Source organism: Neoarius graeffei, chromosome 16 (genome assembly GCF_027579695.1).
Source record: "Neoarius graeffei isolate fNeoGra1 chromosome 16, fNeoGra1.pri, whole genome shotgun sequence".
Taxonomy (NCBI): Eukaryota; Metazoa; Chordata; class Actinopteri; order Siluriformes; family Ariidae; genus Neoarius; species Neoarius graeffei.
In genome coordinates this window covers 55,139,397-55,282,242 of record NC_083584.1, presented here as the reverse complement: position 1 = coordinate 55,282,242, position 142,846 = coordinate 55,139,397, and the positions used below count along the sequence as shown (strand labels likewise).

At 42.6% G+C, this 142,846-nt stretch overlaps 2 protein-coding genes and 1 long non-coding RNA gene across 5 annotated transcripts; 1 reads left to right on the top strand and 2 right to left on the bottom strand.

Annotated features, from left to right (window-relative positions):
* Positions 1-8,668: 8,668 nt before the first annotated feature.
* On the bottom strand, positions 8,669-33,579 carry dync1li1 (dynein, cytoplasmic 1, light intermediate chain 1). Of its 3 annotated transcripts, XM_060943206.1 has the most exons (14): positions 33,438-33,579; positions 33,168-33,241; positions 30,852-30,968; positions 26,742-26,972; positions 23,844-24,004; positions 23,659-23,752; positions 23,410-23,545; positions 23,145-23,256; positions 21,291-21,350; positions 17,057-17,101; positions 16,842-16,962; positions 16,202-16,330; positions 12,839-12,857; positions 9,891-9,964 (listed from the first exon to the last, which is right to left on the bottom strand). In XM_060943206.1, exons 1-13 carry the CDS (start codon positions 33,533-33,535, stop codon positions 12,850-12,852), a joined length of 1,386 nt encoding a protein of 461 aa, XP_060799189.1. In that variant the 5' UTR covers positions 33,536-33,579; the 3' UTR covers positions 9,891-9,964; positions 12,839-12,849. The 3 variants fall into 3 exon arrangements, with proteins under 3 accessions (XP_060799188.1, XP_060799187.1, XP_060799189.1); XM_060943205.1 differs by lacking the exon at positions 12,839-12,857 and having other exon boundaries at positions 8,669-9,964; positions 16,872-16,962; XM_060943204.1 differs by lacking the exon at positions 12,839-12,857 and having other exon boundaries at positions 8,669-9,964; positions 33,438-33,577.
* A 12,389-nt stretch (positions 33,580-45,968) lies between these two features.
* Positions 45,969-138,136, top strand: cpne4b (copine IVb). The gene is made up of 15 exons (XM_060943202.1): positions 45,969-46,142; positions 63,743-63,922; positions 68,659-68,730; positions 68,862-68,936; positions 69,218-69,301; positions 69,382-69,471; positions 108,433-108,531; positions 115,196-115,282; positions 115,406-115,465; positions 116,990-117,123; positions 117,496-117,550; positions 120,838-120,889; positions 124,135-124,268; positions 124,858-125,094; positions 138,005-138,136. Exons 1-15 carry the CDS (start codon positions 45,972-45,974, stop codon positions 138,134-138,136), a joined length of 1,662 nt encoding a protein of 553 aa, XP_060799185.1. The 5' UTR covers positions 45,969-45,971.
* Positions 78,436-79,470, bottom strand: LOC132900870 (uncharacterized). Its single transcript, XR_009656813.1, has 3 exons — positions 79,383-79,470; positions 79,056-79,151; positions 78,436-78,514 (listed from the first exon to the last, which is right to left on the bottom strand). It is a non-coding gene; the product is annotated as an uncharacterized LOC132900870 (long non-coding RNA).
* Positions 138,137-142,846: the final 4,710 nt, after the last annotated feature.

Genomic DNA, 142,846 nt, shown 5'->3' with positions numbered 1-142,846 from the left:
ATCGGGGTTGTAGTAAGAAGTGACTTAGCATCTAGTTTAAAGGATATCTAATGTCCTTTACATATTCCTCAACTTTATTAAACTGGTGTCTCTTGTTTGGATCAAGTCAACTGTGTGTCATCAGCATAACAGAGAAAGCTAATACCATGTTTACAAATGATTTTATCCATCAACAAACTGATAGCAATCAGTTAAATAAGACCTGAGCCAGGAGAGAACTATTCCCTTAACTCCCCACAACATTTTCTAGTCTATCTAGGAGAACAGTATGATCAATAGTATCAAAAGAAATGCAAGTAGGGAGACACAGCCCTGATCAGAGGCCAATAGTAAGTAATTTATTAAACCATAATAAAAAAAAATTAAACCATATTTAACCAGTGCTGTCTCTGTGCCATGATGAGGTCTAAATTTCATGGATGTTATTCCTATGTAGATATGAACATAACTGCTGTGCCACAGCTTTTTCTAGGACCTTGGAGATAAAGGGGAGGTTTGATATTGGCCTATAGTTGGATAAGTGACATATAATTCATCTCATTATCTCTAGCCGCTTTATCCTTCTACAGGGTCGCAGGCAAGCTGGAGCCTATCCCAGCTGACTACAGGCGAAAGGCGGGGTACACCCTGGACAAGTCGCCAGGTCATCACAGGGCTGACACATAGACACAGACAACCATTCACACTCACATTCACACCTACGGTCAATTTAGAGTCACCAGTTAACCTAAGCTGCATGTCTTTGGACTGTGGGGGAAACCGGAGCACCCGGAGGAAACCCACGCGGACACGGGGAGAACATGCAAACTCCACACAGAAAGGCCCTCGCCAGCCCCGGGGCTCGAACCCAGGACCTTCTTGCTGTGAGGCGACAGCGCTAACCACTACACCACCGTGCCGCCCTGACATATAACTGCTAGTTTAAAACTTTTTAATCACTGATCTGATATGTTTATATTGTCATCTACTGTCATCAAATAATGTTTATATTGCACTTAATTCTGACATGACAGAAGTACTTCTATTATTACAACATGCATGGCCCTGCGTGGACAGCCTAAAGATCACTATGAGATTACTGTGGATGGGTGGTACCACACAGATACCCTAAAAATGCCTGTGGATGCTCTTCCTTGGACAGCCTTCAGACTGCAATTGTGAAGAAGAGTTTACACTGAAGTCTCCATCACTAAACAGTTGATAACTTCAGTTTGATATAAGAAACTAAAAGTAAAACTCTAATGATCCTGATACACAAGTTCCTTTCAACACATTTAGCACTTTTTGAATAAATAGTATACAGTTATAGAAGAGAAATGATTTATAATCACATTATTTGTTGTGACACAGATGAGGGTGGGTTCCCTTTTGAGTCTGGTTCCTCTCAAAGTTTCTTTGTCATGTCTTTTCAGGGAGTTTTCCCTCATCACTGTTGCCTACTCTGGCTCACTCATTAGGGCTAAATCTTTTGTGACCTTTTCTTAATGTGATTATTTATCTTGTTAGACACTGTATCAGACCCTACTGCAGGGAGGAACACTGAAGCACCGTGACAGGTGGGTGAATTCCAAAAACACTTATTTTATTCAGGTTTTTTGGCTTTTCAGCTTAAACACACACACACACACACACACACACACACACACACAAAACAGCATGCAGGGAAGCTCTCCTCCTCTCTGCTTCCTCCCATCATATAAACCCTCAGCTGTCACAGAAAGACACACACACACACACACACACATCATTAATAAGACACGTGTGATCACTTTGCAACTCATCTTCCCTGGCCTTGCCCTCCATTTACAAACTGGCACTCAACCATGCCCCCGCTGCCACATACCCCCACCTCCTGACTCAGGCTGGGGAGCCGTCAGGCCTCCAGCTGACTCCTCCCCCCTGGTGGGAGAGGTAATCTGCCACCACCATCTGCACCCCCAGCCTGTGGATCACCTCGAACTTGAAGGGCTGCAGAGATAGATACTAATGGATGATCTGCACTTTGGCATCCTTCATGTGGTGGAGCCACTGGAGCAGATCTAAACAGAGGGTAAAAGAGCACCCCAGCAGGTAGTACCTGAGGGTGAGGACCACCCACTTGATGGCCAGACATCTCTCTTCTCTCTTAGTCTCTCGCACCGAGAGTTTGTGACTAATTTACAGCACCGGGCACTCCTCCACTATCTGGGGCAAAACACCCCCCAGCCCTCTGTCTGACACATCAGCCTGCAAAATAAAAGGGAGGGAGAAGTCAGGGGAGTGTAATAGTGGCCCACCACACAGTGCAGTCTTTATCTGGGTGAAAATCTGTTGGCATGGCTCCATCCACTGCATCAGATCTGGTGCCCCCTTTTTAGTGAGAGCAGTCAGCAGGCTGGTGACATCCAAATAGTTAGGCAAAAACCTACGATAATAGCCAGCCAGTCCTGGGAACCGTCTCACCCCCTTTTTGGTCTTGGGCCTCGGACAGGTCACAATGGCTGCAGTCTTGTCAATTTGGAGATGCACCTGCCCATAACCCAATTGGAAGTCCAGATACTGTACTTTCACCTGCCCAGTTGCACATGAGCTCTGTGTGCCTCAACAACTCTAGAAAAGCCCTAAGATGTTTTACATGCCATGGCCAATCTTTACTATCTATGATGATGTCGTAGGCCACAGCATACACAGCGTGCAGGCACAGGACTTCATCCATGAGCTGCTGGAACGTTGCCAGGGCCCCAAATAATCCAAACAGAAGGGTAACAAACTGGTGTAAATCAAATTGGAGTGGAAAAGGCTGTTTATTCACGGGATAGAGGAGTCAAGGGGATTTGCCAATATCCCTTTGTTAAATGCAGTGTTGAATAAAAATAAGCTGCCCCTAACCAATTGAACAATTCATCAATGCAAGGCATCAGGTACACATCAAATTTAGACACCGCATTGACTTTTCTGTAGTCCACAGAGAACCAGAATAAAGTGATGTCCTCATGCTGACTGATCTAATGGCCTGATGAGATCTATCCCAATTCTTTTGAAGAGGGTTTCGATTAGGAGAAGGGGGCACAATGGCGCTTTTGGTGTGGCCACTGGATTCACCAGCTGGCATTCGCGACATGCCGCACACCACCTGTGGACATCCCCGCAAATCCCTGGCCAGTATGATACGGGTTCATGTTTTATCTTGCCCTAGCTGTCCTGCATTAGGGTTATAATAAGTCTCATGGAATACGAGTTCCCTGCGGCTCTTTGGGACCAACAACCATGTCACTTTTTCACCAGTCTGAGTGTCCTGCATCACTCAATATAGTCTATCGAAAAGTACTGACAAATCGAAAAGTATTGATGAATTGAAAAGTATCGAAAAGTATCAAAAAGTATTATTGAAAAGTACAGGCATGCAAGCGCAACATAGGGATGGAGGGTTTGACCATCGACTACTCTCACCTGGTCAAAAGCATGTCGTAAAGTCTCATCCCGCCCCTGCTCGAGAGAGAAATCCTCTCGGAAATCTGCAAGAGAGATGGGGGGGCCAGGGTGCTCCCCACTCTCTGTGTCACTATGACGCAGAGCTGACGTAGATGGCTGTGGGACAGCCTCCCCAGTCAATGCTACACTAGGATCCCCCAGGACCCATTACTGCAGGAACCACCCACCACTACTTGCTCCATTAATTTCTTAAACCCTGGGCAATCTGTTCCCAGAATTAGTGGGTGGGTGAAGCATGAACTAACCGCTGCCTCCACACTATGCTTTTTCCCCAAAAATTGGATTTGGAGAGCTAGTAGTGGTTACTTGTGAACATTCCCATGTACACACACAACCTTCACCAAACATGCTGTATCCAATACCTCACCTTGCACCAAGCTTTGGCAGATGGAAGTTTGATTACAGCCTGATGACACAGCTTGATTACTTGTCGCCTGATGACATAGCTCGTTACCTGAGATGGATTTTTTTTTTTAGCACGATCAGCAATTTGAGGAAAACCCAGACATTATCATCACAGGTAAGCATGGTGGAAAGATCATGGACATGTTTTTACTTATCAAATTCACAGATATTTCATGATCTCCTTGTCAAAACCTACTTTGTTTCTTACTCTTTCATTTGACAGTCGCCATTTTGTATCTAAATGCGCATTTGAGAAGTCACATGAGGTGTCAGTAATAGTGATCACTTTCACTGGTGTCCACCATTATCGACACCCTGCGGAATTAAGTGACATTTCCAACTGTTATGGATCGATCTTTGTGTAACATTGTTGAAGTAGATTAAGTACTTTTAAAAAAAAATAAAAGTGCTGTGATTTATAATAATTTTTTTTCTGATTCATAACAGAATGGAATGCTTATAGAGTATTTGAAATCCTATTGCAATAAATAGAATTAGACCAGAATTAAATTCCTAGTATATAAAAAATTACATGCATGAAATATTCAGATTTTTCTATTCCATTCAGATTTTTTTTGCAGTTTGTTGTAAATATCTACTACATATTACAATATCAGTAGATATTTTATATTTTTAGATGTAAAAAATATATAAAGTTTTAATTCAATATATAAAGTTTTAAAAGTTTGCAATCTTTGACCTGGATTTTCATGTGGTTACAATGTCAATTGCCTGTTAACATTTTTGGTAAACTACAAAACTAGAAATTAATACAAACAACAATGATGATCTATGAAAATACTTAGAAAGTGGGTAGAAAGTGGAACAAAAAGATTTTCTGACACAGGTTAAACATTATCAGTTAATTTGTTTACAAACCTTAGAATTACTTCCTCATTTACGTAAGCACCGACATTGATATATTTATATAAAAGATATTTTGTACTAAATATAAGTCTATGTAAACCAAATTTTAAATAAAACCTATGTTTTGTTAACTTAATACCGCATATCAATTATTATTATTATTATTATTATTTGTAAATAATCATCTGGATGTCGATAACTGTGGACAAAGGCGTCAATAATTGTGGAAGGATATCATGTGATCTGATACGCTAAGTAATCAGGAATCAACTCTTTTTTTTTTTTTTCCAGTGGAAGTTTGAGTAATTATTCATGCACAATTTACATATTGAAAGTCTTTTCTACTTTGGCCAAAAGATCACTAGGGTGTCGATAATTGTAGCCGCCGCTCTACCTACAATTAAAAACAGTTTGTTTTTATTGCATTTAGTTATTTCCTGCGCTCCCATCTGTAACAAGGAATAATGTTGCATCCAATTAATACACTTTACAATAGACTATTAGAGCCTAATAGGATAGATGAGCCAAAATAATTGGGGATCTTTTTTAATGGGCCCTGACTCGTCATAAGTGTGAACAGGTGGGCCTTACAGTAGAAAAGGTTGAGAACCCTTGGAGTAAAGCACATGGCGTAGTTCATCACATTAAGTATGGAGTAACTGATGAGAAGAATAATCTTCAGAATTTTTTTTTTTTTTGCGAATGATTAACCACTATCTCCCCCCTGTGGTCTCCCAAAGCTATTACACCAGGCAACATTAAACAATAGTGTAACAGACAGAAACAGCTAGCAAACAAATTGCCCACTGAAATATCATTTTAAACCATCAAAGACACTTGAGAAAACAAAATGCAATAAATGATATATTGATGTTTTCAGATATTTCTGGTATTTTATATATAAGTTCATGAAATGATGTGCCCTATTTTCAGCTATAATCAATCAGATGCAGTATTTCAGTCACTGGTAAAATCCTAGTAAAAACTGGTAAAATTCTGACTGAGCTGATGAAATTATTAGTCAAGTCAAGTTTATTTGTATAACAACAGACATTGTCGCAAAGCAGCTTTACAGAAAATTAAAGATTTTAAACATATGAGCTAATTTTATCCAGAATAAATGTATTTATCCCCAAATGAGCAAGCCTGTGGCAACAGTGGCAAGGAAAAACTCCCTCAGATGACACAGGGAAGAAACCTTGAGAGGAACCAGACTCAAAAGGGAACCCATCCTCATCTGGGTGATAACAGATAGCGTGATCATAAATAACTTGCTTCTATAACTGTGTCCTATATAATCACAAAGTACAACTGTGTAACCAGGAAAATCATTATAGTTTTAACATGAAGTCTGTTTTGTTGAAGTTATAAACTGTTCATTGATGGAAACTTGAGTGTAAAAACTCATGACAACTGCAGTCCTAAAGTTATCATGGTGACTGTAGCCCTCAGCCATCATAGCAAAACTGTAAGTGTCCAGAGCCATGTTCCAAGTGTGACCTATTACTCCACAGGTAGTGATGTGATGAGACTCCAACCAAACATAGAGCATCAGAATGGATCAGGCAGGTACAAAAAGCAGAAGAGGTCAGGATCACTGGTGTCTCAGGATTGACATGTAACTTAACAGAGAGGGACAGACAGAGGGAAGAGACCGGGGGGAGTTTGACACAGGTTTTTAGGTATGCCCAGTGTCACCAAATGAGTAAGAACAGTATTTGTTTTGCGCTGAGTGCAAGCAGGGACTCCAGCAAGATGGTGACAGCATAACTAAAAGAGAGAGCCAGAAGGTCACACAGACATGAGGGAGCCCTGGGACATAAAGTAGCCAGCCATTACACTGTCAACAAACCCGAGTGAATGAGTAAGGGGGGGGGGGGGGGGGGGGGACAACAACAACACAGCATCCGTACATCCCAGTTTACCAAAACACTCTATGCCTGAGGACTCACAAGATCTAGTCCTTTACCTAATAAAAAAAAACTATTAACAAAAGGCTTGACTAAAAAGATACATTTTCAGCCTAGACTTAAACACTGAGACTGTGTCTGAGTCCCGAACACTACTTGGAAGGCTGTTCCATAACTGTGGGGCTTTGTAAGAAAAGGCTCTGTCCCCTAATGTGGCCTTAACTATATGAGGTACCAACAAGTAGCCTGCACCTTTTGATCTAAGTAGGCATAGCAGGTCATAAAAGACGAGAAGTTTGCTCAGGTACTGTGGTGCGAGACCATTCAGTGCTTCAAAGGTCAATAGTATTTTATAATCAATGTGAAATTTGATTGGGAGCCAATGCAGTGTGGATAAGATATGGGTGATGTGGTCATATCTTCTAGTTCTCGTAAGGACTCTTGCTGCTGCATTTTGAACTAACTGGAACTTGTTTATGCTCCTACTGGAACATCCAGACAGTAAGGCATTACAATAATCCAACCTAGAGGTAACAAAAGCATGAACTAGTTTTTCTGCATTGTGAAGTAACATTATGTTTCTTATCTTAGCAATACTTCTGAGATGAAAGAAAGCTATCTGGATAATGTTATTGATATGAGTTTCAAACGAAAGACTGGAGTCAATGATCACCCTGAGGTCTTTTACTGCTGCATGTTAAGAAACAGAAAGGCCATCCAGAGTTTCCATGTAATCAGAAAACCTACTTCTAGCTGCACATGGTTCTAGTGCAGCTAGAAGTAGATGCAGCTCTCATCTGGCTTTGCAGAAACATACAACTGTGTGCCATCAGCATAACAGAGAAAACTACAGTGTCTTGCACAAATATTCACAACCCCCATCCTGTTTCGCCACATTACAAGATGGAATTAAAATGGATGAACCATTTGATTTACACAACATGCCTACCAGTTAAAAGGTGCAAATCATTTTAGTGTGACACAATAAGATGAAAAAAAAAACAACGAAATCTGGAGTGTGCATAGGTATTCACCCCCTGTATAGGTAAGGGATCCAGTTCACAAGTTGAAGATTTTGATGTGGAAATTAATGAAATTAGTTTGATTTCTCTAAGGGGAGTAAACATTCTAACTGCTGATCTGTTACAGTTATATTAACTACACTTTGTGACTCTATAGGACACAGTTATAGAAATGAGTTATTTATAATCATGCTATCTTTTATCACCCAGATGAGGATAGGTTCCCTTTAGAGTCTGGTTCCTCTCAGGGTTTCTTCCTCATGTTGTCTAAGGAGGTTTTTCTTTGCCACCGTCACCTCAGGGTTGCTCATCAGGGATAAAATTAGTTCAAATTTAGTCTTCATTTTTCTGTAAAGCTGCTTTGTGACAATGTCTGTTGTTAAAAGCGCTATACAAATAAACAGACTTGACAAGTCAAACTGAGACCAATAGAGGAGGACTCTCTCTATCTCTCACACACACACACACCCCTAGGGTTTTCTATCATGGAAGTATATTAAGTGTATGGAATCTGATCATGGGTGGCACAGTGGTGTAGTGGTTAGCGCTGTCGCCTCACAGCAAGAAGGTCCGGGTTTGAGCCCCGTGCCCGGCGAGGGCCTTTCTGTGCGGAGTTTGCATGTTCTCCCCGTGTCCGTGTGGGTTTCCTCCGGGTGCTCCGGTTTCCCCCACAGTCCAAAGACATGCAGGTTAGGTTAACTGGTGACTCTAAATTGACCGTAGGTGTGAATGTGAGTGTGAATGGTTGTCTGTGTCTATGTGTCAGTCCTTTGATGACCTGGCGACTTGTCCAGGGTGTACCCCGCCTTTCGCCCGTAGTCAGCTGGGATAGGCTCCAGCTTGCCTGTGACCCTGTAGAACAGGATAAAGCAGCTAGAGATAATAAATGAATGAATGAATGAATGAATGAATGAATCTGATCATCTGTCAGTCTGTGATAATTCTGAGAATTAGCCTCCATGCTAATGCACAATAAGAGCCACCAGTCAATCGTTCCCAATAAATACAACTTTAATAGAATGCTTACAGACCTGATCCAGAGAAATGTGACTACATCTTGTGAAATTCCAGGACTTTTTTTTTTTTTAAACTCCACCACCCACCCAGAAGTTGGACATGAATGACTGTACAATCAAACAGGACAAAGTGACATCTGACCTTACATACCCTTCCTCCTCTACCTCTCCTTCCTCATTCCTTCAGAGAGACTTCAGTAACTTTCTCGATTCGTTTACTTACTACAGACAATAATGCCACCTATAATCCCACCTACCTTCCTCCTGTCCTACAACTAGACTACAACACCACCTCTCTCAACACACAGTCACACACTCGGTGAACTGGATGTAAACCCCAGGGGGAGTGCACAGAGAACACAACTAATGCTTGCCTGCATGGGGTGTAGTGCATCCATTAATACGCAGAGAAGAAACCAGCCACTGATCAGAGACGGAGCTCATGTCTAAAAGGTGTTTCTGAAAAATTGTAAAGTACAATTTTGCAGAATTAATTCTGCCATGATGACGTGTAGTGCCAAAATCATTGCTGTGCTCAAAATGACTGCTGTTGAGTGACTTGGGGGAAAAAAAAACAAACAAACCTCCATGAGCTTTAATAAGCAACACAGAAGCACAGATTTTAGTGTCTGTACATGTGTGTAGTGTGCACGTGATAAAACAGAACGTTCTGGATCGATGGCTGCTTACCTTTTCTGTATACAGAGAAATCATAGCCTTTTTTTTTGCTGAATTATGAAATGTTTGTTTGTCAGAAATCAAAGGACAATCACCAGGACTGAATGTTCAAGCTAGAAACCTTCCTGTGCAAAGCCAAAAAAGAAAACCTGCCTCGTGTTCATTACCACAGAAAACGCCTCACATCCTGCAACCCCTTCATCTCTCTTCCTCCATTTCTAATTCTTTTCACCCTCTTGATTGTTAACACAGATACCCTGGTTGTGTGGAGGTGGGGGTGTTTAGAAACAGTGTCACAATCGGCTCTACATGCAGCTCTGAGTCAGTGTCCTCGCTGGAAACGTGCCATTCCCTCCGTCAGGGAGTCGAGGAGAGACGGATAGGGCAGAAGTCAGAAGGAGAGACTGAAGAAGAGGGGCGGAAAGTGTGTGTGTGTATGGGGGAGGGGTGTGACAATGAGTAGTCCTGCTTCTTTTTCAGGATTCATCATTTTCAGCAGGGGGTGTGGTTGCATTGGGGGCGGAGTGATCCAGGTCAGACTTGCTGGAAATTCGGTCGAGCTCCGCCTGGACGTCGGTCAAACCCAACTTCGACCCTGAAACACACAGCAGCACACACCGTGTGGGTACGAAATTATAAAACACACACCAAGACCTTTTTTATATTTCTGAAACTTCAGACTAATTTGAGAACAAAAATATTAAAAGATAAGCGGGTGTCAAGGTGAAAATGAACTCCTGAAAAATTAGCAGAAGCATAAAGAGAGAGCTTTACTCATGAAGGTCATAAACAGAATTGGTCTAAATCGAAAGTGCGCAGCACTGCATGTTACTATATCTACGCTAAAGCCGTTTAAACCCTATGTGGCTGTTCTTTAGAGGGAGCGAAAGAAAATAATGGTTAAAAATGATGGAAACTGTTCTCCAATAACAGCTAAAACGTTTAAAATGGAAGGATTATGGACAGAACATATTATTGAGTACTTTAAGAATTTGCAGCTGGTTGGGAAACAAGCAAAGGAAAAACGTGCAAACAACAAAAGGTGATACATCCAGTAAATTTAGCAGCCAAGAAAGAAAAAAAGAGAGCAGACGGGAGAAGGAGGTGTGGGCGGTCAGGTAACTCCATCACTGCTTGTGCTTTAGAGTACAATGATGCTCAGGAGCTTTCATGCACAATGACTGAGTTCACTGATACTGCATCATGTACTATACGATGAGAAAACTTATTTTCAGACTTTCACTGCATTCCTCGTTAATGTCAAGAGCTTTCCTCTGCTTCTGAAGATCTTCACTTCTTGGTTAAGCTGCATTCGTGGACGATTTCGTGCACACAATGCTCTTTCGCTGTTTAGTCGCCATTTACTGTTTTCAGCTCTTGCTGAGACTTTCCTTTTATGGAGTTTTGTGGGTGTTACTAAACATGTAAATCACCATGTTAATTGATTAACAATCAGAGTTACCAAAACCTTCGTGGTTCGGTCTGGGAAATCATTTAGAAACAATATTAAAAAAAGTCTGATAAACGATGCCAACGGGTTCAGGAAGTCACACTGCACCACATCAGCGTTTAAATACAGGAACACTCAACTGGAAAGAGCTTCCTATAGAGAATCTGAAAATATATCATTAAATTATCTTCACTTTAAGGAACATGAGGAGGAAAAGCCATGCAGGTTTCATTCTGCCGAACGTGTGGCATCATACAGAACACACTGTAGAAACGGTTCTCAGCTCCAGTACGGTTTTGTAGAGGAGAGCGGACACTTGTATTTCTATACTTGTTTACAGAAATGTGGAAGTGAACATGTTTTTACTAGGGGTGGGACATTAACGCGTTAAGATTAATTAATTTCAAACAAATTAATTCGTTAAAAATATTAACGCGTTTTATCGCAGTTTGCATGCCAAACAACCCGGAACCGTTGTTAGCGCACCGCGTTATGGTGCGACTGACGCACACGGTTCCAGTTACAGCAATGGAGCTTGAAAGCGCGCCGGGTCTGCTGGACGGTAAATTTATATTCAAAAAAACGACCCGATGGAACTGTTGATAAAACCACAGTTTATTGCAAACTGTACAGAAAGGAGTTTGCTTATCACGGAAGCTCGTCAACTTTACGGTACCATTTAAACGCCGAGCATGTCACCGCGATTACTGAAACAGCTGCAGCTCGAGGTAGCAGTTCTGGTCAGCAGTGCAAACTCGAAGAAATGGCTGGATTCCAGAAGAAAATGAGCAGGGCAACGTCGGAAAATTTAACAAACACGCTGGCCAAGTGGATTGCCCTGGACTGCAGACCGCTATCGGTGGTAGAAGACAAGGGTCTGCGAGATGTATTGCAGATTGCGGCGTGTAACAACTAAAATGGTTAGTAAAATGGCACTGAAACTTTAGTCTCTTCAATTTTGGACAGGGACTTTACCTTTGTTCACTATTGCAAAATGAAATGCAATTTATTGTTTACAGCCATTAAATGAGCTTGAATCTAAAAATCATGTCTGTGTATTATTTGAACTCTTCACATATTACTTAGTTACATAAAATAAATGTTGCTTTTGGGGCAGATACGGTAGTGCGATTAATTGAGATTAATTAATTACAAAGCCTGTAATTAATTAGATTATTTTTTTAAATCTAGTCCCACCCCTAGTTTTTACATACAGTAGTAATGTTTTTTTTTTTTCTTCAAAAACTCTGATAAGCACAATGTGGCTTACAGTTAGGATTAGTGATTAGGGCCAAACTCACAGTTTCTGATCAGTACTTGCGTGTGTGTAAATATTAGTACAGTAACACAAGTGTGTGCACAGGTTCATGCACAGACAAATGAGTGATGAGTGTGTTCTGAGGGAAAGGTCTGTATGCACATGAGATCTGCATGAACACACACCTTAACGTGGCCAACATCCCCTGGCTAACACGCATGATGAGAGACATCATTAAACTGGTTACCAACAGCACGTGTTAATGAGGAAAGACTGAACACATACATGGGCCAATAAACACACACATCATAGGAAAGACAGCGATGGTCACACAGCATTGTGGGATACAGTTACTTTACCTTTAGACCACTCCCTTTAAATTAAGCTGCAGTGAAAGGACTAAAAATGGGATGGCAAAAAAAAAAAAAAGATAAAACATGGAAAACAAAGTGCACCCAAAACAGGCTGATAGTCATGTGACCAGCACTGTGTGAGCGAGTTAAACTGCAGCTGAACCAGATGTTGTATGGCTCGTTATTCAGAATGCAAGTTTGATTAATTCAGACCAAACAATGGACACAGCAGTCAGTCAGTCCATGTTCCTGGACTGGAACAGTGACGCATCTTCGACACACTGGAACAGCTAGAAGCACCAGGACCAGTTACACGTGTTTGGACGAAGGGTTAAACTGGTTAAAGTGTTTTCTTGCAATGAGGAACATGCAATGAAGCTTTAGTGATTGTGTATTCTTTCTTTTTACCGTTGCTGATGTCAGAAATCTGGTATGGAGGAAAGGAGAAGGAACAGATGGGTGTAAGAACAAAAAAAAAAAAAACAAACAAAACAAAACAAAAAAAAAACAGATGAACAACAGAGGACAAAATTCAGTGGTGAAAAACATAAAACCCTGCATATGACTGAGGAGTGGGAACTGTCTGACGGGGACCTGTCTGACATCACTGCGGCTGAATTCCAGCCAAAAATGATGAAAAATCAAGCCTGGATCAGTATTGGGGTTTTCGGACTATAACTACCTCGATACCTACACTGAGTAAAGATGTAACGATTCACCCAATTCACGATTCGATTCATGATGATGGGTCACGATTCCATTTTAACGCAATCATTTTGAAAAAATTTTTTTTTTTTAATTTTATCAAATAAGTGCAACATTTATTTTCCTATTTATCAACTTAAAATATTTCTTTTGTTAAATTCAAATACAATTGTTCATTTTATTAACCAATCCATTGATCTGTCTGTCTACATGTCAGTCTATCCATCCATATATCTCTCAATCTATATTTAAACGTCTCTCAAGCTATACCTCTGTCTATCCATACATGTATAGATAGATAGATGTCTATCAATCTATACATCTATCTGTCTGTCTATCCATCCATCTCTGGATATGTAAACATAATAAACGTGGCAGTGAAAAGTATTTTTGATTGATTACACATTAAAGCTAGACTGCCTTTCAGATTTTTCACATTTAGGTCATTTAAAAAAAAAAAAGAAAAAGAAATTTATTTTATATATATATATATATATATATATATATATATATATATATATATATATATATATAAAAGAAAAAGAAATTTATTTTTTATATATATATATATATATATATATATATATATATATATATATATATATATATATATATATATATATATCCCTGACACCCACTTATTTTTGTTTAGTGGACCGAAAGCTACTGAATTCGAATCACAGACTTCCAATTTTCTTACTTTTTTCCCCTAAAAGAAGAGTTAATGAACTTAGAGCCACATGACCCTAAATTCTCCACCATTTTTTCCTGCTTCACCATGACCCAATTCAAGATACTACGTCATGCGGTGGGCTTTCCCCATTTGTGCAAGGCATTGTGGGATACAAATTTGAAACAGAAGAGAAAAAAAATGGAGGATGGGAGTATGAGAATGAAACGTGAAAGAGCGACTACAGTAACGGAAAGCGAGAAGAAAAGACGTTATGTTATATACAAAGGAAAGGAAACGCAAGACCAAACTAATAAATATCGGCGGTCAGCGAGCACCTCGGTGTGATCAGCTGTTCGCTTAGTGACAGAATGATGGAACTGTCAGTGCAATAACGCAACACTGGATGCCAGCTGCCGTAAAACCCAAAAGATGAAGATGATGATGACGACTCAGGTAAACCTGCGCATGCGCACATGGACTTCCTCTGTCTACTTGACTGTGCGAAGTGAGCAATTTCACGCACATTATTTGCTCGGGAATCCCCTCAAATTAAATAACTTCCCAGCCACAGAATGGTCTGGTTTTTTTTTTAAGATATTACAAAAATAAACATATCTCACAATGACCAAATTTCAGAGGGAACTAAATTTCACCGACTTTATGAAATTGAAAGGCCGTCTAGCTTTAAAGGGAAGTGCAAATTAAATGGATGTATTGCGTGTGCGCACTGGACAGTAGACACACTGGGGCTCTCGGTGGAGTCAGAAGGAAATCCGTCCATGATTTCAATCCTACTTTCAGGAGGAACGAGACATTTAAATTGCGAGAACGTGACTTATGACTAAGACACAGTACGTGGAAAAGAGAAAATATATTTCAGTTCAGGAACGTATAAAGGTTTGAAAACTAGAGATCGTAATAAATCTCAGAGTTTCTCCAGCTGAAGGGTTTCCCCCGTCAGACCTCCAGACGATTACTAAAAACACACTCCATCATTTTTCTCCAGGGGCTCAGAGGAAGCCTTTCAGGCAGTGGGATCTTTCTGTAGGACTCAGAATGGAATATGTTTACACACCAGTTCTGAAAACGAGTGTGAGGCCTGACCTACTGAAATAGAAGAATCTAAATAATGAAATGTGTCTTTAATCTCACACCCATCCCTCAGTGAATCTGACACGGAGATAAACGGAGTCGTATTTCCTCATGCACTCTAATGCTGGACAACACTGGAGTAACGGAGGGACAGAGTCGTTTTTTTTCGACTGAATTCCTCTAACTGTTTAACACATGAATCTGTGTCGGTGAATCCTGTAGCCCGAATTTATAAGCAGGGCTTTGAACCGGTTCAAGGAACGAAAACGAAAACCGAGAACTTTTTCTATTTCACATGGAACAGAAACGAAACCAGAAACTTTATTATTTTTTATGTTCCGGAACAGAAACGCTTATTAAAAATAATGGTAACTGGTTAATACCGGTTTTTATTTCGTTCCTCAAAGTTTCTGTAGCCTACAAATAAAAAAGTCATTCTTCTCCTGCGCAAGTTTCTATGACCCGCTGGGGTTCACTTCCTGTGTGACGTTCGCTGACTGAATGGAGAGAGCGGGAGGGTAGACTACTATCACGTCTCTACATCTTAAATAAGAGGTAAATATTGCAGTCTATCGTTATTCAAAAACGTCAATTTCAAACACGATATCAATATATTTGTCCACGTTAATGAGAGGCTCGCGAACATTAAATGATGTTAACCTCTGTTAGCCTATCAATGCATAGGGCCTGACTAGCCTTTGGTAACACACTAAACGAATTCTCTTTCATTTTTGGTACTTTTTCTGTTTGTGTAGATGGGAAGACATACTGAGAATCCAAATCGCCAACATTTGAAATAATAATTGTTTTGAATTATTTCTTGTCTTATTTAATGAAGGTTGTAATAGAATTAGCCTACATTTGGCTTAAGCTGGATGAGACAGAGACATAATTTTATAGCCATTTGTTAAACAGCTGACAGGGAACGTAATTAACCGTTCCGGGAACGAAATTTTTTTGTTCTAACCGGTTCGGGAACGTCTATTTAATGGTGGAACCCAAAACCGGAAACGTTAAAATTCCGTTTCTGTTCGGAACGAACCAATAGGAAAAAAATTCTGGTTCAAAGCCCTGTTTATAATCCTCTTGCATCAGTAATGATGAGAACGCTCCCCTGTCCCCAGATACAAGCCTTGACACTGATCAATAATAATAAAGTCTTTAATAAAACACACTTGTCTCCGTACTTGATAATTTCATCATTTTTGGAAAGTTCATTTTTAGTATAAATCGAGTCTAACTCCGTGATCATGTAAAAACAGGTGTTTACTGGATTGTGGATTTGAGGTGGTGGTTCCTACCAGACTTGCGCACTGTTCCAGGAGTGTTACTGCCTCCTCCTGCAGGCTGACCAGGTCCAGGAGAACCTGCTTTCTTAGTCAAAAGGCTGTTGAAGAAGTTCGCCAGGACGCCCTCACTGGTCTGACCTCCTGTCACATTAGAGAAGACGAACTTAATCAGCACACACACACAAGCTGATATTCTATTGTATCCTCCAAACTCTGCAGTGTGCATCTGATTGCAAAGTAAAATACAAACGTTTCTCTCCAAGCAGGGAACATATGGGCAGAAGAGACACAAAGAAAATAGGAAATAGTTCCAGGTACATTAATACATTCATCATGAACGGAGGAAAAGAGTAGAGCTTCCTAATCACCCCGGAAATAATTCTTCCAGGAGTCAGTAAAAGATGTGCTGTGGCAAAAACAATCCACATAAGCCACAAGTGTATAACCACGAGATCTCCAAGACCAAGCTGGAGTGTGTTTAAAAGATTTTAAACCAAAACAACTGCTGTGATTCTCCAACGCTGTGAACTGGTTTAAAGTTAAGAGTAAAACCGAAGCAGAGCAGGTGAGTTGTGAGGGAAGGAGCAAGAAAAGGAAACAAAAGGACAGGAGACGAGCACATGCGTCCTGAAGGCACGGCTCTCATACACACCTTTCATGTTGGGATCAATCTTCTTGGTACCTGATTGCATGGGCATGACGTTAGCCACGTTAGCAGCTGCGGAGCGATTGGTCGTCCTCGGGGAGCCGGTGGGAGCCCTGTTTGAGGTGTCCTAACACACACATACACGCGCAAGTCAGGCTAACACACAAATCGTTGATTGATCCATGGAGGAAAAAGCAACCAAAAAAAAAAAAAAAACTCACCACTGGCCTTCCTGCAGTCGCTGCAGGCTGTTTAGCTAACAGAGTCTACAAAACACAAAAGGCAAAGTGGCTCAGCACTAACACAACATAACAGTCTCTTATTAGCAGTAGACAAATAGCTAGCTCAAAGGAAAGCTAAGGGACTCGGCTAAAAAGTGGAAGCTAATGTATTGAAATAACACACGACAAGCTAGTTAGCGTCCCCCCCTTTGGTGTCACATGACCACGTGCTACACAGTGCGTTTACATGCACATAGAGAGAATCGAATTTCTGCCGTTGCTCGACTGAAATCGAAGTTCAAAATGCCATGTATACACCTTAATTCGGCTGAAATTGAACCGAACTTGATTTCTCGGAATCGAGCTACACGACCTAGATTATGCGATTTCTACCGAGCTACTTAGTGCATGTAACCCTATTGAGCTACGTATTCGAGCTACTTACTTCAGCACTGCCCCTTCCGGAAGTGACGAGTGACGAGACCACAAGCGGGAAACACAACAGCCTCGGTCGGCATGACAACGGCATGAATCTTTTCTTTTTGTGGCATTGTTTGCACTGTTAAAATTTAGCTCACTTACTGTATCACCAAATACATCTGTACAGCTGTTGCATAGCTGTGAATTGTGTACATAAACAAGTCACTGTATTTGTGTGTGTATATATATATATATATATATATATATATATATATATATATATAGAGAGAGAGAGAGAGAGAGAGAGAGAGAGAGAGATGTCCAACATCTGAAGAACGTCAATAAAAACAAAACAATTGAACTTTTTGTGTGTTTATTAAGACATAAGTTAAATTGTAAGCAAAAAATGGACTTTAGAAAAATATACAATTGTGCAAAATAAGTTGTCTTACAAAACAGTGGTCTGTGCAGGACAGTTTGTAGCCATACAGTCTGTTAGAGCAAGCCTAACAGCTTGAGCACGGAACTTGTGAACAATAACTTTGTTTATACTCTTGAATAGCTCTTCTTCATGACGACAACCGGAAGTGTACCAACACGATGGGGTGTGTAGCGCCACCTGTGGCTCGGGTGCACAATGTACCTCACACAATAGCTCGATTAACTTGTGTGCATGTAGGATTGGATTTCTCTGGCACCCCTGCTGGGACTCTTAGCTCGATTACCGACAGTAGCTCGATTTGGATGTGCATGTAAACGCACTAACTGTAGAGTTTTTAAATCAAACAAAATGCTTTCGAATAAATTAAAAAGACACATTTTAGTTACTAATGTCTTTTTCAACACGTATAGGTGCTCTTCTCTGTTTTGATGATGGTGGTACAGGAACATGGTGGACATTTTGACAGTCGGCATTTGTCCACAAACAGTTGGGTCATTCCACGTCAATTCAACCGGGGCCCACGCACTTAGGTCTCAAAAAATTCTGAAAAAAAAAAAATAAAAAATCACCAGATGTACCCATGTTACCTAGGAGAAACACTGTGAATTTATTTGAATGTAAGATGTATACTTTCCATGTTACAGCCAGTTTTACTGGGGGGGGGGGGGGTGTCAATTTTGTTCAGACTCTTTTTTTTTTTTGTCAAAGTTCACAAGCCCATAGCTCAACAACTAAACCATGTAGGAGGCTCAATATTGAGAGTAACCACAGGTGCCCCTAAAATCACTGAATCATTGAAATTGAAAAGGATCCCTCCACCCCTGCACAGGCGCTCTCAGGTGATCATGTCAGGGCAAAATTGGCCTTTGGTTATTTACTCTTTACATTAATGTTATAGAAAACATATTGCTCTCAATGGTGCATTTTGCCCATGTTCAGGGTGGAAAATAAAAAAGAAAGATTCGAGTAAGACAAGCCAAACTGGTGTTTTTAAAAAGAAGGGATCATGGAGAATAAAGAAAAAAAAATTAAAAAATCTGCGCACATTCCCACAAGGTGTTACGGTGCTCTGAAAATGACATCCAAAATGATTTGTCAGACTTGTGAGGTCTTCTGTTCAAACACTGATAGAGTTTCCTTTCTGTTTATTGCTTTTTTTAAGAGTGTTTCTACTTGTCTCAATAAGGGGAAAAAATCAAGAGCCTATGTTGGGTAAAAATATGTCTTCTGAAGGCCTAAACAGAGCACAGCCAAAAACTCCAATAAAATTTTGATCATCTTTGAGGGAGTGCTATGACCATGCAGGATCATCCAGACCCAAAATGACAGTTTTGCTACGTACTATTCCTATTTATGTACCGGCATGCAAAATTTGAGCCTCCTACATGGTTTAGTTCTTGAGCTATGGGCTTGTGAACTTTGACAAAAAAAAAAGTCTCAACAAAATTGACACCCCCCCTCCCCCAGTAAAACTGGCTGTAACATGGAAAGTATACATCTTACATTCAAATAAATTCACAGTGTTTCTCCTAGGTAACATGGGTACATCTGGTGATTTTTTCAGAATTTTTTGAGACCTACAGTGGGGCAAAAAAGTATTTTGTCAGCCACCAATTGTGCAAGTTCTCCCACTTTAAAAGATGAGAGAGGCCTGTAATTTTCATCATAGGTATACTTCAACTATGAGAGACAGAATGGGGGGAAAGAATCCAGGAAATTACATTGTAGGATTTTTAATGAATTAATTGGTAAATTCCTCGGTAAAATAAGTATTTGGTCACCTACAAACAAGCAAGATTTCTGGCTCTCACAGACCTGTAACAACTTCTTTAAGAGGCTCCTCTGTCCTCCACTCGTTACCTGTATTAATGGCACCTGTTTGAACTCGTTATCAGTATAAAAGACACCTGTCCACAACCTCAAACAGTCACACTCCAAACTCCACTATGGCCAAGACCAAAGAGCTGTCAAAGGACACCAGAAACAAAATTGTAGACCTGCACCAGGCTGGGAAGACTGAATCTGCAATAGGTAAGCAGCTTGGTGTGAAGAAATCAACTGTGGGAGCAATTATTAGAAAATGGAAGGCATACAAGACCACTGATAATCTCCCTCGATCTGGGGCTCCACGCAAGATCTCACCCCGTGGGGTCAAAATGATCACAAGAACGGTGAGCAAAAATCCCAGAACCACACGGGGGGACCTAGTGAATGACCTGCAGAGAGCTGGGACCAAAGTAACAAAGGCTACCATCAGTAACACACTACACCGCCAGGGACTCAAATCCTGCAGTGCCAGACGTGTCCCCCTGCTTAAGCCAGTACATGTCCAGGCCTGTCTGAAGTTTGCTAGAGAGCATTTGGATGATCCAGAAGAGGATTGGGAGAATGTCATATGGTCAGATGAAACCAAAATAGAACTTTTTGGTAAAAACTCAACTTGTCATGTTTGGAGGAGAAAGAATGCTGAGTTGCATCCAAAGAACACCATACCTACTGTGAAGCATGGGGGTGGAAACATCATGCTTTGGGGCTGTTTTTCTGCAAAGGGACCAGGACGACTGATCCGTGTAAAGGAAAGAATGAATGGGGCCATGTATCGTGAGATTTTGAGTGAAAACCTCCTTCCATCAGCAAGGGCATTGAAGATGAAACGCGGCTGGGTCTTTCAGCATGACAATGATCCCAAACACACCGCCCGGGCAACGAAGGAGTGGCTTCGTAAGAAGTATTTCAAGGTCCTGGAGTGGCCTAGCCAGTCTCCAGATCTCAACCCCATAGAAAATCTTTGGAGGGAGTTGAAAGTCCATGTTGCCCAGCGACAGCCCCAAAACATCACTGCTCTAGAGGAGATCTGCATGGAGGAATGGGCCAAAATACCAGCAACAGTGTGTGAAAACCTTGTGAAGACTTACAGAAAACGTTTGACCTCTGTCACTGCCAACAAAGGGTATATAACAAAGTATAGAGATGAACTTTTGTTACTGACCAAATACTTATTTTCCACCATAATTTGCAAATAAATGCTTTAAAAATCAGACAATGTGATTTTCTGGATTTTTTTTTCTCATTTTGTCTCTCATAGTTGAGGTATACCTATGATGAAAATTACAGGCCTCTCTCATCTTTTTAAGTGGGAGAACTTGCACAATTGGTGACTGACTAAATACTTTTTTGCCCCACTGTAAGTGCGCAGACCCCGATTGAATTGACGTGGAATGACCCAGTTAACTCTCACAGAGCTTGATCAAACTGTGAGAGAATTACCCTCAGACTGACTTTGTTTCATGAGGCAAGGTCTGAAAATAACTGAAATATAAACATTTCTACATCGTAACATTGAGACATCAAAGTATATCCCTGCAATATTACCTGCAACTTCACAAGAAACACTTGGTCATCTTCTGCTTGAATTTCCTTCTCATGTACAAACTGTAAGAGAGAACGACAAACGATTTCATTTTAAAAAAAAATCTTCAAAATACATTTGTAAAAATTAAAACTAGATAGCGTTTTGATTTCATAAAATCGGTGAAATTTAGTTCCCTCTGAAATTTGGTCAGTGTGATATGTTTATTTCTGTAATATCTTATAAACAGACACGCACAAAACCCCAGGCCATTCCGTGGCTGGGAAGTTGTTTAATTTGAGGGGATTGGAGCAAATAATGTGCATGAAATCGCTCGCTTCACGCAGCCAAGCAGACAGAGGAAGTCCGTGTGCGCGCACATGCGCAGGTTTACCTTTGAGCGTGCACTGACAGTTCCATCATTCTGTCGCTAAACGAACAGCTGATCACACTGAGGTGCTCGCTGACCGCCGATATTTTTTAGTTTGGTCCTGTGTTTCCTTTCCGTCGTACATAACGTCTTTTCTTCTCACTTTCTGTTACTGTAGTTGGTCTTTCACATTTCATTCGCACACTCATGTCCTCCATTTTTCTCTCCTGCTTTAAATTTGTATCCCACAATGCCTTGCATGGATGGGGAAAGCCCACTACGTGATGCATGAAATAGTATCTTGTATGAAGCAAGAAAAAAAGAGCGGAGAATTTAGGGCCAATTCATTAACTGTTCCATTTTATTTTAAAAAACTAATAAAATTGGACGTCTGATTTGAATTCAGTAGCTTTCGGTCCACTAAACAAAAATAACTGGGTGTCAGGGAAAATTCTTTTCACGACCTAAACTTGAAAAATCTGAAAGGCAGTCTAGCTTTAAATATTTAACCGGACACAAAGTTGATATTCACCTGTACATCTCATGTAACGTAAATGTTGACGGTATCGTTTGATCTGCTGACGTATTGAGCCGACAGCTTCGTATTGAGCGAAACGTTACCGTTACAGCCCTTGAAAATCTACATTACACACAAGTAGGGCTGAACGATTTTAAGAAAAAATTGAATTGCGATTTTTCTGGCAGATATTGCGACTTCGATTTCAACCACGATTTTTTTTCTTTAAATCAAGTTTCAGTGCAAATTAATTAATACAATGAATTCCATAAAGCTAATGCAAGAATGAAAACTGAGGTCAACAGATTTCAAATGTAGGCCTGTTTATTAACATTGAGTGCCTGAGGAACAAGTTATAATAACTTAAAATAATAAAAAGAGAGCCATCTTTCTTAAGTAAACTTTTGCTTCTTTTACTTTTCCCATCTACAACATATCAGACAAAAAAAAAAAAAAAAAAAAAAAGGTTGATCAATGGCTCAGCAGCATCAAAATATTGCACTTTAGTAAAAGAATGTACATAAGCATTATGAATTATAACTAGAGCCAACAATTCCCCTGTGGGAAATAAGAGTGATGCAGTGGCTGTAGCAGTCGCTATTGCAGTGCCCCTCCCTCCTGTGTGTGAGAGAGTGAGCGAGCAGCCCCTCCCCCACCCGTGCGCTCAGACACAGGGAAAGCGCACTTTTTCCTCACAGTGCTCCCTCCAAACAACAGGGATTTACACTAAAACGGAAGGAGATATTCACAAAATTCTTTCACACTGAGTGCCACAAGGCTTTCCTGAACGTTTTTTTTTTTTTGTCTGTAGTGTAAAAAATGAGGACAATTTATTGACGAAACAAAACATGGGTCAGTTTAGGAGCACTGAGAAAAAACGCGGCTTTGACGATCCCAAAATCGTGTTGTCTGAGATCGCGATTTTTGGTCGAAAACGATAGATCGTTCAGCCCTACACACAAGGTAATATCAGTGACTGTGGAGTCTCACCTTTCTAACCGGAGGCTTCACTATTACATCTTCAAAGTTGTCGTCTACTTTTATGGTCTGGAAGTTTTCATGTAGGATGGCGATCTTCTTCTCATTGTCCCACCCTGAAGGACTGAAAAACGGTGCAAATAGCTAAATGCACTGATCTACACCTGAAGATGTGTACAGTAATTCTTGTGTACAGTTCTTGTGAAATCTTTAACACTTAACATATCAAAGACTCTAAAGTACACTTAAGGGGTGACAGCAGAATGTGGCAACTTACATAAACACCGAATCCTTCTCGACCACCTGGGCGGGGAAATGAAACGGAAAGCCATATAACCTGTGGATGAGGTATTTATATATCAAGTCTATATTTTTATTCTCCTTCATGGATGTGTAGAGCAGTGCTGCCCCATCTGTGTGAGCATGAGTCAAGGGGCAGGACACACCAAGACACTGCTGCAACTTTCAGCACACGACATAATGATCTGACCTACTACCACTGGATTTGTGACTGTGTGAAGGATACACTGCAGACAGAAACGTCGGATGTGCAACTGGATGAAATCTAAGTGCTCATCTCTATAGTCATGCTCCTTCTCCAAAGTGCTGATAGCATCACACTAGAGAGAGAGAGAGGGGGGGGGGGGGCAGTTTTGCGTTACTAATCTCACTAACAAGCTCTTTGCGAGATGTGCGAGAGGTGTGGCCTACCTTCGTACACACCACCACTAAAGGAATGCCCAGGTTATGTGTGAGTGTGTTGTCACCCAGCGGAAGCACGACACTCTCCTCCTCCGATTCTGCATTTCTCCTCTGAGACGCTCCTTCTACACTGCTTCCTGGCTCCACGTACTCCTGGAACTGCTTTACCACTGCAGACCCACACAAAGCCATGCAGTCAATGTTTTATATATAGAACAAGCAGAAAGTGTGCATGAGGTCAGACAGATTTCCTGGATAACCAGCACAGGCTGCTTTTATACAGCTCCCCACTGGAAGTACTGGAACAGTTCAGGGCTCAAAATTCATATATTTTTTCACCAGCCAGCCAGACTAGTTACCTTCCAAAGTAACGAGCCAAACATAAAATCAATTCGCCAAAATTTGTTCATGTATGAATTTTACTTCTGCCAAAAATAACACAAAAGAGAGTAGTTACCATTGTTCATGACTAATGTGCAAGACCCGAGTATTTTGATACTGTTTTTTTTTTTGCACACTTTACAAATTGTCATTTGCTGTTCCACGTCCTCCTCGCGATATCCAAAAAAATGCCAGATGACTGACCCCTTACTAGTTCTTTTAGGACCCAATTCGTCTGCTTCCATTTTTAATTTGTCGCTGAAATTGACAGAGTTTACACGGTAGCCTATGCAGCACCAGCAATTGCACGAACTGAGTCAGCGCTGTAAACCGGAACTAGGAAATCTTCCCACAAGTTCCTTTCAGCACCGAGATGTCGCCCAGGATTGGTTGGCGAGTGCATGTTTTTTTTACCCTTAGGCAGCCTCTCACGTTACTGCCTGAGGGACAAGGAGAAAGCCACCGGAAAAGATTTTAAACAAATGCAGCAAACACGAAACAAACGCAAGTCGGCAGAAGACTATAACATACTCGATAGTTACGATATAATAATTATATGTATCTCACACAGAATTTTCGGAGATATATCGAGTATATTCGATATATCGCACAGCCCTAGTCTGAATCTTAGCTTCATATATATATTTTTTATTTTCAACTAGCCAGCCGGGCTGACTAGTGACAGGAATTACCCGCCAAATGACAAATTAAATCGCCTCGGGCGACCGGACCACCGCAAATTTCGAGCCCTGCAGTTATTTTGTCTTTGCTATGCACTGAAAACATTTGGGTTTGAAAGCCACCCATTTCTAAAGTGATTCAAAAATATAGGAACATACACACTCAGATAGATAGATAGATAGATAGATAGATAGATAGATAGATAGATAGATAGATAGATAGATAGATAGATAGATGTTTCCCCAGGTATGCCCTGTTAGACTGATTGTTTAATTAAGCCCTGGATTTCACCTGTGAAGACTGTATTTGTTCATCTCATCATCTCTAGCTGTTTTATCCTGTTCTACAGGGTCGCAGGCAAGCTGGAGCCTATCCCAGCTGACTACGGGCGAAAGGTGGGGTACACCCTGGACAAGTCGCCAGGTCATCACAGGGCCAACACACAGACAACCATTCACACTCCCATTCACACCTACGGTCAATTTAGAGTCACCAGTTAACCTAACCTGCATGTCTTTGGACTGTGGGGGAAACCGGAGCACCCAGAGGAAACCCACGCGGACACGGGGAGAACATGCAAACTCCACACAGAAAGGCCCTCGCCAGCCACGGGGCTTGAACCCAGACCTTCTTGCTGTGAGGCGACAGCGCTAACCACTACACCACCGTGCCGCCCGTATTTGTTCATAAAAAGGATAAACCAACATGTAGACCAGTGAGCTGTCTATGGGAGAAAAGCAAGCCATTTTGAAGCTGAGAAAAGAAGGAAATCCATCAGAACCATTGCAGAAGCACTGGGTATAGCCAATACAACAAGTTGGAAAGACACCACTGGTGTACTCACAACCAGACATGGAACACATCAGCCAAGGAAAAGAACAGCAGCTGATGACAAACATTGTGAGAGCTGTGAAGAAAAACCCAAAAACAACCTCCACAGGGAAGGGGTAAAGGTATCACCACCATCCACCATTCCAACAAGGCTCTGAGAGCAGAACTATAGAGGCCTAATCACAAAATACACACCACTCATCAGCAGTAAGAATCAGAAGGCCAGACCGGAATTCACAAAGAAATGAAGAGATGAGTATAACAAAAGTTTTGGAACTAAGATTAACCTCTACAGAAGTGGTGGAAAGGCCAAAATGTGGAGAAAGAAAGGACCTGCTCATGATCCAAAACATACAAGCCCATGGGTGAAGCACAGTGGTGGTAGTGTCATGGCTTGGGCTTGCATGGCTGCTTCTGGAACAGACTCACTAATCTTTATTGATGATTGATCTCATGATGATAGCAGCAGAATGAATTCAGAAGTCTACAGAAACATTCTGTCTGATAATTTACTGAGAAATGCGTCCAATCCACTTTGGAGGAACTTCATCATGCAGCAAGACAATGACCCAAAACACACTGCAACACAACACAGGACTTCATCAGGGGGAAACAGTGGAAGGTTTTAGACTGGACGAGTCAATCAGTAGACCTAAACCCAACTGAGCAGCATTTCACCTCCTGAAGAGGAGACTGAAGGAAGAAACTCCCCAAAACACACAACAACTGAAAGAAGCTGCACGACAAGCCTGGAAAAGCATCACAAAAGAACAACAGTCTGGTGATGTCAGTGTGCTGGTAATAACTGCATCAAGTTGGTGGACCTGATACAGTTATTACCAGCATACACTGGCCACTTTATTAGGAATGCTACACGAATATTGGGTAGGACTGCTGTTTACTCTCAGAACATATTCTTCATTGCACGACTCTTCACAGCATGGATTCCACAGGGTGTTAGAAACATGCTGGCATGATTAGATCACAAAACTGCCACTTTAAATTCACTCTTACAACTGTGCTCGAGCTCTCGCATGGTCTCAGGAGGTACTCGCAGTTTGTCCAGGTAATCCCTCAGCACGCTGGTCCACTTGTGCAACGAGTCGAGGGCCAGCCAGGGTCGGGACAGATCCACCACCAACACAGCCAGAGTGTCAGCCAGGTTCTCCACATACATCGCAAATTTCTGTAGGCCCTTATGATACAGATCCCCATCCAACACCCAGGCATTACACCGTGCATGATCTGCAACAAAAAGAAATACAAAATATCAGTAACATGAATCATTTATCATAGAAACGTGCATCATCAGTACTGAGCCCTTCACTGATGAAGTTGATTTTTGATGTCAAAGGTCAAATGTCATAAGTAAAAGGATGATGTACAGCGAGCTGGTCATGACTGTGAAATAAACCCAATGGGGTGATGCAGGATGTAAAGCGGGGGATCTTGAAGGGATTTATTTTGCGATAATGGCCAGCTTGTTGCTGATTACACGTCTACTTACTGGAATAATCAATAATTTGACAAAATATTAATTTAAAAAATTATTGCATTGCTTCCACTAAAGCCTAGGTCACAACCGGACGTACGATTTTTTGGCCGTGCGATTTTTGGCGTTTCCCCGCAAGTTTGTCTTGCAACCTGAAAAAAACGTAAGCGCCCGTAGAGTTTGTTTGACATGACAAAGAACCTCTGCAGCCGGTCTGCGGCCAGTCTACGGCTCGAAAATCAGCACGTCACACGCGCGCCCTCCGTGCGTTTCATGCGCACCCTCCGTGCGTTTCTTGCACGTAGACCAGCCGTAGGAGCGCGTACGGCCGGTTGTGACCGAGGCTTAACAATGTGGTACATACCAGAAATAACAGATTGGAGAATACCCAGTGTTTCCCCTACCATTATATTGGGGGTGGGGGGTGTACTCCTTCCCCTACCATTATATTCAGGGGACTCCCCCCCCCCCCCCACGGAGACACCCCACACACACTTTAAAGTGCATATCCTGGACCAATTTCGTTTTGTTTTTTTATATGAAAGTATGTCCCTTTACACACTCATCCAGAAGGGTAATTTTGCACAAGGCCATCTGTCTACAGCAGAAAAAAATAAAATAAAACGCGTCTGGAAAAATCCCAAGGGAGTCTGGAGCCAGATTCGTGAAGTCACCTGCGGAAGCGCCAGCAGGCTGTGAGAGCTTGCACGGTTTCAGTGCACAGCCTGTGTAGACCAAGTTTAGCAGTTAGCGATTTTACATTGAAATATGGAATTGTCACCTGAGTGCAATGTTACTTCACCTTTGGATGAAGAATAATGAGATGTCAGAATTGGGGCTTCATCTGTTTGGATTTGATGATGATTCAAGTAGTGAAGACGACGGGGACGACACCGGGGATGTAAATAATACTGTCGTTTTGTCATAAACAAACCAGCGCTGACGTAGGATTTCGAAGGAGGTGTCCCGCACGGGACGTCACGAAAATCAATGTTTGCCGGGAAATCCAAATAGCATGTTTTTTCAGAGGCGGACAAATTCGCCTCAAATGGCTTGATTTCAACTGAATTTTTCTGGTATTGTGCAAGGTAAAAAAAAATTGCACAAAATGTGACATATTTGACCAAAGTTTAACATAAAATAGGAGAATTACATTGATCTTGCTTCTGAATTTACCCGTGATATGCACTTTAAGGTCCTTTAAAAATCAATAAATGAATAAATAAATAAAAACAGGGTGCAGGCACTAGGACCACATGGAAAGAGTGCCTGCTCAAAAAGATGAGAGAATGGAGGCACTAGGACCATGCAGAAACAGCCCCGCTCAATCTGCACTCTCCTCTCATGTGCTCAAAAAAAACAATTCAAATGATTCGATTCAAACACCAGTTAGCAATGTCAGAACCCCCCAAGTGGCAAAAGATGGACGACATACAACGTTTATTTTTAAATAAATAAATAAAAATTAAATAAAAAGAGTGCGAGTGATTTCTTTAGACACACTCCATATTAAGTTAGCTTATGTTATGAATATTCATATTGAGATCATATTGGAATATCACTTTGTAAACATCAAGTTAGCTAGCCATAGAAAAAGACTTTTTTTAATGTTATTTCAAACAAGTAGTCAGTCAGTCTACTACTGTACTTCTTCACTCAACACATAAATCAAAGTAGTGATAGACAGTGGAGAGGGGAGTGAAGAAAAATAAAGAAAAAGTAAACTTTCTGACTTTATAATTAGAATTATAAACCAATTACAACTATAAATGGTTCATATGCCATTTTAATCTCTAAATCACTACAGTATAACACTTTCATTCATTAAGGTATTTTTATTTGGAAATAATTTCATACGTCTGTAACTCAGCACATTAGGTAACAAGAGTGCTCTGAGAGCACAATATCCCCTGCTGGCAACTCTGCCATAACTCTGGCAAAATGTGACTGAATTGAACAAAATTACAATATGCGTATTACCAACATATAACAAAGAGTCCTATCAAGTTTTATGAAATTCCTCTAAAAATTGTGAGAGGAGTTGATTTCAGAAGGTGAGTACCCTTCCAGGGACGGACAGACAAACGGACATCGCCACGACATAATCCCCCTTCGGGCCTTTCGGCCAGCGGGGGATAAAAATTGCGAGGGATAAAAATTGCGAGGGAAATTGATTTCAGAAAGCAAGCACACCTTGATGAAATTGCCAAAGTAAAAGTTTGTTAATAATCAAGGGCATAACTCTGATAAAATTTGCCCAAATTAAACGAAATTTCAATATGCATATAACTGTCATAACAAAGCCTCCTGACAAGTTTGGTGAAATTCCTCCACAAATTGAGAGAGGAGTTGATTTCAGAAGAACGTACACCCTCATGAAATTGTCAAAGTACAAGTTATTTAATCAAGGGTCAAAACTCTGGTCAAATTTCCACAAACGAAATTAAATCGCAATATGCGTATTACCGTCATATAACAAGGCCTTTTGCCAAGCTTTGAGAAATTTGTCCAAAAATTGTGAGAGGAGTTGATGTCAGAAGGCGAGCACACCTTCATGAAACTCTGAAAATACAAGGTTGTTAATCAAAGGCCACAACTCTGGTAAAATGTGACCTAATTTAACGAAATTATAATATGGGTAGTCCCAACATATAACAAGGCCTTTTGCCAAGTTTTCTGAAATTCCTCCAAAAACTGTGAGAGAAGTTGATTTCAGCAGGAAAACACACTCATGAAACTGTCAAATTACAATTTTGTTAATCAAGGGCTGGAACTCTGGTAAAATGTGACTGAATTTAACAAAATTACAATATGCGTATTACAGACATAAAGAATCCTACCAAGTTTCGTGAAATTCCTCCAAAAATTGTAATAGAAGTTGATTTCAGAATGCGAGTACCCTTCCCGGGACGGACAGATGGACGTCACCACGACATAATCCCCCTTCGGGCCTCTCGGCCAGCGGCGGCTAAAAACTGTTCTAATTATTGTTCTAAAGTAAATGTGAAGACTTAAATATGACTCCTTCAACTGTTTGTTCAGGCCCAAATGCTCTGTAATAGGAGCCATGGGGAGGGGTCCTACAGGTGATCATCCTCATCATCCCCCCCAAAAAAAAATAAGCCAGTAAACTCAGGGGAAACACTAATACCATAATCGTCCTAATTCACATCTTTACAGTGTTCGTGCTGAGATTATACACATCCTCATTTCACAATCACTGGATTCTGATAAACATCTCAAGGTTGTAAAGACTGTAAAAGCTTGAGACCCATGAACCCATAATGTGAGATGTTTTTGTTTTTTTTCTTCCCCCCCGGAGCTGTATTCACACATTTCTTCCAGCTGACCTTACATCTGACTTCATGTACGTGACTCACAGTCAAGTATCTTTTATTGCTCAGAGTAACTACAGTCAGAGCTTTATTCCTGCACCATGTGGCTCTGCTGTAGACTTTTATAAGAGCTTGGCTCAGTTCACTTATCAGCATCTGATCCAAACTGCGTGTACTGACCCAGAAAAGAAGGGCAGTGTCCGAACACAGCGTGTCACTAAAAATGAGATCCTGAGCCACAGCATTGCTGTCAGCATTAAAACCTGTAAAGTTCCAGTTAGGTGTTGAAGTTCTCACCATCCACATCCTCATCATGAACATTAAAGTAGAGATACTCCAAGCCACGTCCCTTCATGTAATCCTCCACACCTTGCAGTTTGGCCACCAGTGTGGTTTTTCCAGACGCCACTTCCCCTGCACAAACAGATAAACATTACAGGTGACAAGATGACTATCGACTTAAATACCTGCACTGTAACATAATTAAATACTAAAACTGTAAACCCTGGATGAGTTTATAGCAGGGATGATTATGTAAAGAGGCCGAACTGAAACACAAACTCTCAGCCAGGTACAGATGTAGTTCCTCAAGATCTCTGTGCTTCTGTCATCAAGGAGACGGTGATGTATTCAGGGTTAAGGGACAAGGGGATAGTGTGAGGATGAGGATGTAGGTGGGAGGGTGTCGGGACAGGGGGAGTGTAAGGATAAGTAGGGAGGATGTAGAGACAAGGAGGGGGATGGATGTAGAGACAAGGGAGAGGATGGGAAAGGTGTAGGGATAAGAAGAGAGGGCTGTAGGGGTGGGGGTGAAGGTGGGGATGAAGCGGGGGATGACGGGAACAAGGGGGACATAGGGACGGGATGGAAGGGGGGGACGGGGGGACAGGGGTGGGACGTAGGGACGGGGGGACGTAGGGACAGGAGGAAAGGGGTGGGACGTAGGGAGGAAAGGGGTGGGACGTAGGGATGGGGGGGCGTAGGGACGGGAGGAAAGGGGGGGCGTAGGGATGGGAGGAAAGGGGTGGGGCGTAGGGACGGGAGGAAAGGGGTGGGGCGTAGGGATGGGTGGGACGTAGGGACGGGGTGGATGGATGGATGGGGGGACGTAGGGACGGGATGGATGGATGGATGGGGGGACGTAGGGACGGGACGGGATGGATGGATGGGGGGACGTAGGGACGGGACGGGATGGATGGATGGGGGGACGTAGGGACGGGACGGGATGGATGGATGGGGGGACGTAGGGACGGGACGGGATGGATGGGGGGACGTAGGGACGGGATGGATGGATGGGGGGACGTAGGGACGGGATGGATGGATGGGGGGACGTAGGGACGGGATGGATGGATGGGGGGACGTAGGGACGGGATGGATGGATGGGGGGACGTAGGGACGGGATGGATGGATGGGGGGACGTAGGGACGGGATGGATGGATGGGGGGACGTAGGGACGGGATGGATGGATGGGGGGACGTAGGGACAGTATGGAAAGGGAGGAACGTAGGGACGGGGGGAACGTAGGGACGGGGGGAACGTAGGGACGGGGGGAACATAGGGACGGGAGGAAAGGGGGGGAACATAGGGACGGGAGGAAAGGGGTGGGACGTAGGGATGGGAGGAAAGGGGCGGGACGTAGGGAAGGGAGAGACATAGGGACGGGAGGGAAGGGGGGGATGTAGGACGTAGGGACAGGAGGAACGGGGTGTGGGGACGGGATGTAGGGGTAGGGACGAGATAAAGCGGGGGGATGGGGGGACAGGATGAAGCAGGGGAGGGATGGGCGGACGGGATGAAGCCGGGGAGGGATGGGGGGACGGGATGAAGCGGGGGAGGGATGGGGGGACGGGATGAAGCGGGGGAGGGATGGGGGGACGGGATGAAGCGGGGGAGGGATGGGGGGACGGGATGAAGCGGGGGAGGGATGGGGGGACGGGATGAAGCGGGGGAGGGATGGGGGGACGGGATGAAGCGGGGGAGGGATGGGGGGACGGGACGAAGCGGGGGGGGACGGGACGAAGCGGGGGGGGACGGGACGAAGCGGGGGAGGGATGGGGGGACGGGATGAAGCGGGGGGACGGGATGAAGCGGGGGGACGGGATGAAGCGGGGGAGGGATGGGGGGACGGGATGAAGCGGGGGAGGGATGGGGGGACGGGATGAAGCGGGGGAGGGATGGGGGGACGGGACGAAGCGGGGGGGGACGGGACGAAGCGGGGGGGGACGGGACGAAGCGGGGGGGGACGGGACGAAGCGGGGGAGGGATGGGGGGACGGGATGAAGCGGGGGAGGGATGGGGGGACGGGATGAAGCGGGGGGACGGGATGGGGGGACGGGGTGAAGCGGGGGAGGGATGGGGGGACGGGGTGAAGCGGGGGAGGGATGGGGGGACGGGGTGAAACGGGGGAGGGATGGGGGGACGGGGTGAAACGGGGGAGGGATGGGGGGACGGGGTGAAACGGGGGAGGGATGGGGGGACGGGGTGAAACGGGGGAGGGATGGGGGGACGGGATATGGATGTTGGGACAGCAGTCAGTACTCCTCGGCCTCAGCCCGCATCACAGATAGTAAGAGGGCGGAGGAAAAACATACACACACTCACTCACTCACTCACCCAGAACCAGCACATTCTTCCCGGAGGGCAGTTTGGACCGCGATCGCGTTGACACTTCACTCAGTATGGAAGACCTGCGCAGAGAAACGAACCGGGCGTTGGTTCAGTACAGACACTGATCTACTGATCCACCTGCACCTCCCTCTCCCTCTCTCTCCCTCCCTCTCTCTTATTCTGCTACTTCCCCTCCCTCCCTCTCTCTCTCTCTCTCTCTCTCTCTCCATCATGTCCCTCTCAGCCGGTTAGTGATAAACTCTCACACAAGCTCACCATAAATTCTGTCCGTCCTCCTCCTCCTGGTTATCTGCTGTGCTGTTATTTACATGTATGCTAGCAGTTATCAGTGTGTTCCTCCCTACAGCCGCCATCTTCCCGAGCTTGTGACACTGCTACAAAGAGCCCGGATGTACTCGGCAGTCCTAGCGGTGTGGTTTTTCCCACCCACAGTCCGACAAATCCCACCTGATGAGCTACGAATGGTTGAACAGCACAGCAGGAAGTAAAAGCGAGCGATTGCAGCCAATCCCAGATCAGGAGGCGGAACGATTACAGCCAATCCGAGAGCAGGAGGCGAGATTAGTCAATAAAACGGGTGGAAAAGAAATCGCAGTGATGAGAGAGGAGTTTGTGTCTTGGGCGTGGAGCAGAGAGCTGCAATCACACCACAGTTGGAGCTGTCACAACACACACACACCCGACAAGAGGACCATCTCATTCATACAAGGAGAAGATTTATATCTTCTGTAAACAAAAACACACACATGTGGATGACAGTGCAGGATAAAGGAGCTTATTAAGGTGATCAGGCTACAGAGAGGAGTTCAGTGTCTCAGTCTGTTTCCCTGAACTGTCTATTTTAATCAACAGCATGTAAACTGTAGTTTAATAGTCTGAATAATTAAGCAATGCTTCAAAAAAGAGGGTGGTAAGAGGTGTGTGTGTGTGTGTGTGAGAGAGAGAGAGAGCAGCAACTTTTTTGATGTTCAAGAAATAAAACCTTTTATTGTTCTGTCATTAAACAACAACCACCTGGCCTTAACTTACTGTAATTCTACTGTATGGCCGCTAGAGGACAGTGTTTCACCGCGCTCAGAAAATGCACCAGCCACATTTACTAACAGAGGTGAAACTGTGTGTGTGAAAGAGAGAGAGAGCAGCGACTTTTTTTAATGTTCAAGAAATAAAACCTTTTATTGTTCTGTCATTAAACAACAACCACCTGGCCTTAACTTACTGTAATTCTATTGTATGACCGCTAGAGGACAGTGTTTCACCGCGCTCAGAAAATGCACCAGCCACATTTACTAACAGAGGTGAAACTGTGTGTGAGAGAGAGAGAGAGAGAGAGAGAGAGAGAGAGAGAGAGAGCAGCGACTTTTTTAATGTTCAAGAAATAAAACCTTTTATTGTTCTGTCATTAAACAACAACCACCTGGCCTTAACTTACTGTAATTCTATTGTATGACCGCTAGAGGACAGTGTTTCACCGCGCTCAGAAAATGCACCAGCCACATTTGCTAACAGAGGTGAAACTGTGTGTGTGTGAGAGAGAGAGAGAGAGAGAGAGAGAGAGCAGCGACTTTTTTAATGTTCAAGAAATAAAACCTTTTATTGTTCTGTCATTAAACAACAACCACCTGGCCTTAACTTACTGTAATTCTATTGTATGACCGCTAGAGGACAGTGTTTCACCGCGCTCAGAAAATGCACCAGCCACATTTGCTAACAGAGGTGAAACTGTGTGTGTGTGAGAGAGAGAGAGAGAGAGAGAGAGAGAGAGAGCAGCGACTTTTTTAATGTTCAAGAAATAAAACCTTTTATTGTTCTGTCATTAAACAACAACCACCTGGCCTTAACTTACTGTAATTCTATTGTATGACCGCTAGAGGACAGTGTTTCACCGCGCTCAGAAAATGCACCAGCCACTAACAGAGGTGAAACTCTGTGTGTGTGTGTGTGTGTGTGTGTGTGTGTGTGTGTGTGTGTGTGTGTGTGTGTGTGTGAGAGAGAGAGAGAGAGAGAGAGAGAGAGAGGCGTGCGCCTGCGGTCCGAATCAGCTCTTTCTCATGATGCTCTTATTCTCGCCTCTGATCAGATCATGAACACACATCACTCACACCTCCTCAGCTCCAAACTACTGTTCTGCATCGTTTGGGATTATCTGATGCACACTGACACCGGGGTGAGTTTATCTTCATCTCTGTTCTTATAACAATAAAGACAAATGAACTATCCAATCTGTTACAGGATAAGACTTTTAAAGCATGAGATCTGTAAATCTATCAGAAGTGTTGAGGGTTTTTTTTTTTTTTAAGCACACAACAGTGAATACATAATTGTCTCTCATACAATAGTCATAAATAGTTGATAAAAACAAGAGAAACACTGAAAACTAACTTTTGTCCATCATCATTAATTACTCATTAATAACTACTCGTTACTCTGCTGTGTGGGTTATTATTTGGACTGAACAGTTCCTTTGAGCTCCATAAAGGTGGTTCTGCTCTACTTCCATGTGATATATCAACATCTTCTATACCACACACTGGGATGGAAAGTAGCCTGAGCTCTGATCCAGTCAGCTCCAGATTTATTACCAGCCTTTGCACTAATGAGTTCTAATTAATAATGAAATGAATCTCATGTGTAATTAGTGATACTGTAGCTTTTTGATGTTTGATGCATACATTGATGAAACATAAGAAGTTTTTGTAATTAGTGCAAATCACCGGTAGAAATATTATTGGCACCCGATGTATAAGTTGTTTTTTGAAACAAATCCTGGCACTGAGTCTCGTCCTGTAAAGTGGGATTTCCTCCATGTGGAACATTTCAAGCTTCTTTATGATTAGTCTAATTGTAGACTAATGTAACCACGCCCCCGTGGCATTTAGTAACATGAACCCTGGATGCCACATAGGGCCATGCCTCCTGACAGCCATTAGGGACCAAAGGAACTGAGTTAAACTGGATCTGAAACTCAAATTTTGCTTGGTGAAATTCTCCCCGTTTCTGAGTCAGTGTCTGGCACAGGAAATGAAGTGTGGAGGCACGCATCTCTCCTCTGTAAATGAAAAAGGATCACCAGTGATAACGGTAAAGGCACTCAATCTAGATATAATCAAAAACTCCAACCTTCTGGCTCTTTCTTGAAAGACATGAATAATTGACAATTTGGTGTGGTGCAGTATTCAGGTCAGGTTCTGGAACGCTGTGGAGGATCCAGGGGGACTTACTGCACTTATTCTACATACTGCCTCTTCAGCACAAAGGGATGAGACACCGGAAGCTTTCAGTGCACTGCTGATTATAGTGTACACTCTACTATAGATTAGATTTTCTCCATAGGCAATGCCATGATGCACTTCTTTTTTCCATTTAGGTTGGAAGTGTTATAAATTTTGTATTCCTCAGAAGAAGGCAGTGGAGTCTCAGAACAGCTACACCACAGCCTAATGCAATAACCACAGCTTCCTCACTCAATATCAAGCACAAATACATATTTGAAGAATACTCTGGTAAAGGTTGAAGACTAATTTTAAGTATTTGCTTAAAACCTCTGACTGATACGCAAGTATCGCAAGAAAACATTAACTGAAGTTAGCTAAGGCTACACCTATACCCTTTGAAATTCTATCTAGCGTGCCAATAACTCTGATTATACAAACCAGCTTGCATGCTAATTTATACAGATTGTACATCATGACATATTTGTAGCAGAAGACATGAGGTCACTTAGCTATATATGGGTTTGTAGTATCAGTGTCTCAGTCCTTTGTGGTGAAAGAGTTTGGTCTTCATGCACAGTGGGTTTGGAAATTATTCAAATGTGTTAAGTATTTATAGATTTAATTAAAATGAATTTTTAAAAAATATTTTGGCCATTCTAAACACAATAATCCACAATTATAAAGCAAAAACCTGTTCTTAGAAATTTTTGCAAATTTATTTAAAATCAAAAACCGAAATATCTTATTTCGATTCATATTCAGAGCCTTTATTCCATACTTTAGCAGCAGTTCCAGCTTTGAGTCTTCTTGGGTAAGTCTCTAAATACTTTACACTCCTGGATTTGGGCAGTTTCTCCCATTCTTCCTTGCAGATCCTCTCAAGCTCAATCAGACTGGTAGCCTAGTAAACTAGACCCATGAAAAAGTCCAAATTGTCAAGTATAATGGAGTATGTATGTGGTGGAGTTGATTGTCGTTCTGGAAATGGCTGAGAGCTTATCCTCGCATCTCTTTCCGGTACCGGGTCCTCAGCATGGCTTGGACCTGCCTCCTCTGTAGTCTCTGTTGTGATACAAATGTACATAAAGACAGAAAAGCATACTAGATTACTTCCCATGTATTAACATTGTGTGTGTGTGTGTGTGTGTGGGGGGGGGGGGGGGGGGGGGGGGTTTGGTATTATGCCTCACCTGACAACTGAAGCTCTTCCATGCTTCCGAAGACATCACTGAGTAATGTGTCAAGGTTCTCCTCTCCTGGACTGACAGTGCTGTGAAGCTCAGCCAGGAATGCTTCATTCTGCCTCTTTAGCAGCAACAGACCATCTGCATATGTCTTTGCCAACTCTTTCTGCTTTACAATTGAGTTATTGTGAGTTGTTGTGATGCCAAGTTTACTTAATCTGTTATAGACTGCCTTCTTGGCACCCCCATATTGTAGAACACTGTTTAGGTAGTGTGCAAACGCTGACATGCGGGGTTCACTTCCCCTCAATGCTATTGAGGCGGCAGCACAGGTGACAGGACGTGAGTTGTTGGAGATAGTTGAGAAGACAGACAGCAGAAATGGTGATAGACGCTGGAGGTCTGATTCCAGGCTGGAAAATGAGAATACCTTAAGATCTTCTGGCAATGAACGCCACAACATGAAGTCGCCAAATGGGTTGCATAGTGTCTTGCATTCACTCTTTACCATCGCCAGGACTTGGATTTTCACTTCTTCGGAAAGGCCTTTATGTGACATGATCAACTTGGCTGCTGCCCTCCATTTTCTGTTGATCACATATTTCCCTATCAATGCCTCCTTTGAGTCACCCACTGTGCCTTTGATTGGGGTCTGAGAGTAAAAGAAGTGTTAATGTAATATTTGTCTTGTGGAAATATTCTGTACACACACACACACACACACACACGCACGGATAAAAACATACAACAGTGTTGTGAAAAACTGTCCGAATAATGGTCATCACTGCACATATCACATTAAGGTTAGACGACATCGTCATATGTCCACGGGTTGGCTGGCAGGTACAGTACGGAGATGTCAAGCCTACATTAACATCAAGACAAGATTTCAAGGCTAACTTTAGCTACGGTGCATGACTGTATTTGAAATTTAAGCAGATAGTTTTGCCGTCACAGGTCGTAATAATATACTGATAATGTAAACTTACCTCAGCTATATTCCGCCGAACAGCGGGAGTTCTCCCTGGACTTTCCAGGTTGTGGCGGAGCTTTTTCAAAGCCCTCAGTGTTTTCGAGGGAGTAGGCTCCTGGTCTCTCTTTTCAGCACCTGTTGGTACTGCGGAGGCTCCTTCTTCGACCTTCTCGTTTTCAATCCACCTCCAATACGCTGGCAGGTCTCTTTCAAGTCTATTTAACACCATTTTACACTCTTGACAAACACGGTTTGACTTCCCTGGTCTCTTTGAAACATTCACTCCAACTTTCTGCAATCTTTCCACAAGAGTCAACGGTTGTTGGAATCTTTGAAAAAGTTGTGTACAGTGGTGTAGTACACCGGCTACTCTCATGTCTTTTTGGCACAAACGACAAAAACAGTCAAACTCCATGATCGCTGAATCTTCACCAAAACACTCGACGCTCCAATGGTGTCCCTCTCCACATGCTGTTTGTTTACCCTCCCCCACTGCTTTCTGTCGCTCTGACTACGTCACAGTCACTGTTGCGCTGATTGGTCAGAGCATTGGCCTATACGCACAGAGACAGTTTGAAAGACAACGGGTTGTTCCTACCCACACCCTTCAGAAATGTCTACGACCAAGACCAGACTAAATATTCACATTTAGTCTGGCTTGCCAGGCTATCAGACTGGATGTGGGGCGTCTGTGAGCTGCAGCTTCAGCTCTCTCCACAGATTAGAGGTCTGCGTGGGTCGGATTTTTCAGTCCCGCTCCCGCCCGCGCCCGCATTGTGCAGTCACACTCCCGCCCGCGCCCGCAAAGAATTATGATTTTCAGTCCCGCTCCCGCCCGTGCCCACAAAAAAATTATGATTTTCAGTCCCGCTCCCACCCGCAAATCCCGCATGATGCAGACATTCACGTTATTTCTCAGGAAAGTTCTTGTCTTGACACAGCGTGATGGTGCCCTGCCCCCTACTTAGATGGATTTGAGCATAAATATCTACAGCTCACGTTCACGTTTGTTACTTTTTACCTTGTTTCTGAATTCAGCATGTAGTGTCTCTAATAATAATAATTAGTGCTGTCAAGCGATTAAAATATTTAATCGCGAATCACACATTTTTATCACATGAGAAACCATTGCAATTCTCTGATCAGCATAAAAAAGTGAATGGGCTTGCTTTGTACCAAGAGTGCTGTTGTTTTTTTTTTTTTTATTGCAAAGCAGAGCTAACAAGAGGAGTGAACTTCACTCTTTTTCCACTTCAGTCAGTGAAGTGATTTCCTGCTTGAGTTAGTCTACAGCTCTATCAGAGAGACAGGTTACACAGTGACGGTAGGCTTGACATGCTTGATTATAATATAAAGTACACTATTATATTAACTTTAAGTTGTTTGTTGATAAATATTGCATTGAGTCTGATCTTTACTGTTTCATCTCACTTAACACATTTCGTACTTTTACACTTTCTGCCTGTTGATGCGTCGCGCTGTCCAATCAGAGGCGGCCAAATTTGCATATTACAGGAAGGATTTCTGGGATAGCATTGAGTTTACAGACGCTGTCTTCTTAAAACTGAATAAATATTTAAAAAGAGCCAAATGAGCCAGTCTTTTGAACGGCTCTTTTCAAAGAACGGATCACAAAGATGCGGATCCCATCAAAAAGCCATAAATCCCATCTCTACTAGTTTCAAAAGCTTATGAAAAACCTACATCATGTCACAGAGCGTTAATCTCGCGATAAAAAAAATTATCACCGTTAAAATTGAGTCAAGTTAACGCAATAATAACGTGACATTTTTTACAGCACTAATAATAATAATAATAATAATAATAATAATAATAAAAGACAGGCGAGCACGTAATTCCAAGTGGAAATTTGGTATATTTATTGTTCAGCCATACAAAACATTAGGCTAACCCAGTTTACATTTGTTAAGCATTTCTAACTAGAATATCCTATAGAATACCCTATAAGCATAGCATATATAAATGTTATAACAAAACACAGTCCTAGCCTACTTATCACAGCACGCAAAGGGCAGCTGATTTCCATCCGCGTCGTACACGAGTGAGAACGACTTCCAAATGTCCGATTTCAGGACTCTTGACTTTTTAATGGTAAATGTTCTACCTCTTTTTAAAGCAGCACTTACTTTTGAAGCACTGTGAGATTCAGTAAAGGAGCTCTGCTCTTCTGCCATGATCGGAGATCTCAAACACGGAAGAGGAAAAGAATCGAGAAACGAACGAGAGATATTTATCCTCTCCTGGATCAGAATCAGAATCATAATTCTGATGACCAGCTCATCTAAGGTGCCATTGAGGCATCATGTTAATGTGGGTCACTGGAGGCTGGGTGTGAACGGCGAGTCATTAGAGTGATCAAAGGATTTCCCGTTAGGGTGATCAATGGCAAATTTAAGATGCCATTCCTCACTCAATCTGGCAATCTGACTCTCTCTGTAAATTTAGGCATCTTAAAATGTTTTTATTAATGCCAAATAAAATATCCAGCACAAATTATATATGATAGACATAAATTAATAATTTATAAATTTTATTTCAAACACGTTTTTAGTTAGCGGGACTGCAGCTTATCACCGCTCCCGCCTGCGCCACATATGTGCACTCCCGCTCCCGCGCGCATATGTGCACTTCCAGTCCCGCCCGCGCCCGCAATGAGCTTTCAAAATTTGTCCCGCGCCGCACTGCTTTGTGGCGGGTCCCGCGAGTCCCGTGGGAGTGCAGGGCTCTACCACAGATGTTCTCTGGGGTTCAGGTCTGAGATATTCCTGGGCTGCTCAAGCATATTCAGAGACTTGTCTTGAAGCCACTGCAGCGTTGTCTTGGCTGTGCAATTCGGGTCGTTGCTGTGGTGACCAGTGAACTTTCACCCCTGTCTGAGGTTGTGTGCTCCCTGGAGCAGGTTTTAGCCAGTTGATGAGCAGTACCTGATTTTCATCCTCATGTTCTCAGAGTCCTGTGATTGCCTGCATATGCCTTTTACTCAGGAGTGGCTTCATTCTGGCTTATCTACCACTGAAGGTCTGATAGATGGAGTATTTTGGAGATGGTTGGCCTTCTGGCAGGTTCTCCTATCTCTGTGGAGGACCTATCTCTTAGAGGTGACATTGTGTTCCTGGACAACATTGTCTAAATCATTGTCCAGTCAGTTGGATTGGTCACACGTGGACTCCAATCCTGTTCTTGAGACACTTCAAGATAATCAAAGCAAACAGGACACACCTGAGCTCAAGCTGGAGTGCCTTAGCCAAGAGTCAGAATATACAGTGAAATGAAAAATTTCATGTTTTCATTTTTATTAAATTTGTAAAAATTCTAAAAACATTTTTTCACTTTGTAATTATGGATAATATGTGTAAATTAATGGTCAAAATATTAAATTTAATCAATTTAAAATCCAGTATAATGTATTTAAAGTGTATACAAAGTGAAGGGGTCTGAAAACTTTCTGAACCTACTGTATATGTACAAATAGCCAAAAATGTAGAAACTGAAAGTGTAGAAATTTGCAAATAAATCCAGATTTACCGTTCTGTTCATATTGTCATTGGTTCTTAGGTTTTTTTTAGTCATTTTAATCAGCTGCTTAAAGATGTGTGATGCAAAAATGACAATTTATCTGTACTGAAAAAAAGGGAAAAAAACTTTAAAATGTACTTAAGTACGGTATAGGAATGAAGTTATCATTCTTTCATGCTTTCCACCTGTGAGCTCTACACTCTCAGTAGATCTGGAGCATATCCTTAATTGGCTTTTGAATGTTGAGTGGGTAATCATGCAGTTATCAAAATGCTTGGGGTTTTACTGAGACAGTATGATAAATTTTAAATTTTTGATTCGTGTCGTCTTTATTTCACATTGTGTTACTTCCAGTATGAATGTTTTGCGTGTACATTGTCTATCTGTCAGGTCACAGCATGGTCAGTCATTATAGACATTTTATACAGTCATTAGTAGTCATTTCCGATCCACTAATCTGATTGGACGAATGGTATTCTGAGAGTGCTAATATTCATCATACGGTAACAACACTGGGTCGTGTCTGTGTGTCTCACTCCCCTCATCTGTGTTCACTACATACTGGTAACATTCCAATTCCAGCAGTAGTTCATTACATTGAAACCTTTACCACACTTACAAAATGCTGTCAGTCAGTCTGTGTATTACCATGGCAATGATTATCTGTGACTGTCTATGATTACATGAGATTACCCAAGATTACCTGTGATTACCCAAAATTAACCGTGATTGCCTGAGATTTACCTATAATTACCGAGACTAACTATAAATACCTGAGATTACCTGTGATTACCTGAGGTTATCTGTGATTACCCGTGATTGTCTGTGATCACCTGAGATTAACTGTGATTACCTGAGATTATCTGTGATTACCCAAGATTGCCTGAGATTAACTATGACTACCTGAGATTGCCTGAGATTATCTGTGATTACCTGAGATTAATGGTGGCATGGTGGTGTAGTGGTTAGCACTGTTGCCTGACAGCAAGAAGGTTCTGGGTTCGAGCTCAGTGGCTGATGGGGGGGCCTTTCTGTGTGGAGTTTGCATGTTCTCCTTGTGCCTGTGTGGGTTTCCTCTGGATGCTCCGGTTTCCCCCACAGTTCAAAGACATGCAGTTAGGTTAACATTGGACAGCCATGGCCTGAGGTTGGACTGAAGTGCCCTCAAGCAAGGCACCTAACCCCCAACTGTTGTATGTTTTGTGTATGTTATGTGTGTGTGCTCATGTGTATGTGTTTACTGCTTCAGATGGGTTAATTGCAGAGGAGGAATTTCACTGTGTGCTTAAGTCTGTGCTTGAGTATACATGTGACAAATAAGGGCTGCTTCTTCTTCTTCTTACCCATGATTGCCTGAGATTACCTTTGATTACCTGAGTTTACATGAGATTGCATGTGATTAACTGTGATTACCCAAGATTACCTGAGATTACTTGAGATAACCTGAGATTATCTGTGATTACTAGGGATGAGTGAGTACAGCATTATCTGTATCTGTTAACCATATGAATTATCTGTATCCGTACTCGGAGTGGGCGGGGCCTAACCAGGAAGTGGGCGGGATTTGACCCGGAAGTGGGTCTGGTTGTCTTGAAATGGGCGGGGCTTTAACCAGTATGTTATTTTAAGCATGCAATTGATATGGGTTGATCAGAAATTGTTATATTTATTGCTGATTAGAAAACTATTTGCAGGACAGCATCAGCATTGAGCTTCAGATCAATGGTTTTGATCACGATAGCAAACAAACTATTTACAGAACAAGTTTTGCAACAATGAATACAACACATGTGGTTGCAATTATGAAATGAAATGTAATGAACAAGAGTTTTCATACTCAACATAACTTTCTTTTTTTAACTTTTAATTTTTTTATGATCAATGTGATTTTTTTTTTTTTTTTTGGGGGGGGGGGTTTCTTTATTTTTTTTTATTTCCACACCAGGTGTGTGTGTGTGTAGCTTAATTTGTAATAGAGTAGAGTGGGGGAAAAAGCCCCCCTTAAGGAAAATTCTGTTTTTCTCCAAGTTGAAATGAACCATGTGTTTAGTTTTAATCATAGTTTTTGACAACAGTGACATGAACAATAATGCCACCTAAAGTTTGCCTAAAGTTAATACTTAATTTTTTTTTAACAAAAACAAACATTGTGCCAAGGGGGCCTTTTACCCCCCCCAGTGGGGTAAAAGGCCCCCTGAGGTGGGGCAATAGGCCCCCTCACTCAAAAAAAGCTGTTTGGATAACAAAAGTGTTTACTTAAGCCTATAATGTGAAAGAAACAAGAAAATATCCCTGAATTAATGAATAGCTGCATTATTTTATTATATTTCGCATTTTAATTTCAAATTTTTTTTAACTTTCAATTATTTTTAATATTAAGTTCAAATTACTTGCTTTACTCAACCAGGTAAGCGAGATGTTATTAAAAACTATGTATCTGCTATTCAGAAATGTATGAAATACAGTAATTATGATAAAAGGAAACGATGTTCCCTGGGGGCCATTTACCCCGCCATTAAGGGGGCGTTTTACCCCACAGACTACACTTTTACAAAAAAGGGTCTTACTTTCAAAATGTGATTCAACTTTTTATACCTAATGTATTTTTTTTACGTACTGACTTGTCTACTCATACCACATACACAGCTGTGATATCTGACAAAATAGCAGCTATTTAAATACAGTTTTACTGATATCTGAAAATTATATCACTTACCATGAAATTTGATTTCTCTCCACTGCGTTGCTGATATGTGATCCACAGTGGATATTTGTATATCCCCGTTGTCAAGCCAGTCCATAGCAACAATAGAAATGTAACTTTGCGCCACCTGGTGGTTATTTTGGGTAAAACAGGCCAGGGGCGTATTATCCCACGGGGGCGTATTACCCCACTCTATTATTTATACCACTACTACCTAGGAAGTGTCAGACACTCAGTGCGTGAAGTAAAATAAAACTGGTTAGAGCCAACTGACGGTTTAAAAAAAAAAAACTCTGATGACCGGCAGAGAGAGAGAGTGTGTAGCTTAATTTGTAATACTTATACCACTACTACCTTTATTGTTATATGAATTACAGCAAGAAAGTGTCAGACACTCAATGCGTGAAGTCAAAAAAACTGTTTTTAACCGACGGTTAAAAAAAGAAAAAAAAATCTCCGACAGGCAGAGACGCAACGCGAGTCGCTTTCTACCAAGCACCACGTCTGAATGAACTCACGTTTACCAGAACTCTACTGGTTATAAGTAAGTACAAACTGAAATAAAAACAAACTTGAAGCTGAAGAAACCCAAAACATTAACGGAAAAGCCCCGCAAACCTGAGTGACTGAGGGAGAGACAGAGAGCTGTTCTCTGTGTGAGTGAGCAGAGCGGGGTGTGTAGGGGAGGGGCGCTGTGACGCTGTGTGAGGATTTTCATTCAGGCGGAGCACAGATATTGACTCGTATTACTCGTATAATACTCGTACTCGGCAAAAGTGCTTTATCTGTACCGGATACTCGTTTCAGCCGAGTATCCAGCTCAATTCTAGTGATTACCTGTAATTACCTGAGATTACCCATGATTTCTTGTAATCATCTGTGATTACCCATGATTACCTCAGATTTCCTGGAATTCACTGTTATTGCTTGTGATTACCTGAGATTACCTGTGATTACCCGAGATTGCCTGAGATTACCTGTGCCCTCATGCCTGCAGCTGAATAACAGCCATGCTGATTTTCACTACACAGCATTTCCTGAAAGTGTGATATTGATTAAATATTCAATGTCAAGTACATAACTATCCAATAAACTGCTGTACTGTACTCTGTTTCCCATGTGTGCTCACTCCTAATCTTTTCTTCTCCACATTTCAGCTTTTCAGCACTAGTCAAAATGAGCAACATCTATGAGTCAGCAGCCACCACACTGGGCCTCTTCAACAGCCCGTGCCTGACCAAAGTGGAGCTGCGTGTGGCCTGTAAAGGAATCTCTGACAGAGATGCACTGTCCAAACCCGACCCGTGCGTGGTGTTAAAGATGCAGTCCCATGGACAGTGGTTTGAGGTGGGTTTCATAATTGACTGTGCAAACTATATGAGCTCTGGATTCACAAAAATCCTGACTGTGGCATGAACTTGTATTGGGTTGTTTGTTTTGGGCAAATAATAAGTTTCGGACGAGAGGCGAAACGTCTTCAAGACTTTTCAAGCAAGTCCAGTTGCTCTCTTCTACCAACCACAGATTACTATGTACCTGGATGACTGAGTATCTTCACAGATATATCTCTGGCTCCTCCCTTCAGGATTCTTAGACCTTCTCCATCTTTTTCCTCTATCTATTCCCTCCCCCTCCCTCCTCTCTCCATCTCCGAGCTATCTTTTGATATAATTAAGTACAAATACCAACCAAGGACCTCTCCAGCATATGCTCCAGCTCTCTCTCTCTCTCTCTCTCTCTCTCTCTCTCTCTCTCTTATCATCTGATAGCTTGTTACACGCGATGAAAAATAAAGCTGATACCAGACTGACATAATCGAGGTATTTTGGAACCTGCTCTGAATGTGTTGTAGAGCTAAATGATGCGGAAATGCAGACATCAACCTAATGTATGATGTACGCAACCTGCTGTATAAAAGCTGGAAGTCCAAATCAGATCATTGAGCAGATATGTAGTGAGCAGGCTGAACAGTAGCTGTTTGAAATAAGCAAAGTAAATGTGCTGTGAAACACTCTGGGAGGAATCGGTATAATCTCAACAGAAGCCTAAAAAGACTGGATTCACAAAAATCCTGACTGTGGCATGAACTTGTATTGGGTTGTTTGTTTTGGGCAAATAATAAGTTTAGTTTAGCTTAGCTTAGCTTAGTTTAATAAGCGAGTTATGTATAGTGGGCTTCTACTAGTGGTAATGTGATTAGTTACTGCTCAATGGGCAAATCTGTTTCATTAAACCATGTAATTATTTGCAGTAAGAAATCAGCTCTGCATGTAGAATTATTCCTGAGGAGGGATTGAATTTGCAGGCGGTAAACCAGCATAATTAGATTTCAAGTCTCTGTATACAACTTTGAGCCTTTGATGAATTACAGTAAGGGTGGTTTATAGGTACTGTAAGTGCAGCACACAGAAGTGCACATCTCCAGAATCCTAATAGTCTGTTGTGCACTTCTTCCTGATGCTGTGCATCTGGAACAGCACTCACTGGTTGAGTTAAAGAGCAAGTAAACTAACACCCAGGTTCCTTTAACATTGTTTGGGAGTGTTTGCTCAGCTTGGCTTCTCCTTGGGAAAAAACACTGAATATATCTTCCTAAGCAAAAAATAAATGCAAATACTGAAGAGGCCAAAACAGATTAAAATCAAAGTGTGCTGTTGCTCTTTCTCCTGTCAGTCACTCATACAGAAACACAGCTGAGATGCGTCTGGTGTGGATTGTCTGAGGTCTTGAGGCAAGCATTGAAATGATGCTTACGTTAATAAGTGACAGATCAAGCAAGTCCTCCAAGGAAACCCACATGAGCATTCTCATACCCTGACCAAAAAAGACTGGAGTGCCTTCAACACCCAAAAAGTGGAGGCAGCTTGATGAGAGCACTGTTTATAGACAAGCCGGAAAGACAAATTAGCATAAACTAGCTAATTATCAATTTAGCAAGCTAGCACTCAGCCAAGGCATCATGATGATGGGAACAAAACAAACCATCAGAGATATTAATATTTTCCTCAGATGTGTTAATAAGTTATTTAAAAAAGTTAAAGTACACTGCAATTACATTTACCACAAGCTGATTTTCCAAAGGCCCTGTCATACTGAAAACCACCAAGCCTGAGTCACAGCTTGTGGATGCCACAAATAAGAGTGGCACATCTCTATTTTAAATCAATATCATAAAGGTTTATAATAATAATAATAATAATAATAATAATAATAATAATAATAATAATAATAAATTAAATTTATATAGCACCTTTCTCATACCCAAGGTTGCTTTACAATTATAGAGGAAAAAAAAAAGTCCACCAAAAGAAGGTTAGGATGTCATTCCAGTGGTGTAGCAGCCACAGTCCCACCAAAAGGCGCACGAAAATAAGTCCCGTACCGCCTGCACAGCCGCCACGACGCCACCAGGCAACATCGCTCAGAACACCGCGCCATGGATCCACAAAGCGAGCACAGAAGCACAGCCACATAGAGCGCTGGTCTGTCCCAAACCACCTGCACAGCCGCCGCAACGCCACCAAGCAACATCGCTTGGAACACCGTGCCAAGCACAAAAGCATTGCCACACAGAGCACTGGACAACCCCGATGTTAAAAGAGCAATGAGCTCACTGTAGTCCATAGCGAGGAACATAGGCATCACCCATGGTGAACCAAGGCCTGGAGGGAACCAATGCCCAAAACTGGGTCCAGAGCTACACCACAACCGGCAGACAAAACACTCAAACAAAAACAAAATACAAACATCAAACTACACAAACACAAAAAGGAAAAATAAAATAAAAAGCTCCAGTGAGAAGCAGCAGCCAGAATGTGCACAGCATACACTCAAGGGGAAATGGAAAAACTTACATTTTATAATTTGCTGCAGCTATTCTAAGATTGTTAAAAGCTCAATCAAAGCTATGCCTCGAGAAGGTGGACTTCAAGATGAAGAGGTGTCAATGTTACATGTGACTTTGTGACTTTTCATAAATGTGAGATAGATCTTTTCAAATCAAATTGTAACAGTTCTCTGACTTGGGGAAACAGAGGAATGGGAAGCAGGCTTCAGAACAGGTGAGTGACTGAGCGACTCAGGCTGGAGACCTGTCTGGCCTGCAGCTGACATCCCCCCCCCCCCCCGGTGAGAGAGGTAATCCTCCACCACCATCTGTGCCCCCGGCCTGTGCACCACCTTGAATTTAAAGGGCTGAAGGGCCAGATACCAACGAGTGAGCCACACGTTGGCATCCTTCATGTGGTGGAACCACTGCAGCAGGGGATGGTCGGAACAGAGGGTGAACGGGCATCCTAGCAGGTAGTAGCAGAGAGCCCACTTGATGGCCAGACACTCCTTCTCTATTGTGCTGTACTTTGACTCTCGCATGGAGAGCTTGTGGCTGATGTACAGCACTGGACGCTCCTCCCTCTCCACCACCTGGGACAAAATAGCTCCCAGCCCTCTGTCTGACACATTGATCTGTACAACAAAAGGGAGAGAGAAGTCAGGAGAATGAAACAGCGGGCCCCCACACAAAACCGCTTTTACCTGAGCAAAAGCCCGTTCGCATGGTTCTGTCCACTGGACTGGATCTGGTGCCCCCTTTTCAGTGAGGCCAGTCAGCAGGCTGGTGACGTCTAAAAAGTTAGGCGCAAACTGCCTATAATAGCCAGCCCCGGGAACCGCCTCACCCCCTTTTTGGTCTTAGGTCACGGGCAGGCCACAATTGTTGCAGTCTTATCAATTTTGGGACGCACCTGCCCATGACCCAAGTGGAAGCCCAGGTACTGTACTTCCACCCATCCAATTGCACACTTCTTTGGGTTTGCTGTGAACCCAGCATGCCTCAACGACCTCATAACCACCCTGAGATGTTGTAGATGCTGCTCCCAATCATTACTATAAATTATTATATCATCCAAGTAAGCCACCACATATGCATTGTGGGGATGGAGAATTTGGTCCATGAGATGCTGAAACATCACTGGATCCCCAAATAACCCGAAAGGAAGGGTGACAAATTGGCAAGCCAAATGGAATGGAAAAGGCTGTTTTCTTGTGGGATAATGGAGTCAAGGGGATCTGCCAATATGCCTTTGTCAAATCCAGTGTCAAGTAAAAGTGAGCTGTGCCTAACCGATCGAGTAGTTCATCAATGCGGGGCATCAGATATGCGTCAAATTTAGACACCGCATTGACTTTTCTATAGTTTACACAGAACCGGACCAACCTGTCAGTCTTGGGAACCAAGACCACCGGGCTACTCTAGTCGCTATGTGACTTCTCAATTTTTCCCATTTTAAGCATCGCCTGGAGTTCATGCTGAACCACGTTTTTCTTGTGTTCGGGGAGCTGATACGGGCGGCTGTGCACCATCACGCCTGGGGGAGTCTCGATGTGGTGTTCGATGTGAGGTTGGTGCAACCAGGGAGGGATGAGAACACATCGGAGAATTCCTCCTGCAACCTAATTACCTGTACTCTCTGTGATGGTGAAAGGCGGTCTCCACAGGGGACCGGGTGAATTGGGCTGCACTGTTTAGACTTACCTCTGGTCCCAGCTCCACCCTCTCCAGAACTACCATTGCCAGAGCCACAGGAACCTCCTCTCTACATGGTTTCAGGAGATTGAGTTAGCAAATTTGACATATGTCACCCCTATCTGGCTGTTTGACCTCATAGTCGACCTCCCCAATTCGCCATGTGACCTCAAAAGGCCCTTGCCACTTGGCGAGCAGTTTTGAGCTTGAAGTGGGCAGTAAAATGAAGAATTTGTCTCCCAGTGCAAAGTCCCTTAGCCGTGCCCCTCTGTTGTTCAGGCGAGCTTGATGTTCTTGGGCCTGTCACAAATTCTCCTGGGTTATGTGATTTAGTGTGTGAAGTTTTGCTCTCAAGGCAAGGCAAGGCAAGTTTATTTATATAGCACATTTCATACACAATGGCAGTTCAATGTGCTTTACAGAAGTAAAAACAAAAACAGTAAACAATAGAGAAATAAAATTACATAAAATAATTTTATTTTTATTCTAAAACAATTAATTAAAATAATTAAAATAATTAAAAGAAAATAAGAATTAAACAATAGTAAAAATAAAATAATAAAATGAAGTAGTAGTTCAAATAGGATGAGAAGAAGAAGAAAAAAAACCCAGCAGAATAGAATAAAGAATAAAATAGGATAAAGTTAAAGTAAATTTAAAACATGCAGAAAAGTAAAGATTATAAAGAATGTAAAGAAGACAATATTAATTATTTAACAGAAAGCATCTGAAAACAGTTTGGTCTTTAACCTAGATTTGAAGCTGCCAACAGCAGGAGCATTTTTAATGTCCTCTGGGAGTTGGTTCCATAGCTGTACTGCATAGTAGCTAAAAGCTGCTTCACCACACTTTGTTTTAACAACTGGTTTTAATAGTAAATTTTTCTGTTTTGATCTGGTAGATCTGATTGGGTTAGGCCACTGCAACATATCAGAGAGGTAATTGGGCCCTGTACCATTTAGAGATTTGTATACCAGCAGCAATACTTTAAAGTCAATTCTGTAGCTTACTGGAAGCCAGTGAAGGGACCTTAGAATTGGAGTAATGTGCTCTGTTCTTTTTGTTCGTGTGAGAACCCTCGCCGCTGCATTTTGAACCAGCTGAAGTCATTTGATGGTCTTTTTTGGCAAGCCTGTGAAAAGGCCATTGCAGTAATCAACCCTACTAGAGATGAAGGCATGTATTAGTTTTTCCAGATCATTTTTTGACATAAGTCCTCTTAGTTTGGAAATGTTTTTTAGGTGACAAAATGCCGTTTTAGTGATTGCTTTCATGTGACTGTCAAAGTTTAGCTCGCTGTCAATGAAAACACCAAGATTTTTAACCATTTCTTTAGTTTTAATCCCTTTTGTGTCAAGAATAGTGGTAATCCTGAGTCTTTCATCTTTTTTTCCAAATAGAATTACTTCTGTTTTATCTGTGTTCAGCTGAAGAAAATTTTGTGACATCCAGCTATTGATTTGATCAATACACTGGTAGAGACATTCAAGGGGGGCATAATCATTAGGTGATAGAGCAAAATAAATTTGGGTGTCATCTGCATAGCAGTGATACAAAATTGAATTTTTATTGATAATTTGCCCAAGTGGGAGCATATAAAGGTTGAAAAGTAATGGTCCAAGAATCGACCCCTGGGGGACACCACAGGTCAAGGACATTGACGTTGAGGAACAATTTCCCAGGGTAACAAAGAAGCTTCTATCTTTTAAGTATGAATTTAACCAATTGATAACTTTACCAGTCAATCCAACCCAGTGTTCAAGTCGATATAGCAGTGTGTTGTGATCAACAGTATCAAAAGCTGCACTGAGGTCCAGTAATACCAGGACCGATGTTTTGCCTGCATCAGTATTAAGACGTATGTCATTTATAACTTTAATCAGCGCTGTTTCAGTGCTATGATTGGCACGAAATCCTGACTGAAAATTATCAAAACGGCTGTTTGATATCAAGAAGGCAGTTAATTGATTGAAGACAATTTTTTCCAGGATTTTCCTGATGAATGGTAAATTTGATATTGGCCTGTAGTTATTTAACACTGAAGGATCCAGATTATTTTTTTTAAGAAGGGGCTTTACAACGGCTTTTTTTAGGGACACAGGAACAACGCCAGTCTCCAGGGATGTATTTATAATTTGAAGCACATCTGTAATTATAAGATGAAGAACAGACTTAAAAAAGTTGGTGGGCAGAATGTCCAGTTCAGATGTTGAGGAACTGAGATTTTGTACAGTTTTTTCAAGAGTCTCATAATCAATTAAACAAAATTCTGACATTGTGTTGAAGTTATCTATCTGTGTCATTGGTGATTGCAGTTTTTCAATTTTTTGCAACTGAGATATATTATGAGAAATATTCTGCCATATTTTATCAATTTTACCTTTGAAAAAGGATGCAAACTCATTGCATTTATTAACTGAGAGAAGTTCAGGTGCTAATTGTGGTAGGGGATTAGTTAGCTTCTCTACTGTTGAAAATAGCACACGGGCATTGTTCATATTCCTGCTGATGATGTTGGAGAAGAAAGACTGTCTTGCTTTACGAATTTCATAATTATAATTACAAAGCATCTCTTTATAGATTTGATAATGGATGTGAAGTTTAGATTTGCGCCATTTTCTTTCAGTCTTTCTACATTCTCTCTTTAGCAGTTTAACAGCCGGGTACTGCTTCCATGGTGCTTTCTGCTTATCATTGACTCTTTTTATTTTGAATGGAGCAATATCATCCATAATTTGGGTCATATTTAAATTAAAAAATTCCAGTAAATCATCTACAGAGTCTGACATTTTGGTTGAGTTCTGAGAGAGAGCTTGCTCAAAGAGAGCGCATGTGTTGTCTTTTATGACTCTCCTACCTATAGTCGTTGAGCTATTCTGAATGTGAGGAGACATAGAAACATCAAAGAAAAAACAGAAATGATCAGATAAGGCCAGGTCAACAACAGTATTAGAAACAGTAAGACCCTTTGTGATGACGAGGTCAAGAGTATGACCACGAGAGTGGGTCGGCCCCTGTACATGTTGTACTAGGTTGAAGTTGTCAATAATTGCAAGTAGTTCTTTGGCATAAATGTTATCAGTATTATCTACTGTGGCAGCGGGGGCGTGGTCAAGCGCCGGTCTGTGACAGGAGGGCAGAGTTGGGGAAGGTAAGTGGCAGAATCGCTTCACCTGAGTGTAATTAACCTGTGTTTTGTGTGTGTTCTCCCCAGTAAACCGCCCTACTTAAGGAGGGAAAGGGAGAGCGGAAGGGGGCTTCTTCCCCAGCAGAGCCGACAGTGTGTGCGTGCGTGTGTCTCTGCCTGTTGGTTTAAATATTGTTCGACTGAAAAGTTCGGCAATAAAGCCTTCTGAGAACCTTGATCTCTGTCCTGCCATCCTCTGTGCTCCACCCACATGCTATTCTCGCTACAGTGGTGCTGAAACCCGGGAAAGGTGGAGCATCAGTCCTGCAGCCCCATGGAATCCTCCCCGTTCGCGGACTTGGTCCACGCCCTCGCCACGGCTCAGCAGAGCCAGCACCAGGCACTCGTCATGCTCCGGAAGGAGCAGGAGCGCCGCTTCGAAGCCCTGGTGCTGGCTCAGCAGGAAGATCGAGAGGCGTTCCGGCGTCTCCTCGCGTCGGCGGGGTCCACCAGCGCCCCGGCCGCGGGCCCGTCTCCCCTCACCTTAAATAAGATGGGCCCACAGGACGACCCCGAGGCTTTCATCACGTTGTTTGAGCAGGTCGCCGAAGCCTCGGGGTGGCCGATGGAGCAGCGCGTGGCGCGCCTCCTCCCCCTCCTGACGGGAGAGGCGCAGCTGGCCGCACTACAGCTCCCCGCCGATCGCCGGCTGGCCTACGCCGACCTTCGCCGGGCTGTCCTCCAGCGCGTGGGGCGCACGCCGGAACAGCAGCGCCAGCGCTTCCGCGCGCTGCGGATGGAGGAAGTCGGCAGCCCGTTCGCGTTCGGCCAGCAGCTCCGGGACGCCTGCTGGCGGTGGCTGAGGGCCGAAGATCGCGATGCCGAGGGAATCATCGACCAGGTGGCGCTGGAACAGTTCATCGCCCGCTTACCAGCCAGAACCACGGAGTGGGTCCAGTGCCACCGCCCGGCGTCGCTGGATCAGGCCGTGGGACTGGCGGAGGATCATCTGGCGGCTGTTCCGGCGGCAGGACAACCACCGACATCGTCTTCTCTCTCCTCTCCTCTCTCTCTTTCTCTCCCCCCTCCTCCCGTGTCCCGTCCTCGCCCCATTCCCCCACCACGGAGGCGGGGGCCGGCTCCACCCCAGCTGGCCCGCCGCACCCGTGGTGCCCTCCCGTTTCTCCCTTCTGTGTCTGTCTCTCCCCCCCCTCAGGTGAGTGAGCCTCAGAACACAGCTGCAGAGGGAAGGCCTGGGCCGGTTTGCTGGCGCTGCGGGGAACCGGGCCACCTGCAGCAACAGTGTGCAGCGATGGAGGTGGGGGCGGTGGTGCGGATCCCCGACGCGCCAGAGGCTGCCCTCGATCGGGCCGGAGCGTATCGCATACCGGTAAGTGTACAAGGGGCTACATATCAGGCGTTGGTGGATTCAGGCTGCAATCAGACCTCGATCCGCCAAAGCCTGGTGCAAGACGAGGCATTGGGGGGAGCACAAGGGGTGAAGGTGTTGTGTGTGCAAGGGGATATTCACAGCTACCCGTTGGTGTCGGTCCACATATATTTCAGAGGGGAAAAATCAATAGTGAAGGCGGCGGTTAATCCTCGCCTTACCCACTCTTTGATCTTGGGGACTGATTGGCCGGGATTTCGGGGTTTGATGGCACGCCTAGTAAAGAGTGGGTCCTGCCGGTTGATGGGGGAGGGTCCCGGTGTCGCTTTGGCTGGAGCGGCGGTCGCAGAGCCGTCTACGTCATCTCCCCGACAGAGTGAGGAGCCCCCGGCCCCTCCTCTTTCTATTGGGGAATCCCTCGCGGATTTCCCACTGGAACAATCGCGAGATGAGACTCTGCGACACGCGTTTGACCAAGTGAGAGTAATCGATGGTCAAACGCTCCAGCTGAACGCCACCCCGCCCTTCCCCTATTTTTCTATTTTGAAGGATAGGTTATACCGAGTGACGCAGGACACTCAGACGAAAGAGCGGGTCACCCAGTTGTTAATTCCAAAGAGCCGCCGGGAATTGGTATTCCAGGCGGCTCACTTTAATCCCATGGCTGGACACCTCGGGCAGGATAAGACACTCGCCCGGATAATGGCCCGATTCTATTGGCCGGGGATTCGCGGCGACGTCCGTAAGTGGTGTACGGCGTGCCGCGAATGCCAGTTAGTAAATCCAGCGGCCATTCCAAAAGCGCCCTTGCGCCCCCTACCATTAATCGAGACCCTGTTCGAAAGAATTGGGATGGATCTCGTCGGGCCATTAGACCGGTCAACACGAGGGTACCGCTTTATATTGGTTCTGGTGGACTATGCAACGCGATACCCGGAAGCGGTGCCTCTTCGCAATATCTCAGCACGCAGTATTGCAGAGGCCCTCTTCCACGTCATCTCCCGGGTTGGAATCCCGAAAGAGATTCTGACTGACCAGGGCACCTCGTTTATGTCACGAACACTGAGCGAACTGTATGGGCTACTGGGTATTAAGCCGATCCGCACCAGCGTTTATCACCCACAGACGGACGGTTTAGTTGAACGGTTCAATCACACCCTCAAGAATATTATCAAAAAATTCGTAAGTGAGGACGCACGTAACTGGGATAAGTGGCTCGAACCCTTGCTGTTTGCAGTGCGAGAGGTCCCCCAAGCCTCCACGGGGTTCTCCCCATTTGAATTATTATATGGGCGTAAGCCGCGCGGCATCTTAGATGTACTGCGGGAAAATTGGGAGGAGGGACCTTCACAGAGCAAAAACGAAATTCAGTATGTTATGGATCTGCACGCAAAACTCCACACGCTCACCCACCTAACTCAGGAGAATTTGCGGCAGGCCCAGGAACGGCAAACCCGCCTGTACAACAAGGGCACGCGCCTTAGAGAGTTCACTCTGGGAGATAAGGTACTCGTCCTGTTGCCCACGTCGAGCTCCAAATTAATCGCCAAGTGGCAAGGACCCTTTGAGGTCACACGGCGAGTCGGGGACGTCGACTATGAGGTTAGGCGAATGGACAGGGAGGGGGCGCTACAGATCTACCACCTCAATCTGTTAAAACTCTGGAAAGAGGAGGTCCCCGTGGCGTTGGTGTCGGTAGTTCCGGAGAAGGCGGAGCTGGGGCCGGAGGTCCAAAAAGGGACATTGGCATCTCGTACCTCTCCGGTCCCCTGTGGAGACCACCTCTCCCCGACCCAACTCACGGAGGTTGCCCAGTTGCAGGCCGAGTTTTCGGATGTATTCTCGCCCCTGCCCGGTCGCACTAACCTCATAGAACACCACATAGAGACGCCCCGGGGGTGGTAGTGCGCAGCCGTCCTTATAGATTACCCGAACACAAAAAAAAGGTAGTTCGGGAAGAACTTCAGGCCATGCTCGAAATGGGCATCGTCGAGGAGTCCCACAGTGACTGGAGCAGCCCGGTGGTCTTAGTTCCTAAGGCCGACGGCTCGGTCCGGTTCTGTGTGGACTATAGAAAAGTCAACACGGTGTCTAAATTCGACGCGTACCCAATGCCTCGTATTGATGAGCTGCTCGATCGACTAGGCACGGCTCACTTTTACTCGACACTGGATTTGACGAAGGGATATTGGCAGATCCCCTTGACTCCATTATCCCGGGAGAAAACGGCCTTTTCCACACCGTTCGGCTTACACCAGTTCGTCACACTTCCGTTTGGGCTGTTTGGGGCGCCCGCTATGTTTCAGCAGCTGATGGACCGGGTCCTCCGGCCCCATGCCACCTACGCGGCCGCTTACCTAGACGACATCATTATTTATAGTAATGACTGGCAGCGGCACCTGCAACACCTGAGGGCCATCCTTAGGTCGCTGAGGCGGGCGGGGCTCACTGCCAACCCGAAGAAGTGTGCGATTGGGCGGGTGGAAGTACGGTATCTGGGCTTCCACTTGGGTAACGGGCAGGTGCGTCCCCAAATTAATAAGACAGCAGCGATTGCGGCCTGCCCGAGGCCCAAGACCAAAAAGGGGGTAAGACAGTTCCTGGGGCTGGCTGGCTGGCTATTATTGTAGGTTTATACCTAATTATTTGGACGTCACCAGCCCGCTGACTGACCTCACTAAAAAGGGGGCGCCAGATCCGGTCCAGTGGACGGAGCAGTGCCAGCGGGCTTTCTCTGAGGTAAAGGCTGCACTGTGTGGGGGGCCACTTTTGCACTCCCCTGACTTCTCTCTCCCTTTTTTGTTACAGACGGATGCGTCGGACAGAGGGCTGGGGGCCGTTTTGTCCCAGCAGGTGGGGGGAGAGGACCGCCCAGTGTTATACATCAGCCGGAAGCTGTCAGTGCGTGAGGGGCGCTACAGCACTATCGAGAAAGAGTGCCTGGCCATCAAGTGGGCGGTCCTCGCCCTCCATTACTACCTGCTGGGGCGCTCTTTCACCCTCTGTTCGGACCACGCGCCCCTCCAGTGGCTGCACCGCATGAAGGATGCCACCGCGTGGATCACCCGTTGGTATCTGGCGCTCCAACCTTTCAACTTCAAGGTGGTCCACAGGCCGGGGGCGCAGATGGTCGTGGCGGACTTCCTCTCCCGTCAAGGGGGGGGGGAGTCGGCTGCGGGCCGGACGGGCGCCCGGCCTGAGTCGGGCGGTGGGGGTATGTGGCAGCGGGGGCGTGGTCAAGCGCCGGTCTGTGACAGGAGGGCGGAGTTGGGGAAGGTAAGTGGCAGAATCGCTTCACCTGAGTGTAATTAACCTGTGTTTTGTGTGTGTTCTCCCCAGTAAACCGCCCTACTTAAGGAGGGAAAGGGAGAGCGGAAGGGGGCTTCTTCCCCGGCAGGGCCGACAGTGTGTGCATGCGTGTGTCTCTGCCTGTTGGTTTAAATATTGTTCGACTGAAAAGTTCGGCAATAAAGCCTTCTGAGAACCTTGATCTCTGTCCTGCCGTCCTCTGTGCTCCACCCACACCCTATTCTCACTACATCTACATGCAAGTTAAAATCCCCAGATATAATAAGACAATCAAACTCTAAGCAAATGACTGATAACAGTTCACCAAACTCTTCAAGAAAGACTTTGGCTGAATGTCTCGGAGGCCTATAAATAGTTAATAATAATATGTTAGGAGAGCATGTAACAAGTGCACATAAGTGTTCAAAGGACATAAAATCACCAAGTGAGGATTGTTTACATTGAAAAGAGACTTTGAATATATTTGCGATCCCTCCACCTTTCCCTTGTCAGGTAACATTCAAAAAATTAAAATTTGGGGGAGCTGCTTCAATAAGGGTGGTAGCACTATTTGCTTGATCCAGCCAGGTTTCAGTTAGAAGCAAAAAATCAAGATTGTGTTTGCAAATAAGATCATTAATTAAAAATGACTTGTTTAAAAGTGATCTAATGTTCAGAAGAGCTAGCTTTACAAAAATTCTAGAAGTAATATCTGCTTGTGCACTCTGATGCTGTTTTAAAACAGGAAGGAGATTAGATTGGTTCACCCCCAGGGTTAAATGTGCTCTATGTTTTCTGTTTCTTATCAACACAGGAATAGTGTCAACATTGGGTCCCAGCTGGTTTCCAACACTACACCCATTTGCAGGGACCCAGAGTACATCAAACAAGACTTTCTAAATGTTCCATTTGGTTTGAGGGTGAAAGGATTGGAGATGACATGTATCTTTTGGATGGTGAAAAAGATTTGTAGCCAGCTGAAAGTCCTGGACGAACACAATTTTGATGAACTGGGTACACTGCTTGTCGCGACAGATTTGGGCTGGAAAAAGAGAGTGTAGCCATTGGGAGCAATTTTTTCATGCTATTTGGGAAATCCATCCAAGGAGAACTGGAGTCATCTGTCCTTGAATGTTGGGAGGCCTGCAAGTCAGATGTTTGTGTGTCCTTGATGACGACTTGCAAAGATGATTGTTTAGGCTTTGTAACTATGTCAGTCTGCGACATCTTATCAACTGTTTTCCTCGGTGCTGGCTGAGAAAAGATTGCAAGTTTGTAGTGGTCTGCTAAGACTTTGGCTCCAATCCAGCTGAGTTCAGTGCTATTTGGCTTGTAAAATTCTCTGCGATTCCAGAAAACGTTAAAATTGTCTATGAAGTTCATACCAAATGAAGAACAAGTTTTTCCAAGCCAGGTGTTAAGACTGAAAAGTCGAGAAAAAGCAAAACCTCCTCTCGCTGGGAGTGGGCCACTGATAAAAGATTGAATTCCAGTCTTATAGAGCTCAGAAAAAAGTTTTCTGAAATCATCTTGGACAAACAGCTGTTCTCTGAAAACATTATTTGCTCCCACATGCACAACAATACGTTTAATAGTTTTATGCTCGGACATGAGTCTCAAAATGCTGTCTTTGGTGTCAGAGATGGATGCATTTGGAAGACAACAAATAATCATCTCATAACCTTTTAATTGTCTTACAGTGGAATCACCAAGAACAAGGGTTGTGGGATCAGGTGGTGTTACGAGCTGCTTTTTGCCTCTTCTCACAGCTCTTCGATCTTGGTGCGATCTCTTTTTACTATGTGTTTGTCCGCTTGACAAATCCTCTTCCACATCCCTGAGGCATTCAAATTTGTTCTGAAGCCTTATAGGCTGTGGATTTTCCATAGGATTGTAGATCCTATTGTAATTTGTAGAACGAGCTGGTGTTGAAGTAATTACTCTTCTGTTTTTATTTTTGGGCTTACCACCCATCATTTGCCAGTTTTCTGTACTCACATTTTGCACAGCTTGAGTTATGAATTCTTCCACTTGATCTGCAATGTCCTCGGTCTGTCGGAGTGCAATCTCTGCATTCTCAGCCACTGTTTCTGTACTCCTTTCCTGAGATATCGCTTTTAATTCGTCCATCTTTGGCAGAGCATTAATCTTTGATTCCAGAATAGAAATCCTCTGTTCTAATTCCATGCATTTTCTGCAGGATTTTTTGCTCCCTGGCATTTTGTAAAAAAAAAAGTGGAAATTAAATTAAAATTAAATTAAAAGCTTATAAAGATGAAAAATAAAATGAGAAAAAAAATAGTGGAAATTCAATGAGAAAGTAAAGTATAGAAATAAAGATCAAGAAAGCAGGAGCAAAGCAAAGAAGTGTCCTACTCGCTTGAGTAGGAGGAGCAGAAAAAGAACATATTGAATTTCATTTTTACTTTGAGAAGTCCCCTCCTCCCAGTTTTGATTAATGATCTCTAAGACACCACAGGGCTTGCACCCATACAGCAATTCAAAAGGGGAAAACCCGGTGGAGGCTTGTGGGAGCTCGCGCACAAGAGAGTCGAGCCACCTGTCCCAATTTTTAGCATCCCCATGAACGAACTTATGAATTATGTTCTTAAATGTTTGGTTAAAGCATTCAACCAGCCCGTCTGTTTGCAGATGATAAACACTAGTATAAATCGATTTAATCCCCAACAATTCATATAATTTGTGCAGTGTGCGTGACATAAACGTAGTGTCTTGATCAGTCAGGATTTCTTTCAGAATCCCAACTCGGGAGATAATGCGGAAGAGTGACTCTGCAACACTGCATGCTGAGATATTGCGGAGCGGCACTGCTTCCGGGTATCACGTTGCATAATCCACTATGACTAACACAAAGTGATACCCACGTGCAGATGGATCTAATGGCCCAATGAGATCCATGCCAATTCTTTCAAAGGGGATCTCCATCAGTGGCAATGGGCACAATGGCACTTTTGGTGTGGCTGCTGGATTTACCAGCTGGCATTCGTGACATGCCACACACTACCTGCGAACATCAGCACAAACCCCTGGCCAATAGAAACGGGCCATGAGATGATTCAGTGTTTTATCCTGCCCCAAATGCCCAGCCATAGGATTATGATGAGCCGCATGGAATAAAAGTTCCCTGCAGCTCTTTGGGACCAACAACTGTGTCATCTTTTCCTTCATTTGAGTGTCCTGCATCACTCAATATAGCCTATCCTTAATAATAGAAAAGTATGGGAAGGAAAGTGCAATGTTAGGCTGGAGGATTTGACCATCAATTACTTTCACTTGGTCAAAGGCGTGTCTCAGAGATTCGTCACACGTCTGCTCCAATGGGAAGTCCCCTAAGGGATTCCCCAAAGAGGGAGGAGGGCTCTCCTCACTCTCTCCATCATCATGATGCGCTGCTGATGCAGACAGTCCTGAGACCGCCTCCCCAGTCAACGTTGTGGCAGGATCCCCCCATGACGTGCTATTGCAGGACTCACCCACAACTATCTGTTTCATTCATGTTCTAAACCCTGGCCAATCGGTCCCCAGAATCAGTGGGTGAGTGAGGCTCAGACTAACTGCTGCCTCTACATTATGGTTTTCTCCCCAGAAGTGGATAGTGACGGGCATCAGCGGATATTTGTGTATATCACTGTGCACACACACAACCTTCACCAAACGTGCATTTCCCAGTGCTCTGCATTGAGTCAGGCTTTGAGGTATGGAGGTCTGATTGCAACCTGAATCCACCAAAGCCTGATGTGTACCCCCTTGCATACTCACAACAAGCTTGTATGCCCCCGTTCAATCAGGGGAAGCCTGAGGTGCATCAGGGACATGAATCCATAGCCCCGATTCCTTGTCAAAGTGCTGATTCCCTGTCTTCCCTCTGTGCCTACAGACCTGCCTGGGCTTGCTCGCGGTTCTGGTGGGCATGGATGAGTTCATCTGGGGAGAGAGAGAGGGGGTTAATGGCAGCACAGACACAGAAGGAGAAGGGAGAGTAGAAACACAGAGATAGACATGGGTGCAGGGAGCGGGTTTCAGGGGAGTTGGCCCCTGTTTCTGCAGGTCTGGGGTAGGGGAGGGTTGAGGAGAGGGACAGGGGGAAGGAGAAAGTGAGTGAGAGAGAGAGGGGGTGGTAACAGAGACTGCTTCCGGATACGCCATCAGATGATCCTTGGCCAGTTGGACCACCTCCTCCAGCAACATTGTTCAGTAACACCGGACCCACGCTGACATCCCACTCAACAGCTGAGCAACGAACTGCTCCAGTGTCACTCACTCAATGATGGCTTTGACGTCACACTCGCCAGCCAGAAGCCACTGTCGGCAGGCAAACTGAGCTGCTGGGCGAACGTGAACGTCTGGCTCACTTCATTGTAAGCCAGTGAGCGGAAGCGCTGGCACTGCTGTTCTGGGCTGCGGCCCGCTGTAATATGGCTTGTTTCAGGTGGGGGTACTCCAGCATGGTAGTGGCCAGGAGCTGTCAGGCCGTGAGCTGGGCTTCCCCTGACAGGAGCGGCAGTAGGCAAGCTGCCTACTGTGAGGTTGGCCACGAGCTCGCCTCCACAACACACTCAAACAGCTTGATGAAGGCGTCGGGGTCATCTTGCGGCCCCATGCTGGAGCACCCGCAGACTGGACCCAGCTCCATATCACCCGCCGATCCTCTGCCTGGGCTTCGAGCAAAGTCCGGAAGTGCTGACCCAGGTCGACGGACAGCACAACGAGGGCGTGCTGCTGGTGTTGAAGGTCATCAGTGAATGTTTTGAGGAGTTCTCGGACTGGCTCAGATCCCATGGCGGCAATTGTTCCCCAGTCCAGAGTTTCAGCACCAGTGGAACAGTTCTCTGACTTTGGGAAACAGAAGAATAGGAAGCAGGCTTCAAAACAGGTGAGTTATTTTTATTGTGCACACTTATCAGTGACTATTCACAAAACTTGAACACACATCCGACAGGGTGTTACAGCTCTCTCTCTCTTGTTCCTGACTGTCTGAAAGACACACAGAGACACAGGTTAATAGACAGTCAGTAATTTGACACAGGTGTACCTCATCACCTGTTACCTGCTGGTTCAATCTGCCTCTTCACCATTTACAGCCGACGCTTGACCACACCCTCGCTGCCACACAGATTTAAGCCACTTTTGTATGAGGCCCTACATTAAATTTATATCTGATAATAGCCAAGCAACTAGAACAAGAACTGATCATGAATAATCCATGAGTAATGTTAACATCACACTCAAACTGAACATTACAGTTCTCACACACCGCTCAGCACAGACAGATGTGCCAGGAAGTCTTCAACATTGAATCCAAAATTTTTTTTAATGAATGATTTTTTTTTTGTTATTATTCTTCAGTTAAATATTCTTCTACAGAACTAACCTTGCTTGAGTATCCCAAAAGAATCACAGCACAAAGATAATTGTTAAATGGTAGAGCAAGCAGCACAATGAACACTCTCTCTCCTAGTTAAGTTACTCATAGTGTTAAGAGGCTTTTGGGAAACCCACCCCTTGTTTGTAAAGCAACATTACAAAGACATGCATTGTTGGTTGGCCCATATTAGACATGAGCAGTGTTCTGACTGGATGAGTTGTCTGTGTTTCAGGTGGACCGGACCGAGGTGATCCGCAGCAGTATCAGCCCTGTGTTCTCCAAGGTCTTTACTGTAGACTACTACTTTGAAGAGGTGCAACGTCTTCGCTTTGAGCTCCATGACATCAGCAGCAACCATAATGGACTCAAGGAGGCGGATTTCCTAGGAGCCTTGGAGTGCACACTTGGACAGGTGTGTGTTTTCTCTAGTGCAGGAAAACACACTTCGATAAGTGCACTAGGGAAGGGTTAAGTGTGAGTCAGGAAATGCACCAAAGGGAATTTGGGACATTAAATGTGAGCTTAGAAGACAACATAAGTGGTAAAAAAGTGTATATCTGGTGAGCATGTCACTTGGTAACAATAGTTATGGACATAAATATAAATTAGGCATATCAGGTGAAAATTTTAATTCAATCCAATTTGCTTGAAGCTGCTCTCACTGAAATCAGAATTGGATGCAGAACAGCAAACTTTTTACAGAATTAAAATATGTTTATCCATTCTTGAGATATTACAAATCAAAGATTGAAAAAACGGCTTAATTTTTGGAAAGCTGATGTAATATTCTCATCTCATCTCATTATCTCTAGCCGCTTTATCCTTCTACAGGGTCGCAGGCAAGCTGGAGCCTATCCCAGCTGACTACGGGCGAAAGGCGGGGTACACCCTGGACAAGTCGCCAGGTCATCACAGGGCTGACACATAGACACAGACAACCATTCACACTCACGGTCAATTTAGAGTCACCAGTTAACCTAACCTGCATGTCTTTGGACTGTGGGGGAAACCGGAGCACCCGGAGGAAACCCACGCGGACACGGGGAGAACATGCAAACTCCACACAGAAAGGCCCTCGCCGGCCCCGGGGCTCGAACCCAGGACCTTCTTGCTGTGAGGCGACAGCGCTAACCACTACACCACCGTGCCGCCCCATGTAATATTCTGTATTAGGATAACATGGTCCAAAATGGGCCTCATTAATGAATGAGATCAAATGTTTTTTCTTAACTTTATTTTTCAAGCTATTTACATGGAAATTGGCAGACACATAGATGGTTGTATACTGAATACAAAGTTTGAAAAATTAGTACAACCCCGATTCCAAAAAAGTTGGGACAAAGTACAAATTGTAAATAAAAATGGAATGCAATGATGTGGAAGTTTCAAAATTCCATATTTTATTCAGAATAGAACATAGATGACATATCAAATGTTTAAACTGAGAAAATGTATCATTTAAAGAGAAAAATTAGGTGATTTTAAATTTCATGACAACAACACATCTCAAAAAAGTTGGGACAAGGCTATGTTTACCACTGTGAGACATCCCCTTTTCTCTTTACAACAGTCTGTAAACGTCTGGGGACTGAGGAGACAAGTTGCTCAAGTTTAGGGATAGGAATGTTAACCCATTCTTGTCTAATGTAGGCTTCTAGTTGCTCAACTGTCTTAGGTCTTTTTTGTCGCATCTTCCGTTTTATGATGCGCCAAATGTTTTCTATGGGTGAAAGATCTGGACTGCAGGCTGGCCAGTTCAGTATCCGGACCCTTCTTCTACGCAGCCATGATGCTGTAATTGATGCAGTATGTGGTTTGGCATTGTCATGTTGGAAAATGCAAGGTCTTCCCTGAAAGAGACATCGTCTGGATGGGAGCATATGTTGCTCTTGAACCTGGATATACCTTTCAGCATTGATGGGGTCTTTCCAGATGTGTAAGCTGCCCATGCCACACGCACTAATGCAACCCCATACCATCAGAGATGCATGCTTCTGAACTGAGCGCTGATAACAACTTAGGTCATCCTTCTCCTCTTTAGTCCGAATGACACGGTGTCCCTGATTTCCATAAAGAACTTCAAATTTTGATTTGTCTGACCACAGAACAGTTTTCCACTTTCCCACAGTTCATTTTAAATGAGCCTTGGCCCAGAGAAGATGTCTGCGTTTCTGGATCATGTTTAGATACGGCTTCTTCTTTGAACTATAGAGTTTTAGCTGGCAACGGCGGATGGCACGGTGAATTGTGTTCACAGATAATGTTCTCTGGAAATATTCCTGAGCCCATTTTGTGATTTCCAATACAGAAGCATGCCTGTATGTGATGCAGTGCCGTCTAAGGGCCCGAAGATCACGGGCACCCAGTATGGCTTTCCGGCCTTGACCCTTACGCACAGAGATTCTTCCAGATTCTCTGAATCTTTTGATGATATTATGCACTGTAGATGATGATATGTTCAAACTCTTTGCAATTTTACACTGTCAAACTCCTTTCTGATATTGCTCCACTATTTGTCGGTGCAGAATTAGGGGGATTGGTGATCCTCTTCCCATCTTTACTTCTGAGAGCCGCTGCCACTCCAAGATGCTCTTTTTATACCCAGTCATGTTAATGACCTATTGCCAATTGACCTAATGAGTTGCAATTTGGTCCTCCAGCTGTTCCTTTTTTGTGCCTTTAACTTTTCCAGCCTCTTATTGCCTCTGTCCCAACTTTTTTGAGATGTGTTGCTGTCATAAAATTTCAAATGAGCCAATATTTGGCATGAAATTTCAAAATGTCTCACTTTCGACATTTGATATGTTGTCTATGTTCTATTGTGAATACAATATCAGTTTTTGAGATTTGTAAATTATTGCATTCCGTTTTTATTTACAATTTGTACTTTGTCCCAACTTTTTTGGAATTGGGGTTGTAAAAAACAATTATGCAAATTAGTTTTTATTTACTATTAATTATGCTAATGAGGTAAAACATTAAATTGGTACACTCCCTTCTTCAGAGTTTCACCAAATGGCTTTATTTGGGCAATGTAACTGATCTTAACTCTCATTTATACCGTACATCACAAAGAAGGAGAACTGAATGTTAATTGTAAAAGTATAGTATTCACTATAGTATTATAAAAGTATAGGATTCACGATAGAAAATATTCAAGAGTTAAGCAATGAAAGATTTGGAAACTTAGATGAGCGTCTGCATGCACAATTTTCACAGCATGGCCAGTGAGCGTCCGATATGCCTATATAAATACCAAGAACAGTTATAACAGAAACTGTAAAAGTTGTAGCAATAAGCAATGATAGAAACCTATACATTATATAGACATGACTGTTTTACTGGGAAATATGCCATTAATTTTTTTAATACAAGTTATATCCAAGACATAGAGAACCAAAACCATGACATAAATCTCTCTATGTCACTCGTGAGGAAATTGATGAATTGTTTTGATAAATTTGGGTACTTTTTGTTTGTGAATGTGTCTATATAATTAAAAGAACATCACACATTGGCTTGAAGATATGAATTTATCTTCTCATTTTGAAAAATTTGCATTTTTCATATGAAATACATTGCAGCTCTGACTGACATATTTCCCGATATTTCAATCTGATGACGTCACTCCCAGTGTGTTCCCACTGGAAAGATGTGCGTTGTCTCATCTCATCTCATCATCTCTATCCGCTTTATCCTTCTACAGGGTCACAGGCAAGCTGGAGCCTATCCCAGCTGAATGGCAAATTGGTTTAAAATAAAACTTCTTTTGATTAATGTGCATATTTTTTGTGGATGTGTCCATATAATATAAAGAACATTACACAGTGGTGTCCTGGGTTCGAGCCCCGGGGCCGGCGAGGGCCTTTCTGTGCGGAGTTTGCATGTTCTCCCCGTGTCCGCGTGGGTTTCCTCCGGGTGCTCCGGTTTCCCCCACAGTCCAAAGACATGCAGGTTAGGTCAACTGGTGACTCTAAATTGACCGTAGGTGTGAATGTGAGTGTGAATGGTTGTCTGTGTCTATGTGTCAGCCCTGTGATGACCTGGCGACTTGTCCAGGGTGTACCCCGCCTTTCGCCCATAGTCAGCTGGGATAGGCTCCAGCTTGCCTGCGACCCTGTAGAAGGATAAAGCGGCTAGAGATAATGAGATGAGATGAGATTACACAGTGGTGTGAAAATGTGAAGTTTATCTTCTCATGTTGAAAAATATGTTCACTCATTCGCTTTGCACACTTGTGAATATGTTCACCACTCGAAGATAAACTTCATACCTTCATGCAACCGTATAATATTCTCTCTCTCTTTAACCTTTCTTTGTTTATAGTAGGGGTGTAACACAGAGCCATCTGTATCACTGACACCAATGAAAAGGAAATCGACTCATCAGACATTTTCAATCAGTGTAAACAAATGAATTATTTTATTGCCGCAGTTCTGTTATAAGATTAGTCAGGACACTGCTGGGTTTCTGTGTGTAGAGTATCGTGACTTTGTGTTTAGCTGCTGGTGAGCAGGGCGATGGGAAAATGGAGGGGTGTCAGCCCCCTGCTGGGCAACAATTCACACCTCTCCACAATAACACTGGTAAAGAGATAAAATAGAAAGCACAATTAAAGCTTTTTTGATCATTAAAAAATAATAATAATCCCTGCAAATTTTTAAAGCGCTGAGTGTCTACTTTCATATGAACCATTAACCAGGACTGGGGAGTGTGACATCATAAATCAGTTCAATGCTGAACATGGACATGCCCAAAACACCTCTGTTAAAAAGAGTAAAAGCTCAATATTAAAGTAAAACATCATGATTGCATGAGGGGTTTTTTTTGTTTTGTTTTTTTCTTTTGTCTTGCGGGATCACAGTCCTGATGTACACTCTTAGTATTAAGCTTTTGTCAAAATCTGTCAAGATTTTGTTTAAAGAAAAAAGAAAGAAAGAAACTAACTCTGCCTGTTGTATTTGTTTCGGATACATTACCGGTTCAATCTGAGCAAGGTGTTCCTTTTGTTACATCCCTCGTCAGTTACATTTTAACAGTCATTTTGGCAGCAACTTATCAGTTTTAATAAAGTTTTCACTTGTGTTAAGATTCAAGCTGCAGAATTGTTTGCTGTTTGCCAACTCATTATCTCATTTCTCTGCACAGATTGTGTCTCAGAGAAAACTCTCCAAAGCGTTACTAAAACAGGGCAACACAGCGGGCAAGTCTTCTATAACGGTAAGTAAATACGCACACACACACACACACACACACACACACACACACACACACACACACACACACACACAGAGCGACTGGCACAGCCTGATATCTTTCCACCAAGCAATTGCACTCTGATGGTCTCGCAGGTAACAGCAGAGGAATTATCTGGGAATGATGATTATGTGGAACTTGCCTTCAGTGCTAGAAAGCTAGATGACAAGGTATGACCTTTATAACACATGCATTATTTGTGAACAAAGATTTGAGCATAAGCAGTTTATTAGTTAAATTGTGTCACAGTTATTGCCGAGACTCAAAACCTTTTCCTGCTGTTTGCTGGATTTAATTTGATTCTCTGTTCTTCTTTAAACCACTTGAAAGTTTGTTTAATAATCGAGCACTTTGGAAGATAAACTACTCATCCCTACCCCAGTGAACTCTGTCTCTGCTTTTTTATAAGTGCAGTTGTCCAGGTTGTCCAGTTCACACATTTCTGTCTCAGGATTTTTTTAGCAAATCAGATCCATTTCTAGAAATCTTCAGAGTCAATGACGATGGTACTGGGTCCCTCGTGCACAGAACTGAGGTATGCCCCCGAACACAAACAACCTCACACTACCAAACTAAATACCAGTTCTGTGGTCAACTTTGCCTTTGTCATTACAGACCATCATGAATAATCTAAATCCAGTGTGGAAATCATTCAAAGTGTCACTCAACACTCTCTGCAGCGGGGACCATGAGAGAGAGCTGAAGGTAGGACAGATCTTCACATCCTTTTGTCTGCATTACTCAGTCTTATCAGTGCTGTGGAGCTCTGCACTGGAACAGGAAACTGTCATGCAGCAAGACCATGGAAGCAGGTTACTAACAATAAATATGATCATACTCTAAATATTATTAACAACTATTTCCATTTCTTGTAATGCACAGCCCTCTACCCTGTCAGATCACATACACAAGCACAATCACGTGTTCTGATTAACCACACCTGTCTTCAAGACACAAACGTCCCTACATAAGCAAACACACTTTTGTTGAGAAGTCTAGTTCCCAAATCAAACACCGGGGCAGTGACAATATTTTCAAGTCTCCATGATAAATTAATATTATATTATACATGTTGAATATTACAGTATATCATATACTGAGTGTATACTGATTACATTTAAAGGTAGACTAACGTTCAGATTTTTCAAGTTTAGGTCATAAAAATAATTTTCCCTGACACCCAATTATTTTTGTTTAGTGGACCGAAAGCTACTAAATTCGAATCACAGACTTCCAATTTTACTAGATTTCTTTAAATAGAACAATTACTGAATTTTGAGCCATGTGACCCAAATTCTCCGCTATTTTTTCCTGCTTCACCATGACGTAATACAAGATACTATGTCATGCATCACGTGGTGGGCTTTCCCCATTTGTGCAAGGCATTGTGGGATACAAATTTGAAGCAGGAGAGAAAAATGGAGGACACGAGTGTGCGAATGAAATGTGAAAGACCAACTACAGTAACAGAAAGCGAGAAGAAAAGATGTTATATTGCAAAGGAAAGAAAATGCAGGACCAAATTAATAAATATTGGCGGTCAGCAAGCACCTTGGTGTGATCAGCTGTTTGTTTAGCGGCAGAATTATGCAACTGTCAGGGCACGGTCAAAGGTAAACCTGTAGATGGTAGTAATGCAACACTGCATACCAGCTGCTGTAAAACCCAGAAGAAGGTGGTAAACCTGTGCATGCGCACACGGACTTCCTCTGTCTGCCTGTCTGCTTGACTGTGCGAAGCGAGCGATTTCATGCGCATTATTTGCTAGGGAATCCCCTCAAATTAAATAACTTCCCAGCCACAGAATGAAATGGCCTGATATTTTGTGAGATATTACAGAAATAAACATATATATCAATGACCAAAGTTCAGAGGGAACTAAACTTCACTGATTTTATGAAATTGAAAGGCCATCTAGCTTTAAAGGTGCACTATGTAGGATTTAGTGGCATCTAGTGGTGACGTTACAGATTGCAACCAAATGAATACCCCTCCCCCACCCCCCATTCCAAGTGGGTATTAGATCCTACAGCTTCAGGTGCAATAATATCTCGCAGGTTTACACCAGCCGTGACACAACATCAGTTTAATCCCAGTTACACCACATGCATAGACACTTTTTTGTTTATCTTCACGACTGTTAGGCTAATCAATATTTCAATGGTTTTTGGTTGGTTTCCAGTAAATTTGTGATATAAAACTAAAATTAACAATGCTAGTGTCGTAAACACTTTTGAATCTTGGACTGTATGTGGTTGTTAGGCTCGGTGTTTGCCTAGGCTTTATGTGTACACTTACACTACATGTGTAGGAATAAAATTTTACTTCAAACAGGCTTTAACTGTGAGCATAATATTATTTTATTGGAACCACCAAAACAATTACACAAGCAAGAATACATCTCCAGTGACGTTCACCCCTTCTTTATTCTTCTTTTTTGTTCTTTCTTCTGCCACTTTTAAAAACACAAAACATGAAACACACTCTCTAGAGATGCCATTTTGTTTGGTTTGTCCGTTCTTGGCTCCTGTACAAACCTGGCGGCTCAACATGGCGGACCTGCTCTCTATGTAGATATGATAAGGGCTCATTCTAAACTTACTAAAACACAGTGATTCATAAATCCAGGTGATTATACACTAATGAAAACACAATTATGAATATTATATTCCATTTCTGCTAATAGATCTCCGTAACTCCTACATAGTGCACCTTTAAGTCTAAACTGAGGCCAATTTACTTTTGAATCATTCACAGTTTGGGTTCGTTTTAACACTGATTGTAGCTGTAGAGAACAATATCCTGCTTTTCCTCTGTGAATGTTTTTTTTTAAACAATAATGCCACACCCTATGACAGGGTGTGCTCCATGAGAGACAAGATTAAAGCAACGCATAATCAACAGTCATATGTTTCAGAAAGACACAGCTGATATTGCATGGCTTCTTACAGGGTCTTCAGGGTCATATCAGTGCAGAATGCCTGTGACAGATTCCCATAACAGCAGTCACTTCAATTCCACTGCAGGATATGAGCCAACATCTCTCATAGCCTGCTAATTAGTTAGCATCACTGAATGCAGCAGCTAGCTGACAGTTAGCTGAGTGGAAACGACATGGCATAACAACGAGAAACTGATGCTAAAGTTCCCTTCAAGCCTCAAATCTCTGTGTTTCCTCAGCTCTGATTTTGCACTTTGAAAACTGATAAGAGCCCTAGCAGATTTCAGTAAAATATTCAGATTAAAATGTATACATATTTAATGCACATTTTTAGGAAAACATTGTGTAAGATTATCTAATTTTAGATGACACAGAAGATGCTTTTTCAATTGTGTAAATCACATCATATTATCAAATATGTTCTATTCTAAGGTTTGTTTTTCAATTACCCCACACATCTTTTTTTATGATTTAAATAGTAATTGGGCATGCTGAGGTGTGTCATTCATGCCTTTGTCTGCAAGACTACAACTCCCATGATCCTCAGCCTACAACCTCATCACATCACCTCCTGCCAAGCATGTTATCCCCTCTCAGTCATCTGATTACTAACTGAACTTGCCTGTTTGCAGTCATTCTACTCCCTTTAAATAACCTGGACTCTCATTGATATTATGAGAAGTTTCATTCCAAGTCAGGGGTCATGTAAGTGCAAGAGGACTTTTATTTAAAAATTCCAAACACAATTGGCTTAATATGTTCCTTCATTCACCTTTGGTATGACCCGACTGGCTTTTTGGGGGAGGGGAGGGATATGTGCATACAACTGTCATCTTTGGCATTATGGTCATCAAGTGCACTCATGTACCTGTTTGATGAACTTTCTCTATTGATCTCGTTGATCCATTGGGAAGTACCTCTCTTGGTAAATTTGTATCTCATTCCATCTGCTCTATATACGGTATGTTGTTTCTGGGTGGCCCCTACTTCATTTACCATGCTTTTGTTCCCAAAACAAAAGCTGTGATGCAACTTCGTTCTTACTCCTGTGAATATGGCTGCAAAATCTTAGTCTGCATTCTCAAAGGGTTGCTGAGATTGATGGTATATCTCCATCAAGTCAAAATCCCTCTCATGCCAGGATCTGGTCTTCCCAGGCAGTCTCCTGTCCCAGTACTACTCAACTCCTTAAGGTGCGGCGCCGATCTCCATTTCGGTAGCCCTCGGCCTCTCACCTATTATATAGCTAGGGTTACAGTGGGGAGCTAGTTCTCTGGTAACCGTGAGAGTTTGACTTCCCCACTCGCATCTGTATTACAGCGTGAGTTGCCAGATGGCAGTAGGTACCATTTTTATGATGGTCTTTGGTATGACCCGACCATGAGTAGAGCTCGTGATCTCCTGATCGAGAGGCAGACACGCTAACCACTAGGCCAGCTCGTGGTTATATCTCTGTAGAGTTCCTCATTTGTTAGGTGGTCTTGCCAAGTGACGTCTAATGCAACACGTAGTAATCAGGTATAGCAACCATCCAGTTGTTCCTCCAATGTCTTTGTTAAAGTCCAACTTTCTGCTCCGGAAATAAGATGCTTTCCACTGATGCTCTGAATAAGCGAACTTTAAGCTGCCTGCTGAGATTTGACTTTGAGATTGTCTTTAATTTATTAAGTGCTGCCCATGCCTTTGCTTTCCTGATATTCATGTCTCTCTCACTTTGTGCAATCCAAGACCTGAGGTATTGAAAATCTTCAGTCTGCTTCAGCTCACTGTTGTCCTAAGTGGTAAGAACTAACCCTTGCTGATTGAATACCATGAACTCAGTCTTACTTGCATTGATATGGAGTCCCACATCCTTTGCAGCTGATTCCACTCTAGTTAGAAGACTCTGAACTTTTTTGAGGTTGTCTGGTATCAGTACAATATAGTCTGTGAAGTCAATATCAGTAATTGTCATTGCTCGGTATTGTCTACTTTGTCTCTGTTCAAGGGTAAATCCAAATTCCTCATGACCATCTATGGCTGTTCTCACTGTATAATCTAGGGTGACAATAAATAGGAATGGAGCTAGTGTATCACCCTGTAGGATGCCTGCTAGTATGGAAAAGAATTCGGTTTCACCATTAGGAGACAATACTTTAGCAAATGCAGGGCCGTTGACAGCTTTGGCTGGGCCCGGGACAAAATAATCTGAGTGCCGCCCCCCCCCCCCCCCCCCCCCCCCCCAATCTGAGTGCCTCCCACACACACACACATACGCGCGCACGCACATCGCCACACAGCAACCACCCACACCCAACCCCTCTTTTCACAGTCTCCATTCACTCCAACTCTTAAATAACAGGTATTCCAAGCCCATTATAACAGTCAACCATTTTATTTCAACATATTTACAGTTTGAACATTTCCTTAGTCTGCAACTATTCAGGTGCGAAATGCAATGCGCCGGACTTTTGCTGTGGCAAAGTCGTCAATAAGGTCATTGAAGTCCAGCTTCTTTGCAAGTTCGCGCTCTATAGAGAGCATAGCCAGCCCATTGAGCCTCTCCTGTGACATGTTTGAGCGCAGGTAGTTGATAAACCAAAATGATTGTTTACGGGATGGAACTGGGCCTCAATGAGAACGGAGTTATGGCTTTCCCAAAATCTGAACATAGAAGCATCACCACTAGTGATGTGTACAGTGAGTTTTTCAGTGTATTTTTTTGTCTTGTTTTTCATAAACGTCCTTTCTGTACTCGATTTAGAATGTTACAAAAAAAATTGACACCCTCCCAACCACGTAACATTAGCCTATCTGACCTGGGGGCTGACACGTTTATTACGGATAAACCAAAAGGATTACAACGTTCCCTGGATATAGAACTGGACCGAGAAGATTTCAAAATCTTAACATGTAAGCAACAACAATAAAACAGAGGTTGTTTTATTCATTTAGGGCTTATCAGGCTACTTTCATTAATTGCGCTTTTCATACAGGCCTATCATTTTTCACTTGAGCAAGGGAATTGTTTGAAGAGTATCCAGTCTAAGCGAAAGTTTAATGTTTTGCAACAGACTAACCTCAAAACACCCCATTTATAGCCCATTCGTTACATTAAACTCTATCTAGCTGGCAATTTCACATGCCGTCGTATCTACACGGGATGATTTCCAACAAAATAAGGTTTAATTAACAAGAGGCAGCGTTCCACGGGCTTTCAGCTAACCGGAGTCCAGCTCAGCGCAGCTCAGCAAGCGTGCCTAAAACATTTGGATATGATTGCGGGCCAATGTGCTATTCTTTGCTTCATTGAGATATATGCAACACAGTGTTATTAAACCGATATGTTTATGAAATAATTCAATGCCCTGTGCATTTCAGTGTTCACTCAGTGTACCCTGCTATCCCCTACACTGTAAAAAATGAATCACCCAATCTACTTAAAAAAAGTGAGGCAGCTATTTACACGCATTATAAATGAGTAGATATTACTTTCTTGAATTTTAAGTAAATTTACTTTAAAAAAGTGATCAAATAGATTTACCCACTAAAAATGAGTTCTTAATTTTTTTAAGTAAGTTAGATTAAAAACAATGAGTAGGTGTAACAACTTATATGTAGGTAGAATTTTATTATGTATTTGCTTAAATGTACTTTATATTTAAGGTATCTTACCCAGTAATGTAATTAATATTGCTTAATTTTGTTTCATTTCAATATCAGAATTGCTAGATAAACATAAGAAAGGAGACCACGCTGTTATGCGTTTTATGCCTTTTATTTTACTTTCAAGTGAAAGTACAACTGAACATTATTTTAAAATTGAAGTTGTACAGAACCAACATTTGGTTGGTGTACCATCAAAGCTAAACGGTAGCTGGTTAACTGTGAAACAAACTTAACATGGACCAACTGAATTTCTTAATTTATCTTATTTTTCTTATTTCTTCTCATTTCTTCTCATTAATTAAAAAAAAAAGGAAATGTGTCACCAATATATTTAGCACTGGATCGCTAGAGTTACAATATGCCTGACAGAAGAAAACCTAGCCAAGGCCTTGGCTTGTAAGAATAATAATGTCTTAACAGTAGCAGGTTAAATGCGAAACTGAAAACTGAAGTGAAAAGTTCTTGGAAAAAAAAAAGTTGTACATAGCCGTGTAAAATGGCACATTTGTAGGTAGGTATGAAAAAAAGGAAATACCTAGGTATGAAAAAAAGGAAATGTGTCACCAATTTATTTAGCACTGGTCCCCTATGGTCCAATATGCCAAACAAAAGGGGAAAAAAAATCCAAGGCCTCGTCTTGTAAGAACATTAACAGTACCAGGGACATTTTGAAGCTGAAACCTGAACTGAAAAAGAAGTTGTACAGAGTTGTGCAGCTCTCTCCCTGTGGCATAAATTGATCAAATATGTTCTATCACACCACACTCATCAGCATCGTTACCTATCGCTTTCATCTCTTGATTTATTAAGTTTCTGCCATTGCACAAATAAACTAACAATAAAAATAAGATATAAAATGAAATTATGTAATAAAAAACTTAGTAAACTTAGTAAATGGCAGGGCAAACACAACAGAGCTAGGCTCCAATAACAGTGCCGCCTATATGACTAAAATAATTTCAACTAAATACTAAATAGATGAGATAATCTAATGATAATCATAAAACATGTAAATATGGACAACTCTTAAACAATTAATATGATAGTTAATTAATATCCGAGTATTAGTTAATAACAACATTGCTTAGGTAGAAGAAGATTAAGAGAGGAAGAACATTTAGGACACAGGGATTTCCAGGTTAAAAAGTTAAATTGATTGTATGACTTGTCACTAGCGTCTTTATAAAACTTGAGCAAACAAGATTTGAATTGAGCAAGCGAAGTGGAGCTGCGAATAAAAACTGGGAGATTATTCCACAGTTTGGCTAATCGATTAAAGTAGGAAGCTTGGAAAAGTTTAGTACGACATCTAGGAACATGAACATCTAAGTCGGACGAATTACGCGTAGATCTAATAGACATTTTAGGTTTAACAAAGTCAGTAATATTAATGTTGTAGTATCCTAAACGACATCTAAAATAAAATATGAGGTCTTTAGCCTCATGCCAGTAAGTTAAGGGCAATAAGTTAGTTTGCCTAAGCCTATCTATGTAAGGTACTTTATTTTGCCAATGTAGGTTAAGAATAAACTTGGTTGAACGACGTTGTAGCTGTTCAAGTCGCTGCATGCTACAAATAGTTTGGGGAGCCCAAAGTTCACTAGCATACCCCACTTGAGATCTGATAAATGTAAGATAAAGCAATCTCCTAGTTGTAAGACTGAAATTCTTATTTAGATGTCTACATAAAAAACCCAACATTTTATACCCTTTTGAGACAATTTTAATGATGTGACAGTCCCATTTTAAGTTAGATGTAATGGTTACACCTAAGTCTCTTTGTGATGTTACTTGATTTAGTGGCACACCGTCCATTTCATACTGATAGGTTATAGGTGATTTCTTTCTGGTAATTGACAATGCTTCACATTTTGAACTGTTATAACGGAGACTCCATTGCTTGCTCCAGACGCTAAGAGTATCAAGATCACTTTGAAGATTTTTTGCGTCATCTTCACAGTTAATCTCGTTGCACAGTTTAGAATCGTCTGCAAATAGGACCACGTTGTTGTTAACAGCAGTGGGTAGATCATTCACATATACTAGGAATAGAAGAGGACCTAGAATACTGCCCTGTGGTACTCCAGAAGTAACGGGAAGACTAGAAGACGTCACTCCATTGATAATACATTTCTGGTGACGATCGCTTAAATAGTTTTCCATCCATTTAAGAAGAGTATCAGAAATGCCGTAGGTAGTGAGTTTGACAAGCAGTTTTCTATGCGATACACTATCAAATGCTTTAGCTAGGTCCAGATAAATGACATCAGTCTGAAGACCTTTATCCAGACTTAGTCCCACGTTATGATAAAACGACAACAACTGAGTAACTGTAGAACGGCCCTTTAGGAAACCATGTTGTGCATCTGTAAAGAATTGGTCGATGTGTTCCATTAAATTGTTATACACGCAGCGATTGTGTGTGTGGGCGCATTTCTGTTTTGCTGGTGGGGGTTAAATCATTCTGTTTTTTCTCTAATTTTCAAACAGAATTGGTCTCTAATTTTTTACATTCCCCAAACACGTTATGGTGTGTGTGTGTGTTTACTGGCGGTGATCAGTGTTTTGTTGCAGGAAAGCAGCATAGCGTCAACAATGAACAACTGAAGTTACACTGAAGTGTAAAATGGCTTAAATGTGGATATTGGCATCAAATTCAAAAAACAGGGAAATGAGTCTCAAATTTATTTAGCCATGGTTCGCTGGATTGAACCCTAACATGCTTGAAGATTTCAGATGCAAAACTCCCCAAGTGCCTTTTTGGTGGGATTCCAAAAACATGCTGTGTTTCTATAAATTAAGTTTTAATTTCTATAAATCTGAATGAGAAAATGCAATTTAAATTTTGTAATGGCTTTTAGAGGGTTTTGCATTTGAACTCTTCAATTACTTCAGTTTGTTTTTCAGGGAATGTAGTTTCCCTGAAAGCTTCCCCTCCTCCACTTCAAGAAAGATTTTTTGAAAGGTCTCAAACATATGTTTAAGTTCCTTGGGATAGCTCAGATTCAGAGCATAGGTAAGGCCAAGAAGAGCAGAGCATGCACTTGCTATGTTTCCCAAGCCACGCATCACCCTTACACTTTCCAGGACAATGCCAACCTCATCTGCGACAACACAGATTTTCATCACTTGCTGGTCTTCTTGGGCCAGGTCTTCTGACTACAAAAAACAAACAAACAAAACAAAAACAAAGTGTTATTCTCAGAATTAAGCAATATGATGTGCAATACTTCTACTGAAAAGAAAACCCAGAGCAACTCAGATAAAACTCAAACAGGTCCACAACACAGTAGAGGGACTTGCATTTCTAACTAGTTATTCTGTTGAGTGCAGATAATAAAAAGGAGCTCAACGCAGATCTGTCTCAAATAGGTTCAATGAACTAGTTCAGTGGCTGCATTCACCTTCAAGTCATTGATTTGAGACTAAGTGATAAAACATTAACATTTTTCAGTAGCATTTGTGAATGGGTGGCATTAATTCTGGAAATAAACTACCGGTACTAAAAATATTACACACTGCACCTTCAAAGCTTTGCGTTTGTTTTTCAATTTGTCTGTATCTGTGAGAGGTGTGAGCTCGAAAAACTGGATCTACTTGGGTGGTGTGCTATAGAAAAAAAGGTATTACCAGTGCAAACTTAAGTATTCCTAACTGAGGATGTGTAATAAACTTTGTGAATGTATGTTAGGTCACTTACGTGGTATTCTTTTATCAGTGCCTTTTTTTCTTCTCCCAGGTAGTCAATCAGGGATAAGATGACCACTTCTCTCCTGAGGTCAATGTTGTTGGGATCCTGCAAAGATAGTCACATAATTCTTTGTATAAGGACCACTGAAACACTCAGAGCAGAATACTCAATTTGTCACAACATTCCTTTCCATCCTGTGTTGAATCTCCAAAAACTTTGTTTACAAGTGAATATATCACACTTATAAACTCATACGTTTTGGAGAAATGAGTATGACTGCGATGCATGTTGGACTAACAATGAGTCAATTGGTTTTAGCATCAGTAAATGCATTACCTCAAAAAGACGGCTCATATTAGCCTTGAGTCTTTCCCCTAAGGCCCCTCCTTTGCTCTGGAAGAGACCCAGGAGCCTTGGTGTGTAGTTGAAGCAAGTTAAAGTTCTCATCGGAGAACTCACCGATGAGTCTCGTCTCATCTCACCGGATTGCACTAGTCTGCTAACTACTATTGATTTACCATACAAGTTAGCGGTCAAATATTCTTAAAGCACACACCATTTGTGTTTTTGCAACACTATTATACCATTTTAAATAAACCCAGCATGCTTTAAAACGTGTCTGTGGCTAGTCCACCTAGACTAGCATAGCTAGTTCACAACGAAACGACGGTGTAAAATGAAGCACCAGTAAACATCACTCCGTTTTTCTGACATGACCCTTGCCTCTATGAAAATCAAATGATTACACACGTAAACGGTAAAATCACGCCATTGTTCCTCACACTAACTTTATCAACTGACGACCACGACAGCTAGTCGTTTATCAATATCCACCCCTACCAGCCAAAATGCCATTAATATCTTGGAAGGCAAAGTACGGCAGTTTACATGTTACACATCATGCCAAAAGTATCTTACAACTTACCTCGGAAGATTCAAGAAGCAAAACAGACGTCCAAACGTCTCGCTAAATGTGCGACCTGCCACCAACGTGTCTCCTTCAGAAAGAGCGAATGCCCGCGCATGGATTTGGCGGAAAGTGAACTGCACAGACCGGAAATAGTAGCTTCTACTTCTTAAAAATGAGTATGATTCCTCACACGCAATGCAGTGCATTTTCATCCTACTCTTTAAAAATGAGCTCGATTCAATACAGCTTCTATGAAGTAGACAAGCCTCTTTAAAATGTGTTAATTTAGTTAAATAAATGAATCCCTGTCTAATTTTATTTTATTCAAGTAAGTTTAATCAACTTTTGCTCAAAATAGAGTATATTGATATTTTTTTGTGAAATTAACAGTTTTTCTTTATTAAATTTACTAAAATTCCACGAAAATCAGAGTTCATTTTTTACACTGTACTTTATAATTATGAATGGCGTGTCGCGCGTGCTGGGGTTACATTACGGGGCTGGAAAAAAGTTATCTGTGTCTTACCTGGTTCAGCTGCCCCACTGCCTTCACCACCTGCTGCATCATCTGAATCTTTTCTAAAATATCTATGCAGTGAGCCCCTGAGGCTCTTGGCTTCTTCATCTCTTTTTCTCTTTTCTTTTCTTTTCTTTGCTCCTGACTTGTGCATGTTGGCAAACGGGCTCGCATGCTTATTGTCGAAGCGTTATGATGGAATAGTGCCGTGTTATTTGGCGCCTTAATCAAAGACCAAACCATTTCTGCATTAGGGGTGGTAGGTGGGTTCTTGAATCTATTTTCGAAGACAATAAAGGCAAAAGAACCAGAAATCATTCATTGAATGCAAATATAGCACATTTTTCTCCCCCAAATCAACACATTTTGAAATGAAACAGAATGATTAATGGCATCTTCATGAGGGACCAGTTCTGGGCCCCCCCTCATGCCTGGGCCCGGGACAAAATACCCGGTTGTCCCCCCCGTCGACGGCCCTGAGCAAATGTATCAGTATCCATTAAACTTACTCCTGAAACAATTGTGTCAGGTATTCCACAGGCTTAGATAACATCTTGTACCTATTAAGTGTTGAAGGCCTTCTTAAAATCGACAAACATTAATATTGCAGTTAGGTTTTTAGCCTTTATTCTTTCCACTAATCATCTGAAAGTAAGTATCTGCCCAATCACAGATCTGTTTACTCTAAAGCCATTCTGTTTTTTTTGTAAGATTGGGTCCAGGTGCAGCCAGATTTGGTTGAGTAGCATCTTGTTATATATTTCGGCTGCTATTGGGGTTTGTGCTACCCCATGGTAGTTTTGTGTCATTGTTAAGGCTCCTTTCTTTGGGATTGGGACTATTATACTTTTAGACCATTCTGCTGGTTTATCTCCCTTGAGTAGCAATTTGTTACAAACATCCTGTAATTCATTGTTCAGTGCACCACTTTTCCAAATGTCTGCAGGAATTTCATCAACACCAGACGCTTTATTGCTAGATAAAGAGTTTATGCTCTGTTGGAGTTCTCAAGTGTAAAATGATCTGTGTTGATTGGCAGTGTATCTTGAATTCTTTGTTGTACTGGCTCTGTGCTATTCATATGTGGCTGACCAAGAAGTTTTGAAAAGTGTTCCTTCCACATATCCAATCTTTCTTGAGTAGTTTTTCCCTTTAACTGCACTTTTTGAGGCTTATTGTTTCTTGCATCCTATTAAGTTGTTCTTCAAACCAGTAGCTGATTTTTTTTTTACCCCAGCCTGGTTCCTCTCTGGGGGACATGGTCCTTGTTCACCTGGGCGATGACCAAGCCAGTATTTCATCTGGTCATTGCTCAGCATAACATAGATGTTACAAATTGCTAATACCAACTAGAATAAATTCTAGATGGCTATACAAGCAGCTGGCAACACCAGCTGGCACATCTATACAAGTTAGGGTTGATGACTCCCTGAGGCTTCAAGTTAGGTTATCCTAACCAAGATTCCTGCATACCTGTAAATGACATTATGGACTTTTCCTCTAGATTTCTATTCAGGATTTTTGGGATGTCTCCTCCTTCATAATGTATCTGAGTAAAACACTGGTAGAAATTTACAAAACCTTGAAAGGGCTGTAGCTCTTTGGTCATATTGGGTTGAGGCCAGGAGGTGATGGTTTTGACTTTACTCCAGTCCATTTTCATTGACCTCATTTTCATGGATGACATAACTGAGAAACTTTGCTGTGGGTTTGTGAAATTCATATTTTTCCAGCTTCAACAGTCATTTTAATACACCCCATACCTGGATTACATGTTCAGCGTCAGTTCTGGAATAAATCAGAATGTGATTATGGAGATAGTTAGGGTGGGTGGAGCACAGAAGCACAGCAGGCCAGAACTGAGTTCGCAAAACCCTTTTTTATTTTAGCTTTTCAGCTTTTAATTCTTCTCCCATGCACACACACACACACACACACACACACACACACACACACACACACACACACACGTGTTCTCATTAGGGGAGAGCTCCCTTCCTCTGCTGTTCTTCTCCTCTTATAGGGTGCGGTCACTGGGGAAGACACACAAACACAGGTTAATTCCTGTCAGGTGCAGTGATTCTGCCACTTACCTTCCCTGACTCCACCCTCCATTCACAGACCGATGCTTGACCACGCCCCCGCTGCCACATACCCCCACTGCCCGACTCAGGCCGGGGAGCCGTCCAGCCTGCAGCTGACTCCACCTCCCCCCTTGATGGGAGAGGAAATCCGCCATGACCATCTGTGCCCCCGGCCTGTGGACCACCTTGAACTTAAACGGCTGGAGTGCCAGATACCAACGGGTGATCCGCGCATTGGCATCCTTCGTGCGGTGGAGCCACTGCAGGGGCACATGGTCCAACCAGAGGGTGAAAGGGCGCCCCAGCAGGTAGTAGCAGAGGGCGATGTCAATTTTCCCTTTTGAACCTCCGGCCCCAGCTCCGCCTTCTCTGGAACCACCGACACCAATGCCATGGGGACCTCCTCGTTCCAAAGTTTTAACAGATTGAGGTGGTAAATCTGTAATGCCCCATCCCTGTCTGTTCGCCTCACCTCATAGTCGACGTCCCCGACTAGCTGTGTGACCTCAAAGGGTCCTTCCCACCTGGCGATCAATTTGGAGCTTGACATGGGCAGCAACACGAGTACTTTATCTCCCAGTGTGAATTCCCTAAGGCACGTGCCCCTGTCGTACAGACGGACTTGACGTTCTTGGGCCTACTGCAAATTCTCCTGGGTTAGGTGCATGAGGACGTGGAGTTCGGCGCGCAGGTCGATAACGTATTGAATTTCATTCTTGCTTGTTGAAAGTCCCTCCTCCCAATTTTCACACAGCACATCTAAAATGCCATGCGGCTTATGCCCGTATAATAATTCGAACGGGGAGAACCCCGTGGAGGCTTGTGGGACCTCTCGCACTGTGAATAGCAGGGGCTCGAGCCATTTATCCCAGCTGCGTACGTCCTCGCTTACAAATTTTCAAATTATGTTCTTGAGGGTGCGGTTGAAGCATTTGACTAAGCCATCCATTTGTGGGTGATAAACGCTGGTGCAGATAGGCTTAATTCCCAGTAACCCATACAGTTCGCGCAGTGTGCGTGACATAAACGTAGTGCCTTGATCAGTCGGAATCTCTTTGGGGATTCTGACTTGGGAGATGATGCAGAAGAGTGCTTCCGCAATACTGTGTGCTGAGATATTGCGAAGAGGCACTGCTTCCGTATATCACATTGCATAGTCCACCAGAACTAAAATAAAGCGATATCCTTGTGTTGACCGATCTAATGGCCCGACAAGATCCATCCCAATTCTTTCGAACGGGGTCTCGATTAATGGTAGAGGGTGCAAAGGCACTTTTGGAATGGCCGCTGGATTTACTAACTGGCATTCGCGGCACACCATACACCACCTACGGACATCGCCGCAAATCCCTGGCCAATAGAACCGGGCCATTATTCGGGCTAGTGTCTTATCCTGCCCTAAGTGTCTGGCCATGGGATTAAAGTGAGCAGCCGGGAATATAAATTCCCAGCGGCTCTTTGGGATCAAAAGCTGTGTTATCGGTTCCTTAGTCTGAGTGTCCTGCGTCACTCGGTATAATCTATCCTTAATAATGGAGAAATAGGGGAAGGACAGGGTGGCGTTTGGCTGGAGCGTTTGACCATCGATTACTCTCACTTGGTCAAACGCATGCTGCAGAGTCTCGTCTCGTGACTGCTCTAACGGGAAATCCATGAGGGATTCCCTGAGAGAGGGAGGAGGAGCCTGTTGCTCCTCGCTCTGACGCGGTGATGATGTAGACAGCTCTGTGACAGCTGCTCCCACCAAAGCCACACTGGGACCTCCCCCCGCTAAATTATGGCAGGCCCCACTCTTCACTAAATGTGTCATTAATTCCCTGAATCCCAGCCAATCAGTCCCCAAAATTATCGAGTGGGTAAGGCTAGGATTAACCGCCACCTTTACTCCTCTAAATTTCTTCCCTCGAAATAGAATGTGGACCGACACTAAAGGATAGTTGTGAACATCCCCGTGCACACACAACACCTTTGCCAATTGTGCTCTCCCCAATGCCTCGTCTTGCACCAGGCTTTGGTGGATTGAGGTCTGATTACAGCCGGAGTCCACCAAAGCCTGATATGTATCCCCTTGGATACTCACCGGTATGCGATACGCTCCGGCCTGATCGAGGGCGGTCCCTGGCACGTCGGGAATCTGGACCACCGTGCCCACCTCCATCGCCGAGCACTGATGCTGAAGGTGCCCCGGCTCCCCATAGTGCCAGCATACCGGCCCAGGCTTTCCCTCTGCACCGGTGTTCCGGAGCTCACTCACCTGAGGGGGGGAAGACACAGACACGGAAGTAGGAAACGGTAGGGCACCACGGGTGCGGCGGGCCGGCTGAGGTGGAGCCGGCCCCCACCTCCGCAGTGGGGGAACGGGGTGAGGATGAGGAACAGAAGGGGAGCGAGAGAGGGGAGAAGTGGAGACATGCTGTCCTGCCATCGGAACAGCTGCCATATGGTTCTCCGCCAGCTCAATGGCTTGATCCAGCGACGCCGGGCGATGGCACTGGACCCACTCCGCTGTTCCTTCCGGAAGTCAGGTGAGGAATTGTTCCAGCGCCACCAGGTCGATGATTCCCTTGGTGTCGCAGTTGTCGGCCCTCAGCCACTGCCGGCAGGCGTCTCAGAGTTGCTGGCCCAACATGAACGGCCAGCCGACTTCCTCCAGGCGCAGCGCGCAGAAGCGCTGCCGTTGCTGCTCCAGGGTGTGCCCCACACATTGGAGGACGGCCCTGCGGAGGTCAGTGTAGACCAGCCAGCTGTCAGCGGGGAGCTGTAGCATGGCCAGCTGCGCCTCGCCCGTTAGCAGGGGGAGGAGGCGCGCCACACACTGTTCCACCGGCCAACCCCATGCCTCTGCCGCCTGCTCAAAAAGAGCGAGGAAGGCTTCGGGGTCGTCATGCGGACCCATCTTCATTAGGATGAGGTGGGGAGGGTCCGCGGCGGTGGTGATGGTGGACCCCGCCAATGCGAGCAGGTGCCGGAACGCCTGGTGAGCTTCCTGCTGTGCCAGCACCAGGGCTTCGAACCATTGTTCCTGCTCCTTCCGGAGGGCAACCAGCGCCTCGTGCTGGCTCTGTTGGGCCGAGGCAAGGGCATGGACCAGGTCCTTGAAGGGGGAGGACTCCATGAGGCTGTTCTCTTCTGTACTCTGCTCCAGGTTTCGGCATCACTGTGGAGATAGTTAGGGTGGGTGGAGCACAGAAGCACGGCAGGCCAGAACTGAGTTCGCAAAACCCTTTTTTATTTTAGCTTTTCAGCTTTTAATTCTTCTCTCTCACACACACACACACACACACACACACACACACACGTGTGTTCTCGTTAGGGGAGAGCTCCCTTCCTCTGCTCTCCCTCTCCTCTTATCGGGCGCGGTCACTGGGGAAGACACAAACGCAGGTTAATTCCTGTCAGGTGCATTGATTCTGCCACTTACCTTCCCTGACTCCGCCCTCCATTCACTGACCGACGCTTGACCACACCCCCGCTGCCACAGTGATCTATGTAGATGATCACACATGTGGAGGAACTCTTGGAGAACCTTGTTGATGAATGCCTGGAACACAGATGGAGCACTGACTAGACCATACGGTATGACCAAATATACATAATGACCTGTTTTAAACACCATCTTCCATTCTTTGCCCTCCCTGATGTGCACCAGGTTATAGGTACTTCTCAGGCCAAGTTTGGTAAAAAATTTGAGTGTTTCTTACCTGTTCAATAGGGCATGAGATGAGAATAACACATATTGGCTGTGAAAGCATTGAGGCTTTGATGGTCAGCACAAGGCCTGTTTTTTCCACCCTTTTTTTCCACAAAAAATGGAACCTGCCACAGTGGAAGACCTAAAAGATGAATGTACCAGAACCTCTGTGGTGTACTCCTCCATTGCCTTGGTTCCTGGACAGAGGGTAGACCTGCCTTTTAGGTGAAGTTGAGCCAGCCAGGTGGTTGTTAGCATAATCCCAGGTGGTAGTTTGGACGCTCAGAACTTGATGAACACTTCAGACAGGTTCTGATAGGGTTTGGGTATGCTCACTATGTTCAGTGTGTGTTGGGGCTTTCTTCGTAGATGTGAAGGCATGGCAGAGATAAGCATTGTTCATAACAGGCTTCCAGGTTATGAGCTCATCTTGTTTCCAGGAGATCCAGCATACCATTGTGCATTTGGAGGGGAGCTATGCATTTGGACACCTTCCTGCCCCAATGGAGATCCATCTAGAGTTTGACTGTTAAACTGGCTGTGAGGGGAACAAGAGGCATATCTAACATTTTGGCCACAGTTTCATCCTCATCTGTTTGGGGTTCTTGGCATCAGGTGTGAGCTTACACACAGTTCTGAAATGACCCAGCCTGAGCTTTCTGCAGTGCTCATCTTCCTCAGCTGGGAGACTGACTTGTGTGACTTCCCTGAGTTTGGTGTCAAAAGGAGCTGATAACCGAGGGTAGAGATTGGTCCAAGGCCTGCATGATCAGAGAGATCTGAGTAGATTAATGCTGTGAATAACCAGCTGAATGAATTGACTGAGAGATAGTGTGTCATCCCAGCTTTTCCTGACTCTTCAGAACTCTTGTTCAAAGTCATAGTCAATGTTGCCAATTCAAATTATGATTCAGATTTACTTGGTGAGTCATCATATGTCTTGGGCAAGGCTAAAGGTATCCTGCTGGAGCCACCTTGCCAGGTGAAACCTTTTGTAATTAAGAGGGTCTGGGCACAGAATAAGGATCCATGTGCAAAAGAGTTTATTAAAAAGGCATGTAGTCAAAAATGTAGTTCAGGATCTTTACCAAAGATCAAGAAGCACCCACAAAAATGCACACTTATGTATCCACCAATCACAAGAGCTCTGCTACCAAAACCAATTAATCAAAAGTGGGGGAAAAAACAAACAAACACACACAGAGACCTAGTGACTGCCTTTTAACTCTGTCCAGAAGACCAATATCCCAGAGTCACCTCTTCAGTGTTGGAGATGAAGATTGTGTTTTGTGGGTAATGTTTAATAAAGCTGCTAGCTGAGAACCAATGAGGTATCTGTTTTTCAAATAAGAGTCTCTGATGTATGTATCCTGTTGCATAGTTATGCACTGGAGTCTCACACTTCTTTTTCTACCCTGGGTAGACACCACTCTAAGCTATCTTCAGTTTCTCAGGATTTTTTTTTCAATGGAATAGACATTTTTATTGACAGCATACATGTTTCTACACAGATTTATTTTTGATAAATTCCTATGTATGGTTGGTAAATGCAACCCTGAGATAGATTGCCCAGGGTGAACCCCATCTCTTCCATGAAGTCAGCTGGGATTGGCTCCAGCTTCCCTCATGACTCTGACAGGTAAGTGGTATAGATAATGGATGGATGGACAGATGGGTTGGTAAATGCATTAAATGGTTCTCTAGGTCAAGTTGTAACAGTTTGAAGTTATCACATGGAAAATGGGTGTTGCCAGGCCTGTAATTTTGCAGCAGAATTAGACTTCTGAGCTGAAGTGCCTTTAAAATGCAAACTGTAAATGCATAATCTGTAGGAAAGGGTTTTTAAAATAACTACTTGTATGAATTTTGTAAATAATACAATACATTTTCCCCATCTTGATTCATTGGTGAAGAAGCACAAACCTTGCTGACTTACCATGGAAGTGGGAAGTTGAAGCTCAGAATTATGTCATTTTCAATCTCTGACCATGTATATGTGAAGATGTACAGGTGCTTGAATTGTGCACAAATATTTTTCATGTGAAATCTAAAATATGTATGGATATTATTAGCACTTTTCTGTCTGCATAGATTTGTGTTGGTTAGCTGAGTATGTCTTCTGTTGGGTTCTAAGTCATTAGTCTTATAGCATTTTGCATTATTTTGTAGATTAATTGTGAGATACAAGGAACAACAAAGAAGTGTAGCATCTCTGTGGACAGCACCAAACAGAATGAATACCAAACCAATAGGCACTCACAAATGCAATTTAAGAATTTGGACAAGCTAATTTGTATAAAAACTGAAATTAGAAACAGTAAAATTGGCCTATAATGTACCATAGAATGTAAATCTGTATTTACCTTGGCATAACTGAAAAAGAAGAGTTCAGTACATGGAACTGACTTACTGTGAACCTCAAACACTATTGTCTCCTCTTTCAAATGCAAATCCTGCATATGCGAAAGAGGGAGGTAAAATAAACCAATTCCAAAATCCTGTGGTGTTTTGTAACAGTACAGACTTATGAATAATCACACCCCCAAAATTTGAATACCCCAGCCCGCACACATGGACCTGCACAGGCGAACCTTCAGTAGTTCTGCAGGTATTGTGAAGAACAAAACAATGACAATTGTCATTGCATAAATACAGTGAGATTAAGTGTGGTTGGTGCACCGGTCATTGTTGATATAGACACCTCTGCTCTTACAGGAGTCCTTCGTTTGGTCTGAATGTGCAGCGTCCAGTTCATTAGCTCCACAGCCCCATGTAGAACCAGTTCACTGGAGCCATGTCTCTGTAAAAATCAGCATGAAGCAGTCCCTCAGAGAGCTCTGTATGTTCAGCTACAGCCTTAGCCTTAGCTCTGTATGTTCAGCTACAGCTGTAGTGGTGATACATGGAGCTGTTGCTGCTCTGGCTATCTCGTTCAGCATGCTACCAAAGTTGCTAAAACTTCTTGATCACAACTTCACCTGATGTTCAGCAATTCCTCATGGCTATATGAATGATTCACACTGGCAACTAAACTTAGCATTAAGACGATAAAGATAAGTACAGTATGTATGTAGAGCACAGAGCCGCTGTGTCTGAGTGCACCACTGCAAATTTCTCTCCAGACAGTTTCTCAAACCTTAGAGAATATTGAGCAGGCTTCACTCAGGATTTGATACTAAAGAGAGATGCAGTACCTACTTTATCACCATCACAGCCGGAATCCATAAGTAGCCATGATGTGTAATTTTATCCACTTTTTGACTGTTTAAAGACAGATCAAATTAATAATCTGTTTTGTCATATGAATCTACAGCATAAGATGCATCTTTTTTCAGTCCTTTTGCCAAGTAAATCTCTAATTTGTCAATTTATTCACCAACAAGACATAATTCAGAAACTAACTAGTTTGGTTTCTCCACTCTAACTCACTATTTCAACATATTGATGTGAACAACTTTGATAATATTACAGTTTGGGAAAATTCTAATAACAGTTGGACTGTAGAAATTTCCTTTGTGAGAACAAGCTTGCTGGAAGTTGACAAAAGTTCAGATTGTTTTGAAAGATGCTTTATGCTGAATGAGATTTAAATCACAACTTGATTGAGATATATCAGAAAATATCTGCCAATCCTGGACATCATGGTGCCTGTGTGAGCCATCCTCCTGCAAACCAGCCAATCAGAACAGAGCTCATCAGCCACAAAAATGGAATGCCCTACCAAGCGCGGTATCCCATACCTGTTAACCCATTTTGGAGTCCAACCTTATAAGCCCCAACAAAAACCCTTATTGAAGACAAAAAATCCTTACAAACTAAAAATGAGACAACTATCTATTGTTTTTGAGGCATAATATATTGAAAAGCAAACAACGAAAAACTTCAGTAGCACTTTTTCTACATCATAATTTGCTGTATGAAGTTCATGATCATGTCCATCCCATAATTCACTTCATGAAGTTCAAGTTCAACAATCTTCCCTATACAGTAAATAGGTCAACCCATTCAGGAAGAAACCTTCCGCTGTACCTCATTCTTTTCACCAGAGTTCCCATTGCTTCTCTCTGTGTTGAATACTCTTTCAAAACTACTTGACTGGAAAAACAATGGCTCTGGGCTCTTTTGTTCAGCTCATGATGGTTTGAAATGTTATTTGGTTTCATGTGGACGCTTGACTTTTGAGTACAATATCAAAGTCTGAGCTTTCAAGCGCCAGCACATCTGGTCACAGGATGATAACAGCCGAAATATTGTGAACAAGACCCTCTGCTAGCGTAACACCATGGTTTCCGGTTCAGTTGTCTATTGCTTGTTTCGCATGTAACCACACGGAAGAAGTACTTACAGAATAAAAACAATTTGGCAAAAAACTAAGAATCCGTAAGACTATTAGAATATGCCAATAAGCCTGACAAAAATCTAAATATCCTTAAGATTTATGGGTATTCCTTATGGGTTGACAGGTATGGGATCCTGGTCGGGATAATGAAACAGGCAATGTTTGGGCTACCTTTTCTTTGCCCCTCCATCGGTTGACAGCAGGCAGCGCTGGCCTAAAAAAGACTGCCTGGTCACATGAGTAGGACATGAAGGTGGTGTCTGTTCCAGGGTCCACCAACCAGCGCCCATCACACTCTTGTCACTATTGTGCAGGGTTCCTACTAAGAGCTTCCAAGACCATCCAATCCCTGCTCTCATTGCAGGTTCCCCATCACCAAGAGACTTTCCAAAAGAAAAGAAGATGGAGAAAAAGACCTGTGCAATGCCTTCATTTTGGTGCTCCTAGGAGTTCACAATCCTAGGTGCACACACTTCGCGTTCAAAGTGTCTTTACCCAATGGCAAGGAAGATACCAAGATGATCAGAGACACCAGGAGTGCTGCAGCCTTCATTCGCCATCACTGCTGGACCAGAGGAGCTTGTATAATTCCACCAGCTTGTTGCCATACTTAAAGGAGCATGTCTAATTCTGCCAGTTCCTCTGTTGAGGTCTTTGTGTGTGTCCTTTGGCCCCAAGAATAGCTAGAGTGGTTGAACCATCTAGTTTTCTACCTAGATTCACCCCCACACCACATTGAGGCATCTTCAAGAAGAAGGGAGTTCAAAACATTGGATCCCTGGACACTCCAACTTCATGGGAGACAGAGCTTATCAATATATTAATGACCCCACCAAAAAGGGCAAAAGCCAAATCATAGATTTGTAAATGGGGGTGTAAAACAGTGAGAGTTTAATAGAAGGCATCCTTTTATACTGGGTTAACACTGGTTTTTATGTGGGTGTAAAACAGCATTACATGGAAACAGAGTATGCATAGTTATTGGTTAGTTGTAACATGTGTTGTAATAACAACTGTAGTTGTAATTGCTAAGATAATGAAAAAGAAGCAATTGCTGCTCATCAAGAGATAGCCAATATGGATAGTGATACACAGTCACTTAACTAACTGCTTGGTTTACATTACACTTGATTAAGAAAACAAGTACTTACATAATATGGATATTTTTGTCTAAAAGTTTATAATTCCACAATTAACCATGCCAGTTTTTCATTCTTTCATCTTCAGTAAGTGCCTGAAGATCAGGGCCACAGTGGGTCTGAAGCTTATTACAGGAACCCTGGGCATGAGATAGGAATCACAGAGAACTAGAAAAGCACTCGGAGAGCGCAGACCTCCGCCAAGAATCCTTTTAAAAAATCCGGGATCCAGAAGGCGATCCGGATCACCTCCAAAATTTAATGGATTGTTACTTGTGCCCAGTCACACCTCTGGAAAAAATTTCAGAGCAATCCGTTCATTACTTTTTCCGTAATGTTGCTAACAGACAAACCAACAAACAAACCAACAAACAAACCAACACTACCGAAAACATAACCTCCTTGGCGGAGGTAATAATAATAACTAGAATGCATTTCCGGAGAAAATGCAAAAGTGTGCTTGCTCAGGTGCGCCGCCAAGGCGACCCGGCAAGAGAGGCGACCGCACGCCCACACGACAAGTTTTGTGTCAACACACGAAAGTTTGGCCAAGACACAAGGCGGATTCTCATACGGAGATGACAGGCTGGCAAGGTTCTTTACAGGGACATCCCAGAGCATCACTAACATGAAAATGTAGATGTAATTCTAAATCCATAAAGAGATATGACCCAAAACACGTTTTTGCTCATTGTGGCGCCCTCTAGTGGCCAAATGACACGAAATTTGATGAGGTTACATGAACTGCTGCCAAAAGTCATCTCAACAAATATGGTCTTGATATGTCAAAGCGTTTCTGAGATATGAGCCAAAATACGTTTTTGCTAATTGTGACGCCCCCTAGTGGCCAAATGTCACCATATTTGATGAGGGTAGTTTGGATGGTGTCCAAAGTCATGCCACTAAATATGGTCTTTATACGTCAAAGTGTTTCCGTGATATGAGCTCACTTCCTGTTTGGTGGCTTCGCCATCGATTTTGATTGGCTGCCACGGGCGAACGCTTTGACATATGAGAGCGAAACGAATATCATTCATTAGGCATGGACGGGAGATCATGTGTGCCAAGTCTCTTGATGATCGGACAAAACCTGCGGCCAGGGTCACTCTACCTTCACTTTGGACAAAATTCAAAATGGCGGAAAATCTAATTAGGTGAAGAATGACGTCATATGGTCCGTTGGAATCGTCTAGCTCCAAGGATTCCAACGGCACCAGACTTATGAAAATCGGACATACGGATCAAAAGTTACGTGCATGAACGCATGTAAGACTGTGATCAGTTGGTGGCGCTAGAGCGTGAGACATACCAACATGAAACTTGATGAAATCAATCAGGGTCCACTCCTCTATCAGTGTACCAAGTTTCATGACTTTACACCTTACGGTTTGGCCTACAGAAGGAAAAATCTGTTTTTTGCATCGCACGCCCATTCATTTCAATGGGGAAAAAATTAATCCTTTAAAAAAGTCCAGGATCCAGAAGGTGATCCGGATCACTGCCAAAATTTAATGGATTGTTACTTGTGCCCAGTCACACCTCTGGAAAAAATTTCAGAGCAATCCGTTCATTACTTTTTCCGTAATGTTGCTAACAGACAGACAAACCAACAAATAAACCAACGCTACCGAAAACATAACCTCCTTGGCGGAGGTAACAATGGACACCCATTCACACCAAGCCAAGAAACCCATATAGACACTGGTATTGTCATGATTACTACCTTTAGTATCATGATGTTTTTTAGTATCATGAGGTGTTTTTCCAATTACTCAGATCATCTACAACCCCGATTCCAAAAAAGTTGGGACAAAGTACAAATTGAAAATAAAAACGGAATGCAATGATGTGGAAGTTTCAAAATTCCATATTTTATTCAGAATAGAACATAGATGACATATCAGATGTTTAAACTGAGAAAATGTATCATTTAAAGAGAAAAATTAGGTGATTTTAAATTTCATGACAACAACACATCTCAAAAAAGTTGGGACAAGGCCATGTTTACCACTGTGAGACATCCCCTTTTCTCTTTACAACAGTCTGTAAACGTCTGGGGACTGAGGAGACAAGTTGCTCAAGTTTAGGGATAGGAATGTTAACCCATTCTCGTCTAATGTAGGATTCTATTTGCTCAACTGTCTTAGGTCTTTTTTGTCGTATCTTCCGTTTTATGATGCGCCAAATGTTTTCTATGGGTGAAAGATCTGGATTGCAGGCTGGCCAGTTCAGTACCCGGACCCTTCTTCTACGCAGCCATAATGCTGTAATTGATGCAGTATGTGGTTTGGCATTGTCATGTTGGAAAATGCAAGGTCTTCCCTGAAAGAGATGTCGTCTGGATGGGAGCATATGTTGCTCTAGAACCTGGATATACCTTTCAGCATTGATGGTGTCTTTCCAGATGTGTAAGCTGCCCATGCCACACGCACTAATGCAACTCCATACCATCAGAGATGCAGGCTTCTGAACTGAGCGCTGATAACAACTTGGGTTGTCCTTCTCCTCTTTAGTCCAAATGTCACGGTGTCCCTGATTTCCATAAAGAACTTCAAATTTTGATTCGTCTGACCACAGAACAGTTTTCCACTTTGCCACAGTCCATTTTAAATGAGCCTTGGCCCAGAGAAGATGTCTGCGCTTCTGGATCATGTTTAGATACGGCTTCTTCTTTGAACTATAGAGTTTTAGCTGGCAACGGCGGATGGCACGGTGAATTGTGTTCACAGATAATGTTCTCTAGAAATATTCCTGAGCCCATTTTGTGATTTCCAATACAGAAGCATGCCTGTATGTGATGCAGTGCCGTCTAAGGGCCCGAAGATCACAGGCACCCAGTATGGTTTTCCGGCCTTGACCCTTACACACAGAGATTCTTCCAGATCCTCTGAATCTTTTGATGATATTATGCACTGTAGATGATGATATGTTCAAACTCTTTGCAATTTTACACTGTCAAACTCCTTTCTGATATTGCTCCACTATTTGTCGGCGCAGAATTAGGGGGATTGGTGATCCCTTTCCCATCTTTACTTCTGAGAGCCGCTGCCACTCCAAGATGCTCTTTTTATACCCAGGCATGTTAATGACCTATTGCCAATTGACCTAATGAGTTGCAATTTGGTCCTCCAGCTGTTCCTTTTTTGTAACTTTAACTTTTCCAGCCTCTTATTGCCCCTGTCCCAACTTTTTTGAGATGTGTTGCTGTCATGAAATTTCAAATGAGCCAATATTTGGCATGAAATTTCAAAATGTCTCACTTTCGACATTTGATATGTTGTCTATGTTCTATTGTGAATACAATATCAGTTTTTGAGGTTTGTAAATTATTGCATTCCGTTTTTATTTACAATTTGTACTTTGTCCCAACTTTTTTGGAATCAGGGTTGTACAAGGTACGCAAAGTCAGACCACATGAGAAAGGAAACCAGGTGAATTTGCCTCAGCTATGATTTTATCATGTTATACTTATCATGTTTATGTGTATTTTGTGTTCTGTGCACTCCATGTGAAAACATCACTGTATTGAAATAAAAAACCAAAAAGAGCGAAAGGGCTTGTGAATTTCAGTGAACCTCAAGGCTGTCACTGGGAGCTTGATGCTCCCTTCAGGACCACCCTTGATGAACCAATCTGAGTAGAGAAGTCAAACAAAGAGCAATCATAAAGACCATTATGAAAAGTACAAGAAAAAGCTACCCTTCCTGGATTAGGGTTAGTGGGTGCCAGGGCCGAGGGTGGTGTCAGCAGCTGAGAGCCTGGTAACTGGGCCACTCACGTAACCAAGGCTGAGACAGAAATGGGCATATGGAGCCTTGTTGTGGGCACACAACCTGGAAGATGAAGAGTGGGCAATGGTTGCTGGGCAGCAGGCAATTTAATACACAGTCTTAGATTAACTAGACCCTTACAATGGAAAATGGCTTTGGGAACATGACATGTCACTTCACTGGCAGGGAAAGAGGCTGAGATAGTGTGCAAACAGAAAGGCTAGATTTAGATATGGGCTGGATATACACAGCCTTACATCTGCATACAGTAAAAAAAAATAAATAAAAGAAGAAGCCAAGATGCCTTTATTTATCACACATGCACTCAAGCACAGACTTAAGCACACAGTGAAATTTAACCTCTGCATTTAACCCATCTGAAGCAGTGAACACACACATGCACACACAAGTGAGCAATGAGCACACACTCATACCCAGAGCAATGGGCAGCTACACTACAGCACCTGGGGAGCAGTTGTGGGTTAGGTGCCTTGCTCAGGGCACTTCAGCTCAACCTCAGGTCATGGCTGCCCTATGTGAACCTAACTGCATGTCTGTGAACTGTGGGGGAAACCGGAGCACCCAGAGGAAACCCATGCAGACACAGGGAGAGCATACAAACTTCACACAGAAAGGTCCCCATTGGCTGCTGAGTTCAAACCCAGAACCTTCTTGCTGTGAGGCAACAGTGCTAATCACTACACCACCATGCTGCCCCACTTTCTTGATCAGGGGTGGTCTCTCTCCTACTCCAAGGTTCCTAAAGCAGTCCTCCGGCAGATGTGGGGATATTCAGCAGTCCCAGGCTGATGGACTTGCACTTGGGCTTTTTCCCATTGAACAAGAGGATTGGCCCTCATGAGGTTTTCAGGAAAACTCTGTTGTTTTTGCCCATGCACCAAATAGCAGTTCAGAATGCTTTGCCTTCTGGGATGTATCATGCAACCCTTGTGAGCATGGGGAGAACATGCTCAAGCACAGGAGCTCCACACAGACTGTGATCTGAGCTCAGGACTTAACCACGGACCGTGGGGCTGTGAGGATGAAACGGCGCTGCCTCCAATCTGAACTTTAGTTTATTAGAAGAATTTGATTCATTTAATTTTCATAAATTTATCATATACACATTTTTATAACATTTATTTCATTGCTCTGAATTCAATTGTGTTTATATATTTTATTAAGAATGTAATGGTTTTTAAATTTCATATTGTTGTTTGGCTGGATTTTTTTCCCACTTCTTTAAAGCAATGGCGTGCTGAATAGAAGTAGTCCTAATTATACATTCAGTAATTCAGTCTTGTAGAAATGCACACTATATTTTTCCTTGGCTTGGTAGTGAGCAGTGGCACGGTGATGTAAATGGTTAGCACTGTCGCCTCACAGCAAGAAGGTTCTGGGTTTGAGCCCAGCGGCCAACAGGGGCCTTTCTGTGTGGAGTTTGCATGTTCTCGCCATGTCTGCATGGGTTTCCTCCGGGTGCTCAGGTTTCTCCCACAGTCCAAAGACATGCAGGTTAGGCTAATTGGTGGCTCTAAATTGTCCATAGGTGTGAATGGTTGAGAGGAGTAAACCTCTATAATAATCCAGTCAAAGGCAACAGGAAACCACTACTCTAATTCTTCCCTAGACACTTTAATGGTGGAAGCCATCAGAGCAGCCACGTCACTGTACACTGTAAAAAAAGAATAGTTGAGAATACTTGAAATTTCAAGGCAACAGTCTGCATTAAGAATTTTATGTTTTGCCAATGATGTGCCCATGATAATCCAAACTATGATAAAACTGTTATCTTTATTAAGAATTCTTAATTAAGTCAATTTTCAATTCCTCATTCTGCCAACATAGATTTCTCTTTTTGCTGAACAGTGGCATTCACAGTAGTACAAGAAGGCAATTGAGGTTATCAGACTTTTTTTACCTTTATTTGGATAGGACAGTGTAGAGACAGGAAATGAGCGGGAGAGAGGGATGGGGAGGGACCGGGAAATGACCTCGGGTCGGAATCAAACCCGGGTCCCCGGGTTTATGGTATGGTGCCTTATCCACCTGAGCCACGACGCCATACCCACGATGTGGGTTTTAAAAACTTTATTTCAATATTGAAGTTTTGTAATTGTGTAGAACAATGAAAAAAGGCATGTATAGTTTAATGATAAATTGTCGTGGCTCAGGTGGATAAGGCGCCATACCATAAATCCGGGGACCCGGGTTCGGTTCCGACCCGAGGTCATTTCCCGATCCCTCCCCGTCTCTCCTGCTCATTTCCTGTCTCTACGCTGTCCTATCCAAATAGAGGTGAAAAATCTAAAAAAAAAAATTGTAATAACCTCAATTGCTTTTTTGCACTACTGTGAATGCCACTGTTCAGCAAAAAGAGAAATCTATGTTGGCAGAATGAGGAATTGAAAATTGACTTAATTAAGAATTCTTAATAAAGATAACAGTTTTATCATAGTTTGGATTATCATGGGCACATCGTTGGCAAAACATAAAATTCTTAATGCAGACTGTTGCCTTGAAATTTCAAGTATTCTCAACTATTTTTTTTTACAGTGTAGTGATATGCCAAAATGCATGGATGGGTAGTGAGCAATAAGTGTGTCATGTTCTTATAGTCAGGTTACTCATCCTACATCCACAGTCTGAACCAGTCAAGTCTAAGGCTACGTTTACATTACGTCGAATCAGCGGATCATCATATTAACGTTCTTAAAACGATTCGCGTTTACACTAAAACCGTTAGCCGTGCACACAGCAACACCAATACACGGATACGCTCGGCTCCGCAGGCATCCTGCGCTCCAAATCACTCCGCCCTGAACAACGAGTGCCCTCTGGAGGGTGCACATTCCGGCCCTGCGCAGCTCACACAGCGCGCGAGTGAAGTGCACAAGCCACGATTCGGGACTGAGCCGCTGTGTGTGTGATCCCAGCGCATATCACTTACTACTTGCAAGTGGAAGGATGGCAAGCCTAAAGACAATCATAACTACACAATGGGCAGTATTTGCATCAGTATTTGCAGTATTTTCATACTTTTATACTCTTTAATGAAAGGTGATACAAGGCGGAAGTCCGCGCCGTTTTTCAGCAGTCGCGTCACATGACCAACGCCAGCGAATCAGGAAGGTGGATGTCACAGTGACGTTGTCCAATGACGACGCCAACTAGAGCTCAGCACAGCGTATTCGCGTATCTCAATGTTTACACAGCACCAGACCAGATACGATCTAGATTGAATACGTGGACGCTGGCGGATTCCCATTTCCCGGCTTTTCCAGGTGGTTTAATGTAAACGGACAGTGCATCCGCGAAGAAAACGAGACAGATACGGTCTAATGTAAACGTAGCCTAAGCCCTCAGAGATCCATATCAATAATCTGATTGAATCCAAGTCTGTTCATTAAGGTTTTCATGAGGCAATTGCTTAGTATGTAATTTATGTAAAAATGCTTATATAATCTATTTACACATATCAGATCCAAATCCAGTTCAGTGTCCAAGTTGAAATCCAAGTCTAGTTATTAGCCACGTAAAGCATTACTTTGGTCCAGGGTTTGAGTGCTTCACTGCTGCTCTGCGCACAGGAGAAGGCTGAGGACTGGCTTGAGTGCCTATTGACTCACTGAGTCAGCAAGCTGATTGACCTCAAAAGTTTACGTGTATTCTCCTGAGTAACAGCACCGTGATTAAGTCTAACTGCCAGACAGTTATTTTAAGGGACACAGTCATGAATAATGATGAACATTTTTGTTTAATATTCATGAGTTGTTTACACAGTATGTTCTGTAAGCTGTGAGGTCACCTCAATGTTGACACTGATTTCATTTCAAGATGTGATGTGATCTGTGTTCACATTTTTAATTAAAACACTGTTACAGTGTCCCTGAGTGCTGCAACAAGAAAGCCCATCATCCAGAGATTGCAAGTTTGAATCCTGATGATGCTACATACCCATGGCCGGGAGTTCAAAACAGCAAAACTAGTAAAATTGCTTTCTCTAGGTGGAAGGGAGGTCTTTTCCATGTCAATCACAGAGACACCAGCCAATAGTGGGTGTCTGTGAGCTCATGCAAGCAGAAGAGGGTGGACAGAGCTTACCTCCAAGTGTCTCACCCACATACCATAGCATGAACAGCAGTTTGAAAAGATGCAGTTGGCTGGCTTCATGTGTATAAGAGGAAGCATGGGAAAGCCTTCACCTTCTCTGGTTGGTAGCTGTTACATTGCTCTCCATAATTACTGGCCCCCTTGTAAAGATCAGTAAAAAGAGTTAGAAAAAAATCTACCTTTTGGGGAAGTTGCTTCATCTCACACTGAAAAAATGAGAAAAATCCAACCTTTAATTGAAATCAATTTATTCAGAGAAAAACAAATCCGTCATCATGAAATAATTATTTTCACAAAAATATACGTGCCACTATTATTGGCACCCCTGGAAATTATAGTGAACACAATGTAACTGAAGCATGTTTCCCATTTAAATTTTACATTTTTTTAAGTTGATTGGAGTGTATAGGAACTTTCAAGCTGTAATCCATGACTTCCTGATTAACTGGGGAACAAATATGAGGTGACACGGTAGCCAAATTCCCTTAATCATCCATCAGCATGGGAAAGATAAGAGAACACACAAACCAAATGAGGGAGAAGTGTGTTGACCTTCATAAGTCAGGGAATGGTTATAAAAAATAACTACGTGCCTGAAAGTGTACATTTCTACTGTTAGGGTCTCAAAAAAAAAAAGTGGACAACAACTGGAACTGTTACAACCCTGCCTGGAAGAGGACTGAAGTTTATTTTTGCACCCACATACAGTGAGGAGGAGGCTCAGAGAGGCAAAAAAAAAATCCCCAAGGATCTCTGTTGGTGAATTACAAGAAAAAGTAAAATCTTGGGGTTTCCACGTCTCCAAAACCACCATCAGACTCCACCTCCATGCCAACAGATTATTTGGAAGGTGCCAACACTACGACAACTTTGATTGGAACCGTCTTCTTTGGTCTGATGGAAAAATGGAGGTTTTTGGCAATAAACACTCAAGGTGGGTTTGGTGTAAAAAAAAAAAAAAAGGATGGCTATAATGAAAAGAACCCGATCCCAACTGTAAAATATGGTGGAAGTTCTGTGATGTTTTGGAGCTGTTTTTCCTCCAAAGACCCTGAAACCTTGTTAGGGGACATGGCATCCTGGACTCCATGAAATACCAGGACATGGTGGATTGTGTCATGTGTGTAATGGTGGGAATTGACCAAGCCTAAATTAAGGAGAAACCTGTACATACAGTAACTAGGTTTTAATTTTATTATGCCCTGTGGTCATGCTGTTAAATCTCAGAGGTGCCAGAATTACTTTATTGTACTTAATGCCAATTAATTTGTTCAATTTGATGCAGGCTAACTTTATGTTAAGACAAAAGGATTGTCCATATGATGTGGTCCTAGTACACACAGCCCCTAAACCCACTGTTGTTCTTATTTCTAGCATTTTGCTTTGACCATTAATTCATCCAATGAAAACATTATCAACATATTCAAGGATTTTTGTATCTCTGTTCCAAAGATTTGTGTTTTTATGTGTATATTAGACATTAAAAAAAAGAGATAATGGATCTCAGGTCTGGGAGGAATGGCAGCTTTTACTCAGTTGAAAAGTCAACCATGGCATCTTTGTATTAATATTTTAAATGGCCTTCAAATTTTGATTACCCCCCACTAATGTGTCTGCATTAATCATTCAAAAACAGTGAGACTATACAGTGCAGTCTCTCTCTCTCACACACACACAGAGTAGATGCTCAATGATTAATTCTCACATCTGTTTATTTATGTGTACTTCTCATTTTGTGGTGCTTCAGATTCAGTGTTGTGTGAACTGTCAGGTTTAGTGTTTGTATTAAGTGTGTGTACATAAGTTTAACATTTGTAGCAGGCATGCTAAGCTTTCTTTAACTCCTACGCAGTACATGGACCTTGACTATGTTGCACCCAGACTTTGACACTTATCTATGGTGTCATTCTCATGGTGTGGGTCTTGTAATATATTGAAATTATTTCATATCTGATTCATTCTTCAGAGCTGATACAAGCTAGCACATCTAACAGTCTCATGATTGCATATTCTGCCAGGTGGGGGTGTGATTTAGCAGGTGTCTGCAGTGGCAGGTTTAGGAAGTTGGCAAATTAAAGGAGATACACAGAGCCTTTATTTTTAAATAAATTTCTGAGTGGATAGTATCTCCATCCTTGACTCTTGTATGCTGCATATAGGGGTACTTAAAAGTTTGTGAACCCTTTAACATTTTCTATATTTCTGCATAAATATGACGTAAAACATCACCAGATTTTCACACAAGTCCTAAAAGTAGATTGAGAGAACCCAGTTTTAAAAAATGAGACAAAAATATTATACTTGGTCATTTATTTATTGAGGAAAATGATCCAATATTACATATCTGTGAGTGGCAAACGTATGTGAACCTCTAGGATTAGCAGTTCATTTGAAGGTGAAATTAGAGTCAAGTGTTTTCAATCAGTGGGATGACAATCAGGTGCAAGTGGGCACCCTGTTTTATTTAAAGAACAGGGATCTATCAAAGTCTGATCTTCACAACACATGTTTGTGGAAGTGTATCATAGCACGAACAAAGGAGATTTCTGAGGACCTCAGAAAAAGCGTTGTTGATGCTCATCAGGCTGGAAAAGGTTACAAAACCATCTCTAAAGAGTTTGGACTCCACCAATCCACAGTCAGACAGATTGTGTACAAATGGAGGAAATTCAACACCATTGTTACCCTCCCCAGGAGTGGTCGACCAACAAAGATCACTCCAAGAGCAAGGTGTGTAATAGTCGGTGAGGTCACAAAAGACCCCAGGATAAATTCTAAGCAACTGAAGGCCTCTCTCACATTGGTTAATGTTAATGTTCATGAGTCCACCATCAGGAGAACACTGAACAACAATGGTGTGCATGGCAGGGTTGCAAGAAGAAAGCCATTGCTCTCCAAAAAGAACATTGTTGCTCGTCTGCAGTTTGCTAAAGATTATGTGGACAAGCCAGAAGGCTATTGGAAAAATGTTTTGTGGACAGATGAGACCAAAATAGAACTTTTTGGTTTAAATGAGAAGCGTTATGTTTGTAGAAAGGAAAACACTGCATTCCAGCATAAGAACCTTATCTCATCTGTGAAACATGGTGGTGGTAGTATCATGGTTTGGGCCTATTTTGCTGCATCTGGGCCAGGACGGCTTGCCATCATTGATGGAACAATGAATTCTGAATTATACCAGCGAATTCTAAAGGAAAATGTCAGGACATCTGTCCATGAACTGAATCTCAAGAGAAGGTGGGTCATGCAGCAAGACAATGACCCTAAGCACACAAGTCATTCTACCAAAGAATGGTTAAAGAAGAATAAAGTTAATGTTCTGGAATGGCCAAGTCAAAGTCCTGACCTTAATCCAATCGAAATGTTGTGGAAGGACCTGAAGCGAGCAGTTCATGTGAGGAAACCCACCAACATTCCAGAGCTGAAGCTGTTCTGTCCAGAGGAATGGGCTAAAATTCCTCCAAGCCGGTGTGCAGGACTGATCAACAGTTACCGGAAACATTTAGTTGCAGTTATTGCTCCACAAGGGGGTCACACCAGATACTGAAAGCAAAGGTTCACATACTTTTGCCACTCACAGATATGTAATATTGGATCATTTTCCTCAATAAATAAATGACCAAGTATAATATTTTTGTCTCATTTGTTTAACTGGGTTCTCTTTATCTACTTTTAGGACTTGTGTGAAAATCTGATGATGTTTTAGGTCATATTTATGCAGAAATATAGAAAATAAAGGGTTCACAAACTTTCAAGCACCACTGTAAATGGGCATTTAAAAAATATATTTTTGAGAGTTAAAATCGACCGCAAAGTTGGCATTCGAGCTGCCCCGCTGAGCCAGCCAGCCCTGAGTGCGTGACGTCACAGTGTTAACCGGTTTTAAGCCCAAGGCCTTTTACAGCTATAGACAAAAGTCATATAAATAAAAATTTATGGTGAAAGTAAGAAATACCGTTACTGACTTGCTCAACTAAGACTGATTTGACTTCACTGATTGTGGGTTGATTCTCATTAAAACGGGATAGGTGTTATAACTTATGCAACATACATGTACATGCATGCATTTTCACTGATAAAACGTAAAAGGCTAATTAAATAATCAGATGAACTGAGACAATCACATTCTGAAGCAAATTAAATAATCTTATACCGCTAACTTAAACACACAATACAAGTTACATGTATTAATCTAAATGCAGGTAAACAACGTGGTGTTTTTTTTATCCAAATGAGAGTCGCAGCTTACCCATCTGTGTTCTCGCTTCTTGAAGGCTGATCTTGTGGCCGATTGTTTTTGAAACGATCTGATTTCAGTTGTTCGTTCAGTTGCTTCTTCCACGTAAGGGCGAGAGGGCAGCAATATCCAGTTTAGAAATAAGGCCCTGTCCACACGGCAGTGGATTCAGGTGAATCTGATAAAATTGTTTATTGTTTCGGCCTGGCATCCACACGGCACCGGCGTTTTGGGTGCCCCAAAACGAAATCTTTTGAGAACAGGTTCCAGAGTGAAAAAATCTGGCAACGGCGCCGTTGCGAAGTCGTCTGGATGAGTAGAACGGATTTGTTTACGATGACGTCACAGCCACATGACTGTCAGTGCTTCACGCCGGGTAGAAGTGTAATGAACTGGATGCGAGTTGTCAACAAATCCTATAACTTGGTTCATGAAACGCGCTTACAAAATATTTTCACTGTGAATATTTATTGTGTAATGGTGCAAAGTGAGAGAGAGAGAGAGAGAGAGAGAGAGAGAGTGAGAGAATAGCCCTTAGGGCAGAGTCTTTAGTCCAAACACTGCGGAAGCAGTACCAAACCGCACACCGCCCATGCGCTTTCCAAAAACAAAAACAATCCCGCCAGCAAACATAGGGAAAAAAAAAAGGAGCGATCTCACCTCTTCAGATGTCGGTTTAAGTCCGACAATACATTCCTCAAAAAGGGCATAGAAGAACAAAGTAATCCATCAACGTGTAGCATTCAATTTATTCCGGACCATTAAAGAATTCTGGAGGATATCAGAATGTTGGCGTACCGGCTTCCATCTACCCCCATTCATTCCTCTTTCTGCATCTTTCGTTTTACGCTACTGGTTAATAATCAAAACTTTATGTGGCTAATGCTAAATGCTACAGAAGAAGGGGTTTATGCGCATGCGTCTACTTCTTCTATTGTTCTGGTGTCTCCTATGGGACCGTCTTACAGCGCACGTAGTGGTGTGGCATGTGTATTGCATCGTTTTCAGAAAGCGTTGCGTTGCCATATGAACCTGATATTTTACTCATCCGTTGCCCATGTGGATGCGATATTTAAAAAAAAATCTCGTTGCCGTTGTCGTGTGGATGTAGCCTAAGACGGCTGCTCCACTCATTCACTTCTCTTCATACTGAGTACTCCACCATTACTGCTGGGCTCAGGCAATTACTAAAACCCAGGACGGAACGGGACGTCACCAGTTTTAGCAACAACCGCAGGGAGGTCACTGCCCGAGCGATATGTCCCATCCTGTTCCATCCCGGGTTTTAACAACAACCACCCTCGGCTCACTCCGGGAGGACTGGTGCAACTGAACTCACTTTTCTTTTTAAAAAATAAACAAATAAAATAAATACTTTTCTTTTCTTGTAGTTTTCTTTTTCTTTAATTGTTGATACTGCACCCTCTTTTAATACGGGCTTATAGCCAACGCTCCTCAACAGATCAGAGGTTTCGTATGAGTCTTCAGTAAAATGTGCAGAGCAGAGGAGAGACCACTTCATAGGCGCCCAATGCGCCCATGAACAACTCGCAAAACGCATCCAAATCTTTGCAGTTTGAACATTCTTGGGCCATGAATGCAACGTAAATCCACCTTCTGTCATGTTGTTGTACCAGCCAGCAACACATCTACGTGGCATGGCGGTAAATTAGCTCAAAATGGAGGATCAGAGTTGCAGTTAGCTCTGTGTTTTAGTATAGCGGAAATGGCGATGAGACCGATAGACTTCCTGCTGTGACGTTACGGACGTCAAGGTCATTCACTCAGACCGCTACCTATATACAGGTAGTCGTCGACTTACGACCTATGCGACTTACGACCGATCGACTTTATGACCGTCTGGTTATGACTGGCAAGTGTTTCCCAGCTGAGCTAGCTGAGCGTATGACAGTTTCCGCCCCAGCTCCCGGCAGCACCTCTCGCCGCGTACAACAGTTTCCGGCCCAGCTCCAGGCACATGCGCAGTCTCTCTCGCGCACTCCGTCATACAGTTTCCGCCCCAGCTCCTGGCAGCACCTCTTGCCACGTACAACAGTTTCCGGCCCAGCTCCAGGCACATGCGCAGTCTCTCTCATGCGCACTCCGTCATACAGTTTCCGCCCCAGCTCCTGGCAGCGCCTCTTGCCACGTACAACAGTTTCCGCCCCAGCTCCAGGCACATGCGCGGTCTCTCTTGCGCTCCCTCGTGCGCTCCGTCATACAGTTTCCGCCCCAGCTCCAGACACATGTGCACTCCATCATACAGTTTCCGCCCCAGCTCCTGGTTTATGAAATGAGCAAATGCTCCCGCCAGCCCGAGCGCTGCAACAGCTGATGATGACGTAGACGACCCACAGCCAAGCACCAGTGATGCCAGCGGTCACTAAATTTTGTATTTTGTTATGTTTTACATTTGTATTTTGGTATGTTTCAAACTAAAATGTTTTCTATTTTTCACACCTGTATTTCGTATTTTGTGTTTTGCACATATTAAACGAATTGTACTGTACACAGTGTAGTATGCAGTGTTTGACTTAAACCAAATAATGAGCCAAGGTAATGAAATAAGAAAATGTTGATAAAATAAGACTTTAAGGTGATTACAATATCATTACACATCACAATATACTTACGTTCATTTAACATAGGCCCACTTACGACCAGATCGGTTTACGACCGGTCAGTCTTAACCAAACGCAGTCGTAAGTCGACGACTACCTGTAATTCACTTTAATTGTAAAAATTACTATATTAGATTTATTGTTAATGCTTGAAACTATTTCTGTGCCATTCTTGAGGTCTCAAGGCATTTATCAATGAAAGTGAGGCCATGGCTTTGCATATATGCTTTAAAATAGCACACCTGTAGCTTATTTGTGGCTGCATATTAACAGGCTCCCCGTCTCTCTCGGACAGCAAATGTGCTTTTTCAGATCGCAGGAAAAAGCTGTTCAACTTTCCCTTATCCATAATCTTATCAGTACTTAACTTTTACTTTCTTATGTCAGCTCTATCAGGAATTGTCACTATTTTCCTGCTGACACAACACCAACATATCGCTAATGTGATTGTGCAAACTCATCTCAAAGCAAATGCATGCCAAAGCCCTTGTAAAAAGTTCACATCACCACTTATTAGACAGAAATAGAGCTGTTCAAGCTTTTGTGGCTGCTACCAGATTGAAAGACAGAAAGAACAAAGTAATCATATCATAATAGGATATGAAAAAATATTGTCATTATCATCACCCAGCTGATAGAAAAATGTCTTAGAGTTCTTAAACATTAGTAAACACACAACAGCCTATGAGAAAACACAAAGTTGTAAGTACTGGCAGTGTAACAACTTCCCTAGTACAGTGGACACTGAAACAGACAGGCGGGATCACTTTCATTTTATTTTTAACTGTTATGAACACAAAACACACTGTTCAGCAGTCTCGAAATAAACTTGTGTGCCACTGCACAGATGTGATTTCAGCGAGGGGAAGAGATCCTCACTCTCTGCTCCTATCTCCTTCTCACTGTATACAGACAGCACATTAATTTACAACAGATGCTTCTACTTTGCCACTGACTTTCCCCGGCCTCGCTCTCCATTCACAAACCACGCCACAGATGCTTTGTACACTACTGTCATTATCTTAACCAGCTTCATGAGGTAGTCACCTGGAATGTTTTCAATTAACAGGTGTGCCTCGTCAAAAGTTAATTAGTGGAATTCCCTTCCTTATTAATGCATTTGAGATCAAACAGTAAATAGTAAATAATAAAAATACAGTAAATAGCCCTGTTCCACAACTGTAGTCGTCCATATTATATCAAGAACCGAACAACTAAGTAAAGAGAAACGATATCCATCATTACTTTAAGACATAAAGTGACTTTTAATGAAAAATAAAGAAAAAACACTGGATTAGAAAGTGTGTCTAAACTTTTGACTGATTCTGTACATGATGCCCTGATCTTATGACTTATACACTACCGTTCAAAAGTTTGGGGTCACTTTGAAATGTCCTTATTTTTGAAAGAAAAGCACTGTTCTTTTCAATGAAGATCACTTTAAACTAATCAGAAATCCACTCTATACATTGCTAATGTGGTAAATGACTATTCTAGCTGCAAATGTCTGGTTTTTGGTGCAATATCTCCATAGGTGTATAGAGGCCCATTTCCAGCAACTCTCACTCCAGTGTTCTAATGGTACAATGTGTTTGCTCATTGCCTCAGAAGGCTAATGGATGATTAGAAAACCCTTGTACAATCATGTTCGCACAGCTGAAAACAGTTGAGCTCTTTAGAGAAGCTATAAAACTGACCTTCCTTTGAGCAGATTGAGTTTCTGGAGCATCACATTTGTGGGGTCGATTAAATGCTCAAAATGGCCAGAAAAATGTCTTGACTATATTTTCTATTCATTTTACAACTTATGGTGATAAATAAAAGTGTGACTTTTCATGGAAAACACAAAATTGTCTGGGTGACCCCAAACTTTTGAACGGTAGTGTACATTATCACTATAAAGGGGTCTTTGTTCTCAGTCTGATGGTTTTTTTTTTCTTCTTCTTCTATTGTCTCTTTATTTAGTGTACAGTTTGGGACTGGGACTCAAATGGAAAGCATGACTTCATTGGGGAATTCCAGACAACCTTTAAAGATCTGAAGACAGCTATGGATGGAAAACAGGTTAAAACACACACGCGTGTGCACACACACACACACACACACACACACAGCAGTCCACTTTCAGCCTTGTTAGTTATTTACCTCGCCCACGACGGAGTAAGCGGGGCGAGGTATTCTACTCAGTGCAGTTTCGTTTGTGTGTGTGTTAACAATCTAGCGTCTAGACGGTTGCATCAATTGACTTCAAATTTTCAGGTTAGGTGGGCAATGGTCCATAGATTACCTGATTAAATTTTGGAGGTAATCAGGCCAAGGTGAACGTCAAGGTCAACCTTTCAGTCAAAATAACATATTTTCCATTATAACTCAAAAATGGTTGCCAAGAGACAAATGTTTACTATTATGAACATATAGGAACTCCCATATGGCCTTTCATTTGGCACCATGATCTTTGACCTTGAGCAACCTTGAAAGGTCAACCTCAAGGTCATGGATTTTCAGAGGGCTGTAACTTGAAAACAGTTGATGGTAGACAGATATTTACCCTAATCAGCTTCTAGGAAGTGCCATATGGGCTTTCATTTGGCACTATGACCTTTGACCTTGAATGACTTTGAAATGTCAAGCTCAAGGTCAAGGATTTTCATAGGACTATAACCTGACAGCTGCTGATTGAGAAATATTATCATTATCAATATATACGTAGGTATAAAATAAGCGCTGTCAGGCAAGGTTTGTTTTGCCTGACAACACTTGTTATATTTCATTTATTCAGTGAAGCCCTATATTGAATGCATATTCATTACTAATGCTTGTTTTGCCTGTGAACAACACAATCTCATGAAGAATTCCTCAGGTTTTATATGAAACAAGAACAAATCTGGTGCATGTCATGCAGATGAACTAAGAAATTATAAGTTATAAGTCTGTGCATATATTTCCATACAAGTTACTGTCTGTGAATTCCTACAATTAAAACATTTCAGCCCATGAATTTTTAATTCATATAAATTACAGTGTGACGCGTGCTACTTCAGGTATTCCTTGAGCTTAAGTATTCCTTGCATTGATTTCAGCTTTGTCTGGGCAAAATGCTTCTTGTCATGGTAACAACAGAGCGTAATTTGGGTTTGTTCAGTATTAGTCAAAAAGTCGAAGTCCCTCTCACGCCAGAATCTGCTCTTCCCAGGCAGTCTCCTGTGTCAGTACTAACCAACTCTTTAAGGCATATAGGTGCAGCGCCGATCTCTGTTTCTGTAGCCATTGGCCTCTCGCCTATACAGCTAGAGTTACAGTGGGGGGGGCTAGTCCTCTGGTAACCGCGAGGGTTTGACTTCCCCACTCGCATCTGTATTGCAGTGTGCCTTGCCAGATGGTAGTAGGTACCATTTTTATGATGGACTTTGGTATGACCTGACCGCAAGTAGAACTCGCGATCTCCCAGTCGAGAGGTGGACACATTAACCACTAGGCCAACTCGCAGTGTCAGTATTGGTGGTTCTCGTTAATTATGTTCATAACTGCTGCCAGTCACACTGTCATTGAGGCAAGTGAGCAGTACTTAAATATGACTTTCTCACTTACAGTATCATCCTTTATGATATCCACGGTCGGGGTATTTGTTGCTCAGTAATATATGTCAAGTGAAGTCAAGTTTATTTGTATAGCACTTTTAACAACAGACAGCTTTACAGAAAATTAAAGACTTTAAACATGAGCTAATTTTATCCCTAATAAATGTATTTATCCCTGATGATCAAGCCTGTGGTGACAAATAAAAAATATATATTTTTATTAAATTTGCAGTAGTATTACTCAAGTTCAATCTCTTAATCATTATAATCTGTAATTAAATGCATAATCTTCACTTCCTTTATGAATAGATGTACTGATGCAATAATTGTTAGGGGTGGCTTCATCATCTGAGATGCTATGGTACACCACTACACATGTCTGTCTGGCATCAAGCTCTCTATCTCAGCAACACTGTCAAGTTCAGTGTCCCTGTAAAGCATGTCAAGGAATGTAAGGTGGGGATGCCCACATCCTTGTTCTCCATGCTTCAGGTCCCAGAACAGCTGCTGGTGCACCAGTAGGTCATTATATCATCTTATGTGGCCTGCAAGTTTCATCCTCCTCTCTTGGATTTTGGTGGTAGCTCTGGGTGGGTTTCCATAGACTATTTTGTTGTTGATCTTGTCGAACCAGCTGATGTTGAGTGCCATTCGTAATCTAAAGTCTCGAGTCCTTCCCGCACCATATGGCGCATTAGGCATCGCTGATCTCCGTTTCTGTAGCCGTCAGCCTCTCACCTATTACAGTGGTGCTTGAAAGTTTGTGAACCCTTTAGAATTTTCTATATTTCTGCATAAATATGACCAAAAACATCATCGGATTTTCACACAAGTCCTAAAAGTAGAGAAAGAGAACCCAGTTAAACAAATGAGACAAAAATATTATACTTGGTCATTTATTTATTGAGGAAAATGATCCAATATGACATATCTGTGAGTGGCAAAAGTATGTGAACCTTTGCTTTCAGTATCTGGTGTGACCCCCTTGTGCAGCAATAACTGCAACTAAACGTTTCCGGTAACTGTTGATCAGTCCTGCACACCGGCTTGGAGGAATTTTAGCCCATTCCTCCGTACAGAACAGCTTCAACTCTGGGATGTTGGTGGGTTTCCTCACATGAACTGCTCGCTTCAGGTCCTTCCACAACATTTCGATTGGATTAAGGTCAGGACTTTGACTTGGCCATTCCAGAACATTAACTTTATTCTTCTTTAACCATTCTTTGGTAGAACGACTTGTGTGCTTAGGGTCATTGTCTTGCTGCATGACCCACCTTCTCTTGAGATTCAGGTCATGGACAGATGTGCTGACATTTTTATTTAGAATTCGCTGGTATAATTCAGAATTCATTGTTCCATCAATGACGCCAAGCCATCCTTGCCCAGATGCAGTAAAACAGACCCAAACCATGATACTACCACCACCATGTTTCACAGATGGGATAAGGTTCTTATGCTGGAATGCAGTGTTTTCCTTTCTCCAAACATAACACTTCTCATTTAAACCAAAAAGTTCTATTTTGGTCTCATCCGTCCACAAAACATTTTTCCAATAGCCTTCTGGCTTGTCCATGTGATCCTTAGCAAACTGCAGACGAGCAGCAATGTTCTTTTTGGAGAGCAGTGGCTTTCTCCTTGCAACCCTACCGTGCACACCATTGTTGTTCAGTGTTCTCCTGATGGTGGACTCATGAACATTAACATTACCCAATGTGAGAGAGGCCTTCAGTTGCTTAGAAGTTACCCTGGGGTCCTTTGTGATCTCGCCGACTATTACACGCCTTGCTCTTGGAATGATCTTTGTTGGTCGACCACTCCTGGGGAGGGTAACAATGGTCTTGAATTTCCTCCATTTGTACACAATCTGTCTGACTGTGGATTGGTGGAGTCCAAACTCTTTAGAGATGGTTTTGTAACCTTTTCCAGCCTGATGACCATCAACAACGCTTTTTCTGAGGTCCTCAGAAATCTCCTTTGTTCGTGTCATGATACACTTCCACAAACATGTGTTGTGAAGCTCAGACTTTGATAGATCCCTGTTCTTTAAATAAAACAGGGTGCCCACTCACACCTGATTGTAATCCCATTGATTGAAAACACCTGACTCTAATTTCACCTTCAAATTAACTGCTAATCCTAGAGGTTCACATACGTTTGCCACTCACAGATATGTAATATTGGATCATTTTCCTCAATAAATAAATGACCAAGTATAATATTTTTGTCTCATTTGTTTAACTGGGTTCTCTTTATCTACTTTTAGGACTTGTGTGAAAATCTGATGATGTTTTAGGTCATATTTATGCAGAAATACAGAAAATTCTAAAGGGTTCACAAACTTTCAAGCACCACTGTACATAGCTAGGGTTACAGTGGGGAGCTGGTCCTCTGGTAACCACGAGAGTTTGCCATTCGTAGCATGTTTATATAACAGCTGTCAATGCGCTTAGTGAGTGTTTTAGGTATGAGCCGTGTTTCCAACCCATAGAGGAGGATGAATTCTACTGTGGCCTGGAAAAGTGTGATCTTTGAAACTCTTCTCATTGATGACTTCCATATCTTTTTCATCTGATGGCACGTCTGCTAGGCCTTGGCTTTCCGGACTTCAAAGTCATGTTCAGACTATCAAAGTCTGCACTGGGCAGCACCAATCTCCATTTCCAAGACTCTCACCTATACAGCTAGGGGCTAATCCTCTGGTAACTGCAAGAGTTTGATTCCCCACTTGCATCTGTATTGCAGCGTGCCTTGCCAGACAGCAGTAGGTACCATTTTTAAGATGGTCTTTGGTATGACCTGACCACGAATAGAACTCGCGATCTCCCAACCGAGAGGCAGACATGCTAACCACTAGGCCAACTCACGGTACTCAAGTTCTTAGCCCTTGCTAAATTATTGCCCTCCATTAACCAGTGACATGACTCAAATGATAATAATAATAACAATAATAATAATAATAATAAGTTAAATTTATATAGCGCCTTTCAAAAAACCCAAGGACACTTTACAATTATAGACAAGGAAAGAATAAATAAATAAATAAATAAATAAATAATAAAAAATAAAAAGTAAAAAGTCCATCAAGTAGGGGTCAGGATGTAATTCCTGTGGTGTAGCAGCCACAGTCCCACCAAAAGGCGCACGAAAACAAGTCCCACATCTCCAGCACCGCCGCCATGACGCCGTCAGCAACATCGCTCGAACACCACGCCGTGGATCCACACAGCGAGCAGAGAAGCTCCGCCACGCAGAGCGCTGGTGTGTCCCAAACCGCCTGCACAGCCGCCGCAACACCACCGAGCAACATCGCTCGGAACATCACGCCAAGCGTTAAAGCACAGAGCGCTGGACAACCACGATGTAAATTGAGCAATAGGCTCACTGCAGTCCACAGCTGGGAGTGCAGGCATCGCCCACGGCGAATCAAGGTCTGGAGGGACCCGACGCCCCAAACTGGATCCGGAGCTACACCACAACCGGCGGACAAAACACTCAAACAAACACCAAACTACACAAACACACAGAAAAGAAAAAAAATAGAAAAAGAAATAAAATAAGAGCTCCGGTGAGAAGCGGCAGCCAGAACACGCATGACGTACTCTCAACCGGAAACAGAAACGAAAAAAAAAAGAATGAAGATCAAAGAAAGCTATTAGTAAAGGAGCACAGAAAGAGAATACAGCACATTAAGAATATTCCTGGTTATTTTTTATCGTGACTAAATTTATCAGTAGCTGTACTGAACTTAAGTCACTATAGGATATCTAAGAGCTGTCAAAATTGTACTACAGGTTCTGGTTTTGGGCGGCACGGTGGTGTAGTGGTTAGCGCTGTCGCCTCACAGCAAGAAGGTCCGGGTTCGAGCCCTGGGTCGGCGAGGGCCTTTCTGTGCGGAGTTTGCATGTTCTCCCCGTGTCCGCGTGGGTTTCCTCCGGGTGCTCCGGTTTCCCCCACAGTCCAAAGACATGCAGGTTAGGTTAACTGGTGACTCTAAATTGACCGTAGGTGTGAATGTGAGTGTGAATGGTTGTCTGTGTCTATGTGTCAGCCCTGTGATGACCTGGCGACTTGTCCAGGGTGTACCCCGCCTTTCGCCCATAGTCAGCTGGGATAGGCTCCAGCTTGCCTGCGACCCTGTAGAAGGATAAAGCGGCTAGAGATAATGAGATGAGATGAGATGAGATGAGGTTCTGGTTTTGTATTAAAGTGAGATTCATCTCCGTTAAAGTTTGTTGAGTGTCATGATGAGGTCTAACCATAGCAACTGCACCCCAGGCCTCCTCACCCGGCATCAGTGTCTGATCTCACGAAGTCCCCACAAGTCCCCACAGCCACGCCCCAAAATCTAGTGGAAAGCCTTGGGCTGTGTCCTTAATTCAGAGTTCAGTTGTGGAATGGCCCTTGGGAAGAAGCTGTTTTTGATGCGGGTGTGAATGGCTCTGCTGGATGGTAGGTGGATGAACAAAACATTGCTGACATTCTTATGACGTGTTATGCTGTTTCGTTGTACAATACCGTGATGCTGTGTGGAAGAAGGCTGTCTGTAGCACAGAGGTCGACAGTCTGGACGCTCAGGAATTCAAAGCTGAACTCTTTCCTCTGGCTTGTCCCTGATGTGTACTAGTTTGTGATCAGTTCTCTGAGTTTTCTTATAGTCAATGATTTCTTGTAGCTCTTTTATATTTTTGGTCAGTTCTTCTCCTCACAGCATCTCACCAGATTTCACACCTCTTTCCTGTGGGCAGATTCATCATTGTTCATGATCAGTCCAATGACGATTGTGTTGTTCACAAGCTTGATGATGCTGTTGGAGGTGGGAATGGGCACACAGCCGTAAGTGAATATGTTGTAGAGGAGGAGGCTGAGCACACATCCTTGTGGTATGCCAGTGCTCAGGGTTGTGATAGAGAACGAGTCCCTGCCCACTTGATGGTCTTGAGGTTGTTGGGCAGGAAGTCTGTTATCCAGTTACAAATAGATGTATTTAGTCCTAAGCAGTAGAGTTTGGGACTAGTTTTATCAACATCTTCAACCATCCATCAAACTGGCCAGTGGATACAGACAATAACGCACAGTTTCACAGTTTAATTGCTTGTTTAATGAGACATGACCTTTTTTTATCTTGTCTGTCTGTTGTTTCTCTTCTGCAGCTTCAGTGGGAATGCATCAATCCCAAGTATCAAGTGAAAAAGAAGAATTACAGGAATTCTGGTGTCGTGATCCTGTACCAGTGTAAGGTGAAGAAGCTCTGTGTGTGTGTGTGTGTGTGTGTGTGTGTGTGTGTGTGTAAATGTTCCTCTCATTTCTTGTGACAGCTCTGATTTTTTTTTTTTACAACTCACAACTTTGTTTTCCTTTAGGTAATAAAGATGCACTCATTCCTGGATTATATAATGGGAGGATGTCAGATCCAGTTTACAGTAAGTGACTCAGAACGGAGTCTCTCATATCTGACTCATTAAACAGAAATGAAACACTCAAATAAGACTTTATCTATGAGCTGAATACGGCCATATTAATGAACAAATCTTAAATACTCCATTTGCTTAATACAGCGTTGCTTGAGAAGTTGAGAGTGATGGTCTAGATCTCCCCTTGAACACTGTAAAAATAATATCTTAGCAAGTGACTATATCTTCAATAAAGCAGAAATGATGTAATATTTCTCATTATGAGATTATGATACAAATATAAGACCAAAACCTATTTCTGGCTAATTTTAGCTTGAAATTGTCTTGTAAAATATCTAGAAATGGCCTCAATGTGTCAGAGGCAGAAACGGCTGCAGTTGCAGATAAATGCTTTATTAAAAAACAGCATGCAAACAGATCCAAAACCACACACAAGCTTGGCCTGAAAACAGGCCAGACTCAGGCGGTGAATTGACAGACTCAGGCCGACAAAACCGGAGAACAGACAAGATCAAAAACCAGAGTGTCGTGCATGGAAATAAAAAGGCTTTGTACGTCGGTGTGTACATCGTGAGTCTGTTCATGACGGGTTTTTATAGTGTGTGGGTGAGCATGTATGATTAATTCCATATGTAAACAGTCAATAATCAGATAACAGGGAACATGTGTGTTGGGAGGTATAGTCCATGGCAGCCATGTTTTTAGGCCGTGACTCATCTGTTAGTTCAGTCCTGATCCCAGTGTTGATTGATGACATAATGGTCTTATATTTTTAAAAACAATTTAATAAAGAGAATTATTATACATACAGGGCGGCACGGTGGTGTAGTGGTTAGCGCTGTCGCCTCACAGCAAGAAGGTCCGGGTTCGAGCCCCGTGGCTGGCGAGGGCCTTTCTGTACGGAGTTTGCATGTTCTCCCCGTGTCCGCGTGGGTTTCCTCCGGGTGCTCCGGTTTCCCCCACAGTCCAAAGACATGCAGGTTAGGTTAACTGGTGACTCTAAATTGACCGTAGGTGTGAATGTGAGTGTGAATGGTTGTCTGTGTCTATGTGTCAGCCCTGTGATGACCTGGCGACTTGTCCAGGGTGTACCCCGCCTTTCACCCGTAGTCAGCTGGGATAGGCTCCAGCTTGCCTGCGACCCTGTAGAACAGGATAAAGCGGCTAGAGATAATGAGATGAGATGAGATTATACATACAGGACACTTTTTGGATGGAATAAAAATGTGTTCTATTCCCTTCTAGTGGGTTTCATTCATTTGGTTTGATAGCATGCAATATTGTTAGCATATCGCTTATCCTACGTGTATTACGTCACTCTACTCAATGGAGAATGAGCGTTGAATATGGTTTATGATATTGCATGCTTGTCAAGACAGCATGACGTCACACATCGGAGACGTAAAATTTCCACGCTAGCATGCGACTGTGACAATTTGTAAACAAACATGGCCGCCCATGTTATGGGCCCGAATTATGGGGGTTTAATTGGCTGTAAGTGCCTTCACTTATGGAGGCTGTCTTTGTTTGTAGGTGGCGATTGATTTTACTGCCTCGAACGGCGACCCACGTAACAGCTGTTCTCTTCACTACATCCACCCATACCAGCCCAATGAGTACCTCAAGGCCCTGGTGGCTGTGGGTGAGATCTGCCAAGACTATGACAGGTAACTCAGGCCATCTGCTGAGTGATTGACTCAGAGAATCAAACTTGATATTTGATCTGCTTGATATTTGATCAGATAGAAAGAATAGATGTTTTCTGTTTGTTTTTGCTGAAAACTACTGACCCAACCAAAGTCGTTGCTGATAAGTTCACAAAAAGCTTAGTGCAGACACATCAGTAATGATGTACACATGCGTACCTTGGCCTCTTAATCACTTCATCACATCACTCGTGCCTGAGTGTAGCATTCAAGCACTGAGCCAATTATATTTGACCCTGACCAATGTCATACATAGACATCTACACATTTCTCAGACTATATTTTATTAATCTCCCCATCTTCAATCTTTAATCATACCTCCTCTGATTTCAGTGATAAAATGTTTCCAGCGTTTGGCTTTGGAGCACAGATCCCACCTGACTTTAAAGTAAGTCAGCCTCTCACAATTAGCACTGCAGCTCTTCCTGTACCATCATCCACACCGAAATCAGTGACATTTCACTGACCACTGCCTCAGAAAGCTGGTAAATCTGTGCAGGACAATATTGTGAGGATAATACAGCAGTCATTTATTATACATCCGGAGTCAGAGTACAAAGTCATAAGACAAGACGGAGTAGATTAAAGATCTGGCTTAGACTCACTGGGTACATCTCAAACCTGCAGAACAAATACTGGTTGAAGGGCTTCATAACAGACGATGTGTAAATGATACGTAACCACGACAACAACATAGTGACTCCGGTGGAGGTGGGAGATTGCAGTGCATCAGCTGGACATGCTGCACAGATCCCACCTGACTTTAAAGTAAGTCAGCCTCTCACAATTAGCACTGCAGCTCTTCCTGTACATTCCTCTACATGTCCAGCTGATGCACTGCAATCTCCCATCTCCACCGGAGTCACTAAGTTGTTGTCGTGGTTACGTATAATTTATTACACTATACACTGGGTCCACTGTAACACATATTAATCTCTGTAATGGTATAAACACGTTTCTGCTTATGTGGTGGTTATAGTGCGTGTTTAATACACAGGAAATCTCACTACATTGTGGTTGATCTCTTACAAATTGTCCATCAGTCCATGTCCTGTTCAGCACATAATTCTGAGCAGTGTTGTAGTCGCATCACTAAGCCACGAGTCTGAGTCCAGTCTCAAGTCCCCATTGTTCAAGTCCAAGTCATTAAAGAAAATTTCGAGTTAAGTCCACTACTGATTGGAGTCGAGTCTAAGAACAAGACTCCAACCGCACCATTTGACGGTGGTTGTTGCTGCCTTTATTGCCCCTTTTCCACCAAAGCAGTTCCAGGGCTGATTCGGGGCCAGTGCTTAGTTTGGAACCGGGTTTTCTGTTTCCACTGACAAAGAACTGGCTCTGGGGCCAGAAAAACCGGTTCCAGGCTAGCACCAACTCTTTGCTGGGCCAGAGGAAAGAACCGCTTACTTCAGCGGGGGGCGGAGTTGTTAAGACCAGCAACAATAGCAAGACCGCGAAAGGTCGCCATTTTTAAGCGACGAGAAGCAGCAGCTGTACAAACGCGAAGTCATCCATTATTATTGTTGTTGTTGTTACTGCTTCTTCTTCTCCGTGTTGTTGTTGCGTCGATGTTCGCGCCAAGGTTTATGCAAACGCAGCGACGTAACTGACGTATACAGCGACGTAATGACGTGGCGCCCCTTAGCACCCTGAGCTATGGAAAAGCAAACTGGTTCTCAGCTGGTTCACAAGTTGAACGAGTTGTGAACCAGCACCAGCACTGGCCCCAAACCAGCCCTGGAACTGATTTGGTGGAAAAGGGGTATATGTGAAACTGTCTCTGCTACTATGCTGGACTAACATTACTGCTCGACTGCCCCATTTTAGTTAACAGGCTACAGATAAAAAGCTTGTTCATCACTCAACAAGCCCCGCCCACTATCAACAGGGCAAATAACATGAGAGAGGGTTAACACTAGCTATTTCATCACTCAGCAAGCCCCGCTATCAACAGAGCAATGAACATAGCATGTCACTTCCTTCTCTGGGTGGAGTCTTACCAAATGGCGATTGAAGTTCGAGGTTGTCCCCGCTGTCTCCTCGATAGTTCTTCTACATATGGAACACATAGCAGTGCATTTTTTTCCCACTGCATGAGAAGTCTGTATAAGCAAAGCGGACAATCCTAGGGACATTCTCTCCAGGCATTTTAGTGCCATTAATGTTAGTTTGTTCCTGAACATGACATATGAACAGGTGAATGTGCATTCTCTTGCACAAAATTAGTATAAACATTAACGTAGATATAAATATCTTATGCCAAATTATCATTGCATGTTACAAAAAATAAAGAAAAATCAAATCCTTGTCTCCAGTTTACGAGTCTGAATACAGTTAATGCTCGAGTCCAAGTCCGAGTCATCAGTGCCCAAAGTCCAAGTCAAGTCACAAGTCTTTAAAATTAGGGCATGAGTTGAACTCAAATCCGAGTCCTGGACTCGAGTACTACAAGCCTGATTCTGAGTCTGGCTCTGCAGTAAATTTAATGCTCTCATAGAGTTTAGTACACATGTAGTATATGTTACAGGTCAAAAAATTTCAGTCTAAGTGACTTTTTTGACCTGGGTTAAAATTTTTAACCTAGTTCATAATTTCCAACCTAGGTAAAAATTTGAATTATCTAAGATTCTTAAAAAGGATTTTTCCATCACTTCTTTTGTCTCTCTTTCTTCTATCCACTGCGTCTCTATCTATACCTACCTAGTATTTCCTCGTCTGTCTACCTATTCCTATCTACCTAATTAGCATTTTTTTTACATATCTTTTTTCATACTTAACCGGGATTCAAACTCTTAATCCAACACCTTAACCACTAGACCAGTGACAATTGCGATGGAAGGAGTGATATACAGTATATTTTAAAATTATTAATGAGTCCAGTCTTATTACATTCTCAAGTAGTTTAAAATACAAAGTCTTCCCCAATGTGAACCCTAAACCTAACCCCAAGGTACTTTATGTTTTATTATAAAATACAAAGTCTTCCCAAGTCCTAACCCTAAACCTAAGCCTAGATGTAGTAAGTCTCCCAAATACAAGTAGCAAATTATGAACTGTGTTAAAAATTCTAACCTAGGTTGAAAAATTCCACCTGACCTACAATTCTGACCTGTAACGTAGACATATGTGTGCTCTTAGTCCTGACTTGATCTAACCCAGAGTGCATAGAGCTCTGTAAGATCTGCAATAAATCACCATGAACTCGGAGCACTCTGAAATTTAGAGCTAGATACCGTAAGCGTTCAGAATTATTCATGAACATCCATAACGATCCCATTTCATTAATCTGTGTCCTGAGAGATCAGATCATCTGATTGGTTGAAATGCACAAATTGGTGGCCATATATGAACATACCTTAATTTTATCGGATGTGACTCAGCAGCTGTATTTGAAATGAATATATTTCAGTGCATGGTGTTCGCATTTAGCCCTGAATCTGAGTAAACCTTAACAGTCTGGTATGTTTGTGCAGAAAGGGCTCAGTATGAGGGATACAGTGGACTTTTCTATAAGTCCGATGATTTTGTATGTCAAGTATGAGCAGAGTTTGTCAGTTTTACTCTTAGTTGTTCATGTCAAAGATGTAAGCAGTGATGAAAAGAATAATGGCGAGTTGATACCATAAGCAGATCAAATGACTATTGCTGTAATTAAGCAAGTTTTCTCCTTCGCAGGTCTCCCATGATTTTGCTGTAAACTTCGATGAGGACAACCCAGAATGTGCTGGTAAGTGTGTGTGTGTTCTCCGGATTCTATGTAGTATATTATTAGCCTCCATCTGCCAGGAGGTAAACCCCAGTTGATGTAAGATATTAGGTTTTCACACGAATCTGTATGTGTGAAGTGAACAGATCACACACTTCCATAGCTGTTCAGTGTTGCACACCAAGTGGTATGGATTCGATTTTTCTTGTGGCTATACCCTGAGGTTATGTCTCTTTACCGAATAAATGTTTCCCACTGATAATTATTGCAGTAGGTCGTATTAGAACCCTTCATGACATGCTCTGAGTAACTTTTGTCAGAGGTTAATATTTCACTTTTATTACACTTCGAGACCTGAACTCGAACATCTTGTTGTTTGTGCTGTTTTACTGCCAGGAGTGGTGAAGACTCACTTGGGTAACTTTATGTGTATATGCACATGAGGTGATATGAAGTGACATGATGCAGTAGTGCATCATATGATATGATGAAGTAGTGCTGTCATACCGATGCCTTTCTCTTTCTTTTTCTCAACTTGCACTCATGTAGACCACAAGAAGCTTACAACTTAATAGCCTGTAACTACAGACGGAGCTGCAGGTAATGTCTTCTAAAAGCTGGCGATAGACTCCTCACATGTCCTGTCTTCTCTTCTGATGCATAAATATGCTTTTCTTAGATTCTAGCGCCATTTCAACAGAACGCTACGGAACTCTGTGGCACCTGTTGAGACCCATTACCTGGTTAAATCTACTACTGCTCTGTGTTATTGCTCAGTAGCACCACTCACCTATAGTGCCGTTTCAGATCTTGTAATATAACACAAAAAGAACATTATTGAAGGAAAAAGGTTATGCAAAAGCTATATCACTTGTGTGTTAAAGTAACTGCCCCTTAAACTTAATAACTGGTTGTGCCACCTTTAGAAGCAACAGCTGCAGCCAAACACTTCTGATAACTGGAGATCTCTCACATCAGTGTGGAGGATTTTTTTGCCCACTCTTCTGCATAGAATTGCTTTAATTCAACCACACTGAAAGGCTTTTGAGCATGAACTGTCCATTTAAAGTCCTGCCACAGCATCTCAATAGGATTCAGGTCAGGACTTTGTATAGGCCACTCCAAAACCTTAATTTTGTTTATTCTGAACTATTCAGAAGTGAACTTGCTCTTGTGCTTCAGATCATTTTCTTGCTTCATAAACAAATTGTACTTGAGCTTCAGATCACAGACTGATGCCCGAACGTTCTGCTTCAGGATTTTCTGGTAATTCATAGTTCCTGTTAATTACAGCAAATCGCCCAGGCCTTGAAGCAGCAAAGCATCCCCACACCATCACACTACCACCACCATGTTCTCTGTTAGTATGATGTTCTCATTGTGGAATGCTGTGTTAGCTTTACACCAGATGTTACAGGACCCATGTCTTCTGGTAATACATGTCTTACTGTCAGTATATTAGCCGTTAACATTGAAACAAGCATATCAATCTGCAGATGTTGATCCATCTGCATCTGAGTTTATTAAAATTCTTGCTCCTGGCAGTGAGACAGATAAGTAAGGCCATTTGGTGGCTCTCTACTAGGGATGGCGAAAACTAAAAAAAATCTTGACCGACCACCGAGCCTCATTAGCCGGTTAAAGTCAGTTAACCTATGAGTTTAAACAGGGATGCAAACGGCGCGCCTTTTGGCGGACGGCGCCTTTTTCACGGCTGAATCATGCAAAGATCCGATTTTTTTTTTGGGGGGGGGGGCGTTGGAGTGTCTGAATAATTTCATCAGAGTAAATTCTGTATGCTCAAAGGAAAGCAATCGGATCTGCACGATTCAGCCGTGAAAAAGTCGGCATCTGCGCCTTTAGTTTGTGTGGAGAGATATGATCTGCAATAACATGCATTGTTGGCTACAGACCGAAACATCCTTTCAGAATGCACTGGCCAAGGCAGGACTAAACTCAATGTGCCTTCTAATAATAATTTAAAAAAAACAGAATAGTAATTTGTAAGCTAAAAAGCCTGTGTCTACACTTTTTTTCTTTCACCGAGTGGCAGCTGTGTTCAACTGGGGCGGGAGGGCGGGACATGACTGAATGGGTGTTTCTGATTTGTCAGCTGTCTTTAACTGGGGCAGGAGGGCGGGACATGACTGAATGGGTGTTTCTGATTCGTCAGCTGTCATCCTTACACCGCATGGCACGCCCCAAGCGTTTACAACACAGAATTCCAAGTCCTCCACTCCAAAATCGGCAGCTTCAAAACGATTTATTTATTTTTTTAATCGACAACCCAAAAAAAATTAACCGGTTGACGTTGATTCGGTCAACCACCGGTCAAACGGTCATTGGTTAACATCCCTACTCTCTACCAAACTAGTTTATGCGCCTGCCCTCTGTGTCAGGGTTCAGAATCTCAACACCAGCATAGCAATGGGCATGTGTCAGAAGTAAGCCAATGTTAGCACGCAGCACACTGAGAGTAGATGAACACTGCAGCTTGAAATGTACCAGATCAGTCACTTAGTCCTGCCTCTTGCACAGGATTAAAATAAGATGCTGTGGTATTCCTTTGAAGCATGGCACAGCACCATGGATGGCATCTCTCTTGGTGCTCATACATGTATTACAACCTTTCTTAAAAGACTGAGACACCTCCATCCACCAGGATTCTTCAAGATTTCTTTTTTGTAACTTCTTTAAGGCCCCTCCCTGCAACAGTATGCTCGATGACAAACTGAAATGGGTGTCTCTAAAAACTGCTTGTTTGCTAGGGATCACTTCAGAAAAAAGAGTCAGAGTCATCACCATGGCTTAGAGGAAGTCTGGATGCCCAGTCCCTAACATGACATGACACTCAACAAGTCATATCTCCTCTTTATGGCCATTGCATAGCGTCATGCCGATCCACGAAGTCTACAGTGCTATTACTTGGTGTTATTGTGCACTTTATCCACATTTGACAAGATTAATGTCACCCTAGTTAAAAGTTACCTTAGTTATATATGTAACTGTGGTCCTATGATCCCTGCATAACAGCCATGGATCTTGGCATTTAGGACCAATATTGGCCGGTGAGAACTCGGCAAAGAAAATTCCAGGGAAAGCTGGCGGTATGAATTACAGTGAAACATTGCAAACAATACATAATACATCTACTCATTTGTGAAAGGTCTCGTAAAGGTATCCAGGCGATTCACTTCTGGCAGTTATCTGGGGTTCATAGAACCACAGTTACATGCTGTATGTAACTGGCATCTTCTTTTTCTTAGGTATTCAAGGTGTTGTAGAAGCTTATCAGAACTGTCTGCCCAAGATCCAGCTCTATGGCCCCACTAACATCGCACCAATCATCCAGAAAGTAGCCAACTCTGCTTCTGAGGAGATGCACACCAAGGAGGCCATGGTGTGTAGTTTTCTGTTCTTATCTTACCTTATCTATAGATAATTGATGTTGAAAAGAAATAATAACCATGAGGAAGTCAATAATAATTCAGTATTATTGTATGTATGTAAATCATATATGAATATTAACCTTTTTATAGACTTCCCAGCTCAGAGGATTTAATGAGACAAATTAATCTAAATCACAATGATATTGCCATGATCAGTATTATGGTTAGTTCGATTCTTTCCAATTAGTGAATTACTGATAGACATCACTAGACATTGTAACATATATACATTGGTGTTGCTCTGCCTGAAATGTAATCAAGGAATTTCTCATTCTTGCGTGTTTTATTTCTGTGTACCTAACTTCATTCTTCTGCACCCACCAGTGTTTACTTCATCAATTTGAGAGTTTTCTTGGCCCTCCATTGTCTGCTTAATTGTTATGCCAGTGCATTTTTGCTTATTAACATTGTGCCCAGAGTAAACTGACTGAATAAAATCAAGTTGGGAATAAAAAAAAGTGAGAGAACATAAAATTGACTGACTGTGGTAAGTGTTAATTTACTTGTGTGTTGACCCACTCCCTCTTTCTCTCTCACTAGGAGTATTTCATTCTGCTGATCCTGACAGATGGTGTTATAACAGACATGGCTGACACACGGGAGGCCATTGTACATGCCTCCCACCTCCCCATGTCCGTTATCATCGTGGGAATAGGCAATGCTGACTTCAGTGACATGCAAATGCTGGATGGCGATGATGGCATTCTGCGCTCTCCCAAAGGAGAACCCGTCCTCCGAGACATTGTCCAGTTTGTGCCCTTCCGTAACTTCAAACATGTGAGTATAGGCAAACTAAATTACTTTTCCTGGCACAATGAAAAAGGTTAGAGCACATTTATTGAATAACCGCATTTGAATGGATTTTGCCAATGGTGAGCACATCAATAAAGGAAAACTAAAGACAGAGCAGGACAGTCTTAATGCTAAAGTAGTCTTTTACAAATAACCTGGAAAATATAAACAATGTGATTAAAAATAATTGTTTAAGCCATGGCCTCTGCAGAAGTCTATTATGTGGCTGTGCAGCTAACAAGCAAAGACTGGTAGTGGCAGTCAGCTGAATAAATCACTACAAAGAATAAAAAGGACAGCAAAGGCGCTCTTGATCATTCTTGCAACAGCAAGTCAATATGAGCCAAATCTTACATGTTTATAGCGTTTTAACTTTGAAAGGCTGCGTGGGCAAAAGCAGAGGTCAGGCTAAAGCCACCATCAGACAACCCACACATGGGGACATGGGACTTTGATGCCTACTCTGGTTTGAAGACCACTGAACCAAATGTATCATAAGTCACTCAGGATAAGTAAAATGTAATGCTCATAAATCACCAAATGAGATAAGTCAACAGCTCCTGAGGGTAGAAATGTACTGCAACCTTCTGATGCCTCTTATCTAGCTAAGTTTCTGAAAGTAAGCATAGCCACCCTGGTATAAACTAGCCTACAGCCATGCCATCATTATTGTCAACAACTTGTGAAATTGTTGTTTTATCTATGAAAGAGAACTGCACATGTCAACTTTGTTAAAAAAAAAAACATGATTGCCACATACTCCAGCACCGAGGAGAAGACAACAGGTAAATCATGATTTACAGTGTTGATGATTTTGACCTTGTTCCCAGCTGGCATTAACATGCATCCTAGGTGATCAGGGCAGGACATTAGTGAATGTGTATGTACGTCTGCTTATGCAGAGGATGTCAGTTGAGTAGGTGGTCCTTCAGTGTGGCCTAGGACATGTACGCATACACACTGCTAAAAGAATCTGACTATTTGCAGCCCAGACCACCTCCAAACATCATCTGAATAATTGGATCCCAGAGCTGAGCACTTGTGACCTGATTATCTAGGACACTTGTGTGACACCTTAATGGGTCGGGGAAATGAGGAAACTGGAGACAGGTTTATGACAACTCAAAGCATCTAATTCTCCCACTTTCACTTTTCAATGTGGCGTTTAATTGCAGGACTCACACTGAGACACACACACAGTTCTGTATTCTCTCTCTCTCTCTCTCTCTCTCTCTCTCTCGCTCTCTGTTTACCAGCTTCTCTCTGAAAGAACACAAAAGATACACATAAGTAAATTGCCGGTGATTAGACACAGGTGAGCCTCATCACACGTTACCTACTGGTTCAACCTTCCTCCTCTCTGTCCACAGCTTATACTAGACCATACCCCCACTGCCACATACCCGTACCACCTGACTCCGGCCTGCAGCTGATTTCCCCCCCACCCCAGGAGAGGTAATCCACCACCACCATCTGCACCCCCAGCCTGTGGACCAACTTGAACTTGAATGGCTGAAGTGCCAAATACCAACAAGTGGTCTGGGCACTGGCATCCTTCATGCAGTGGGGCCATCAGAGAGAGGAATGATCAGAACAGAGGGTGAAAGGGTATCTCAGCAGGTAGTATCAGCAGGCGAGGACCACCAACTTGATGGCAAGACACCCCTTCTAGATGGTACTGTACTTTGACTCCCTCACCAAAAGCTTACAGCTGATGTACAGCATGGAATACTCCTCTCCCTCTACCCCCAGCCCTCTGTCTGACATGTCAGTTTGCAAAAGTCAGGTGAATGCAACAGCAGGCCACCACACAAAACCGCTTTTACCTGAGCATAAGCCTGTTCACACAGCTCCGTCCACTGGACTGGATCTTGCATTCCCTTCATAGTGAGGTCAGTCGGCAGGCTGGTGATGTTCAAAAAATTAGGTACAAACTGTCTATAATAGCTAGCCAGTTCCAGGAATAGCCTCAGGTCCTTTTTGGTCTTGGGTCTCAAGTAGGCCATAATCACTGCTGTCTTATCAATTTGGAGACACACCTGCTCATGACCCAAGTGAAAGCCCAGATATCATAGTTCCATCCACCCAATTGCACACTTCTTTGGGTTTTCTGTGAGTCCTGCACATTTCAAGGATCTCAGGACAGCCCTCAGATGTTGTAAATACTGCTGCCAATCATTATTGTAAATGATAATATCATCCAAATAGGAAGCAGTATATGCATTGTGTGCGGGAGGATTCTGTCCATGAGTTGAAACTTTGCTGGGGTTCCAAACATCCCAAATAGAAGGGTGACAATTTGGTGTAAACCAAATGGATTGGAAAAGGCTATTTTTTTCTTGTGATATTGTAATCATGGGAATTTGCCAATACCCTTGGTTAAATCCAGTGTCAAATAAAAGCAAGCCATGCCTAACTGATCGAGCAGCTCTTCAATGCAAGGCAGCAGATATGTGTCAAAGTTAGACACTGTATTGACTTTTCTAAAGTTCACACAAAAGTGGACCAACCTATCAGTCTTGGGCACCAAGAACAAGGAATACTCCAGTCACGGGGGACTCCTCAGTTACCCTCATTTTGAGCATAGTCTTGAGTTTATCATGAACCACATTTTTCTTGTGTTCAGGTAAGCTGTATGGGTGGCTGCATACAACTGCACCTGGAGGCATCTCAGTGTGGTGCTCTGTGAAGTTAGTGTGACTGGATAGAAATGAAAACACATGGGAAAGTTTCTCCTGCAACCTGGCAACCTGTGCTTTCTGGGATGGTGAGAAATACTTGTTGTACGTCACCCTCGATAAGAACATCTGGTAAATGCCATGTAATATAATGTAATGTAAAGGTAGTAACCACAGGGGACTGGGGTGAATTGGGCTGCTCTTTCTGGACTTACTTCTGGTCCCAGCTCCTCCCTCTTGGGAACCACCATTGCGAGAGCCACAAGAATGTCCTATCTTCATGGTTTCAGGAGATTGATGTGGTGTATTTGAAGTGTCTTGCCTCTATCTGTTTACCTGACCTCATAGACGACTTCCCTGACTCACTATGTGACCTCAAAGTGTCCTTGCCACCTCACAAGTAATTTAGAGCTTGGTGTGGGTAGTAAAACAAGCACTTCATCTCCTGGTGCAAATTCCCGTAGCTGCACACCCTTATTATACACCTCCCTCCTCCTCCTAAACCTCATGCCAGCATGGTGTTGAGCCCACCAGTGCCACTGAACTTTGCCATCTGTCACAGTCTTGGCTGAGTGCCGGGACATCCTCCAGCCTCAAATTGATCTGCTGGAGGTCTTGGCAAACAACATCGTTCCAATGGGTGCATGGTTGGCCGCAAGGACATCTCCATCTCATAACTGGCGGATCAAACTCGTAAATAGCTCTTGCGGGGTGGTCGTCTGTGTAGCGCAGGACGTGCCCGAGCCAATGAACATGATGCTGTGCGATAGTTTTATACACCTATTATATGCCCCTGTAGAAAATTATCCTGTGTTAAGGCCAATTTATTCTTCTGCACTGTAGGGTATGGCATACAGTGGGGCAAAAAAGTATTTAGTCAGCCACCAATTGTGCAAGTTCTCCCACTTAAAAAGATGAGAGAGGCCTGTAATTTTCATCATAGGTACACTTCAACTATGAGAGACAAAATAAGAAAAAAAATCCAGAAAATCACATTGTCTGATTTTTAAATAATTTATTTGCAAATTATGGTGGAAAATAACTATTTGGTCAATAATAAAAGTTCATCTCAATACTTTGTTATATACCCTTTGTTGGCAATGACAGAGGTCAAACATTTTCTGTAAGTCTTCACAAGGTTTTCACACACTGTTGCTGGTATTTTGGCCCATTCCTCCATGCAGATCTCCTCTAGAGCAGTGATGTTTTGGGGCTGTCGCTGGGCAACACGGACTTTCAACTCCCTCCAAAGATTTTCTATGGGGTTGAGATCTGGAGACTGGCTAGGCCACTCCAGGACCTTGAAATGCTTCTTACGAAGCCACTCCTTCGTTGCCCGGGCAGTGTGTTTGGGATCATTGTCATGCTGAAAGACCCAGCCACATTTCATCTTCAATGCCCTTGCTGATGGAAGGAGGTTTTCACTCAAAACCTCACGATACATGGCCCCATTCATTCTTTCCTTTACACGGATCAGTCGTCCTGGTCCCTTTGCAGAAAAACAGCCCTGAAGCATGATGTTTCCACCCCCATGCTTCACAGTAGGTATGGTGTTCTTTGGCTGCAACTCAGCATTCTTTCTCCTCCAAACACGACAAGTTGAGTTTTTACCAAAAAGTTCTATTTTGGTTTCATCTGACATTCTCCCAATCCTCTTCTGGATCATCCAAATGCTCTCTAGCAAACTTCAGATGGGCCTGGACATGTACTGGCTTAAGCAGGGGGACACGTCTGGCACTGCAGGATTTGAGTCCCTGGCAGCGTAGTGTGTTACTGATGGTAGCCTTTGTTACTTTGGTCCCAGCTCTCTGCAGGTCATTCACTAGGTCCCCCGTGTGGTTCTGGGATTTTTGCTCACCGTTCTTGTGATCATTTTGACCCCACGGGGTGAGATCTTGCGTGGAGCCCCAGATCGAGGGAGATTATCAGTGGTCTTGTATGTCTTCCATTTTCTAATAATTGCTCCCACAGTTGATTTCTTCACACCAAACTGCTTACCTATTGCAGATTCAGTCTTCCCAGCCTGGTGCAGGTCTACAATTTTGTTTCTGGTGTCCTTTGACAGCTCTTTGGTCTTGGCCATAGTGGAGTTTGGAGTGTGACTGTTTTGAGGTTGTGGACAGGTGTCTTTTATACTGATAACAAGTTCAAACAGGTGCCATTAATACAGATAACGAGTGGAGGACAGAGGAGCCTCTTAAAGAAGAAGTTACAGGTCTGTGAGAGCCAGAAATCTCGCTTGTTTGTAGGTGACCAAATACTTATTTTACCAAGGAATTTACCAATTAATTCATTAAAAATCCTACAATGTGATTTCCTGGATTCTTTCCCCCCATTCTGTCTCTCAAAGTTGAAGTGTACCTATGATGAAAATTACAGGCCTCTCTCATCTTTTTAAGTGGGAGAACTTGCACAATTGGTGGCTGACTAAATACTTTTTTGCCCCACTGTAACTGCGTACCCTATGCTGTACCATATGCCGTAGCCTGGCATGCACCTCTCCAGAAATCTAACTACGCATTATGGCTATGCAGACTGCAACAACTGTGATTAGTCAGTCCGCTTGGTAGCATCACATTTCCGGCTGCTGATTGTTCTCCACGAAAATCAGAAATCAACTATCTTGAAATTGTGTTAATATAAATACACAAAGTATGAGGCTACATAGCAGTTGTAAATCATCACAATGGTCAGTTTAAGCCTGCATTTAAACATCTCATCTCATCTCATCTCATTATCTCTAGCCGCTTTATCCTGTTCTACAGGGTCGCAGGCAAGCTGGAGCCTATCCCAGCTGACTACGGGCGAAAGGCGGGGTACACCCTGGACAAGTCGCCAGGTCATCACAGGGCTGACACATAGACACAGACAACCATTCACACTCACACTGGCGGTCAATTTAGAGTCACCAGTTAACCTAACCTGCATGTCTTTGGACTGTGGGGGAAACCGGAGCACCCGGAGGAAACCCACGCGGACATGGGGAGAACATGCAAACTCCACACAGAAAGGCCCTCGCCGGCCACAGGGCTCGAACCCGGACCTTCTTGCTGTGAGGCAACAGCGCTAACCACTACACCACTGTGCCGCCCCGCATTTAAACATCTCATCTCATCTCATTATCTCTAGCCGCTTTATCCTTCTACAGGGTCGCAGGCAAGCTGGAGCCTATCCCAGCTGACTATGGGCGAAAGGCGGGGTACACCCTGGACAAGTCGCCAGGTCATCACAGGGCTGACACATAGACACAGACAACCATTCACACTCACATTCACACCTACGGTCAATTTAGAGTCACCAGTTAACCTAACCTGCATGTCTTTGGACTGTGGGGGAAACCGGAGCACCCGGAGGAAACCCACGCAGACACGGGGAGAACATGCAAACTCCACACAGAAAGGCCCTCGCCGGCCCCGGGGCTCGAACCTAGGACCTTCTTGCTGTGAGGCGACAGCGCTAACCACTACACCACCGTGCCGCCCCGCATTTAAACATATATTTTTAAATACATTATTTTTATAATGCATATAGCAGAGTCTATATTTATTATAAAAGACATTATTTTTGTGCCTCATTTCTGAGACCACAGTGCAGCTCAACTCAAAGGTGCTTTATTTCGCTCACTTTTGCTTTCCAGCATTGCATTTAATTGCAGGTTTCACACAACTCTGTACTGGTTCTCTCATTTGGCTCACCAGTTTCTCTCTGAAAGAATACAAAAGACACACATAAGTAAGTTGCCGGTGGTTAGACACAGGTGAGCCTCATCACACATTACCTGCCGGTTCAACATGCCCCCACTTCCACAGCATGTTAACACCAGGTGTGAACAGGGCCTTTCTGAGCAAAGCCAGGTCCTGATCTGCCATAAACTGTTTTAACAGACCCTCAGGAGAGAGTTCTTTGCTGTTTTTCCAGTATGTGGCTCATTTTGAAACCTAAGCTAGCTTGTTAACTGGCCACCTAGCTGCTAAATAACATTAGCAAACTGAAACACATTGAATGGAAGATGAAAAATTGGCTCACTGGCTAGATGTCATAATATTAATTCAGTTTAGATATCAAACTTTACCAAGACACATAGCTAGGTTAACAAGCTACTCCTTTTAAATAAACTCCACTAATGAGCTAAACATAAAAGAGAACTTGTGCATTCAGATGAATAAAATTTTTGCAGGTGTCAGAGTCAGATGAAAATCAGAGAGCGATTGTTTTTCCTACAAATAATTTATGTTGAGTGTAAATGGGAACTGATGTTTACTAGTATATTTTCAGTTGGCACATTACATTCGCTTCTTATACTTACATTACTTTGGTCAACAAAGTACTGCACAAACTCAGTCAAGAAGGTGAATTTAGTTCAACTAAATTTCGGCTGCAAAACCACACAAGGGGAGGCAATGGTAAGGCAAAGGCAATCAATATGTGCTGTCATTGGTTTCAGTCTGGATAAGTGCTAGATAAAGCAGCAACATTTTTAAAAAGTAGAACTCTGTGCCATTGGCATGCGCTGGGATGCCTCTACCACCAGCAAGTCAAGTCTTTCTTGTTACTAATTTTTATACCTAATAATGTTTTAAAATATACTTTTTAAGGATTTATAAGAAAAAATATTTCAGATATTTGACCTTCCTGTGACCTTGACCCTATTTGGATCAATTCCTCTGCTGGTTACAGTTATACAACTCTGATTCCATAAAAGTTGGGCTGCCATGTAAAATGTAAATAAAAACAGAATGTAATGATTTGAAAATCATTTTTGACTTGTATTCAATTGAACACAGTATAAAGACAAGATATTTAATGTTCAAACTGTTAAACTTTGTAAATTTGCACTCATTCTGAATTTGATGCCTGCAACACATTCCAAAAAAGTTGGGACAGGGTCATGTTTACTGTGTTACATCACCTTTTCTTTTAACAACATGCTGTAAGTGTTTAAGAACTGAGGACACATTGTTGCAGTTTTGAGACTGAAATTCTTTCCCATTCTGACTTGACATACAACTTCAGTTGATCAACAGTCTAGTGACTCCATTATTGTATTTTGTGCTTCATAATGCACCACACATTTGCAATGGGAAGCAGGCAGGCCAGTTTAGCTCCTGCACTCCTTTACTACAAAGCCACATTGTTGTAACACATGCAGAATGTGTTTTGGCCTTGTCTTACTGGAATAAACAGGGACGTCCCTGAAAAAGACGTCATTTGGATAGCAGCATATGTTGCTCAAAAACCTGTATGTACCTTTCAGCATTAATGGAGCCTTCACAGATGTGTACAGTGGTGCTTGAAAGTTTGTGAACCCTTTAGAATTTTCTGTATTTATGCATAAATATGACCTAAAACATCATCAGATTTTCACACAAGCCCTAAAAGTAGATAAAGAGAACCCAGTTAAATAAATGAGACAAAAAATATTATACTTGGTCATTTATTTATTGAGGGCGGCACGGTGGTGTAGTGGTTAGCGCTGTCGCCTCACAGCAAGAAGGTCCTGGGTTCGACCCCCGGGGCCGCCGAGGGCCTTTCTGTGTGGAGTTTGCATGTTCTCCCCGTGTCCGCGTGGGTTTCCTCCGGGTGCTCCGGTTTCCCCCACAGTCCAAAGACATGCAGGTTAGGTTAACTGGTGACTCTAAATTGACCGTAGGTGTGAATGTGAGTGTGAATGGTTGTCTGTGTCTATGTGTCAGCCCTGTGATGACCTGGCGACTTGTCCAGGGTGTACCCCGCCTTTCGCCCATAGTCAGCTGGGATAGGCTCCAGCTTGCCTGCGACCCTGTAGAAGGATAAAGCGGCTAGAGATAATGAGATGAGATGAGATTTATTTATTGAGGAGAATGATCCAATATTACATATCTGTGAGTGGCAAAAGTATGTGAGCCTTTGCTTTCAGTATCTAGTGTGACCCCCTTGTGCAGCAATAACTGCAACTAAACATTTCCGGTAACTGTTGATCAGTCCTGCACACCGGCTTGGGGGAATTTTAGCCCATTCTTCCGTAGAGAACAAGTTCAGCTCTGGGATGTTGGTGGGTTTCCTCACATGAACTGCTCACTTCAGGTCCTTCCACAACATTTCGATTGGATTAAGGTCAGGACTTTGACTTGGCCATTCCAAAACATTAACTTTATTCTTCTTTAACCATTCTTTGATAGAACAACTTGTGTGCTTAGGGTCGTTGTCTTGCTGCATAACCCACCTTCTCTTGAGATTCAGTTCATGGACAGATGTGGTGACATTTTCCTTTAGAATTCACTGGTATAATTCAGAATTCATTGTTCCATCAATGATTGGAAGCCGTCCTGGCCCAGATGCAGCAAAACAGGCCCAAACCATGAAACTACCACCACCATGTTTCACAGATGGGATAAGGTTCTTATGCTGGAAAGCACTGTTTTCCCTTCTCCAAACATAACGCTTCTCATTTAAACCAAACAGTTCTATTTTGGTCTCATCCATCCACAAAATATTTTTCCAATAGCCTTCTGGCTTCTCCACATGATCTTTAGCCAACTGCAGACGAGCAGCTATGTTCTTTTTGGAGAGCAGTGGCTTTCTCCTTGCAACCCTGCCATGCACACCACTGTTGTTCAGTGTTCTCCTGATGGTGGACTCATTAACATTTAACATTAGCCAATGTGAGTGAGGCCTTCAGTTGCTTAGACCCTGGGGGTCCTTTGTGACCTCACCGACAATTACACGCCTTGCTCTTGGAGTGATCTTTGTGGGTTGACCACTCCTGGGGAGGGTAACAATGGTCTTGAATTTCCTCCATTTGTACACAGTCTGTCTGACTGTAGATTGGTGGAGTCCAAACTCTTTAGAGATGGTTTTGTAACCTTTTCCAGCCTGGTGAGCATCAACAACGCTTTTTCTGAGGTCCTCAGAAATCTCCTTTGTTCATGCCATGATACACTTCCACAAACATGTGTTGTGAAGATAAGACTTTGATAGATCCCTGTTCTTTAAATAAAACAGGGTGCCCACTCACACCTGATTGTCATCCCATTGATTGAAAACACCTGACTCTAATTTCACCTTCAAATGAACTGCTAATCCTAGAGGTTCACGTACTTTTGCCACTCACAGATATATAATATTGGATTATTTTCCTCAGTAAATAAATGACCGGGTATTTTTGTCTCATTTGTTTAACTGGGTTCTCTTTATCTACTTTTAGGACTTGTGTGAAAACCTGATGATGTTTTAGGTCATATTATGCAGAAATATAGAAAATTCTAAAGGGTTCACAAACTTTCAAGCACCACTGTAAGTTACCCATGCCATGGGCACTAACACACACCCCTACCATCACAGATGCTGGCTTTTGAACTTTGTGCTGGTAACAATCTGGATGGTCCTTTTCCTCTTTAGCCCAGAGGACACGATGTCCATGAATTCCAAAGACAGTTCAAAATGTGGACTCATCAGACCACAGCACACTTTTCCAGTTTACATTAGTCCACCTCAGATGAGCGTGGGCTCAGAGAATTTGGCACCATTTCTGAATGTTGATATATGACTTTAGTAGATGAACTGTGTTTACTGATTAATGGTTTTCCAAAATCTTCTCAAGCCCATGTAGTAAGGTCCTTTATAGAATCACATCAGCTTTTAATGCAGTGCCATCTGAGGGATCGAAGGCCACAGGCATTCAGTGTTGATTTTTGGCCTTGCCCCTTACATGCAGACTTCTCTGGATTCTCTGAATCTTTTGATGATATTATTGATGGTGAATAATATTGATGGTGAAATCCCTAAATTCCTTGCAATTGTATGTTGAGAAAAGTTGTTCTTAAACTGTTGGACTATTTGCACACACAGTTTTTCATGAAGTGGTGAACCTTGTCCCATCCTTGTTTGTGAACAAATGAGGCTTTTCAATTACCAGTGAACCTGTTTACCTGTAGAATGTTCCAAACTGGAGTTTTTGAGCATTCCACACCTTTCCCAGGGGCAGCACGGTGGTGTAGTGGTTAGCACTGTCACCTCACAGCAAGAAGATCCTGGGTTCGAGCCCAGCAGCCGATGAGGGCCTTACTGTGTGGAGTTTGCATGTTCTCCCCGTGTCTATGTGGGTTTCCTCCGGGTGCTCCGGTTTCTCCCACAGTCCAAAAGACATGCAGGTTAGGCTAACTGGTGGCTCTAAATTGACCGTAGGTGTGAATGTGAGCGTGAATGGTTGTCTATGTGTCAACCCTGTGATGACCTGGCGACTTGTCCAGGGTGTACCCCGCCTCTTGCCCATAATCAGCTGGGATAGGCTCCATCTTGCCTGAGACCCTGTAGAACAGGATAAGCAGCTACAGATAATGGATGGATGGACAACTTTCCCAGTCTTTTGTTGCCCCTGTCCCAACTTTTTTGGAACGTGTTGCAGGCATCAACTTCAGAATGAGTGTATATCTGTGGGTGGCACGGTGGTGTCGTGGTTCTCACTGTTGCCTCACAGCAAAAAGATTCTGGGTTCGAGCCCAGTGGCCAACGGGGGCCTTTCTATGTGGAGTTTGCATGTTCTCCCCATGTCCTCTGGGTGCTCCGGTTTCCCCCACAGTCCAAAGACATGCAGTTAGGTTAGCATAGGATGGCCTTGGGCTGAAGTGCCCAAGAGTGGCGACACGTACGCAGCAGCTTTGCTCTCCTATGACGAACTATATTTTCTTGTACATTTGTGCAGTGACAATAAAGGCATTCTATTCTATATTTACAAAAACAATAAACTTTATCAGTCTGAACATTAAATATCTTGTCTTTGCCTTGTACTCAACTGAATACAGATTGAAAAGGATTTGCAAATCAGTGCATTCTGTTTTTATTTATACGTATTTTACACAGCATCCATACTTTTTTGGAATCGGGGTTGTAAATCCACATAAATCCTGCAAATGTTCAACCATTCGGTCTTGAGATATCATGCTAATGAGAATCATGGACAGACAGACAGACAACATAAAAACATATCTCGTGGTGAGGCAAAAAAAATATCTAGTGGGGGTGAGGGGGGTGTTGTCTGTTATATTTCCTCATTGAAGATCTGCAGCAAGGATTATCTCACCCGGTCGAGAATGGAGGCTGGCTCAAGATGTAAAAATATCACTCAATTTTGTTGAACTTGAACTACTTAAATGCTAGAGACCTAATCTTGACTAATGCAACTTTAAAAGCCAAATTGATTTGAACGTATCCTAATAGAAACCACAGCCACAAGAAATTAGGAACAGACTTTTTTTTTTTTGTGGGAGAATTTCTGTGTTGAAGAAAAGAATTAATACTTTATTAAACTAGGTAAATCACAGGTTAGATTTTTCCCAGAATATTTAACCTGATTTTTAAATTGATGTTGTTTTTAAATTGAATATGGTTGTATGTATAAAGTGATTCTCATGCATGCATTCCCCTTATTGTAGTAATTATAGATTATTAGAATTATACCATCCACTTATACAATCCGAAGTTGGCATATGAAATGCATTGTTGAATGTTCCTCTTTGTCCCATTCACAGTGCTGCTTTATATCACAGAAATTTGTGGCATGTTTAATTGAATGTGGCATGTCATTAAGAGCAGAACAACCACACCATGACATTATCAGAAGACAAACGTGGTTAGACAGGCACTCAGCGCCCCCGGTTTGTCCAAACCAATTTGCCACCAGCCAAATAGTGTGTAAGCTAAATACTCAAAGACCACATACTAACAGGTCTTCCAGTTGTTTATATGTTTTTTTAGCCTTTTTGAGTGTGGTTTCTTCTCTGTGACTCTTTTCCTGACTTTGAAGGATGGATTACAGTCCAGGAGCGTTAAAATGCCGAACCAGCAGGATTGTGATGGTCTATTAATGGAATGGTGTACAGGCACAATATGAGCCTGGTAGATTCAGGTCAACGTGTGCAGTATCGCACACTTACTTTATAAATACCTCAGAATTCCTCAGCTCTGAAGTTCAGTGTTGAGCTGAATTACACATTGGTGCAAGAGACTTTGGGTGGGTGTGAATGTGTGTGTGCACGCGTGCGTGTGTGCGCGCGTGTCCATGCACATACTTCCCAGTGCTCACACATTTATTTTTAGCATTGTCCCGCTGTGTATCCTGTCTCATTCTACCTGTTTTGCAGACAGAGTGAAGTGAGAGTGACACCTACCCTGTTTCACCTCCTTCAGAACAATGTCGAGTGTGACATTTCAGTTCTACATTCTTCTCATCACTTTCACAGGCTTCTCCTGCAGCGCTGGCTAAAAGCGTGCTGGCTGAGGTGCCCAATCAGGTAGTGGATTACTACAACAGCAAAGGCATCAAGCCCAAATGTCTGTCAGACTACGAGTCTTCCAGAGCCTTCAGTCCCTAAGCACAAACAAACTCACTTTAAGGCACACATTATTATTATTATTATTATTATTATTATTATTATTGTCAAAATATAGTAAGAGAAGTGTAATAACTCTTATAACTGTTGTTGTGTTTCTATTTTTCACAGTTTGGGATAATTTATTTATTATTTTATGTATTTATATCCAACTTGAGCCAAGAAGCACACCCTCAGCTAGATGGAACATAATTAATACGTGCTTATGATTTTCAGTTGTACAAGATGTGATTTTAGTTTGTGACAGGTTCCACTTATTATTATTATTATTATTATTATTATTATTACTTCACATGCTCATTTCTTCATTCATTTGTTTGTTCACCTAGTTCTTGATTATTTATATTTATTTATTGATTTCACCCAATCTAAAATGCTGTCCAGACCACAAAGCAAGGCTCAGTCAGTATTCACCATGTTCCTTCAATAATCAGGAATTAAAGGGCTACACAGTCCAAGGGAAAATGATATTCCACACACATATTAGATGTTGACCATTGCTTTCACCTGAGCAGGAAGTCGGCACCATGGTTATTTCCTGTTACAAAGTGAAACCATTTGATTATGACTTCATTTATATTACCAGTTAAAATGTATAATTGCATGCGTTTCCTAAAGGTATTACAGAAAATTAGTGTACAGTATGTAGAGATTAATACAAGCTATCTAATAAATATTTATATCAAGCTCTGAAGACAGATGTTCTAGACATGTTTTGTTCTTTTCTACAGGAGTGTTGATGGTTTTTTTGCTAAATTTCTTAACGAGTTTTTCATCTGAAAATCCCTTCAGACATTTGGAGTAAGTAGCTGATAATGCAGTAGAGTACTTCTCCTCTCTTCCTTGTTTTGTATGCATACATATATTAATGGTGTGTGGAGGTAGGGGGAGGGTGTGTGTTTGGGTGGGTGTGTATACTTACTACAGATACTACATTGTATATTGCATGTTGACAATAAAAGAATTGAGAAGAAATAAAAGAAGCAACAGATTTTTTTTCCTCACTAGCTCTGATATCATGCTTCATTCGTGCAATTTATTGTTAAAAGAGATTATTTTGCATAATTGTATACATTTTATCCAGGGAGTTATAATCAACGTTTATGAGCCAGGAAAGGTTTTTGAACTTCATATATGTGTGTGGATACATTCATACACCCTCCACAGCCTTTCAATTACCTCCGCATTCATGTATAATTAATTAAGCACTCACACCATAATGCCAGAGAGAGAGAGAGAGAGAGAGAGAGAGAGAAAGGAAGAACACCCCATCAGATATGGGTGTGATGTGTTCCCCATCTGTGCGGGGTTTTTTCATGCACCTATTAAACACTACAATGGCAATATGAGCAACAGAGTGAATAAAGCAGATTCCCAGAGAAATCCCACTCTCATGCCAGCTTCTAACTGTTGAAATGAAAAGCAAAGACAAATCACAACATCGATTTTTGCTTTAAATCCTGGAAATAATAAACCCTCATATAAATCACATTTAGTCCTTTTGGTCAGGATTATAGATAATGGGTTGTTTATATTCTAACATCAAATAAATTCAGAGAGGACTGTATTTCTCCCAGCAGAATCTCCTCATAATAAGAGTTCAGTTGGGTTGACATCAGGGGACTATAGCCATTGCTAAGATTAAGAAATAATGCCAAATATGTATGTCTATATTTATATTATCTCCATACAGTATATTTGATTCTCTCTTTTCTAGATGTGAAATTAGCTGTGACATTCTTTGAGCTGAAAATGACAACAGTATTAAGATAATCTTTTGTAATATTAAATGTACCCTGGCATTAACGTAGTAAAATGTATTGTAATAGATATTACTGATCCTGTAAAGCAAGGGTTCTGAACCTATTCTGCTTCAAGGCCCACCTATTCATACTTGTAATGAGTCGGGGCCCATTAAAAAAGATCCCCAATTATTTTGGCTCATCTATTCTATTAGAATGTAATGATCCACTGTAAAGTGTATTAATGGGATGCAGCGTCACTCCCTGTTACAGATGGGAGTGCAGGAATTAAATAAATGCAATAAAAACAAACTGTTTTTAATTGAAGGTATTGTATTTAAAACTGTATGGATGTGCCAGAAGCCAACATAAAACCATGCATGCAGGGCATTCTCAGTCAAAAGGGATTAATGATCCAAAAGTGGAATCTGGTCCATTAACACAAGAATTTACTGCCATGTTTGTGTTCAGCAAACAAGCAAGTTATTAAAACCAAGAAGTACACTCAAAAGAATTTAATATAGAAACCACTCAATGGGATTAGATCCTTACACGCTAACAAAGAAGGATTTTTCCTACAATTTGGAAAATTATCCATCCGTTGAGTTCCCCGACATCTCAAACTACCTGGTGCTGCAGATATCATTCTACACGGACATGCAGATGAAAACCTGGAAGAGCATGGAGGAGTACAACTTTTTGTATGTGGCTGGGTTAAAGATCTGGGGATCAAGACACAGCAAGATAGACGGCGGTAGGCGGATCTAAGTGCAGGAAGAGTTTATTAGCAGGCGTGATATTTACAAAAGCAAAACACAAATGAAAGCAAAGCAGAATCATAAAGCAGAGTACTTAAACAGCATTATAAACATGGCTAGAAACAAACGCAACAGTGATAATGATAGTACTTCGCAAAGCATCCATGAAAACAGCGTCCGTATCTGCACGTGCTGATTGCGCTCAAATCAGTATCAGGTGTTTCCCATAATGACCGGGTCCCAAGTGCACCTCTGTGAGCGCGTGCGGCTGTTCGAGTTGTGCCAGACTCAAAGGTGCAAAGGCGTGACAGTCAAGTGTTCACCTGCTGTGTGACCACAACTTTTAACTCACATGTATATCGCCACCAAAATGTCTCCTTTTCATCAATAACCCATCGCAAAGCATTGCAAGCTGTAGTGTGACCGTAGCTTAATGAGGCAGATGTAACATCAGATGCAACCCACCAATTGTACCCTACTACAAGTAAAAATTAGCTTCAACTTGAAAAAAAATCGCAGCCCACTAGATGGCACTTCACGGCCCAGTGGTTGAGGAACACTGCTGTAAAGGATAAAGCCTAATTAGATTGTGCTAGCTGGACACTTCTAACATGATTGTGCCCAGAAACCACTGATGGACCTCTCTTTAACTGCACATCATCCAGCTTATTAATACAACCCCAATTCCAAAAAAGTTGGGACATTGTGCAAAACATAAATAAAAACAGAATGTGAAGATGTGCAAATCATAGAAGCCCTATATTTCATTGAAAATAGTACAAAGAAAATGTATCAAATGTTGAAACTGAGAAATTTTATTGTTTTTTGAAAAATATATGCTCATTTTGAATTTCATGTCAGCAACACATTTCAAAAAAGTTGGGACAGGGGCAACAAAAGACTGATAAAGTTGTGTAATGCTAAAAAAAATTCTAATTTGGTTAATTGGCAACAGGTCAGTAACATGATTGGGTATAAAAAGAGCATCCCAGAGAGGCGGAGTCTCTCAGAAGTAAAGATGGTTCACCGCTCTGTGTACAGTAAGACTGCGTGGGCAAACAGTGCAACAATTTAAGAATAATGTTCCTCAATGTAAAATTGCAAAGAATTTGGGGATCATGTCATCTATGGTAGATAATATCTTTAAAAGATTCAGAGAATCTGGAGAAATCTCTGTATGCAAGAGACAAGGCTGAAAACTGACATTGGATGCCTGTGATCTTCAGGCCCTCAGGAGACACTGCATTAAAAGCAGACACGTGTCTGTGAAAACAGTTCATTACTGCTTCCAGAAATGCAAGTTAAACCCAGATAAAAACAATATCCAGAAACACCACCACCTTCTCTGGGCCCGAGCTCTTGTACGATGGACTGAGGCGAAGTGGAAAATTGTCCTGAGGTCTGACAAATCAAAAGTAGAATTTTTTTTTTTTTTTTTTTTAGAAATTATGGACACCATGTCCTCCAGGCTAAAGAGGAGAGGGACCATCTGGCTTGTTATCAGTGCACAGTTCCAAAGCCAGCATCTGTTATGGTATGAGGGTGCATTAGTGCACATGGCATGGGTAGCTTGTACATCTGGGAAGCCATCATTAATGCTGAATGATATATACATGTTTCAGAGCAATATGCTGCCATCCAGACAAAATCTTTTTCAGGGAAGGCCTTCCTTCTTTCAGCAAGACAATGCCAAACCACTTTCTGCACATATTAAAACTGCATAGCTCTGTAGTAAAAGAGTCTGGGTACTAAACTGGCCTGCCTGCAGTCCAGACCTGTCTTGCATTTAAAACATTTGACGCATTATGAAGTGCAAAATACAGCAAAGCAGACCCCAAAGTGTTGAGCAACTGAAATTGTATATCAGGCAAGAATGTGACAACATTTCTCTTTCAGAACTACAGCAATTGGTCTCCTCAGTTCCCAAACATTTACAGAGTATTGTTAAAAGTAGAGGTGATGCAACACAGTGGTAAACATGCCCCTGTCCCAATTTTTTTGAAATGTGATGCTGACATCAAATTCAAAATGAGAATATTTTTCAAAAAACAATAAAATTTCTCAGTTTCAACATCTGATATGTTGTCTTTGTACTATTTTCAATGAAATATAGGCTTTCCATGATTTGCAAATTATTGCATTCTGTTTTTATTTACAGTTTACACAGCATCCCAACTTTTTTGAAATTGGGG

Excerpts from the sequence above, each read along its gene's own strand:
- cpne4b (XM_060943202.1), top strand. The coding sequence starts at position 45,972 with ATGAGCAACATCTATGAGTCAGCAGCCACCACACTGGGCCTCTTCAAC. Across the intron at positions 63,923-68,658 it reads TGGAGTGCACACTTGGACAG|ATTGTGTCTCAGAGAAAACT; the intron begins GTGTGTGTTTTC and ends TTCTCTGCACAG. Across the intron at positions 68,731-68,861 it reads CGGGCAAGTCTTCTATAACG|GTAACAGCAGAGGAATTATC; the intron begins GTAAGTAAATAC and ends ATGGTCTCGCAG.
- dync1li1 (XM_060943204.1), bottom strand. The coding sequence starts at position 33,535 with ATGGCGGCTGTAGGGAGGAACACACTGATAACTGCTAGCATACATGTA. Across the intron at positions 23,546-23,658 it reads CCGACGTTTCTGTCTGCAGT|ATGGGGCAGCACTGCTCTAC; the intron begins GTATCCTTCACA and ends ATGCTCACACAG. Across the intron at positions 16,331-16,841 it reads GATTGATCCCAACATGAAAG|GAGGTCAGACCAGTGAGGGC; the intron begins GTGTGTATGAGA and ends CTAATGTGACAG.